At 47.7% G+C, this 123743-nt stretch overlaps 3 protein-coding genes across 4 annotated transcripts; 2 read left to right on the forward strand and 1 right to left on the reverse strand.

The window, feature by feature from the left end:
* The first annotated feature begins 5450 nt into the window (after positions 1–5450).
* Positions 5451–42804, forward strand: SLC6A2 (solute carrier family 6 member 2). Its single transcript, XM_060083896.1, has 14 exons — positions 5451–5739; positions 17854–17985; positions 18716–18953; positions 27194–27332; positions 32093–32227; positions 33917–34020; positions 35265–35389; positions 36130–36242; positions 37508–37636; positions 38593–38692; positions 39669–39769; positions 40370–40537; positions 42077–42148; positions 42781–42804. Exons 1-14 carry the CDS (start codon positions 5466–5468, stop codon positions 42802–42804), a joined length of 1854 nt encoding a protein of 617 aa, XP_059939879.1. The 5' UTR covers positions 5451–5465.
* A 45186-nt stretch (positions 42805–87990) lies between these two features.
* Positions 87991–116868, forward strand: LOC132479720 (liver carboxylesterase-like). Of its 2 annotated transcripts, none has more exons than XM_060083232.1 (14): positions 87991–88042; positions 91681–91888; positions 96124–96268; positions 98707–98840; positions 100821–100974; positions 102450–102554; positions 104458–104562; positions 107200–107238; positions 107564–107704; positions 109855–109935; positions 110638–110785; positions 115247–115378; positions 116337–116409; positions 116685–116868. In XM_060083232.1, the coding sequence occupies exons 1-14, from the start codon at positions 87991–87993 to the stop codon at positions 116866–116868; spliced, it is 1701 nt and encodes a 566-aa protein (XP_059939215.1). The 2 variants fall into 2 exon arrangements, with proteins under 2 accessions (XP_059939215.1, XP_059939216.1); XM_060083233.1 differs by having other exon boundaries at positions 91684–91888.
* A 4699-nt stretch (positions 116869–121567) lies between these two features.
* Positions 121568–123282, reverse strand: LOC132480014 (metallothionein-1E). Its single transcript, XM_060083840.1, has 3 exons — positions 123141–123282; positions 122365–122430; positions 121568–121659 (listed from the first exon to the last, which is right to left on the reverse strand). Exons 1-3 carry the CDS (start codon positions 123166–123168, stop codon positions 121568–121570), a joined length of 186 nt encoding a protein of 61 aa, XP_059939823.1. The 5' UTR covers positions 123169–123282.
* Between the last annotated feature and the right edge of the window lie 461 nt (positions 123283–123743).

The following is a 123743-nucleotide window of genomic DNA, read 5'->3' on the forward strand; positions in this document are numbered from 1 at the left end:
ATGTAAATGGTTGTATCCATCATCAATGATGGATAGACGCTCTTTAATGCCTGTGCCCAGATGTGGTCCCAGGTGGGGTAGAAGCTCCGTAGAGAAGAGTCTAAGGACTGAGTCCCATCTGGGTAGGTTGGAAGCCTCAAGGACACCTGGGGGACTTTAGTGGGAGGTGTCCTGAAGGAGACTGATTTCAGCTCCTAGGGGTCTTTTACTGAGGACACTTTTTTGCTATTTGTAAATGCAGTTTAACCTATACCAATGACCAATGACCCAGGGCAGGTCAGTGGCAAAGACATCAGTCTAATGCCCCTGATCAAAAGATGAAAAAAAAAGAAAAAAAGAATCAGAAAGAAAGAGAGAGAGAGAGAGAGAGAGAGAGAGAGAGAGAGAGAAGGAAGGTGGGAAGGAAGGAGCGAAGGAGGAAAGAAGGAAGGGAGGAAATGTACAGGCGTACCTCTCCTCCTCTCTGGCCTTATTTTCCTCATCAGTGCAATAGAGGTGCAGGTTCTGATAGTATCCTCAGGACACTTCCAGGACCAAGCCACTTGGATTCCAAATAACCTCCAGACCAGCCTTTGTGTGTCAGGGTCTTGGTGTCTGCAGGGAGATGGCCAGAGCTGGGCTGACAGCACCAGCCATCACCTTGTGCCCATGGCCTGTGTCACCAAGTGCCGTGGTAAGTAGAAGTGACGCCTCCCCAGGGATCCCGTTAGCTCTGATAATGCTCCAGCCGCCTGCCCACCCACTTGCCCTCAGGCCACCTGGAGGGGCAGGAGGCAGGGCACAGAGAGAAGCCACATGGCCCCATGGCTCTTGGAACTGAGGGCAGGGAGTCTGGGCCAGAGATGGAGAGAGATGCCTTCCCCTTCAGCACAGCCGCGGGCTGGTATCCTCACTGCTGTCCTCCAGAAGTCTCTGAAACCACAAAGTGGAACCCTCAGGACTTGCTGGCCACCCCTCCAGTGATGTGCATGTATGGGAGTGTGTCTCCCTCCATCTCTGTAGCGAACACTTCCACTGCCTCACCAACACCACTCGTCATCTACTATTCCTGCCAATGCAGACCTGACCCACCAGCTTCCTACTGCCCTTACCTGGGACTCTGATGGGAGCCTTTTTCTGGCAACAGGAGCTCGCTCAGCCCACACACCAGACAGGCTGGGAATGCTGGGAAGTTAGCATCCTTCCAGGGAAGGCTGAAGGGAGCAGCCTTCATGGATAAATACTCCAGCTTCCTTGCCCGGGGATGGGACAACTCCGAGGCACAGTCAATGCTGTCTCCCAGAAGTTCCCAGCAGGACGGACCAACAGCTGCCCACAGCCGTAACTGCTTTTTTTTTTTTAATTTTTTTAACATCTTTATTGGAGTATAATTGCTCTACAATGGTGTGTTAGTTTCTGCTTTATAACAAGGTGAATCAGCCGTACATATACGTGTATCCCCATATCTCCTCCCTCTTGCGTCTCCCTCCCACCCTCCCTATCCCACCCCTCTAGATGGTCACAAAGCACGGAGCTGATCTCCCTGTGGTATGTGGCTGCTTCCCACTAGCTATCGATTTTACATTTGGTAGTAACTGCTTTTTAACGTCCCCTCTGTTGGGTTCCTTCCCTTTCTTACCTCCCCCCTCCTCTGTCAGTGCTTCCAGTATCCCCTCCTAAATAAACTTCTTGAATTCGATTCTTTGTTTCAGGTTCTGTTTCTGGAAGAATCCAACAGAAAAAAAACCCAACCAAAGACACCAAACCCAACCAACAATTGAGATCTCTCCTAGTTCTGTTGTGTACACATTTCTGGAGTGCAAACTATGTAACAGGATATATCAGGTACTGTCCTTTTCCCTAGTAGGGAGGTCACACAGATAAAGTACTAGGCAAAAATACAAAGCAATATAAAGGAGGAGTTTACTCTCTTGTGGGAGGTGGTTATCGGGGAAGGCTTTACAGTGGAGGTGACATCTGAGGTTTTAAAGGATGAATAGGAGTTCTCCAGGTAGACAAGAGGAAGATGGACAGCCTACTTAAAAATCCAGAAGTGTAAAAAGGCACAAGGTGTCCAAGGAACCATTAATAGTTGAGTATCTCTCATGTTGCTGGAGAATAAAGCACATTTTGGAGATGGTAAAGGAATTTTAAGAAGAATGAGGAGAGAATTGGTATAGCAAGAGATGTGGTTAAATAGGCAGGCAGAATCTTGCCTGTACAGCTGAAGGTGTTTTGATATTATCTTGGAAAGGTTGGAAGATTTTAAGAAATTATCTTTTTTTCTGATTGCGTAAGTATCAAATGCTCATTGTAGAAAAGTTGTCAGATAAAGAGAAGTATAAAGAAGAAAATAAAATTACCTCAAATCCAGGGTTAATTAAATCACATTGATGTGTTGTTGTCTCTCAGAGGAGTTTTATGCAGAAGAGTGAGGTGGTCAGATGAGTTTTAGAAAAGGCTCTGGCAGCTGGTGAATATCATGTGGCTGGAAAGATACCGGACACAGGGTAACCAGCGAGGAGGCTGCTGCAGTGGAAGGCGATGGGTGGGGACCCTCTGTGGGGATGCTGCAGCAGTGGGAATGGGGCTTCGTAGCAGATTTAAAGGTGGGACTCTCAGGACCAGTTGGATGGGACATGGGGTAGAAGAGAGGAGGGGAACATGACTCCCAGAGAGATTCTGAGTGTCTCCATCCATAAGCTGGTGGAGGAGACACAGGCTGGGAGCCAGGAGACCTGGGTTCTCATTTCAACTCTGTCACTTCCAACCTGTGAGACTTCACAGCCACAGTTTCCTGACCCCCAGAATGGAAAGATGATTCCATTCCTGCTTTCCTCACAGGTTTATCAAAATGTTCCACGGGTCAGAGGAGATGAACGTCCTTGATGGGTGTGGTTCCAGGCTTTCCTCCTGAAACCTCCTCCTTTCTCTGACCATCAGCCTCCAGAAGGCCAAGGCTGACCCACCACCCCACTATTTTCCCTTTCTCTTCTCTCTGCATCCTTCACAGAGGACATCTGTCATGCTGGTCGCCCTGATGAAAATGCTCTAAACACCCTCATGCACCACCATTAATTCATTCACCTTATATAACTGATGCCCTAGTATGTTCCAGATATTAGGAATATGGTAGTGTATAGGACAGCCAAGGTCCCTGTCCTCATGGAGCTCATAAGTCACCAAGAGGAGACATATAATAGATAAACAAATTTTAAAATTTGGATAGTGATGTAATGAAAGGAATAAAACAGGATGATAGGGTGATGTGATAGAGAGTGGGCATACACTTTCAATTTGAGTGGTCAGGAAGGGACCACTGAACTGAGACCTGAACAACTCAGGCAGAGGAAACAGCAAGTGTAAAGGTCCTGAGGTGGGTTTGAGCTTGGAATGTTTAAACAAAAGAAAGGTCGGTGTGCCTGGGCTTATTCAAACTCCTACCTATCCTGCTTAAGAGTTGTCACCTCTGTGAGGCCTTCTTGGATCACCACCCCACCCCTTACTCGCTAATTCAGCTGCACCCAATTTCCACACCCTTGTGGTCACAACTAATTCTGACCATGCTGATTTGTGATCAACTCTTTACACACTGGACTGAGAGCTCCTTGAAGCTAAGGACTATCTCCATAGCTCCACCAGCCAGCACGCTTCAGGCGTATAGCAGGTGATCAGCATCTACTGATGAATGAATAAATTAACCAATAGGTAAACAAATGAATGAATATCAGGTCCAAATGGCTCACTCCTTTACTTGTTTAAACGTCGCCTTCTCAAATTCCCTGGTCACACTGCAACTGCACCCTCACCCCACACAGCACTCCCTATCCTCTCATAGTACAGATCACCTTCTGATATACTATATAATAATGTGTTTACTTGTTATGTTTCTTGTTTTCCCCTGACTCCCCCTGACAGATTGTAAACACCATCATGTCAGGGATTTTTTTTTTAAGGGATTTTTGACTGAGTTGTCCACTAATGTATCTCAAGAGCCTAGAACAGTGCCTGGCACATAAATGGCATATGTAGGAACACGTGAGCAAAGGGGTGCATGAATGGGTGAATAAATGAATGAATAGCGACTCTAAGCCTCATACAACAGGGGTCACAACCTCAAATCCCTTGCTAGCCTGCCCATAACAGACAGACGAAGGAGTAAGTGCCCAGTGGTGACCTTTCAATTCGAGCCAGCTAAACAAAACCCACCCAATGGCCTGCAGGCCCTCAGTGTGCCTTCCTAGGCACTGAACAGAACATTCCCATTTTGTTGGTGGAGAAACTCTGGCCAGGTAGTTTAAGTGGCCTGCGGCGGATGACAGAGCTGGTACTGAACCGTCGTTGATCTCCCCAGTCCTTTCCCCGTCCCCTCTCAAACGCGACTCAGATCCTAGTTCTGAGGGTCTCGCTCTCTTCCCGAGGTCAGAGGTCAGAGCCTGGTGCCCCCAGGAGCTGAGTCTGGTGTCCCAGTGCGTGCTGCAACGAGAATGGGCGCCCGGGTCCCGTGAGTCGCTGGGAGTGGGACTCCCGCCGTCCCCCGAGCCCGCGCCGCGCTCCCGCCCCTGCCCATCCCCGGCCGCGCTGTCAGTCTCCATTAGCGCTAACAGGCTCCAGACAGAGCGGGCCCGGCGCTGGGTTAATGCAATCGGCGCGTTACCTGGGGCGCAGGCTACATTACCAGCCCGGCCCCCGCCCGGCGCGGTCAGAACCAACCAGCCTGCGCCCCGCCGGCCGCCCCGCGCTTTCAGCGCTCCTCGGGCCGCGCCCGAGCGCCACGCGGCGGAGCCCAGCCCCAGCCCGCGCCCCACAGCCTGGGGAGGCGAGGCGAGGCAAGGCGAGGCGAGGCGAGGCGCGGCGAGGCGGGTCCGGAGCAGGCAAGGCAGGGCGCACGGCAGCCGGGATCCCGTCGCCGCCGAACACGTGAGTGCGCCCTGCGCGCGGAACCGAGCTAGGTGTGCCGGGGAGGCCCAGGTTGGGATGCGCAGAGCTAGGGTGCCAGCGAGTTTGAAGTGCAGAGGTAATAAGTGTCCGGGGAGACTCCTGGGGCTCTCGGACGTGGCTCAGACCCGAGCCGAGGGTAGGGGGCAGCAAGCTGCACCCGGCCGGGTCACCGCCCTGGGAAACCTCTGCCTGGATGTGTCCAAACTCCGCCGTTTGGGGACAAGAGAGAGCAGGTGAATGAGGGAAGAGCTGCGGGGTGCCTAGCAGGATCCCTAGAGCGGCAGGGGTGGTCTCCACCTCGAAGTGCCGTCCCAGTCGGGCGCCCCACTACCTCTGCTTCCAAATTTTTCCAACAGACGCGCGCCCTTTTCTAGGAACCTTGCGTCCGCTCAGCGCGCGCCGACCACAGTATCCTGGCGCTCCCGGGAGGCCTCGGGAGGCGCGGGCAGGGTGGAAGGGCCCAGCGACCGCATCTTTTCCTTTGATTCCAGCGGAGCCTCGGCGTGCTCCCAGTACCACCGACTCCCCTCTCGCCAGCCGCACCCATGCTTCTGGCGCGGATGAACCCGCAGGTGCAACCTGAGAACAGCGGGGCGGGCCCGGGGTCGGAGCAGCCCCAGCGGAAGCGCAAAGCTGCAGAACTCTTGGTGGTGAAAGAGCGCAACGGCGTCCAGTGCCTCCTGGCATCCCGCGACGGCGATGAGCAGCCCCGGGAGACCTGGGGCAAGAAAATCGACTTCCTGCTGTCGGTGGTCGGCTTCGCCGTAGACCTGGCCAACGTGTGGCGCTTCCCCTATCTCTGCTACAAGAACGGCGGAGGTGAGCCCCCTGACGGGCTGGGGGTTTGTACTTGGGAGGCTACTTGAAGTCCACAGCGGTGGCCGGGAGAGGAGCTGGGATACACGCGGGAGGAGAAGAGGAGGCAGAAGGGCAAGTCTGGGACGCAGGAAGGGACTGGATGGGGCTCACGGGAAAAGGAGTCCCCTGTGGAACAGGGAAATCGAGGCATGACTTTGGACAGTGTTCGGCGCATGCGTGGAAGGACCAGGTTGGGTGAGGAATTCTGACCTTTTGGTGGTCCGCAGGAAGGGAGGTGGAGATCTGGAGAGCTCTTGACTGGGCGCCAAAAGTGCCCACGGTGACCCCAACTCCAGCGCTTCAGGCTTGATAAAGGACTTGGGTACCCTGAAGGCACTTGGGAGGCCCTGCTCCCTTGGGGACAGAAACCCTGGAACAGAGACGCATAAAGAGAAGCTAGTGGCAGAGAGAACTCCACTCTCAGGTTGGTGGTCCTTTGGCTGGAGCGACCAGAGCACACAGCCTAGGCGGGATTGCATCAGTGGGTACCAAGAACTGGCCTGGTCCTTGAGACAGGGGGCCTGGGTGATTGGGATGAAGCCTCTACCTCCTGGGGTCTTGGCCACGTTGCAGGGTGGAGTGGGAGGAAGGCCTGGAGGAGACCCCAGTCCAGCAACCAGGCTCTCTCCCCCTCCTCCTTCTGGGTGACCGATTACTGTCTGCCCTGGGATGAGAGCCTAGAAATCAACTATAGACTACTCAGGGGGCAGAGTCCTGGGGGAAGCAGCCCAGGGGGCAGGATACTGGGGCCTAAAGCCCTAACTCCTTCCTGAGAGCTTTTGCCCAAACCACCCCAGACCTGCCCCCTTTGCTGGGATGAGCTCAGGAGTACCCTGTAGAGAGCCTGGGAAAATGACCCAGAGGAAGCAGTCGGCAAAGGGGGGGGCCACCAGCAACCGAAACACTTTTCTATCCACTGGGCCATCTGCCTGGCAGGGGCTCTGGCTCAGGACTCCAGGGGGTCAGAGGGAGGTAGGGTGAGGGTTTGGAGCTAGAGGGAAAGCTCATGACCTTGTTCCATAGGGTCTGGGACCCTGCTGATTGCTTCAGTGTGTACTCTGGACACTTGCTTTGGGTGAGGAATGGAAAACAGATGATCCAGAGGTGAAACTTTTCCTCGTTTGACCGCTGCAGCTTCTCAAGAGTTTCTGGTCAGGTTTAAGCATTCTGGCCCTTTGGACTCAAGGAGGGAGGAAATGCAGATTCTCTGTATTTTTAGCAGACAGGGAGATGAGGAATGAAAGACAGACTAAGAGAACCTAGGACACCCTGTCTAGCATGTCCTCCATGACTGTCCGAGGCTGCGTGTCCCTAGACAGCAGAAGGTTCTATCATTAATCAGCAATGCTTATTGGATTCCTCTTGGCATGAGGCACAGTGCTAGGCTCTGCAGGGGTCACCTAGATGTATTAACAACCACTTCTGCCTGCCAGGAGCTCTAGTCATCTAAGGGCTTCATTGTCATGCGCTACACATCATTTCCATTGTTGTAAGTATCTGTTGAAACTAAAAGCACCCCAGATGGCCAATTGAACACATCAGCTAGATGGATATTCTGGGGTTTTCACTGACACTGTCCGCTCACTTGGCCACCGCCACCAACTGAGAGTGCCTGCTGTATGCAAGGTAGTCTGTACCAGGCGCCCAGGGCACCAAACACAGCACATTTGTCACACATTCCAATTTTTAGCTGAAGTTGGCCAGAAGCTCCCTCTCCTAGGCTTGCTAGCCCTGCACATCACCCATCCTGAGTTGTTGAGTCATTTGTCTCTTTGTGGGTCTGTCTTCCAAACAGACTGGGGCACACTGAGAGCAGAGGCTGTGGCTTTTTCATGCCTGTATTTCTAACGCCCAAGATAAGGGCTAGATCCCAGCAATGAGGTAGAAGGTGCCCGACAAACTTCTGTTGAATGAAAAAAATGAATGAAATGGTTCAAGCCCTCAGAGACCTAATGCCTACCCAGGAACAGCAGAACCCCCGACTCCACCGGCAGGAACTAATAAAGTGAGGCAGCCTGTGCTGGTGGGAGGCAGGGTTGGCACCTAGAGATCAGAAGCCCTGGCTGTGGAGTCCTGGGTTCCAGCTTCTAGCTGTGTGACATTGGGCACCTCTCCAAGCCTCTGTTTCCTCATCTGTCAAATGGAAACAATGGTGTTCACCTCAGAGGGTTGTTGTGAGGACTCAATGGGATAATGCTGTGGAGGGCCTGGCATCAAGTACGGCCTTAGTAAAGATAGCTGCCACCTCTTACTCACATCCTTGCGATGATGCGTGAGATGGATGGGAGAGGTGTCATGTGCTCTAAAGGCCTGAGGAGAGGCTGCTTAGGAAAGACTCGGAGGAAGTGAGCTGTGTGGTTGGAACTCAGCTCCTTGGGACGGATGGAGCACGGACAAGCCTGGGGAAGGGAGCAGGTCTACTAGTTGTGCAAGAATGCAGGAGGGATCGTCTCTGAGATTAGGAGTACACACTGGCTGAAGGGCAAGCCGGGAGAGATAAGGGTGGAGAGGCAAGTTGGGGCCAGGCTATGGAGACCTTGGCTGGCAGGCTACGGGGTGGGGAAGTTATATGAGTGAAGTTCCATTTCTGGCTAAGGATGTCTACAGCTGGCACAATGGAGTGGTGCAGCCCCCCATCTCAGAGTCTGAGGCAGCTCCTGTTCTTACTCCGCACCCCTCCAGGAGATGCTTGGCTGGCTCCTCCTGGGCTTTGTCTCTGCTGAGACCTCCTGGCTGCTCCATGTGGATCAATTCTCATCCAGCAATTATAAAGTCAGCCCTAGAGATGGGCAAGCAGGTTGGCAGGTGGATATCCTGTAATTCTAGAAGCAGCCAAAAGACCCAAGTTCAAATCCCATCTCTGTCACTCTCTCTGAGCTCAAGTTCCCCGCTACAGCTGGAGGTGAGCTTGGATGACCCCCAAGATCCGTCCCTCTCCGATGCCTGGCTCAGCACTGTACCCAAGCCAGGACTCACGCACCCTGTTATTTAACAGGCTGTGTTCTCTTCTGGTGCCAGTATTAACACGGTAACCTCCGAGTCCAGCTGTTCATGCTGGCCCAGACTGGAGGATGTTTTGAAATGATAAAGGTGCCAGTAGTTTAGGCCTTTGGCTAATATATATATATTTTTTTTTGGCTAATATTTTTTGAATGAATTACTGAGAAAGATCAGCCTGTCCGAACATCTTCCCATAAGCTAGCTGCTGGGATGCACGGGGGCACATGGCTTCCTTCCAGCCGGGAAAGCCACTCTTGGAAATTCCAAGGCTTTGTTCAGAACCTTCTCAAACAGGGACGTGGTGCTAGTGGTGCTCCTTCCAAGGTCCTCCGCTCCCGTGGTCTTGGGCCGGGCCTGTGTTGGTCCCCAGGGAGGAATGGACAGATCCGTCGTGTGCCCTTGTCTGTCTCCTTGCCATGGAAGAGGCCACTCGGAATTAGCCTTTGTAAATGAACGCTTCTGAGATGTGTCCGGCTGACAGCTCTGAGCTGTCAGAGAGATGTCCTTTAGGTTCAGACAGACCTGAGTTTGAATCTGAGCCTGACATTTCCCAGAAGTGTGGCCTCGGACAAGGCACTCGTCCTGTTTGGACCTCAGTTTCCTTGTGCAGAAAAGGAAGGTGACTGCCTCTTCCCACAGGGTGATATGACATTAGAGATAATATAAGCAAAGTACTTACAACAGTGTCTGACACATAGTAGGGGCTCAGTAAATGAAGTTGTTGCTGTTATTTTTATTGTTCAATGATTTTTAACTGCTAGACCCAGGCTAGATACAGGAGTAGGGCAGGGTCCTGATTTTGGAGCAGATTTGATTCTAAGAGGAAGTTAGAAGGGATATAAGGCTGGAAAGTGGTCACACTTGGGCCTGGGATTTCTAACAGCCTAACCTTATCCCAGTGTTTCTTCCCTACCTGGAAAATGGGGATTAACATTCCTATATGGGGTCCCATGAGATATGTAGTTCTGGGTCCCAAATGGGGTTCCCTTCCTTCCTCAAGTGAGCTCAGGGTCTCAGGTACCCACAGACCTTTGGGAATCCTCTTGGCCAAAATATCTGGGGTTCTTGAGGTCACGCAAGAGGTGGTGACGGGTACAAAAGGCAGGAGTTTGCAAACTCATCGCCCTCACGTTGGGCCTGGCTGCAGGGAGCCATATACACCCTGAGCTTGCCAAGCCTGATGCTGATTGTTCAGCTCAGATGTACATGAGCCAGCCAGCTGGTATGGCCCTTCGGCTAACAAGTTTGCAGGAATGAGGCATTCATCAGGGGCTGGAGCGGAGACCGCGATCTGGCGTTACTAGCATGACTTGGCCCATTGCTCTGAGCTGGCCAAAAAGATCTAGAGGGACTGTTTTCAACAAGGTGGGATTTCATAGGGATAAATGTTACATCCTGCCCTGTGGTCCCAAACCCAACTGCCTAAGTAAGGATTAGGCCACAGCACAAGTGGAGAAAGGCCCCAGGGCTTTCATTAGCTGCATCCTCTGTGTGAGTCACTGCCGGGATCCATTTATTTAACAAAAAAACCCACTTACTAACTGCCCGTCATATGCCAGGAATATAGAGATGAGCAAAAGGCAATCCCTGCCTTTAGGGAACTCATAGTCTATTACAGATATTCTACAAGTTAATGTCATTTTCAATTCTGTTATTGGAGGTACTATATCCCAAATCAGGGAGGTGAGGTTCCACTCTGTTCTTTGTGAGTTATATTTCCTTCTCTAATATAGTTCTGACCATTCCAAACACCCTGTAATTTGTTCCTCTTAAAGAGACCAGGGTGGAAGAGATGGGAAACCAGAATCTTCGAGGAGCTTCATTAGTAAGAATCAAGTCAGATTCTGCAAAGTTGACACGGAGGGAGAATTGTCACAGGAGGAGGGGTAGCCTCAACTCCAACTCCCCTGAATTTCACCCCCACTGACCTCCTTAGAGGAGCGGGGTTTAATCTACCAGAGGAGCAAGCATGTTTCCTCATTGGAACTGTCCTTCTCTCAGAGCTAGGGTCCAGAGATCAGCTGGAAGAACCCAAAGTGAAGATGAGGGAGCAACCCCTTGTGGGACCAGAAAAGCCGGTCCTCATCACTTGATAGATCATTCTGTAGAATCCCCTCTTGGAATAGCAGGGGCTTATGTAGAAGCGTGTATAGATGCTGCTGGCTAGTCTCAGTAGAGTGCAGGGGATGGAGTGAAGAGGTGCAAGACTCCACTTGGGCTGAGGTCCCAGGAACTCTGAGGCCAGTGGGCAGAGCCCCACAGTGGTCGCTGAGTGTCCTAAGGAGAAGGTCGGTCTTGGGGTAGAGAAGACACAAGTTGACACCACATGGCTCAGCTACCCTACCCACGGCAGAGAATCTGTGTTGACAAACTTGAATGACCTGGGCGTGATTTGTTATCGGAACTGGCATGGTTCCTTACAGAAATGGCCACTGGCAAAGACTCAGAGGGGGACCCTATGCCTGGCACCCAAAGGGCACAAAGGATTGCTTTGGAAAAGTCTGATTTGTTTTGTTCTGGAGGACAGAAGGAAGGCAGTAGGTGGAGGCTGCAGGGAGAGGGATTGAGGAGAAGGGAGGAAGCAGAGCTGGCCAGATGGAGAGGTTGGGCTGCCAGGGTCAGCAAAGCCTCAGCTGACCATGGTGTCCTCTGAAGCTGGGATGGCCCTTCAGACGGGTCCTGAGTTGGGGTGAGGGGGCCAGGACTGTATGCCCCAGGGTCCATCCGTCATTGGATGCCAGCTGCCCTGGGAAGGGAATGTGGCCTTGGGTGAGGCAGCTGGCTTCAGCCGAGGCAATTCCCAAAGGGCTGCTGCCGAGGGCTGAGCAGTCCCAGCTGCGGGGGAACAGGTCCTTCATTCTTGAAGGAGAATCTGGGCAGTACCGCCGGAGCCCTTTTTGCTCATGGCGCTGGCTGTGGCCTCAGGGAATCCTTGGATCTACTCCTCATGGTCAGCAATCTTGTTCGGACACAAGGAGGAGTAGCCAGCCTCACTTGGGATGGGGACATGAGTTGCCCAAGCAACTTGCCTCAAAATCCTTCTGTGCTGGGAGCCTCCGTGCTGTGCTCTGCAGAGGACCCGGCCACCGTCCACCTCACGGGCGATCCCTAGCTTGTGATTTCCAGTCTGCAAAGGCGCATCCCAGCTGCTCTTACGTGTGATGGCAGGACATGCTTCCCATCTACAGAGCACCTCAGTGCCAGGGACGTCACCTCCGTTATCTCTAATGATCACAGCAAACCAGTGATGCAGGTATTAGCCCCCCCTTACAAAGGGGAAACCAAAGCTCAGAGAAGTCACGTTGGCTCAAGGTCACAAAGCCATAAATAGCATGGTTGGGGGCCAGGATTGCCTCAGATCGAGGCAAGGGGGTAAGAGGAAAACTCCGTTTTTGTACACATTCTACAGTCTTTTGACACCAAATATGTGGGGGTTTTCCTAACACCAACCCATCCTCCAACTTTGGGGTGGGTGTCCTACCGTTCAGTTCTGACACCACCTGGAGTTAGTGCAGACCCCACAGGTTAGAGCTCAGTCTCACAAGAAACCTCTCACTTCACATGCCAGTCACAAGGGTCAAGATGTCACCTGTGCTTCTGACCAACCGGCTATAATCAGGGGTTCCCATCACCCCCTCTGCAGGTTTGATAATTTGCTATAACAGCTCACAGAACTCAGAGAAACATTTGCCAGTTTGTTCTAAAGGACATTATGAAGGGTACAGGTAAACAGCCAGGTGAAAAAGTACACAGAGGGTGAGGTATGGAAGGGTCCTGAGTGCAGGAGCGTCTGAGCCCGTGGAGATGGGGTGCGCCACCCTCCCAGTATGTGCATGTGCTCACTAGTGCCTCAGTCCAGAAGCTTTCCAAACCCCCTACGTTCGGGATATTTATGAAGGCTCCTCACAAAGGCATGATCGATATTAACTCAATCTCTAGCCCCTCTTCCTTCCCTGGAGGGTGGGCGTGGGGCTGAAAGTCCTAAGCCTCTAATCACGGCTTGATCTTTCTGGGGACCAGCCCCCATCTAGAAGCCCACCAAGAGTGGCTTCATTAGAACAAAAGACACTCCTATCACCCAGAAAATTCCCAGGGATTTAGGAGCTCTGTGTAAGATGCTCCTGTCACCCCCATCACTCGGGAAGTTACAAGGGTTTTAGGAGTTCTGTGTCAGGAGTCCAGAGCAGAGACAGGGGGTCTGCCCTGGGCCCTGGGCCCTGCTCTGCCCTCCTCTCTGCCTCACCCAGGCCAGGACTGAGAGGGCCTGCCCACCCAGAGCGCTGATTCTAACCCCCATCAAACTCCAGGTACCTGGACTCCGGAATTCCCTGCCCAAACACTCCAACCCAGTCTACAAGGTCCTCTTACCTGGACCCTGCTTCCCCAGCCTGGACTGTGTTACAGGCCTGCACAGCCCCAGGCCCAAGGGGAAGCCAGAGGCCCCCGTCTGCAGAGGCTGTGGACAGAGCTTAGACGTGTGGGCACAAGAGTCCACACGTACGTGCAAAAGGCCTCACACACTGCTGGTTGGAGCTGAGGTGGGGATGAAGCAGGGTGCGGGCTCCCCCCAGGCCTCCACACTCCAGCGCAAAGCTCCAAGAACTGGAGATTCCAGATTTGAACTTTATAATAGAACCATGCTGAGTTGTCAAGGTAGGATGATAGAGCAGGTTTGGTTTAACAGCTGTGGCCTGAGTTGTCACCTTTAAATATGTAGATATCGCAGGGTAAGTCTCCACTGGTGCTCTTGTCCCCGTTTCTGCAAGTTGGGTGGGCCTGCTGCATGCAGCCCTGTCTCTACTGAAATCTCACCTTCTCTTGCACCCGGATGTCTATACCCTTGGGGTACCTGGGAAGCGGGGACAAATCTGGCTACCGTAGGCATTGACCAAGTTTTTCTTGGAATTCTGGTGAAAGCCACGGGCAGTGACAACCCATAGCTGAGCTACAGGCACCAGGCGAACAGTTCTGTGGGTTTTCACTTCTTAATATATCAGGATGTGGCCAGTTTGAGGAATCCTACCCTCCACCAACTGGGAAGCTGGTCCAGTGAGGTCTCAAGGGACCCTCCTGTCCCTCCTGCAGCCCCTCCTTGATCACAGTCTCTCCACCTCCACACCAGGCCTGGCCCGCACCTCCTCTTGCTGAGCCACCTCCCACAGGCATCCCGTCCCCTCCCCTGGGGTCCTCCTCACCCACCAGGGTTCTGCTCCAGCACTTCCCACTCTGAACTGAGTGACCACTGGCTTCCCTTTTCTGAGGACTTGACATTTGCACAGAGGAGTCCAGAACCCCTCTCTGACCAGTAGGGTTCCTCTCTAATGGTGGGGCATCAGGCAGTGTGTGCCAGACAGATGCTTTTCTTACTGCATTCATCCAAAGGCCACGGGTTGGAGTCCCTTTCGCAGTTGACAGTCTTTTCTTCCTGTGTTCGTGAGTGTGTCGATGTGCAGAATCCGTGTGTACCTTTGCATGAAGATGTACAGGTGTGCATCTGTGTACGTGTGTGGATGTTGGAGACCCCTAGGAGCTGAGACCCTCAGGAGGTCTGGCCCTGTCAGCCCAGCCAGAGCATTCCAGAGCCAGGATTCTGTGCCTGTAGCTCCTCAGGTTCTCAGCTCTCTGGCCCTGCATGAGGCTTGATGAAGCTGACACTGCCATGCATGGAGATAAGGCAGGGCCGTGGGAACGTGGCAGTTATGGGCCTTGCAGAGCAGTACCTTCTAGGAAGTTTGCAACCAGCCTTGGTGTCCCAGGAGCTGCTGCAGGGCTGTTTCTAGGAGAAGCATCCTTAGCTGACCTCAGGCACCCCTGAAATCTCTTTCTGACACTTCAGCTCTGTCCTGGCTTCCTCCAGATCTTTCTGCAAGGGGGCTTAGACCATCTCCCTGGTCAATGTCCACTTTTAGAATAAGACACTGGCCACTGGGCAGCTTTCTGGTTTTCATTCATACTCAGCCGTTCCAACATTCTTAAACGTTCCCCATCTGTTACCACCTGAAGCTTTGGCTGGTCCGCATCAAACGCACTTGGAAGAGTCTTGGGCTTGTGCAGACCCATAATCTTTCCTCCTCTCCTTCCACTGGAACTCCCAGCCAGCACAAGAGGAGATGAATCTCAAACTGGGCAATTTACCTACCCGTTGGCAGTGCCACCCAGAGGGTTAGAGTTGAGAAAACTGGCCAATGTGAGATCCCTGGTGAATTGGCTGACGTTGCTCTTTCCTCTGGTTGTAGAAAAGAATATATAGTTGACAGCGGCAAACCATGGTGCCAAGATCTGAGCCGTGACTCCTGGCTTTTTCCTTCCCTGTTGTCCCTTGGGCCACTGACTTCAGTCTTCAGGCGTGTTAAATACTCTAATACATCTATTTCCCTTACTCTCTGGCTCCAGGCCCCCAAGGGCAGTGGCAGGTGGCCACAAGGCAGAGTGGCGCTCCAACAGATCCAGCTGTGGAGCCAAGCAAGCATACTTACTAGTTTGGACAAGCATCTTGACTTTTCTAAGCCTCAGTTTCCTCATCTTTTACGTGGGATTGGTGGTAATTCTCAGGGATGGTTTTAAAGGAATAATTATGCAAAAACTTAGTGTGTGGCTTGGCATATAACGGAGCTCAATAAATGGTACTTGTTACTTTCACCAGCTCCACCGTCACCACCACCACCCTGACCTCCATCAGCATCACCAGCATTGCTATCAGCAGCGTGAACAGATGTGGGTTCCAGTGCCAGACTAGCTCTCTCTGTGTGGGGAAAGAGAAGGGTGGAGATTGAGAGTAGAAATGAGGAGGGGAAGAGAGAGGTTGGCATGTGGCCGTTTCAAAGTCCAGCCTGGAGCAGGGGCTGGAGGCTTGGACCAGCCCATGACCAGCAGACCAGCTGGCTCAGCTGGCCCCACAGTCCCAGTTTCAGATCACCCTCCACCAAGCCTCTGTGCAGACTCATGTCCTCCATCGAGGCTTGGATATTCTGGAATCAGCAGAATATTTGGGGAATGGCTCTGGAGCTCTGGAGTCAGGCAGACCTGGGCCCAAATCCCAGATCTCTCACTGACCAGTTGGCTGAACTTAGACAAGTCACTTAATTTCTCTAAGCCTCAGTTTCCTCCTCTGAAAAATGGGTATAGCAGTTGCCACCTGAGATGGTTTCTGGGTAGGGTAAACGGGATCACAGATGTCCTGTGCCCAGTGCCCTGCTTGATACATAGGAGGTACTCATGTTCCAGTGGTTTCTTCCCTACTGCCCACTCTGCTGGTCCATCTCCTGCTTCAGAAGGACTGGGTCTCAGAGCACTGCGGCCAAAACTTCATGCTTTGTCCCTAAGAGCCCTGGGCTTCCTGAGGAGAAGCCCTGGGAGGAAAGTGGAGACTGACAATCTGAGTAGCTGGGGGAGTTTGACCCTGGGTGCATGCGACTTTGCTACAATTCTCTGCTAGCCTGGTGCCCCGGTTTCCACATCTGTAAAATGGCGGTAGTAATACTTTTAGGGTTGTTGTGAAGATGGAATGAGATATTGCATGGAACACAGTGCCTGGAACACAGTAGGGAATATTATATTCCTAACATTATCATCGTTACGCATTTCCCGGTTTCTGCGCTTTCTTAGCATGGGCGGGTCAGAGAGTGTTTGGTTTCCAAGGTTACGACATCTCAGCCAAAGGCCAATGGCGGGAGGAGTGTGGATCTGGCCTGGCCACCTCCGGTTGCACCAGGCCAAGGAGCAGCCTAGGCTGACGTGGCAAGTACCCCGTGAGTCACCTCACGGCGTCAGAGCCCGTTAAGCTCACCCCAGGCTACCAGGCATACCGAGAACTGTCTCTGGAACTCAGACGTGTCTAATTCTACCAGGAATTTTCCCAGGGATTTGCTGCTGCCCATTGCCAAGGGCTCCCTGTAGCTTCGGCAGTGTTCTGGGTGGGCATCTTCCCTGGTCAGAGACTTGACCCTCTGGCCTCTTTGCTCCAGTGTTTGTTTACCTTCAGCCAGCAGTGACAGAGTGAGCTTGATGGTTGGAAGACATGAATGCGAATCCTGCTTCTGTCACTTAGCAACAGTGCAAACAAAACCAATTCGACTCCCTTCTCTGCCTTCAGTTTCCCCTGGGAGGAAATAATGACCCTCTCTGATTATTTCTGTGAGCTGATGTGAGACTAAGGACAATCCAGTGAGGTCATGTTTGGGAAAACCCGAGGTGACCTTAAACTGATACAGACATGAGCAAAATGAAAACTCAGTCATATGTAACTTTGGGCGCTGTCTCTCCCTCTCTGACCTCAATTGCCTTACCTATAAAAGGAAGGGTTTGGGGTGATTGGCATTCCCCAGAGTTGTGATTCATGAAAGAAAGGGTTCTATGTTGAAATTAATTTGGTAAAGACTGCACCTGATCTTCCCCATAGCCCGTCACAGCTTGTGCTTGTGTATCAAAGGCTAGGAGAATCCTGCAAGAAACAAGCCTATTTGGCTTTTTTATTATTATTTTTTTTTTAAATTTACTTTTGGCTGCTTTGGTTCCTTTGTTGCTGTGCATGGCTTTCTCTAGTTGCGGCAAGCGGGGGCTACTCTTCGTTGCGGTGCGTGGGCTTCTCATTGCGGTGGCTTCTCTTGGGGAGCACGGGCTCCAGGTGCACGGGCTTCAGTAGTTGTGGCTTGCAGGCTCTAGAGCACAGGCTCAGTAGCTGTGGCTCACGGGCTTAGTTGCTCCGTGGCATGTGGGATCTTCCCAGACCAGGGCTCGAACCCATGTCCCCTGCATTGGCAGGCAGATTCTTAACCACTGCGCCACCAGGGAAGCCCAAGCCTATTTAGCTTTGATGAACACAGATTTTACTAATTTGAGCACAGACCCTCATTATTATGATTATGATTATGACTACTGCTATAACTATTATTATGTTATGGCTATTTGTATTAATTGCTCTGATTTACCTACCACAAGACATCCCTTGAGAAGTGGCCGGGTGACAGGAATGAGGACCCTCACAGCTCTGGCTGACATGGGTCCACATACTCTGAGGGGCAGGCCCAAGGCTGGGCAGGGATCTAGGGGCTCACACTCTGCTTCTGTGTCTTCCAGGTGCCTTTCTGATCCCGTACACCCTGTTCCTCATCATCGCTGGCATGCCCCTGTTCTACATGGAGCTGGCTCTGGGCCAGTACAACCGGGAAGGGGCAGCCACCGTGTGGAAGATCTGCCCGTTTTTCAAAGGTAAAGAAGGAATCTGGCGGAGTCAAAAGTTGTTCTAAAAGACTTCTGTGTGCCCCTGGAGAATCTGCTCCAGAGGTGGGATCTGCGGTAGACCAACTCTCTCGAGATTTAGTTATTGGCAAGGTCAAGCACGTCCACCATTCAAAGTTACATGGAATGCATTGGGGGTGTCAGGAACAGCTTTAGCCTAGAAAGTCTGGAAATCTGGGTTCCAGTCCAGGCTGTACAGCTGAGTAACCAGAGGGAGTCTGTTTTCCTGAATGGGAAAAACTCATAGAAGTGTCAGAAGTACCCAGAACACATACCACTACTCTCCCCTCTTGCTCCCATGGCAGACATGATAAATGGATCACGTGCCTTTCCACCGTGGGCAACTGGCTTCATTCCGCTGGGAGAGAATGTTATCATGCCTCAGTGTTATCCTGCCCAAGGGGTGGGAGGAGCTGGGATACTTATACTCCAACACCTGACCCGGCTGCTCCCTGGGGCATTAAAGGTCCTGGCAATTTTACCTTGCCTGATGAGTGAACAGAAGGGGCTCCAGGGGCAAGAGAGAGCCCTCAGGCAAAGGAATGGGGGGTGGGGCCCTAGGGGATTTAGGACTCCAACAATCTGCTGCAGAAAAAAAAGAGAGGTGTGGGAGGTCGGGTAGAGCAATGGTTGGAGCCAACTCCCCAGGAGAGGTGGTTCTGGGGAAGCCCCTGCCTGACCCCCTCTGCCCCCCACCCAGGAGTTGGCTACGCTGTGATCCTCATTGCACTCTACGTTGGCTTCTACTACAATGTCATCATTGCCTGGTCACTCTACTACCTCTTCTCCTCCTTCACCCTTAACCTGCCCTGGACTGACTGCGGCCATGCCTGGAACAGCCCCAACTGCACCGATCCCAAGCTCCTCAACAGCTCCGTGCTGGGCAACCATACCACGTACTCCAAGTACAAGTTCACGCCGGCAGCAGAGTTTTATGAGTAAGTCATCAACCCCTTGTCCTGCTCACACGGGCACGTCGAGACCTGTGCTGGGCAGGACCTGAGCCAAACGCTAAGGAAAACCACAGGAGGGGAGGGGGCCACGCCAGTCACCGTAATGTGTACTCAGCAGCCACCACAGGCCTGATCCTGGCTAGAAGCCAAGGATACAGCCGTGGACAAAGCTTGAGGAGCTTGTGTTCTGACGCAGAACGGGGGTGGGGAGACAACACACTAGCAAAAAGGTAAGGAAGCAAGAATGCTGTACAGCGTGAACATACCCTTCAGGAAAGCAAACACATTTTAGGGAGTATAAGTTCTCTTAAGGAACTAAAACCAGTGCTACACAGTGACTGTGTAGGGAAAAGGAGCTTTAGTGCCGGTGGTCAGGGAGGGCTTCTAGGAGGAGGTGTCATAAGAACTGATGAAGTCAGCCAGGGGAACACCTAAGGGCTCAGCTGGTAGATGATGGAGCTGCGGCTTGAACCCAAGTCAATCTGATCCTGAAGCTCACCTGCTCCACCCTGCGCTGCTGTCTCTCTGGGGCTTCCGTGGGTGAAAGTAGCCAGAGTTTGTGAGTGAGATTTGGGAAGCGGGAGGCAGGCCAGCTGTGTACAGCTCAGAGAAATTATTTGGACTGTGTGTATGAGAGGCACTGACTGGTGGTAGAAGACAGAACATCTTTTAAAAAAAGAAACATTTTATGTTGAAATCATTTTAGAGGTAGAAAAAAGTTGCAAATGTAGTACACAGAGCCCCTGTAGACCCTTCACCCAGTTTCCGCTAATGTTGACACCTTATACAACCATAGTGCAAAGACTGAAATCAGAAAATTAACGTGGATTAACTAACCTGCTAAAGACTATTTTTAAATTTGTTAGTTTTCCCACTAATGTCATATCCTCGTCCAGGATCCAACCTAGAGTCCCATGTGGCATTTAATTGTCACATCTCCTTAGTCTCCTCCAATCTGTGAGAGTTCTTTAGTCTTTCCTTGAGTGTCATGCCCTTGATGCTTTTGAAGAGCACTGGTCAGCTTTTCTATAAAATAGCCCTCAGTGTGGGTTGGTCATTGTTTTCTCCTGATTAGAATGAGTTTGACATTTCTGGCAAGAATAACTTGGAAATGACATTGTGTCCTTCTGGGTGCATCGTATCAGGGGGTACAGGATGCCAGTCTCTTATTACTAGGCATGTTGACCTTGATCACTCAGCTAAAGTGCTATCTACCTGCTTCCTCCTGTGCAGAGGTAGCATTATTCTCTGTAATTAGTAAGTGTCTTCTGGGGAGTTACTTTGAGGTTATGCCAATATCTCATTTTTCATCAGACTTTTGCCCACAGTTCTTACCATCCTTCAGTGAGTCCTGCAAACAAGGATCATTATTTATAGTGTTGGTCTAAAGTGATTTCTAGTCCCATCATCCCCTCTAGATTAATTGAAAAGTCCCTTTCCCCCTATTTATTCATTCGTTTGTTTACTCATTTATTCATTCTATCAGTATGGGCTCATTGGTATTTATTTTATTCTGTGGTTTTAACCCATAGCCATCATTATTTATTTTGTTGCTCCCTAGAATCCTCTCAACCTCTGCTCCATCCTTTTAAGTCCTTGAGGTTGGTAATAGTCAACTTGCTTTCAATCACCTAATTTCAAATGTTTGCATGGTGGTCTCTTCAGAATGTAGCATCTGTTGTCTTTCTGCTTCAGGTGGGGGTGAGTCCCATTTTAGCAACCCCTACACAAGTGTTAGCAGCTAAGCAGAAAGTCCCTGGTACAAACTGTGGGGCAGGACAAGTAAATCCCACTCAAACCTCACTCTCAAGGTACACATGGTCTAGAGTAGTGGTTGGAAAACTTTCCAGTAAAAAATTAGATAGGAAATATTTTGGGCCTTGTGGGCCACGTAGGCCTCTTGCATATTCTTTATTTGATTTTACCCTTTAAAAAGATAGAAACCATCCTTAGCTCACAGGCCATAACTCAATGGGCCACAGCTGGATTTGGGGGCAGGGGTGTGGGGCATGGCTTGCTGACTGCTGGTCTGGAGCAGTGCTGCTCAGGAGAACTCCCCATGATAGAAATGTCCTACGTCTGCACAGCCCAGTGCAGTAGCTACATGCCACAGGTGGTTAGTGAGCAGTTGAAATGTGGCTAGCGTGACTAAGTTGAATTTTTAACTTCATTAATTTTCATTCATTTATGTGTAAATAGCTCGTGGTTACCATATTGGGCAGTACAGGTCTAGAGGATGGAAAACAACAAATTCACCAACACCAAAACCTTAGGGCCACTCTTCTTTGGTCCTATGTATTCCCTAAGCCAAGGACCTTGGAACGAGTCCTGATTATCCAGAGAGTGGGGTTCCTGAGGACCACTTCCACTCCTGCCATCTCGGTGCAGCATGACCAAGGAGTCCTGGTGTGGTTAAAGGTGGCCTCTGGAAAGTCTGCCGCCTCCTGGGGCTCAGCGGAGTCAGGGTTCTCAGGACCCAGGAACTACCCTCAATGAGCCATGGCGGAGAATTTGCTAAGGGTCCTGGACCTGTGTGTCCACCTGCCCCCATCTGTGTTTTCTGCAGACTTCCAGCAGGCATGTGCACAATTATGTAGGTTTGGGAATTTTGTGGGGAGAGGGTCCACAGTTGTCATGGAATTTGAAATCCTTCTACAGCCCCAGACGGATCTGAAGGACTGCTGTTACTTAAAGTAAGCGTCTAAGTAACACCATCATCCCTGTCTTCCTCCTCATCACATCAACAGCTAATCACTTACCGTGTGCCTCAAGCTTTCTGCTAACTTCTCTGTATGTGTTATTTCATCGTAAGCCTCACACCAACCTGATGAGGCTTCTGTAACTCTTACCTTCATTGCATACATGATGCGGCCTCATTTCGCAGATAAATAAATCACTGGCCCATGGCCACATGGCTAGTCCCGTGCAGAGCCAAGATTTGGACCCAGATGGTTTGCAGCTACGGGACTCCAAGAGTGAGAGCCTCCTTACACTTTGCCGCCACGAGCCTCACTCTCCTCACCCTGGCCCCTCCCTTGCCAGGCAGTGAAACTCCAGAGCCTGCAGGCTTCACTTCTGTGTTATATTGGATTCTAGCCATTATAAATGGCTATTATTATTCCAAAATACTGTCATAGTCACAACTAGCTTTATCCAGCTTAGATTATATCCCAGCCATGCATTTGGAAGTGACATTTGAAGTGGGTTTGAATCCAGAAAGTCTGGCTCCAAAGTCCAGGCTCTTAGCCCAGCAATTCTAAACACTGGCTGCTCATTGGAACCACTTGGAGAGCTTTAAAACACACTGATGCCTGGATCCCACACCCGGAGATTCATTTCATTGGTCTGGGTGCAGCCGGTGGGGCGTGGAGATTTGTATTAACAGCTCCTCCAGTGATTCTAATATCCAGCCAAGGTTGAAAGCCCCTGTCTTAGGCACTGCACTCTCCCATCTCAAACAAAGTAAGATTCTTAGTGGGCTCAGGCTAACATGCCTACAGTACCATGTCATGGAAAATCTAGGGCCTCCTTTATTCTTCTCCTTAGGGGTGTGGCCTCGGACAATCCCAGAACCGTTAGGGACCTTGCAGGCGGAGGTTTTAGGCCTTCCTAGTTTATAAGTGTGGTTTGGACTGGGAGATGGTAAAGGATAGTGGAGCTGAGGGTGCTACTGATACATGTAATTGGTTCCGTGCTTTCTCCTTTATCATCTCATGATAAAGGAAGGAAACATGATCTTTCTTTTTGCTCTTGGCCACCCTCATCCTTATAAATTAAAATGAGAAATGATGGCCTTGTCTCTAGTCTAGTTATTATTTGATTCCTTCTCTGACGTCTTCATAGCCAGCAGATCTGCCCCAGCTGGAGGGAGAAGTGAGTTGGGTTTTGAAACCCAGGTTGCTTTAATTACAGCCTTAAACTTCCTCCCGGCTTGGCTGTGAGCAGAATAAGGTGGAAGAAGAGGACATTCTCTTGCGTGGGGCTGAAGGGGCTTGGGGGATGTCATGGGGAGCAGAATCCAGGACTTACTTCTACAGCTTTCTGCTCCACAGAGCTCCTATCCCTTCCCCGCCTCCCCCTTCCTTCCCCTCCTCCACCCTTTTAAGTTCATCCCCACCCCAAGCTTCACAGATGCCGTGAGCCAGGCACCAAGCATCTTCTCATATCCAAGTCCCATTTAGTCCTCGCAGTTCATGGAGGTGGGAATTACTCCTATTTTACAGATAAGAATGTAGTGGTACAGGTTTTAGGGAAGTGGCAGAGCTGGGATCCGAACCCGGGCCATCTGAGTTAAGGCCCTCACCCCATCCACAGGCCTCTCCCCTGTCTTCTCTTCCATCCCATCAGAGTCTCCAGTGGGGTGTATTTGGGACAGGAGTGCAGGAGTGTCTGTGGGTAGATCGGAGCCCTTCTCATGCATCTCTTTCTCACCTTGAAGCTGCTTTTGTGTGCTTCTCAGTATCTAAGTCATGAGCTGCCTCTGGATTTGTTATTAATGGCCCTTTTATCTAAATGCTTCTGCTTTAAAAGTTCCCCCCTCTCAGTCTGGGGACCCAGCAGGTAGGACTCCCAGGGCCAACCCTGAAGAGATTAGTTGGTTTTTTTGCTTTCCTCAGAGCCTGCTGGCCGATTCTCTTGCCATCTTGTACTTATTTAAGCTGATAGATTGAACATATCATTCAAGGGAACAAAACTTGGATACTCCCCAGGCTCTAGGCCTGAAGCCAAATAGCCCAAGGCTGAAGGAAACCCGAGGCTCTGTAACTTAATCTGTAAAGGGCACCCTTGGTGAACACGCTCAGGGAATAGAAAACTTCTACCCACTGCATGTTCCTGGTGCGGAAGAGAACTCTCCCTCCACCCCAGCACTAACCCTTTGCACTTAAATGTCAAGTGAGATCTGAGCCCTTTTGGCCTGTAGACTTCGGAAAGTCTGGACCGTGTACTCCACGATGATTCATTTTCATTAAACTGCTGGAAAACTACAACAAACAACAAAGTTACTTGTACTAATCCCCAAGGCTTGGGCCTGTTATGGGGGAAGAGGCTGGATTCACTTTTCTTGGAAATCAGCTCTGGAGTCTGGCTTTTTCACTGATGAAATATCTAGACAACCACTGCAAGGCTGAAAGTGGACCTCACACACATGTGGGTCACCTGGGCCGGTTAGGAGGCGTTTCGGCCATCTGATTGTATTCTAGTCATTTTAGCACGTTTGAGGGCAAGCACAGTTGGTTCAGTGCCTTTTTTTTTTTATGATTTTAACAGTCAAATTGGCCAAATGGTGATTGATACCATTCAATACTTGGCCCGTATGGAAAGAAATGGGAAGAAGCAGGATTAAGAGTCAGATGGGCTCAGTACCTGATTGTGGTTCTCCATCTTTTTAGATATGCCCGGCCTCTCTTCTCTTCCAATCTCCTCCCTTACCTTCATTTCCCTCCCTCCCCTCTCCCCTCCCCAACCCCATGCTTCTCCTCCTCTTCCCCCTCCCCCTCCTCCCCTCCCTTTTCCTCTCTCTCCCACTACTCTTCCCCCTCCCCCTCCCCTCCCCCTCCTCCCCTCCTTTTTCCTCTCTCTCCCCCTACTCTTCCCCTCCCCCTCCTCCCCTCCCCCTCCTCCCCTCCCTTTTCCTCTCTCTCCCCCTACTCTTCCCCCTCCTCCTCCTTCCCCTCCTTCTCCTTCTTCTTCCTCTCTCTCTCCCTCCCTCTCCCACTCTCTCCCTCCTTCTCAGCATAGGAGAGGGACCTCAGCCAGGGCCTCATTTTTGAGCTGAGACTAGCAGGGATAGAAGTTCACCAGGCAGACACATTGGGCCAAGAAGTGTGTTCTAGGCATAAAGGAACAGACGGTTCCAAGGCCCAGAGTGACGGAGAGCTTCATATAATTCGGGAATGACACGTGGCTGGTGGTCGCCAGGAGCCAAAGTCATGGTGTGGCAAGGCACGTGGTGCACTTGGTACAGGATGATTGAGAAAGGCCTCCGATTCTGAAAGACTTATGTTTTTATCCTCTCTACCAGGATTCCACAACGCTGATGCTTTTGACAGTTGGGGCTGGATAATTGCGGTGGGAAGGCTGTCCTGTGCATTTTGGACATTTAGCCCCATCCCGGGCTTCTGCCCACTAGAAACCAGTAACACCCCTCTGCCCTCCAGCTGTGACAACCAAAACTGTCTCCAGCTGTTGCCAAGTGTCCAGGGAAGGCAGGGGCAAAATTGCCCCCAGTGAGAACCACTGTTTTCGGTGATAAGGAGCCTCTGAGGATTTGGGGTCAGTGGAGTGACAAAGTTAGAACACAACTTCAGACGAATCGGATGGTTCTACGGCAGCACAGACTGTGGATTTAAGGAGGCTGACTGCAGGTAGAGAGACTGGGATGGTGGGAGGATGGGGAGGTTTTTACAGTAGTCCTGGAGGAACAGAATATGGGTCTGGCCTGGCATAGGGCCATGAGGACAGGGGTGTTGGTTGAGCTGATTTCCAAGAGATAGGACTAGGAGGGGCCAGACACAGATTGCTCAGGGAAGTTGATGCAGGGTGAGTAGTTTAAAGCCACAGCATCCTGCCTGGGGGCAGTGGGGATGAAGGCCGTTCTGGAGATGGGGACACGGGTCTTTGTAGGCCTTGATCAGCCACACAGCTCTGCTCATTCATTCCTGAGCGCTCACTGCAGACTCCTCTGTTTGCCTGTCACCACCCACCTCCCTCTCCCCATCTCACCCCTACCACACCTGGGCACCCCTTCTCAACTCACCGGCTCTCCCACAGGCCCACAGAGAAGGCACCAGCCACCCCCTCAGTGGAGCCCGCCACACTGACTCCCTTGGCTGAGTTTTCTGGGCACTCCTTAGCTTCTTTGCCAATGCCCGCTGCTCCCTGAAGGCTGGGACTCAATCAGAATGATAGTTACAATGCCCATTAGCCCTGAGCATTTCCTGGGTTCTAGGCACTGTCTCACATTCTGCAACGTAAGCCTTGTGAGAGCCATTTTACTGAAGAGGAAAATAGCTCAAGATGGGGAATGTTTGCACCAGCTATTGTCACCCAGGAGCTCCATGTGGCTGGAGCCATCACCTACTTGTCCACAGCCTTGTCACCTGCCCCCCAGCAGTCCTCTTTTGGTTTTGACTTCTTTCTCACGAAATTAGGTGTGTGAGATTCATCCATACAGAACTAGTTGCTATATAATATTCCAATTTATGAATATATCATAATTTATGTAGTCTACTGTTGTTGTTTTGTTTTGTCTAATATTTATTTATTTATTGGCTGCATTGGGTCTTAGTTGCAGCACGTGGGATCTTTTGTTGCAGTGTGCAGTCTTCTCTCTAGTTGAGGCGCACGGGCTTAGTTGCCCCAAGGCATGTGGGATCTCAGTTCCCCGACCAGAGATCGAACCTGCCATGCATCCCCTGCATTGCAAGGCGGATTCTTAACCACTGGACCACCAGGGAAGTCCCTGTAGTCTACTGTTTATAGATATTTTGCAATTTGGGGTTGTTATGAATAATGCTGCTATGAACATTCTAGACCATGTCTTTTGGTGAACATACATACATGTTTCTACTGGGCAAACACCCAGGAGTGGAATTGCTAAGGCAGAGGATACACATACCTTTAGCTGGGGTAGATGTTCCCAAATAGGAGAAAAGTTTACTCTTATCTCAGTCTCTAGACTAGGGATTCTAAACCTCAGCAACATGGGAATTTTGGAGGCTGTCCTGTGCCTTATAGGATGTTTAGGTTGTCCTGTGCATCATAGGATGTCCCACTTCTCTATCTTCTAGATGTCTCCTACCCCAGTCGTGACAATCAAAGACATCTCCAGACACTGCCAAATGTTCCAGTGTCCACTGCTTTAGACCATGAGTGCTATGAGGGCAGAGACCTTTCCTCTGTTTATTTACCACCATCTCCCCAGGACCTGGCTTGCAGGTGGCACTCAAGAGATATTTGTTATGTTGAAAGCTTCTGTTACCGTTTAAAAAGCAGCCTTGGGTGGGGACGTCTCCCCAGATGAGTTGCTGGCCCAGGGCAGGGAGGTGCTGGGCACAGGCCATGACTGTGCAAGGCAGGTCCAAGTGATGCAGGGCTGTAGCCGGGGCAGCCGAGGGCCTGTCTCTATCAATGTGCACTTTGGAGGACTGGCCTGTTGTCGAGGCCTTGGTCATCCTCCCTGACGACACCATCTTCCCTGGTCTGCTCCCCTCTCCTCCCCGCAGACGTGGTGTCCTGCACCTTCACGAGAGCAGTGGGATTCATGACATCGGCCTGCCCCAGTGGCAGCTCTTGCTCTGTCTGATCGTCGTCGTCATCGTCCTGTTTTTTAGCCTCTGGAAAGGAGTGAAGACATCAGGAAAGGTAATATCTTTGTTTCTCTTTCAGTTGGGAGGTTGGCCTCAAAAAAGATGTTTTTTTTCTACCTATAAACAGGTAGTTGGTGAAAAGAAAAGGTGGTGCTAGAAGTACAAAACCTGGGTTTGCACCCCAGCTCTGCCACTGGCCTGCTGGAGACTTTAGATGAATCCCCTCCCTTCCCTAAGCCCAGGACTCCCCAGCAGTAGGATGAGGGAGTGCAAGTGGATCAGAGTTCTTCACACTTTCCCACCAAAGCCTCCCTAATAGCAGAGACCAGGGAACGGGACACCCCAAGGGTCTCTGGAAAAAGTCCAAAGCAACCTGTTGACATGTGTTTAATAAATCTTAAATTCTGGACTAAAACTGTATGCAAATATTACAGCCTTCTCTAGCATATAACCATTTCCTTCACTATAAAATTGATTGTTCCCACCTCTGAATTTTTGAGTAAATGAGAACGCTCCAGAAGATATCTAGATGAATCCTGGGGCATCTTCTGACACAGTGCAGAGTGCTCGCAAGGGTCTACGTTTCCTGGAGAGAGGAGCACAGGGTTCGATGACCTAGGAGAGCCTGCCAGAGTTGGCATTCTGACTTAGGTGACACTGCTCCCCATAGTCAGCACCCCAGGGTGGAGTATACTCAGGTCATGGCCCACATTGATTCTGAGCCTGAGGAATATCATGAGAACAACAGCTCCATTTGGACCCTATGGGTCCATGTGGAGCTTGGCTGTATTAAAGAGGCTGTAGCTGGGAAATATTCTGTCCAGTGTTTTGGTTAGCTATCGCTGTGTAACAAAATACCTCAAGATGTAGAGATGTAAAATAACAGCCATTTTATTACCTCTCATGATCCTGTGGGTTGACTGGGCTCAGCAAGGTGGTTCTTCTGCTCCATGTGATACTGCCTGAGCTACATGTCTGGGTGCTTGACTGGGCTGGAACTTCCAAGATGGCTAACACTCATGGATGGCAGTTGGTACTGGCTGGGAGCTTAACTGGAGCTGTCAACCAGAGCACCTTGGGTGGTTTCCATATAGCCTCGCCCTGTAGCTTGGGTATCTCACAGCATGATGGTTGAGTTCCAAGAGCATGTTTCAAGCAGACAAGCCCCAATATACAAGTAGCTCTTCCAGTCTCTGTTTTCATCATGCTTGCTGTTGTCCCAATGAACAAGATAAGTCTTGAGGTAAAGCCCAGAGTCAGTGTGGAACACACAGTGTGTATGTTCATTGGGGGTTACAAGGCAACAATAATCAGGTAGGCATGAATTTATGAGAAGCTTCATTAGGTAACTGATTTTGAATTTTTTTAAATTTATTTTATTTATTTATTTTTGTCTGCATTGTGTCTTCATTGCTGTGCGTGGACTTTCTCTAGTTGTGGCAAGCGGGGGCTACTCTTCCTTGTGGTGCACGGGCTTCTCATTGCAGTGGCTTCTCTTGTTGTGGAGCACGGGCTCTAGGCGCACAGGCTTCAGTAGTTGTGGTACACGGGCTCAGTAGTTGTGGCTCGCGGGCTCTAGAGCGCGGGCTCAGTAGTTGTGGCGCACGGGCTTAGTTGCTCGGTGGCATGTGGGATCTTCCTTGACCAGGGATCGAACCTGTGTCCCCTGCATTGGCAGGCAGATTCTTAACCATGGCGCCACCAGGGAAGCCCTACCTAGGCAACTGATTTTGAAAAGTGGGGTGCATCAGGGTTCTCTCTGGTTCTCCTAAAGTCTTGGTTATGCCATAGATAGCAAAGATAGTGACAGGGGACCAGCAGCCAACGGGAATGAAATTTGACAAGAGCCTGAAGTGGAACTTCCTATCAGCGTATTGGAGACATGGTATCTGCCCCAAGGAAGAACCCAAATGAAATGCAGACCAGGGCTTGGAGGAATCCTAAGATAGGGCAAAACCAGGCTAGGACCACAACCATCCCAACACCTGACACATAGTAGGTCTTCAGTAAATATTTATTGACGGACTAGTGAGGAAAGAAGGGAAGGTAGGAAGAAGGGTAGGTGGGTAAATAAGTTTGGGGAACTTCATTAAGTGTTCTTTTTAATTCAACTCGGTAAACATTTATGGATACCTACTATGTGCCAGGCTTGATGCTAGTACTAGTGATGCAAGAAGAAATAAGACAGATTCAATTGATTGTAGTATTATGTGTGTTATAGCCAGGTAGGTGTAGGTCAATGTTATTATTTTCTTGCATCTCCGTTCAAAGACATATGTGTGTCCCCCTTTCAATAAACACTAATGGTCACAGACTATACGCACTATTATAGATCTTGCTTTTTAAAAACTTAACTTTACCTTGAAGACAATTTTACATCAGGTAGGTTGCACTTTAATTGAGATACAAACTGTGGGTTTTTCAACTGTCATTAAATCAATTTTGTGGGTCACCACAATTTTTCAAAATGAAATCGTCTGGATAATAACAGCGTGCATTGCACATACTAAAGTTAGAGCTGTCTTGTGGAATTTTTGTGTTTCAGTTATAGCAACCCATGCGTCTCGATAATTAAGGTTTTTCTTACCATGAGTTCCCATGGTCCAAAAAGCATAAGATGTTACATTAGTGGAAGAAGGAAGCTCTTCAGACTGAGAAGGTCTGCAAAGACCATGGAGAAGGTGGCATTGGGCACTACAGAAGCCCCAGGCCAGCCTTGTCCAGCCTCTCTGTGCCTCTCCTGGGTATCAGGAGCAGGGCTTTCCTGGCCTCTGCAGGCAGCAGAGCTGCAGAAGGTGTATGAGCTTTACCACTGCTGCCGGCCTGGGTGAGCGGCCACCACGGGCTTCTAATATTACACCCCAAGATTAAGTTTCCTGTAGCCATCATCAAAGGGGTACAGCCTGCCCCACCTTGTTTAGCACTTGGCTGGAGCAGGCCAGAGTTGTCTATGGGGAGACTGATGCTAAAGAGAAAAGGAGTGGAGCCTCGCATGCTCTGTTTCTTTGTGCAAAGTCACCTTTGGAGGAGGAGGACTCACGCCCTCCCCTGAGGAGTGTAATGACGAGTGGGGCAGAAGTGTTGCCCTAGGAAGCCCCCCGCAGATGGAAACTTGTCGCCTGAAGTCCCTGCCCACATTTTGCCTCCAGAGCAGGCGAGGACCCCTGCAGTCCATAGGGAGGGGCTTTCTAGAATAAGGAACTTCATGCAGGACATTGCTGTGTCCTGTCTTTAATTGTTTTTATACTCTGGCTCATGAGCAAACCAAGAGCATTGCTTATTTCTTCCCAGACTACGTCTGGAACAGGACACAGATCTTTTCTTAGCAGGCTGCCAAAGCCACAGAGCGAGCCTGAAATGAATTGCAAGTGTTCAAACTTCCTGTCTTGGCCGGTGAAGGCTCTGTTCTTGGGAAGATGGCTCCACAGCCGGCAGCTGGGATATTGGGGGTCGAGGTACAGTCTGAATCAGGGAAAGGGGTTACTGCAGACCACACACTCTGTGACCCTGGCCCACCGACCACCTCGGGGTAGAGGGCGGAAGCCAGTCAGCCCCCAGGGCATCGGGCAAGTATGCACACAGTGCTGCTTGCTGCCCTGGAGTCCTGTCTGCCCACCCCCCGCTCATAGACGTTGGCTGAACCAGCACTTAGCAACTACAAGCCTGTACCGAATGCCTAAATGTTGAACTGGAAGGTTCTCCAAAGCCATCTACTCCAGCCTGCTTGTACAGATGGGGAAGCTGAGGCCAAGAGAGGGACAGGGTTTCACAGCCATCTTGGCAGAGCCAGGACTTGAACCTGGGTCTCAAATATGCAGTAGCGTGAGTGATTAAGAACACGGCTTTGTGGTCAGACCACCCGGGTTGGAGTCCCGGCACCATCATTCCCTAATGGGTGACCTCGGGATGAATGATGCTCCCTAAGCTTCAGTGTCCTCACCTGCAAAATGAGGGCAGTTCATGATCCTGCCCGCCTCCAGGGCAGTTGGGATGGGGTGAGAGGTCCTCACTGCTGGGCTAGCAGATGGAAATTGCTCAATAAATGATCCTCATCTGTCTTTGTCCCCTGCATCCACCTGAGGGAGCTTTTAAAGCATGGAGTGCAAGCCCCATCCCAGACCAATTAAATCAGAAACTCCAAAAATGGAGTCTGAAATTGGACATTTTTGTCTATAACTTCCCCCAGAGTAGTCTAATGTATAGCCAGGGGTGAGAAGGAACAGCGAGGAAGCCTACGCAGCCTTCTCCTCTCCCCGCGTCTCTTCTCTGTTTCTTCATCGTGGGCAGGGTGGGCTGGTGTCTCTTTTCAGTCTGGGGACAGTTTCTTCCCTTATGGGTTTCTGGACGAGGCAGTTTGTCTTTGCCCTAAATCCGTCCCCCAATAAAGAGCAGCCAGGGATTCTGCTTTCTGCCCAGCCACATCCCTCCCTGGGCGGTGAGCTTAGGAGGATACACTTGAATGAAGGTAAATGAGAGGGGGAGAGAAGGGAGGAAGGAGGGCGTAAAGGTGAGGGTGCTAGTTCTACCGGGGGCGAGTCAGCGCAGGAAGCTTGTAGAGCAGGAGGCGCTGGGCACCAAGAGAGTCTGCGTCCTCACTGCCCTTGGCTTCCTTGGCAGCGGTGCCCCCAGGGTGCTGACTTTCTCATTGGGTGCAGCCTTGGTCTGTCCACTCTGTCCTGGAGTGCCCCAGGCCTGGCCTAGAGGTGGAAGATTTAGCGTGAGCACTGTGTGAAGGAAGGTGTGGGGAGGGTGTGACTGGCTCGCCCCCCGCTGGTAGCAGAGTCAGGTTCTCACTGCGAGCTTGTCCACCGCCAGGTGGTGTGGATCACGGCCACGCTGCCTTACCTCGTGCTGTTTGTGCTCCTGGTCCACGGCATCACGCTGCCCGGCGCTTCCAATGGCATCAACGCCTACCTGCACATCGACTTCTACCGTCTGAAAGAGGCCACGGTCAGTGCCCAGTGACCACCCACCCTTGGGCCAGGGTTGGGGAGGGTTCTCGGTGCAGGCAGTGAAAGCAAATCTGGTCCCAGCTCTGCGTAGCCTGGGATGGATCCTTCCCACTCTGGGCTGCAGCTTCTCTACCTGACCAAGGCCAATTTGATTTGCACCTGAGAGTCTCCGTGAGCCTGTCCAGCTCGGATGGCTTGGGATCTGTGGTTCTGTTGAGTGGCCTTTGCAGACCCCTCCTTTCAAAGAAAGCAATACCCTGTCCTGGGTTCTTACCTCTGCCCTGTGCCGTGGCCCCAGCCTCACCCCAGCCACCCCAGCCCTATTTCTACTCTGGTCTCCAACCCTGGCCTCTGATACCATCTGTGCTGTTGGCATGAGGAGCAGCATCAGCCACAGGGAGACCCAGACCCTGCTGACTCTCCCCTCGCAGCCCCTCCAGCTCACTGTCCTGCCCAGAGGCAGAGATTACAATGAAGGTGGGGTGAATTTGGAGTGGAGTCCAAAGTAGCGCAGTGAGGCTGGGAGCAGGGACAATCTTAGAGGTTCCTAGTGCCTTGAGCATCTTCAAATCACAGCTGAGATTATTTCCAACCTCCTCCCTCGCCTCTGCCTCAGTGACCACACCTCAGTATTTCCCCTCATAATCCCCAAAGACTTCCCCACACTCTACTTGAACCCATAATAATCCTGGCAGGCAACACCAACACAGGATTAGGACGGACGCCTCCCAGTACACACCTCCCATTGTCCCAGCACAACTCAGTGTTACAGCCCAGTAACCAAGAGAAAACCCTACTTCCTTAGTAACTGTCAGAAAAACAACAGAGCATTAAGACATGAAACAGCCTTGTAAATTGTGAAGCAAGTCAGAGTTCTATCTGTTCTGCATTGTTTAAATATCCTAAGTCTTTCTGGACAGTAGAAGCTCAGCCTGAGTGCCGTCTCAGGGAGCAGATCTATCTTCCTCCGTCAGATTGCTTCTCTCATTACACCCTTTGCTTACAAAGCAGGGGAAGTCTAGAATAGCATGAGTGGGGAGATGACAGAAGTCTCACAAATCCCGAATTGTGGCTTAGTCCTGGTGAGCTAGGTAAAATTATCCCCACTGTTCAGATGAGGAAACTGAGATATAGACAGTGAAATTGACCAGGGCAAGACCATGAGGCTGAAAGGTTGGAGAGGAGCTCAGATCTCCGGGCTGCCAGCCATGCAGTTTCATCATCCAAAAGATGAAGGAAGTAGACCCCACTGGCCACCAAGGAGTCACCACTGTCTATGGGTTGGTAGAAGCTACTAGGAATCATTACCCCTTTCTGAAGATGTCTCCATAACCCCTGAGATAGTCATAACCCTTTGCCCTTGCCCTATCCACATTCTAGCCTAGAACATTTTGTTTATTAACTTTCTTTGAAAATCAGGATGTCAAATTGAGCCAGTGAGTTCCTCTGGGGTGAGCTCACTCATGACCACCCAAGGCTGGGAGATGCTAGAGAGACCCCAGCCTCTCTCCACAGTGATTTTGTACAGGCTGCTGGAGAGCAGGAGTTGCATGGCTGCCCATCTCTAGTTCAGACCTCATTTCCTCAGGTCTTAGGGCATCCCTGGGACTTCCCAGCCCTTCTGGAGCATTGAGGTAGTCCAATTCTCTGGAAACAGAGGGTGATGGCCTTTATCTGCCCATTTCAGGTATGGATTGATGCTGCAACTCAGATATTTTTTTCCTTGGGTGCTGGATTTGGTGTCTTGATTGCATTTGCTAGTTACAACAAATTTGACAACAACTGCTATAGGTAAGATCCTTCCTGGGGCTCTGGAAAGCTCTAAATCCTGGGAATCAACCCTTGCAGGGATGGGAGAGAGGGCTCCGGTCTGGGACAAGTCAAATTTTCTTCTTGGGTTTCTTTCCCTGTGAAATGAAGCAGAGTAGACCATCCTGGATGTTCTGTGAACTCCGACATGGCCTATGGGGGTCCCGATGAACATATGTCAGTTCAGGACACCTCCCAGATAGATGCAGGGTGAAGAGCTGGAAGAGTTGAGGCCACTAACACTGGGATATCATGAGGGTGGGTAGGTGGGACACAGGGGCACTGTGTGGCTTTCAGAGCAGCCAGCACTGCCTGTCTGTCCATCTTATGCCCAGGCAGACAAGGTTGGAATATCCAGGCTGGTTGCTTGAGGGGTGAGGGCCTAGCAGGGTCAGAGCTTAAGACCACACAGCAGAATGAGAAGTTTGCTCAGTGCCGTAGGGTCAGAGGACCATGCTCTAGATCATCTGGTCCTGTAAGCATTTAATGCTGCCTCCTGCAGCCCCAGTGCTGTGAGGGCTTCAGACACGGGCACAGATGGGGCTGCTTCCATCCCTCTCCATCAAAGGCTTAAGACAGAATCATAACCTCCCTGGTACAAGACAGAGTAGGATGAATGCATACCAGTGGGACAGGCTTTAGGGAGGCTAAGGAAATGGGATGATCAGCCATCTGATGGGGGATCAGCAAGAGCATAGAGGTGCATCTGAGGTGAGCCTTGGAAGATAGTTAGGGTTGGGATAGGCAGACACGGAGTGAGTGGACAGCTTATAGCATGAGCAAAGCCAGGGGGGGTGGTGTGTTTGTGAACCAGCAAGTTGACTGGTTTGCTCAGAGAGTACATGTTGGGGAGTCATGGGAAATAAGCCTGGAAAGAAGGTTGGGTCATCTCAGCAAAGCTCTTGAATGCCCGGTTGAAAAGTTGAGAGGCACTGGGGAGCCACAGACAGTTTGTTGAGGAAGGAGGCTGGTGACTCGATTTCCCAGCAAGAGTTTGATGTCAGGCTCTGGTATCAAAGTGCTTCATCCAGAAGCTGCTGACCTATTTCCTGCACCTACAGGTTCTGGCCCTGTGATGGTGGGGTGCTGGGGGTCCATGTGGCATCAGGGATGCTGAAGAGGGGGCTGGCATTTGAAGCCATGGATTCCGTAGATGGTCCAGCAGTCCATAAGCGGGTTGGGGAGAGTCAGACCACTTGAACTAACAGTGCTTTCTTTTCCCTCAGGGACGCCCTGCTCACCAGCACCATCAACTGTGTCACCAGCTTCATCTCTGGGTTCGCCATCTTCTCCATCCTGGGTTACATGGCCCATGAACACAAGGTCAACATTGAGGATGTTGCCACTGAAGGTGGGTGGGCAGGCTCGCCCACTGAGGAGGAGGGGGCTGCAAAACTCACCTCTTTCTTAGCAGTTCTCCTGTGGCTGTGGGACTGAGAGGACTGGACACGGAGCTTTCCCAGCTGCCCACTTTCTTTGAGGCCATCAGTAGGAAGTCCAGGCAGAATCATCTTCTGAGTCAGGCCAGACCAGATAGATTTTGGAGCACTGACTCTGTACCAGCCCCTGTGCTAAGCACTTGACGTATCTTGGTTAGTTCTTGCAGTGTTACTAGGCAAGTGTTAATAGACCCACTTTAAAGATCAGAAAGCTGAGACTCAGGCGATTGAAGTTGTTTAACCAGCTCGTGTCCTTCCCCACTGCTTCTCATATTCTTATGGCCACAAACAGGCCAAGACTTGGGGAGGGGCTGCCTCTGATGGACTCTGAAAATCACAAAGTTTTGAGAGTAAGAGGATCCCTCATGGGGTGCAGGAGGTGGGGTTTGAGGCCCATTGCTTGTAGCTGTCCAGGAGAGGCACTGCCCTCTGGCTTGGCTGTTTGAGGTCAACCTCCTTGGTGCATAGGTGAACTCAGGCTGAAGCTGGCTTCATCAGTCATTTTTAGACCTTGGTTTGCTCCATCCACACATGACTGCCCAAATATCATGGGGCTGGGCTGGGGCTTGTTGGGCCTCAAAATGCTCTCCTATCATCTGCAGCTCAGACCAACAGTCCCAGCTATTAATGAGGTCCTTGATGTTTCTTACAGGAGCTGGCCTGGTCTTCATCCTGTACCCAGAAGCCATTTCCACCCTATCAGGATCCACGTTCTGGGCTGTTGTGTTCTTCGTCATGCTCCTGGCTCTGGGAATTGACAGCTCAGTGAGTGACCTTGCTGGGGATACCATCCCCCCACAGACACCACTAAACCTGACCCTCCCTCCCCTAAATACACTCACACTACTCAGTCTAAAGTCCCCCCACCCCATTCAAGCCCCTAATCAGTAGTTGTTTGCAGAAGACCTTATTTAAATGCAAACAAGGAAATCAGTACTCGCTCAGAAAGGCAAGATTTAGGCCAAAGCCAAGAACCAAGAGAAACCTACTTGGCATCATGGAACTCTACATTAGAAGGGACCTCAGATAAGCCAGCCCAATACTCGTCTTTTACAGATGGGAAACTGAATTCAGAGAGAGCGTGGTTAGAACTCTTGTTCTCTAACCAATCACTCTTCCCACGGTATTTCATCAGCATCCACTCAGGCTGAGGGAGTGAACAGGAGTCAGGTCCCTGTTGATAAGGGGGAGACAGGAGTTAACTCTTCACCCTCTCCCACATGGTTTCTGAGTTCTGAGGTTGGTTGAGAACAGGGCAGAAGTGGGGTGAGAGGATGGGGAGAAGGGAGGACCTGCTGATTTCTCTAGAGAAGCAAGGCAGCCTCCAGGGTTCATGAGTCCAGGGCTGCGGGAGGTCCAAGGGAGCCGGGAGGCCTGAGACCGGGGTTCGGAGAGTCCCTCACTCCTGTGTTGACTGAAAAAAAAAAAGCACAACCTGGGACTTCCCTGGTGGTCCAGTGGTTAAGACTCCGAGCTTCCACTGCAGGGGGCACGGGTTCACTCCCTGGTTGGGGAGCCAACAATCCCGCATGCGCGTGGTGCGGCAAAAAAAAAAAAAAAAAAAAAAAAAGCACAACCTAAAAGTTGAGAATTATGTTTCAGTTGGCAGACTTTCTGGGGACTTCAAGCCTGGGAGGCAGCCTCTCAGACCGCTCTGAGGGACTGCTCTGAAGAGGTCAGGGAGGAGCCAGGATATGTAGGAGTTTTTGCACCAAAGACCAGGTGGTCAGAGCAGCAAAAGATTACTGTTAATTAAACAAAACCAGACATCTCAAGTTAATGAATTTAGCGCTTTTCTCTATATGGGAAGATGCAAGAGTCTGGGCTCATTGAAATCATTCCTTTGATATGCACCTGAGCTATCTAGACCCAGTATCCTTTCCTTCCCATCCTGAGTCCCCCTCAGGTGCACCTTTGCAGGGGCAGCGGTAGTGGCTGATGGTTTGATGGCTGCAGCATCCTTTGTTTGCTGATATGTTGGACAACATTTTTCATTCACCCCTGTATCCCACCTGCCTGGTTCCCTTCAGATGGGAGGCATGGAGGCGGTCATCACGGGCCTGGCCGACGACTTCCAGGTCCTGAAACGACACCGGAAACTCTTCACATTTGGCGTCTCCTTTGGAACCTTCCTTCTGGCCCTGTTTTGCATAACCAAGGTGAGGGGGGCTGGGCTCTGGGTCACCTGGGGCTTCTGAGGCTGCATTTCAATCCAGCCAGATATTCCCAGACTTGAAGCTGGGGGGTAGGGCTAGGGTGAGCTCAGGGGAACCATGGCAGTGCCTGGTATCCTGAACTCCGTGGTCCAGTCCCCTAGGGTTACATCCCGTTGTTATCTGTCCCTTCTGAGCCTGAGGATATCCAGACAAATCTTTCAACTGCTTGTTGGTTTGGGGGGACAGCAAAAGTCCATTTTAAACTGCCAACTGAAAAAGTGCACAACCTGAAAGCTGAGAATTATGTTTTATTCGGTGGACAAAACTGAGGACTTAAGCCTGGGACACAGCATCTCAGATAGCTCTGAGGGACTGCTCCAGAGAGGTAAGGGAGGATCCAGGATACATGAGTTTTTGCGACAAAGACCAGGTAGTTGTTACATCAAAAGATTACTGTTGACTAAAGAAAACCAGACATCTCAAGTTAAGGAATTTCGTGCTTTTCCGTGTATGGGAAGATGCAAGAGGTTGGGCTCACTGAAGTCATTCCTTTGATTAGGACCTCAGCTCTCTAGGGCCAGTATCTGAGCTTTTTGCTGACTGCTAGATGGCGGGCATCCTGTTTCTATCCTGAATTCCCTCAGAGCTCACCTTCAGAGCGGCGGCTATAATGTGATGGCTGCAACATCTTTTGTTTACTGATATGGCAGGCAACATTTTTTTTTCACTGATAAAATCCATCTTGCTTTTTACTGGCTGAAGTCCCCACCCTCAGACCCAGTGAATACATAGAATACATAGCAGCAGCACAGTCGCACCAGAAAGCCCATTACCTGTGTTGGGGGTGGGTGTGAGTTCTGAGTTGAGTGGGACAGGGGACAGCTAAATTTTGATGGATGTAACAGTTGATAGCCATTTCTATCCATCATGGCCTCAGGCTTTCTCTATCCATGCTCCAGGGTGGAATATACGTGCTGACCCTGCTGGACACGTTTGCGGCGGGGACCTCCATTCTGTTTGCTGTGCTCATGGAGGCCATAGGCGTCTCCTGGTTTTATGGTACGTGCTGGGTCCTGAGCGTGTGGAAAAGCCTCGGGCCCCGTGTGCTTCTGGAGCCTTTTCACCTGGAGGTGCACAGGGGCTTTCCATTTCCAGGGCAGTCACTGGCTGATCCCAGAGTTGAGCAAGTTGCTTATTGGACACAGCTCTTCCAGCCCTCAGCTCATCTTTGCATGAGCTCCCTTTAAAAGGAGGAGGTAAAGGCCCCAAAGGCATCAGTGTCAGCTGTTAGAGAGGAACTCAGAGGAAGCTGCTGCTCCTCAAGCCCTGTAATTCATTCTAGAGTAGGGTTGCCAGGTTTAGCAAATCTGGGCTACAACACATCCAGTTAAACTTGAATTTCAGATAATGAATCATTTTTTTTTAGTATATGTCCCAAATATTGCATGAAATTACTTAAACTAAAATGACTTTTGTTGTCTCTCCGAAATTCAAATGTAACTGAGTGTCCTCTATCTTCTCTGGCAACCTTATTCCAGAGCTGAATGGGGAGAACATGGTAGAAAGTGCAATGTGTTGTCATTGTTCATTTTTTCCCCATGTGTCACTCACTCTTTTCTACTCATTGGAAAGAATCTGGTCTCTTCTACCAGATTAAAGTCGGGGAAAGCTCTATATACACAGCCATCATTGTTTTAAGAGAGAGGGAGCGGGCGGGAAGAGCTGGGCTTTGGAGTCAGGCCACCCTGGCTGTGTAACCAGGGCCAAGTCCCCTCCCTTCTCCGAGCCCTGGTTTTCCCTCTGAAAAAGGAATTGGGGCGGCACCTACGAGGGGATGCTACCCCTGAGCGTGTTCTCTCCTCTGTTCTGAACCAGCCAAGTGCCTGTCCCCAGGTCTCCTAAGTGCCAGGGTATCCCTGTCTTAGGACATACTGTTCTGCTCTCCACCTGGGGACAGACCCTCTTGGGAAGGCAGCAGGGGTGGCCCCAGGCTCTGCAGGGGCCGCTGTGATGGGCCTGCCCTGTGTGTGCGCAGGTGTGGACAGGTTCAGCAACGACATCCAGCAGATGATGGGATTCAAGCCGGGCCTGTACTGGAGACTCTGCTGGAAGTTTGTCAGCCCTGCGTTCCTCCTGGTGTGTAGTGTGGGGTTGGGCATCCTCGGGTGAGGGCTGCTGTGTGTCTGGGGTGAGGGTGGGGGTGGGGATCTTTGCTTCTAAGGGGAGGAGGTTGGGATGCAGGGCCCTGGTCACACAGACAGATGCTCAGGATGCTCCGCCCTGTTGATTCCCAGGAGGCTGCACATGAGAGGGGTCGCCAGCCTGGGGCCAGGTCTGGGCCGGGGGCTGTCTGTGCCACCACTCAGTTCCAAGGTCACCTTTCTAGTCTTCTTCTCTTTGTATTGCTCCTGTTTCTTTGTCTCCTTTTTGTTATCCTTCCTTACTTGGATTCTTCCTCCTTTCTCTCTCGATCTCCCTCCTTCCTTATCTTCTCCGTTCCTGCATCCATCTCACACGCTGGTCCTCACTTCCCTCTGGTGCCTCTCTGCATCTCTCTCTCTCTCCCACCTCATTCCCTCTCTCCCACCTCCTTCCCTCTCTCTCCCCTCTCCCACCTCCTTCCCTCTCTCTCCCTCTCTCCCACCTCCTTCCCTCTCTCTCACCTCTCCCACCTCCTTCCCTCTCTCTCCCCTCTCCCTGTCTCTCTCCCTCTTCCTTCTGTCCCTTCCCCCCCAGTTTGTGGTGGTCGTGAGCATCATCAATTTCAAGCCGCTCACCTACGATGACTACATCTTCCCACTCTGGGCCAACTGGGTCGGGTGGGGCATCGCGGGCTCCTCCATGGTCCTGGTGCCCGCCTACGTCGTCTACAAGTTCCTCAGCACGCGGGGCTCCCTTCGCGAGGTGAGCTCTGGGCCGAGCCTGGGGGAGGGTGGGGGACAGCACGGGAGGGGGCATCCCGAGTCATTCCCGCTGGGGTGAGAGAGGGAGACAGAAGGACACGGAATCTAGAGTTAGACGGACCTGCCACATTGGCCACGTTATTTACCCCCAAGCCTCAGGTTCCACATTTGTAACCTGGGGTAATCATACAGACCTTGAAAGGTGAAAGGAAGTGCTTAGCACAGTGCCTGGCACACGGTAGATGGTCACCACGCGGCACCTGCTACCGTGTTGAACGTCACATGCACTGTGTGCTCCCACTCTGTTCCTACCGTTGTTTATGTGAGATGCTCAGCCCTCCAGTCCCCTAAGGAGCAGTTAATCTGCATTAACTGTGCCCACTCCTGTGTCCCACCTCCTAAGGTTTGTCATGTCCCCAGATGTCCCCCACTCTCCCCATCCAAACTCACCGTGACCTTGTATCTTGGCTTTCACCTGCTTCTACTGTGAACCTGATACCTGATCAGCCTAAACCAGAGATTTCCAAAATGCATTTTCTTCTTTGACCTGGGTACATTGCAGATACATATACGCATGATCTACCTTTTAACTAAAATTATGTCTTTCCTATAGTTTGGTTGGTAAATGCCCTTTCTTTTATATATAAGGGTGATAGTCTTTTCCTCATGTCCTTACTTATAAAGATCTCACCCCTTCATTCCTTTATCCACTCCCTTCACAGATATTTACTGAGAATCTGTAAGGGGCAGGCAGTATCCTCAGCACTAGACACACTCCCTGGAGCTCATGTTCTCATGAGGGGACAGAAAGACACAGGAGGAAGTAAAGGAGTGAGCTGTACAGGAACTTAGGGCTGAGGGTCCTAGGCAGGGCTGGGACCCCCTCCCCCTTGTGACATGTTTCCTGTCCATGAAATCCCAAAGTCCAGGAACCTCTAGGTCACTGGGAGGATCCGTGTTCTGTGAGCTCATCCCGGACGTGGAACCAGGACCTGCTTTGAGCTTTTTATTCTCCGCACTTTGGGATCCCCCTCTAGTGATCAGACATTGATTCCAGACGCATTCCCTGAGTCCACCCTGTGTCTACAGCCCAAGGAGGTGGCCCCAATCCCCAGGCAGGGCTGAGGTCCCATCACTGAGTTCTCATTGTGCTCTGAACTTGTCCTCTGCAGCACTGACTCCAATCGTGGTTGTAAAATTGCCTCTGTGTGTTTCTGTTCAGTGTCAGCCCCTTCCATGAGCTGTAAGCTCTCCCAAAGCAGAATGTGTGGGTGACCTTCAGCTCTGGATCCCCAGGGCCTAGGCCAGTGTGTGACTACAGTCATTGACTCAAGAAACATTCACTGGATGAATGTCTCAAAGTGAACCAACCAGCTCCACGAACCAGGGTGGGGAGTGTCTTATACGAACCTCTCCTGCTGTCCATGTGAGACTTCAGGGCCAACTAGCAGGTGGCCCTGATGTGTGGTGTCCTCTGGGCAGCTGGAAGGGTGTCCCTGGGCCAAGCTGAGGCCTCCTCCCCTTCTCCATCCTTTCACAGAGACTGGCCTATGGCATCACCCCAGAGAACGAGCATCACCTGGTGGCCCAGAGGGACGTCAGGCAGTTCCAAGTAGGTGCATTGGACTGTTTTGATGGGGACCATGGGGCGGGGGCCCTACTGCTCCCTGCTGTGCTATTGGAGGCAAGACCACACACCACACTCCAGAAAACCCAGAGCAGCTGTGGGCTATAGCCCCTGGGGGTGTGAGGTTACAGCGGAGGAGAGGGGCCTGTCTTCTGCCTTCTACCAGCTTTCGCCTGCCCCTCCACTCCTTGGTCCTGAGTTACCAAATGCCCAGACTTTCCTAAACTCGGTTCTCCCTCTTTGAGTTGTGACCACGGAGTATCCCCAAATTAGGCTGAGGATTTCTTATCTTGAAGGAAGCGCTGTAGGTACATCAGTAACATGTTGACCTGAGTCCTACCCTTTTCCCCTGTAAAATATGGGGGTGGGGGAGCCAGGAGGGTCCTGGTGAGCCCCACTGCTTCAGACTTACTGTGTGACTTGGTGAAGCCTCCTTTGCCCTTTCTGGGTGCCAGTGACAATTAGGGGATTGGCCTGCGTGTTCTGCGGGTCTTTGAAGGAAACAGCTGTGTTTTCTGCCCCTCCATGTGTCTTACTGCCCTTCTCAGCTGGCCCTTGTCCCTCAGTCCCTGCCCGCCCTGGCCCTGGCCTAACAGCCTTGCCGTCTTCCTCTGCAGTTGGAACACTGGCTGGCCATCTGAATCTGACCCCGAGGAGGAACCCTGCTGCACCAACGTTCAGGTCAAAGGTTTCCTACCACCCCAGACACTGTCTGGGGATTCCTCTCTGACCCCCCTCTTCCTCTTTTCCAAGTTACAACTGATTTAGTGACCTGGTTTTCGTTCACTTTCTGTTCACCTGGCCTGAGGGCTGTGAGCTTGGATTGGTAAGCCTTGTGGGAGAGGAGGAGAGGAGGGAACAGGAAAAATGACTTCTGTTGAACCTCTTTAGTTCTGAGGAAGTCTCACCCAGTGTGGGATCCGGCCCGAGCTGACGTCCACGGGCTCGGGCAGGACTCCCCACCTCGTTTGCTGGTACTTTGGGCTGCAGAAGAAATCCTCATTCCACCAAATCAGACAGAGGATGTTGCTTTTTGGTCAGACACTGTAAAACCAAAACACAAATAAAAAGCCCAGCTGAGTTTGGGAGGTACAGAGATCTTGCCTCTCTCGTCTGCCCCGGTCAGTGCTCTGTTGTTTGGACCTTGGTTGGGGAGCTTGGGGATATTTGTCGCTGTTATGAAGTCCGTGGATAGAAGCTCTGGGGGATCGTGAGCAGAAATCTTCATAGTTAGTTTTCACTCTGGTTGACCTGGGTTTAATTTGTGTGTGTTCTGGAATATTCTTCTGGTTTCTGGCGCTCAGAGGGCCCAGAGCTATGGGTGTCACGGTGAGTTGCTTCTGCAGAAGAAGCAGACAAGTCTGTAGAGACCACATGCGGGTCTCGCTCTGTCAGATGCACGGAGCTCAGGAACGTACCTGTGGCTCCTGAGACCTTCCTGGGGGACTCAGGACAGGAACCCAGCAAGGCCAGCTGCGTGTCTCCGCTACGGGATCCTCTGCTGTCCTCACGGGGCCAGGTGGGTGTCCAAGGGCAGCCCGACAGGCTGTCTGTTTCTGTATTGTTCACAGACACCTGCAAAGCCTGTCCCTGGGAATCCCACCCAGCCTGGACCAGGAGACTCAAGTGATGGGGAGTGGGCCCTGAAAACTCCCTTTGTCTCTCTTCATGGGCCATACTTTGCACCGTGGAGGGCAGCATGGAACCAAGCGTATAGCACCCCGGTCACTCAGGTTGAGGGGAGAATAGTCTCAATTGAGGGAGCAGCGGTTGTAGAGAATTTCAGGTTGATTTCTGATACAAACTTATAAGTGGTGCCCTCTGGTGGTGCTGGTGGCTAGTCTCAGCTCGTTCAGAGAAGCGATTTGTAGTTTGGTAAGTCGGCGGCATCCATTTGGAATTTTTTTTTTTTTTTTTTTTAACATATGGTCTGAGTTTCTTATGCTCTCGTTGGCAATCTAAAGTTGTGGATTATTGTCCTGACTGTAGGAGCCCCTGTTGCAGAATCTTGGGCAAAAAAAAAAGGCCACATCATTTCCACTGGGAGTAGAGGGTGACACACATCCAAAAGGTGCTTTGGGGAAAGTGGGGTGTCACCGAACCTAATCTATTGATCATGCAGTCTGTGGAAGATGGGCTGGCTGGGGGCAGGGCGGTGGTTTTCTCCCAGGGACAGGGTCCTTATGTCATTTCTTTTCTTTAAAGAAAAGTAGGAAAATCAGGAGACTTTGGATCTTTCCATATAAAAAGTTCAGTTCAAAATCTGAGACAGCCCAAGTGGCAGGTGTCTTGGACCCTGAAAAAGATGAGGCCTGGGAGCATCCAACAGAGTAGAACAAGCAGGTAGGGGTCTGGGAATGAGAGCAAGGTGACCCGTCACTGATGGAATTTGGCCTCACAAGTGACTGAGTCCGCCCATGAAGGGTAATTCCTCCCTAGGTGTGACAGTTTGTTTGTTTGTTTGTTTGTTTTTAACAAAGCATTTTCATCCATGTTTACTCCCATCCGCCCAGCAAGTACTGCAGGGCTGGCTTCTGTGTCCCCATTCTCCAGGTGAGAAAACCAAGGTCCAGCATTTCAGTCATTCTTGCTCAAGGTTCCCCAGCTACTAAGGCATCCAGTTGGACCCTCAGGTCAGAGCCCCTGACTCTCAGCTGAGAGCACTTTGAAATTCCCAGCACAATATGGTTCACCCCACCCAGGGCTGTCATTAAACATAAACAAAAATCCATCCGGTCAAGTGGCCAAGGCATATTTCCTAGCAAAAGAACAATGCGTTGGAAGAAGGGGGGTGGGGGGATGTCATTTATTCTCCTCTAGCTGGTTGCTAGAGAGGAAATGATTTAGCTGCTCTCTTTGATGAAAATAATCACTCTAGGGAACAGTGGGTTGTGAAAAGCTGAATCTACTTGGCAGAAATGAGTCAGAAAAGCCTGTGTATCAGGGGCACCCTTCAGAGAGAGCCTGACGTTTGCTCTTTGCCATCTGCACGTGGCCCTTCTGCCTCCAGACATTTGTCCGAAGGCAAATCAGAGATGCGGTGCTACCTGAACCAACACCAACCAACCCAGTGGTGCTGCCTTGCGGGGAAAGTTGGCTCCCAAGCCTGGGGAGGGGCTCTGGAGATGGGGGGACCCGGGACACCCGTGGACATTTTCGAGGAGGTGCTGGCAGACCTTCTGGGTTCACCTTTCACCCACACTCGATGGAGAGGGAGCATGGGCTTTATCATAAGTAATGTTTGACTTCTTATTTGAGGCCTTTTTTTGATAGTAGAGGTTATCCGGGATAAGGGTGCTCCTGTGTACTGTATAGAGCACTTTTGATACTTTACCAGATTTTTTAAAAGAATTATTATTTTCCATGAAGTGTAAAAATATGTTTAATACCATCCCATTAACAACTATTCAATGTCTAATTATAACATTTAATGTCGACCTGTGAGTCGGTCTTCATTCTAGATGCGAATGAGACAGAGGAGAAGGGGACCTGCCAACTCTTGCCAAATATCGTGCCAAATAAAGGTCCTAAAAGCTGCCTTAATTCTCAGAGGGGTTCCGGCCCAGGTGGGAGCCAGTCTCTTGCCAAATGATCCCGTTAATGTGAGACCAAACATTCTTACCAAAGATGTCATTTCTTAGTAAGAAGCCCACTGAGCTCATTTCATTTCTTTATTTCCTTTGAAAGCCATGGAAGGGAGAAGAACAGAGAGGGAGTGTGGCATGGGGGAAACAGCACAGCATTTAGAGTTGCACAGACCTGGGTCTACAGCTGTCTTACTGGGTCACCTGGGGAGAGGGGCTCCACCTCTGCGGGCTTCAGAGTTCTCTGTCTGTAAAAGCAAGGGTTGGATCAGAGATCAAAGGTCCCATCCAGTAAAAAAAATTTCCTGTCTCCGTAACAATGTTATTGTTGTAAATTTACAATGAAGGAAGCACACGGTTTATTGTAGGACTTTCCAGAATGATCTAGTGACCAATAACCTACTGCTGAGCAGAGACATATCAGAACTATGATTTTTCTGGACATTCAGTAGTTCCTCTTTCGACAATATTTCTTCAACGGATGCTAGAAACACTTGGTATTTTAAAAAATAAATCCAACCCTTTTGTTTTGCGGAAGTTGAGGGTAAGTTGTCATGCTCTTATGAGTCCCCAAATCCACAGCTCTGCGATGTGCAGCATGGCTATAGCTGCGATCATAGAAGTCACCAAAATTCTGGTGAATGTGAAGTAGCTTTTGGGGTTCCCACCCTCATCCCTCTGTTTCTCCATTTTTATGTAAATAAGGACTCTATCAGTGGTGCCCTGTGTCATGGACTGTTCCAATGTCATGCATATTTCTATATCTGGTGTGTGCGTTTATTTTAAAAGCTGTTCTCTTCATGGAAAATTAAGTGTACAGAATAATAAAGGATATTTCCTGTGCCATGTATCTGGTAGTGGAATTCTTTCTGGCGTGAAGGTAAAATGCTACAAATTAAGTCCAATGGGTCTTCTGTGATCAGCCTCCAGCTAGTAAAGTAGAGCTCCTGGTCATAGTGGCCCACCTTTCACCCAAACAACTCTTTTGATAACCTATGGAACAGAAGACTGGGGGGGGGAGTTAAATCTGTAATCCTAGCTCTGAGATTGACACTTTTTTTTTTTTTTTTGCTGTATGCGGGCCTCTCACTGTTGTGGCCTCTCCCGTTGCAGAGCACAGGCTCCGGACGCGCAGGCTCAGCAGCCATGGCTCACGGGCCCAGCCGCTCCGCGGCATGTGGGATCTTCCCAGACCGGGGCACGAACCCGTGTCCCCTGCTTCAGTAATCGGACTCTCAACCACTGCACCACCAGGGAAGCCCGACACATTTTTATTTAAGTAGAAAGTGGATACCAAGTTAGTAGTTTCGCTTTTTCGTTTCTAGGGCTGAATTTCAAGGGGATCAGAACTTCCAGTTGGATGGAAATGAACGTGCAATTTAACACTTGAGTGCATTTTTCTGGGAAGAGGGATACACTAATGCTTAGGGCCTTAGTGCTATATTGTATTGTTTGGGGAAGGTGTGACCTTACATTGTTATTTTTAACGCAAGTAAGCAGATAGACAGTGACACCAATATAAGGGAGGTATTGACAACCAACAATTCAGTCTATGTCTTCAAGTATGTAAAGGCTATCAGGGAGTGGGTGGTGGGCCCGAGGGCTGAATTGAGGCCAAACAGAAAATGGGATGGTGCCAGAAGTAGTGAGCACCCCAGTGATGTCTCTTAGGGAGGTTGCAGAGGGAACTCAGTGTCAGGTAGGGGTGTGAGAGGGGGTTGCATACCTCTAAGGTCCCTTCCATTTGGAGCTTATGGAATTTTTTAAAATTTTCTTTTGGATAGCCATGAACCCAACCTTGCACAGCAGCATTGGGAGAGTCAAATACATTTATGCCAAAGATGTCGGGGTGGGTTTGGCTTGTCGAATTGGAGTTGGGCAGACATCCCAGAGGGGGTATTATCATCTGATCATTTAAATTTTACCTCCAGAATTGGAGTTAGGGTTTATTATAATGAATCAAACAAAAGGCAGCCACGTTGCTTCCAGCCCTCCCCTCACGCCTGCCAACATTTAATAAGGGGCCCTGCGGGAGTGGAGGAGGGAGCCTGGAGCAGAGGGTGAAAGGGCAGCTCTTCTGGGGGGCTGGCTGCCACTCTGTCCCCTAGGCTGACAAATGTAGTTGGAGAAGCCTCACAGGTGGGCTTCACTTTAAGAAACTTGTGGGCTTTTGAAATGTCCCAATTTTAATAGCACTCCTGTCCTATGTTTGGAGAGATAGAGCTTCATTTTTATCTCCTTCCAAAAGGCCCTGATATGTGGAGTCTCTCCCTAGGCCTCAATTTGTTCATCTGTGCAATGGGTCAGGGGTTATTAACACTAAGTGTTCATAGATAGGCTTCAGAAATATCAGAAGAACCTTCTGAAATGAAACGCAAATTTTTGTGTGCATGAGTTTGTGTCTACCTTTCCAGGAGAGAGAATTGATACACTCATCAGATACTCAAATATTGAAGACTCACAGGTATATATTAACTTTGGGGGCCTCTTTCTTCCAATAGTACATGGCATCTCTCGCTGTCCTCACTCCAAATGAAATCAGTATGACAACAGAGTTCATTTCTAAATCTCCATCACCCTGCATTATGTTGACTTTTCATTTTAATCCACCCCAGATCCAATATCTCATCTGTTTTCCTGGCAACAGTTATTAAACCTTAGTTTTCCAATCAGTAAAATGAAAAGGTTGGATTAGGTGATTCTGTAAAGTCCCTTCTGTTTTTTGTTTTTTTGTTTGTTTGGGGGGGGCGTTCTGGCCGCACTGTGTGGCATACAGGATCTTAGTTCCCTGACTTGGGATGGAACCCCATGCCCCCTGCAGTGGAAGGGCAGAGTCTTAACCACTGGACCACCAGGGAAGTCCCGCCTTCTGTTTTTGACTCTATGATATACTCTCAGGGAGCAACCACAGATGTGATTGGTGAATTCACACTAAAATGTGAATGACTACCTTTCTAGGCAGCTGCTGATAGACAGAAGTGGGAGTTGCTGCTTTTCACCCATTCTACGTTTTTAGTGTAGGTTTCAGCAAACATTTTCTGTAAAGGTCTCTGTCAGAAGTACTCAACTCTCCTGTTGTAGCATAAAAGTAGCTTTATTTACAAGACAGGTAGTGGGCTGGATTTGGCCTGAGGTCTGTGGTTTGCCCTGGATTAGTGAAAAGAACAAAGGTTTTGAGCCAGATTAGACCTGGGTTTGAATACCAGCTCTACTACTTACTCCTGAGGAGACCTGGACAAGTTATGTAAAATCTGAGTCTCTCTAGCTTCTGAAGAGTGGGAATAAGACTGCCAAGAGGGTCAGCAGGATCAAATAAAGATGATGAACACTTAAGAGCAACCTCTCTGGGGCCACATTGCCTGGATCCAAATCCTGGTTCCATCACTCAATTGTGTGAAGACTTGGGCAAGTTACTTAACCTCCCTTTGCCTCAGTTTATCATCGATCCATGGGAATGAAAATGACCCCACCAACTCATGGGATCATAGGTAGGATTAAATATTAATATTGGATTCAGAATAGTGCTAGTTTACACAGCTTGTTGTTGTATGTTTAGTACATGTCAGTTACATAATGCTGATCTATTTCTTCTCCTTCTCACCCATCTTTGCCCATTTCAAAGGCAACCCAGCTACTGCTGTGTTTTCATGTAGCCGAAACAATGTCTCTGTTCCCTTGTCCCCCCACTCTTTAGAAAACTGCCCCAGAGGTTTGAATTGGGGTCTGAGTAGCCAAATCTGAGTCTCCTTGGGCCTGAGTGCATGTGACCACTGGGCAGGAAGTTCCAGCTTCGGAAATACCATCCTCCACAAGCCTTGCCAGGCAGCAGCCAACCTCCTGCAGGACCTGGCTGCCTCACAAGCCCTCTGCTGTCAGTCCCCATTAGGCTGCTGGCAAGGGAGATGTTCCCTCAGCTGGGCCATGTTTCAGGGAGGCCCTGACCTCAGCTATGACCCAGAAGAGCTGGAGACAGAAGTGTGGTAACCAGAGGCTCCTGAAAGAGCTGGCAAGTGATTGGCTTCTGATGTCTTTCTTATTAGCTACTGGCTTGTCATCAGGCCTGGGAGGGGCTGAGCTGGGCCCGTAGCAGGGCATGAAGGTAAGGGGTTGGGCCGCAGGAAATCAAGGGAAACCATCTCTGTCCCCAGAGAATGCCCAGCAGGGGTCATGGCCGGAACATGCCCTTGAGCCACGGTTGATTGTTTCTACAGCAAAGAATATAGAGGGAGCAGCCACCCCACCTACTGCAGCTTCAGGCTCCAGTCCAGAGTCTCAGCCTAGGGCAGGAAGATGTGGAGTCAGAAGAGGAGAGGCCTGAAGCAAAAACCCAGCTTCTGGCAATGGTGAGCCTGGGGCAGACTTGAAGGCCATGGTCAGGCCAACAACAGGGTACCTGCCTACTGCCCACCATGAGTCTATTCCCAGGTTCTTGCTACATTTCTGTTCTTGCACCACGGCGCCCCAGACTTCCCTGGTAGTTGCCATTGACCCCTGACTCCCATCTCCAGTCACTTGACAGTAACAATAACCTATCAATGGAGAGGAGTGAGAGGGCAGGGCCGACAAATGAGGCAAACTCACTTCACAGATAAGGAAGGACGTTGCCACTCTGACATTTCAAGTGAGCCGCAGAATCAGATCAGGGAGTGTCAGGGCCAAGACTAGAATTTTTAGGTAAGCAATTAAATGTATAGAGTTCCCCACTGGAGTTTGGGGATTGGAAGGGAGCATGGCACAAGCAGTACCTGGCTGGCTTTGTTAAAATAGAAAATGGGGCCATCCAGGTCTCACAGGCCATGGTTCCCAGGAGGACTGAGACCTTAGGAGCATCAGCACCTTGGACAAGGCCACTGCACTGGGCTGATATTCGTTAACAAGCACATTAGCTTATCCTGCCGCAGTTACTATTCCCAGTGCTTTACAAATTGCAACTCTTTGAATCCTCTTAATGAGTCGATGAGGTAGTATTATTATCCCCATTTTTAAGTGGGGAAAATGGAGACACAAAGAGAAGAGACAACTCACTAGCTGGTGGGACTGTGATTTGAAGCCAGGAAGTCTGGCTGCAGTCTGTGCTTCTAACCACGCTGATGTGCCATATTCCTTGGTCCCCAGCCATCCAGGCATACCATGGTCCAGCTGGTAGGGGCATGGGTCCTCAACTAGTTCCAACACCCTCTTCAATTACAAATAAGTACTAGATATGAAAATAAATTTATTTATATGTATACACATTTGTAATTTGTACACATATACATACTTTATTATTATTTTTTTTCTTTTGCTGTATGCGGGCCTCTCACTGCTGTGGCCTCTCCCGTTGCGGAGCACAGGCTCCGGACGCGCAGGCCCAGCGGCCATGGCTCACGGGCCCAGCTGCTCCACGGCATCTGGGATCCTCCCAGACTGGGGCACGAACCCGCGTCCGCTGCATCGGCAGGCGGACCCTCAACCACTGTGCTACCAGGGGAGCCCTACATACTTTATATACATGTTATATATGCATGCACTTAAATCTATATACATTTATATATAAATATAATTTGCCTACATGATGCTAGGAAGCAAATGACTTGCCCTAGATCACAAAGTAAGAGATTTCATCTTGAACAGACCTCTCCTGTATCTCAGGGAAAATATCTTTGCTGGCTTTCTCCATACACACCCCAATCCCATGCTTTCTGGTTCTTATGTCCATCTGGACTCACTATCAAAAAGCAAAAATATTATACTCATATGCGTTAGGATGATAAGTGGCTGCATGTAACTGAAATCTAACCATGGTCTCTTAACAATGAGTTTTTCTCGTTTTCTTGTAACAAATAGGCAATGAATCAGAGAGAATAGTGTTCTTCAGCAGGAAGAAAAGGGAGAAGTGTCCCCGGTTCTGGAGAAGGACTTTAGTGAGGATCTCCTCCTGGACATGCCCAGAAGCCCAGGATGCCTCTGGTGAGGCTTAAGAAAGTCATCAAGGATTTGGACTCCTTCTAGCTTCCTGTTCTACCATGTACAGCATGCGGTTCTCACAGTCATGGAGAAAAATGGCTTATCCACCTGCTGACATCTTGCCCACCTTTCAGACAGGAAGAAGGGAAATAAAGAGAAAGAGCAAAGGGCAGAGGCCTGCTGAATCTGTGCCTCTTGACTCTGAAGAAGAGTAGATTTCCTACCTACCTGGATATCCATCTACATCTCATTGGCCAGATTCATGTAACCTGGCAACTTTAGCTGTAAGAGAGTCTGGGGTGGGAGAAAGACTGTGTAACTGGATACATTGCTTCTCTGGACAGAATCAGGAAGAGGATCTTAGGAAGAGGATGAGAAGGATATTGGGAAGACACTAGTCATTACCTCACTTTCGTGGCTTCCTCACCTGAATTCCATCATCTGCTGACAATGGCAGGGGCCCTTGTGAAAAGCACCATGGTCTGAGTGGCCATAGATAAAGGGCTTCTCTGTCCTATGGGGTGAGATCAATGACTCCCTTGGGCTCAAGTTATGGGGATTCGGGACGCAGGTCTTGCAGGTGAGGACAGACTGACCTGGGTTGGCATTTACAGAGGCACCTCTAACTGGCTGAGCAGGCAGCTATGTCTGCTTGTAGCCAAATATAGAGTTAAAATTTTAACAACTGACCTTCACTTTTAACTCATGTATTAATTCAAATAATGTACACATGCTGCTTCTCTCTGCTAACTATGCTGATAGGCTCTAGCCTGTTTGGCTATTTCTTTTTATCCTGAATCACAGGTGTGTAGGATCAAGCAGTCAGCAGAAAAACAGTCAGTCTGGTCTGCCTTGACCGGAAGCAGACCACCACAATGTCCATGAATCACGGAAGTATCAAAAGAAGCGGCTCCAGCCCAGCGAGGTCTCAGTCACATAGTCTTGTGGTCCCCACCCTCAAACTTCTCCTTAAATAGACCTGCCCTCTTTCAGAGAGTAGGACAGTAGTTCTCAAGATCTTCGTCTGTTACCCTCCTCACTTGCTGGCACATTAAGAAATTTTTCTTTCCTTTATCCTCAAAATCTTGTCCTCGTTATTCTCTTTTGGCATCGGGGACAGGGACCAAATTTTCGGTGACAAATTGGCTGAGCCAGCCAGAGGCACCTCCGTTCCCCAGTGGGGTGGTGTTCATCCCCTACCCACGTCCAATGGAACACTGTCGGAGCGGGGAGGGCCCGCCCCCGCCCCAGGTTGCACTTGGAGCCCATGCCGGCTAGAGGGCCGCCTTCCGGGAAGAGAGTGAAAGACTGTCGAAGCAGCTGCCGGATCCCCATTTAGCTCTGGGGAACTCCGGTCTCTCTCCCCAGGTAGGACGTGGTCTCCTGCAACTTGAACCTTCTTGGAGGAAAAGGAAACGGATTTTGGAAGAGTCGAGACACCTTGGCCATTTGGGTAAGTCCCCTGGTGTGCACACCGAGATCCTTGATTCTGTACTTTTAAGGAAGGTTGTGAAACTTCCAGCCCTTTACGGGGTGTTTGTGGCACCACTGATATGGAGGTCACGGTTGAGTGGGACCAGAGAACCCGGGGAAGTTGTTCCCTTTTGTTCTCTTTTGAGTTTTGAAAGGTTCCTGTTTGTTTAGCTGGCCTTGTTGGGTTTGGTTCCTTTGTTGTTCCTTTGTCGTTTGTCTGCTTTTAAACATGGGAGGTGCCGTTTCAATTCCGTCTGAAAGTCCCTTGGGAAGGATTATGGCCGAATGACCAACTTACAGCTATAAGCCTATGTCTAAAAGGAAAATGGATAATAAGAGCTCTATTCCATCTTGTACTTGTTCCCTAGGGTGTATTTTACAAAACTGGGTGATTTTTAGTATGCTCCTAGAAAGAGAAAGAAGTTGGGTTTTTTTAGAAGATGTTGGGGGTAGGAGTTTATTAATTAATTTATTTATTTTTGCTGTGTTGAGTCTTCGTTTCTGTGCGAGGGCTTTCTCTAGTTGTGGCAAGCGGGGGCCACTCTTCATCGCGGTGCGCGGGCCTCTCACTATCGCGGCCTTTCCTATTGCGGAGCACAGGCTCCAGACGCGCAGGCTCAGTAGTTGTGGCTCACGGGCCTAGTTGCTCCGCGGCATGTGGGATCCTCCCAGACCAGGGCTCGAACCCGTGTCCCCCGCACTAGCAGGCAGATTCTCAACCACTGCGCCACCAGGGAAGCCCAAAGTTTTTTTTGGTTTTTTTTGTTTGTTTGTTTGTTTCTTTTAACCCTGCATGGCCACAGTGTTCTTTAGACTCTGGAGAAAAATGTCCAAGATGAAGTTTTTTTATTCCAAAACTGTTTCTTTTTGCATATGCAGTTAGAGAAAGCTGGTTTGATAAAATACTTTTTTTCAGAATTCTGACCCTGTGAGAACAAAAATATGCGTAGGAGAAAGCTTGAGGTTAACTCTTACATGTCCTTGAAATATAAACGCAGCCCTCTTTGCCTGAGACTTCAGCCTTGGGTTAATGAGTAGAACTGTTGCCGAAATCTCGGGCTTCTCTGTGCCCCGATGCCGAACAGAAATTCGGAGCCAGAGATTTTGGAGGAAGAGAGAGATGGCTTGATTTTTTCTGCCAGGCACAAGGGAAGACACAGCAGTTAGCGCCTCAAGGACTGTGCCCCCCACCCTCCTTCAGGAATCAGAGAAGATTTTATATGTGGGGCTACAGTCCGGGGGTGGGTATGTGATAAGGATCAAAGTAGTGAAGGTCTTGCATTCTTCTTCTTCCCGCATTATTTCAAAACAGTCACAGCTGGCGTCAGGCGGTCGGGTAATTGGGTCCGTTTGTCTCTGGGTTATCCGCCTGCGACCTTGTTTCTGAAATGCAAATCCTACAAGGGGTGATTTACTACAAGGGAGTGCAGGATGTAATTCACATAGTGTTAAAGAGTAATAGGTTAGCTTTGTGAAGTACAAATCTAGTTACAGAAACTACAGATTAGTAACAGTTAAAAAAAAAAAAAACTGGGAGTGATTAACTCTTTCAGGCCAGGTTATGTTTCTTCTCTAGCCTGTTCAGTGTTCCCTTGTTCTCAGGAGAGGGAAAACTTCACTTCTATTTTTGCTGCAACAAATTCCCCACTGCTAGTTCATTCCCTCCATATCAATGGAGGGAGGGAAACAGGCGTCATTCTTGTCTGGCTGAGGACAAAACTTCAGTTTTGCTCCACTTGACAAACACCAGCTATCCGGCCCAGGGGCCCATCTATCTCCTATTTTATATCCCCCCCTGAGAAGTGTGAACCCCAAGAAATCTTCATTGGGAGGATAAGGAACGACCATATGTCTTCTGTAGCTTCTTTAGGCTGGCAAGGGGCTCGTAGACCCTACCTAGTTGGGGTCACGGAGCTCTCACCCTGTCTTATTAAGGGCCTGGGGGTGACTTCTGTTGTTGTTTTGGCAGGATCTGTTCTGAGAAATGGCTGGAATCTTTGCATCATCATTATCTTGATGTGAACCTATTGTAATGTGGAAGAGACAGAACTTAACAAGTAGTTTAAAAAGAAACAGAGGCCAAAGATTAGTAAAAGAATTATTGTAGCTGGGGGGCCCAAGCAGGACTAAGATCCATGTTACCTTCGGTAGTAATTTTGATCCTGGTCTAGACAGAGTCAGCATTTGGGTTACCCTGTCTAAAGGAATGGAGTCATTTGGTGTAGTCATATATATAATTTTATGCCCTCTTCTATTAGCCCAGTGTGATTGATGTAGGTGTAACAGACCCTGTTAGAAGTATTTGGAGGAGTGACAACCTAAACCTTAATAGACAAAATAGATCTCATTTCTTTTTAGGAGAATAAGCCTGAAATCCAGTCTAGGCCTGGCACTTTGGGGAGACTTGTAGCTAGGTAGCCGGTTATCTAGTTTCATCAAAGTAGGTTTTAACCTTTGATGTGGTATTAACATATAAATAACAGGAGCTACTGGTCACTACATATGTGTTTTCTCTTTTTGTTAACATATGATCTAAAGCAACTTTTTCATCTAAAAGTGTAATAGTTACCAGAGGAGACCTTTAAGAAGTAAGGTTGCAGTTACCAGCTGCCAGCAGATGTTCTTTTGAGAATGGCTGGTAACATCCCAAATCTAACACAGCTCAGAAAACTCAAGTTCTTGGCAATAAAAGGACTTGCCTAAAATAACACCTTAGTGTCACTGTTAATGATGTCAGTGTTTCTCTAGGTATGAGACGATGCAAGAATTGGAGCTCATAAAATCTTCTCCTGAAAGTATTTAACTATCTGAAGGCCTGTCCTGTCTGTTTTTCCCAGAGCACAGAGGGCCTCATTTAAGATCTCCACCCTGAACTCCTTGTAGAGGGTGTTGAAGGTCACCAGCTACAGAAGCTCATGATTTAATCCTTGTAGAAGTAGATGGCAAGTGTCAGTTTTCAGCCGGCAGGACCCCTTTATGGTCATAGTTTCAACCATGGTTTGGGGCATTTCATGACCATTTTGTCCCACAGTACTAGGAATGCTCTTTCCCAGGTCTAGCAAAGATTTTGCTGATAGGCCACTCCATGTGCTATTACTGGACTAGGCCTTTACTCGTATCCAGAAGTCTCTGTACCACCTGTCTTCCTAGTCTCTTATGGTCCAGGATATTCCCTCTTGTTGCTTCTTCTCATATCTAGAGTTAGGTTATGGTAATCATTTGATCTCCCATGGAACTATATATCATCATATTATCAGAGGCTCAGTCACACATTTGGTAACGTAAGAAACAATGATTTTTTTGAAATAGGCAAAATACAAATAGCATAGCTGGCAGTATTAATGAAGTCATAAGTAAGAATTAAGCCAAGAACTTCCATTAGGTGCAGCCCAGTATATCCCAGGTTGTCTTGACTTAGTCTGTTCTATACTAATCCTTATTCTTCAGGGAAATTATATATTGTCATTGTCCATAAGGTACCCAGCCCAGCTTCCTAGTGTTACTAGAATGATTATCCTTAGTATGATTTAATTGTTCCCAACATAGAGAAGCCTTTAACCTTAAATTACCATAGCCTGGTGTTAATTACATAAATCCATCCCATAATTATGGGAGGTTTTATTCCTTGGCTGAAATTTTGCTTGTTGCTCTGATTGAACTTTGAGTAATAGAGGAAAATTCATATTTATGGTCAGGGTCAGAGCAGGTATTATTAATTTGTCAGGTGAGGGGATCTTATCTAGTAATATCAATAGTGGCCTGAAATGACTATAATTTTCCTTTTTTTTTTTTTTTTTTTTTTTTTGTGGTACGCGGTCCTCTCACTGCTGTGGCCTCTCCCGCTGCGGAGCACAGGCTCCGGACGCACAGGCTCAGCGGCCACGGCTCACGGGCCCAGCCGCTCCGCAGCATGTGGGATCCTCCCGGACCGGGGCACGAACCCATGTCCCCTGCATCGGCAGGCGGACTCTCAACCACTGCGCCACCAGGGAAGCCCTATAATTTTCCTTTTAAGATTAATTTCTTAAGAGCCAACCAATTAGAGCCTTGGAGTGGAGAAATCCACTCGGGTAATCCAGAAGTACTAGACATAGGTAATTGGCCACAAACCCAACAACTGGATTGATTTTTAAAACTAGCATAGGATCATGCCTATGATAGAAAAACATTTGATTCATATGCAAAGGTCCAAGAAGTCGAGAGAACATTATAAATGGGCATATGAGTCAGGTCCAGGATCTTGGGTAAGCTGTCTACTTCTGATGTTGTCTTTTTCTCATCCTGGTGTGAGTGTAGTTCCTCCTCTGTTTGAGCATTGTTTTAAGGTGATTTTGAGGTCAGCTGCCCTCTCTATAGGCCAGTCCAGGGCAGGGGCCCTTTGTGAGTGGAAATTAATCCAAGAATTAATTCCCTTTAGTTTTACTGTGTATGAGCTAGTTAAGAGTACCTGATAAGGGTCCTTCCATTCAGTTTGGAGATAGTCCTTTAAATTATGTCTTTTCCAGTATGTATAATCCTCTGGTTGTAGGTCGTGGGGCATCTGATCTTCATTCAAAGATAGATTACTAACATAAGCTTTAGAAACAAACTTAGAGTGGCCTTTAATAATTCAATTAAACTTTTTAGCAATATAACATAACAGCAAGGAACTATCTGGGAAGTGAGTCTTGGTAAACACAGGCCTCAATGAACAAAACTAGAATTTAATATTCAGTAAAACATATTTTTTTTTCTTCACTGTGAGGGCATTAACCTTGCAGCCAGGGAAGGCTTTATCCCATCAAATGAAAAATGAGGTTTGTTAGGGAGCCAGAAAAAGCCAAGCAGTCTTGGATTTTCCATAGCCCTGACTGTTTGATTGACAGCTATGGTTTACACATTTTTAATTCCCTGATTTAGGAGTAGGCTGTTGTCATGTTTTCAGGACATCAGGATGGCAAAAGTCTGACAATGAGGGGTTAATTTTTGTAGAAGCAGAGTGAACTTTATCTACATGTGCCATCATAATCTTTATAGATCATTGTGAAATAATACTTATTTACTTTGAAATAATACTTATTTACTTTACCAAAGTAACAAAAGATTTTAAAAGCAAATGTAAATCACTTAAAGGCAAAGAAATTTACATAGTCTGTTATTAACGCAGCATTCCAAGAAAACTTTGTTCTCTTAACAGAGAGAGAGAACCAAATTTTAGTCTGGTATCAATAAACTTGGCCTGATGATTTATATAACTGTAATTGATCATATAGGCTTTTTGCTTGCTGAAACTTTTATAAGGAGTCTCAGATTGAACTTTTAAAGGACCTCTCAGGGAAGTCACACCAAGGGCTTGTCACAGATTTCGCTTACCAGATGTAGGTGAATTCCTCCCTTTTCAAGGTCCCGAAAATACCATGAGATTCCTATACCTGTTAGTGAGGTAGCCTTCCTAATTTATCTGATAAAGCTGCTGGGGACCTAAGAGTTTCCAGTCTCTGGAGGGAGCAGATAGAGAAGATAAATGTTTTAATTTTACCCATAAGTGTAAATCACCAAATTGTTGTAAACCATAAGTAGCTTGAGGAGAAGAGCTTCTTTATATCCAATTTAGCATTATGGTCTGAAAGTCAGAAACTTGTATTTATCCAAAAGTCCTTTTTATAAATCTTGAAGAGGAAGCATTTTTGCAAAGGCATCAGAGTGAAACTGTGTCTATAGAGACAAAAGACTTAAGGCAAATTTAAAATCTGATTACAATGTAATTAACAAGGTAACTTGGTTACTGTTGTGACATATGACACTTAAGATAATAACTAGAATTATGACTGATAACATTTTACCAGGACATATCAGAATTTTTTTGAAACTCCGTATGATTTCTAGACTATCTATATTAGTAACAATTACCGTACAATATAACCTAAGAAGATTTATTACACATTTGACAATACTTCCCACATACTTTTAACATACCAAATGAACATAATTAGTGTAATCTCTCTCTTTGGGACGTTTCAGGGGCCATTTGAAGCACCCCAAAGTTACCTAGAGGTCAAAGAAACTTCATTACATTTGGTTTGGGAAGTTTTATCAAAAAAATCAAAAGCGTTTAGAACACTCAGTCAGATAAGATCATACATCACTGGGAAACAGTAGTTATTCACTTAGCCAAAGTGATTTGCGGTAAGCAGGCCTCTCACTGCTGTGGCCTCTCCCGTTGCGGAGCACAGGCACCGGACGCGCAGGCTCAGCGGCCATGGCTCATGGGCCCAGCCGCTCCGCGGCACGTGAGATCTTCCCGGACCGGGGCACGGACCCGTGTCCCCTGCATGGGCAGGCGGACTCTCAACCACTGCGCCACCAGGGAAGCCCTCCTCCGGCTTTTGATTATGGAGCCACCTAGAGCAGAATTATAATAAAAGGGGCACAAAGTCCTGAACATAAGGGAACCTCAGTCCATTTTCCCGATCCTGTGGCAATAAAGATCTAATTGTAGGAGACCCATTTTCAGGCCATTTTTCTTTGTCATTGGATCATAGCTACAGGTCGACCAGTCATTTAAGATTTTCCCTAAAAGTTCCCAGATGCGGGTGGAACCTTAGAGGAAGCGCTTCCCATTTTGTCTAGAGCAGTTGGTAACAGACATTAGATGTTAGCGTGCTCAAATCAAAACATAAACCTTCACCTCGTCAGCTGGAAGTCACACATAAACATAAACCATAAAAGGAAACAGCAAAGGGATGCTCAAAAAGAAAAAAGAGAAACATATGGCAGAGACCTGCCCAAACGTGACTTCCGAGTCCCACTCGACCTGGACGGTTGCCCCAAAGCGGCACCTTACATCAGAATCTCCCTTTGCAGGGAGAATTCCACATCAGGATTTCCCTTTGCAGGAAAATCCCCCAAATTGGAACCGAAATTCCCCTATGGGGACGGTCGGAGGTCACGGAGTGCACTCCTGGAGACTCACCGTAGGTGCAGACGGGGTGTGTCGCGACCTCCGTATGCCCTCTTTCTGATCCTCCAATATTTAGTGTTTTCTCAGAGTGGAAGTCCAGGCCGGCACGGGCAAGAGAAGAGAAGGTGTCCTTAAGGCAAAAGAAGCCTGGCAGCTGCTGGGTCAGCCTCTCCCGCGTTCTCTGCCGCAGCCAAGTCCTTGGGCCGGGTGTGATCGGGGCACAGCCCTGGGGCAGGGAGTCCCTGGCGATCTGGACTCAGGGATATCCTCGAACCCTCCGCTCTCCTGAAGGGCGTGGAGAGAGATCCCCAAGCTTCCGATCAAGCCGAGGGGCACTGCGGAGCCGCCTGCCTGCAAGCAGATCACGGAGGAGCCCCCATTTTGTGGACGAAATCTCGGCTTCTCTGTGCACCGATGCCGAACAGAAATTTGGAGCCAGAGATTTTGGAGGAAGAGAGAGATGACTTGATTTTTTTGCCAGGCACAAGGGAAGACACAGCAGGCTAGCGCCTCAAGGACTGTGCCCCCCACCCTCCTTCGGGAATCAGAGAAGATTTTATATGTGGGGCTACAGTCGGGGGGGGGGTATGTGATAAGGATCAAAGTAGTGAAGGTCTTGCATTCTTCTTCTTCCCGCATTATTTCAAAACAGTCACAGCTGGCGTCAGGCGGTCGGGTAATTGGGTCCGTTTGTCTCTGGGTTATCCGCCTGCGACCTTGTTTCTGAAATGCAAATCCTACAAGGGGTGATTTACTACAAGGGAGTGCAGGATGTAATCCATATAGTGTTAAAGAATGATAGGTTAGCTTTGTGAAGTACAAATCGAGTTACAGAAACTACAGGTGCTAGTAACAGAACAAAAAACAAAAAACTAGGAGTGATTAACTCTTTCAGGCAAGATTATGTTTCTTCTCTAGCCTGTTCACTGTTCCTTTTATTTTCCTTGTTCTCAGGAGAAGGGAAACTTCACTTCTATTTTTGCTGCAACAGAACATCAAGCCAAGGAGGAAAAAAAGGCAAAGAGGCATTTTTAACCTCAAGCAGAAACTATGAGATCTCTGTGTCTGTCTGGATACATGTATGTCTCATTACATGTCTTTGGATAATATTGCTGAGGTTAATTACTAAATGAGCTCAATTTAATTGGCTTAAAGTAAGCACTTACAAATCAAACATTTCTAAATACAAGAGAAATTAAGCTAAATAAATTTCAAGTTCACATGATCTGAGGAATATTAAGTATTAAATTAATATCTAGTAATAAAGTCAGTTTAAGTTCATTGTTTAAGTATGTTAATTAGCAAGGCACATCTTTAGAATCATCAACGTTAAGTATATATATAGTACTTTTATTGTACTTGGGCTTACTGAGAGTCAATAAGTTCATACTATTGGGATTGCCAAAAAGTGCCTTCGGTTTTTAAGTAAAAATAAGACACAGTTTTCATTTTCATCAAGAACGTTATTGAACAACGTATTCACCCTTTTGTTCCACTACCTTCTGCCATTTTTCAGGCAACTTCATAATTCCATCTTCCCAAAACTTATCTTTTTGAGCAAAGAACTGTTCCAGGTGCCTTTTAGAGTCTTCCAGGGAACTGAAATTTTTTCCATTAAGAGAATTTTGTAAAGACCGAAATAAATGGAAATCCGAAGGTGCAATGTCTGGTGAATATGGCAGATGAATCAGAACTTCCCAGCCAAGCTGTAACAGTTTTTGTCTGGTCATCAAAAAAACATGCAGTCTTGCATTATCATGATGGAAGATTTTGCGTTTTCTATTGACTGATTCCAGATGCTTTTCGTTGAGTGCTGCTTTCAGTGGGTGTAAATGGAAGCAGTACCTGTTGGAATTAATCGTTTGGTTTTCTGGAAGGAGCTCATAATAGAGGACTCCCTTCCAATCCCACCATATACACATCATCTTCTTTGGATGAAGACCGGTCTTTGGTGTGGTTGGTGGTGATTCATTTCACTTGCCCCACAATCTCTTCCGTTCCACATTATTGTACAGTATCTACTTTTTATCACCCGTCACAATTTGTTTTAAAAAGGGAACGTTTTCCTTACGTTTAATTAGAGAATCACGTGCAGAAATACGGTCAAGAAGGTTTTCTTAGCTTAACTTATGTGGAACCCAAACCTCAAAGCAATTAACACAACCAAGATGGTGCAAATGATTTTCAGTGCTTGATTTGGATATTTTGAATATGTTGGCTATCTCCCGCGTGGTATAATGTTGATTGTTCTCAATTAATATCTCGATTTGATCGCTATCAACTTCAGCTGGTCTACCCAACCATGGAGCATCGTCCAGCGAGAAATCTCCGGCACGAAACTTTGCAAACCTCTTCTGACACGTTCGATCAGTCACAGTACCTTCTCCTTACACTGCACAAATCTGTTTTGCATTTCAGTTGCATTTTTACCTTTCTTGAAATGATAAACCATAATATGCCAAAAATGTTGCTTTTTTTCTTCCATCTTCAATATTAAAATGGCTATACAAAAATTCGCCAGTTTTGATGTCTTTTTTTAAATGCATGCTGATATGACAGCTGTCACATACAGTCTAACAAAATTGTTTCGAATGAAGTTAAAGAAAACTAAGTGCTACTAGAGACATCTTATGAAAAAACCGAACGAACCTTTTGGCCAGTCCAGTATATCTATTGCAAAATTTGTCAACAAGAAAATTAACTTGGTATGGGATAAAAGCTTTTGGGTGAACACTTTGGGAATAATTATGTTTTAGAAATGTCTACTTAAAAATAGTTTTTCCAGATTTCTGGTAACTTGAAATTTAAGAGTTTTGCTAAATTAAATTAAATGATAACATTAAATGTCAAAATCATTTTTAAGGTAAAATATTGGAACATTGATTGCTGAACAAATCTAAGTTTACCTACTTTTGTCTTCTTACGAGAGGGAAACTAAAGATGTTTGGGTTTATTAGACATGCATCTTGCACCACATGCAAGAGAAATCATGCTATGAGGAAACTATGTTTTTCGAGGTTATGAAATAAATTCTTAAGTTTGCTAATCAAGGAATGCTGATATCACAACCAGTTAAATTACTTGTTTCTTGGTTTTGTTAAGGTTTCTAAGAGTTTAAAAATTATTATATATAACTAAAGCTACTAAAATAATAAGGGAAACATTTCAATATGTAAAGATAGTAGGATATATGTTGTCAGTGACAGAAGACATGAAGACTGGAAATATATTCATGGGGGAAAAAAAGGAGAATAATTTTGTCCTAGAGCTGGTTGTTTATAGTTTTAAAAAAGGGGACAAATTAACATGGACACATAAAGTTATGGAAGGTTTACAGAAAAAGAACCTTGTAAAAAGGAGGGTTTTTTAATGGTCAGGATTGATTAAGATTAGATTGAATTTAATTAAATAAATGGATTTTGTTATTAACAGTAAGGTGGTACCAAAAAAAAAAAAAGAAAGTGGTTTTCTCTCTGTTAAAAGAACAAAGTTTTCTTGAAATGCTGCTTTTGATAACAGATTATGTGAATCTCTTTGCCTTTAAGTGACTTGTATTTGCTTTTGAAATCTTTTATTACTTTGGTTGAGTGAATAAGTATTGTTTCAAAATGACCTATAATTCCGTTCACCAAGTGTTTTGAAACTTTTTGATATTTTTGACAAACTTCCCAAAAGTCAAATTCTAGTTAAGGTTCTTCTGACTTCCAGCTAACTTTGAGGTGCTTCAGAGGGCCCCTGATGCATCTCAGAAAAAATATTAAACTAACTAGGATTATTTGGTAGATTAAATTAGAGGGGAAGCATTGTCAAATAAAAGGTAACATTAAGCCTTCTTTTTGTTATGTCTATATAAATATATTGTGGGTGTTACAGAAATTATATGAAATTCCTTAAAATCTTATATACCTGACATAAAATGTTATCCATCATCAAAATTGAGGCTCACACCAAAGGGACTGAACCTGAGTATTAGGGAAATGCCCTAACTGACTTTCATGCAAAGGCAACAACAGAATCTATAAAGATTATAGCACATGTAGATAAACTCCATTCTGGCTCTACAAAGAAACTTAACCCCTCATTGCCATCCTGATGTCTTTATAACATGGCAACAGTCTGCTCCTAAATCAGAGAAATTAAGATAGGTAAACAATAGCTGTGAGTTAAACAGTCAGGGCTATGGGAAACCCAAGACAGCCACTTGGATTGTCCCAGCTCCCTGGCAAACCCCATTTTTTATTTGATGGGTTAAAGCCTTCCCTGACTGCAAGGCTGATGCCCTCACAATGAAAAAAGAAATGGTTAGAAAATGTGTTTTCCACTTGGGATATTCTTTCTACAATCATAATTTGGCTATATTTGGTAAAAATGAGGGTACTTTTAGAGAGAAAAGATTGTTTCAATAGATGTTAAATTCTAGTTTTGTTAATTGAGGTCAGTATTTACCATCTAAAACTCTCTTCCCAAATAGCTCTTTGTTACTATATTACGTTATTGTAAAGTTTAACTGCATTATTAAGAAGATATCCTAAGCTTATTTCTGAAGCTGATCACTGTAATCTATCTTTGGATGAAGATCAGGTGCCCCATGATCTATAACAAAGGGGTTATGCATACTGGAAAAAGCATCATTTAAAGGACTGTGTCCAACCTAGATGAAAGGCTTCTTATCAGGTATTCTCAAGTACCTCATGCACAAGGAAACTGAAGGGAATCAACTCTTAAATTCGTATTTCCCAATTAAGAAGGACCTCTGCATTGAACTGTCTATAGAAAAGACTGCTGACCCCACCAGGATAAGAAGACAACAGCAGTGGTAGGCAGCTGACCCAAGAATCTGCATCAGCCTTGAAGAACCATCCAACTAATTTAATTAAACTGTTTACCAAATGTTTGTCTTCCTATCAAAATGGAAAGTTATTGTTTTACTTCTGACCATACTTTTAACCCCAATGTTCAGGATGGAAAGAAAATTCTCTAGTGAAGTTGTCTAACTATTCATGACATATATCATTGCTTGCTTTGAGTGTACTGCTAAAAGCACATATACAATGTTTGAATGACAATTTGGTACAATTGATTAAATGCATAGCCTATAAAGTGTTTCCCTGTCAGCATACCTCACTATATTTGTTTGTCCTATCTGATTAGTTTTCCCCCAACGTGGAGAACTAGGCAAAGGTATAAATGAAGAGTAAGCCTAGCACTGAGGGACATGAATGGACCTGGAGCAGGCAGCTAAACCACTCCAACAACAATGGAAAAATGTATTGATTATCAATGCTTTCTATGGAGAGATTTGCAACTAAAGGGAAAATGATGGAGGAAATTTTCACATATTGAGGTATGGGAAAGTCATTCTGGCTTATACATTATTTTGAACTTCAGGCTAACCAGAACAGCCTGTTTATGTCCTGTTATATATACTTTGTACATCTGCTTTAACCATTAAGAAAAAGTATACATTTAAAAATCAAAGTAGGGTAACTGTGGTTCAGGCATTGAATACAGAGCTGGATGGCTGTTATGGATGTGGTTTCAGACATGTTTCTGTACTACTGAGAACCTGGTGGCTGACTGCAACCTTATGCCCTCCAAGGTGTTAATATAACAAAAGGTGACATCAGGCCAGAAAGAAAGAAAAAACCTCTCTGCTTATCTTGCAGGATTCTAGAGCATCTTTTGGGACAAGCGAATCCTTTAAAATGAAAGTCCAGAACTTTCTCTCTTCTAATCCTCCCCAATTTTAACACTGCCCCTGTTCAGCAGGAAGTAGCCAGATGACTTTTTAGTCCTCACTCCCATAGATATGGAGGGTTATAATTGACAGTGGGGAATATGTAGCTGAATATAGATTTAAAAATTTAACAACTGACCTCCTCTTTTAACTCATGCGTTAAATCAAATAATGTACACATGCTGTTTCTGTCTGCTAACTATGCTGATAAGTTCTAGCCTGTTTGGCTAGTTCTTCTTAATTTGAGTCACAGGTGTGTAGGATCAAGCAGAAGAAAAACAGAACATCTTGACCAGAGGCAGACCACTGCAATGGCCATGAATCACAGATATATCGAAAGAAACAGCACCAGCCCAGTGAGGTCTTGGTCATGTAATCCTGTGACCCCTACCCTCAAAATTCTCCTTAAATAGACCTGCCCTCTTTCAGAGAGTAAGACAGTAGTTTTCAAGATGTTAGTCTCCTACCCTCCTCATTTGCTGGCAAAATAATATTTCTCAAGGGAATTCCCTGGCAGTCCAATGGTTAAGACCCTGCGCTTTTACTGCAGAGAGTGCATATATATATATATATATATATATATATATATACACACACATATATATATATATATATATATATATATACACACACACATATATATATATATATATATATATACACACATATATATATATATATATATATAAATGTCTCAAGGACTCCAAAATGACACTGGCCAGCACCAGTGTGCTTGTGGTAGAATGAGCTACCAAAAATGGCTACTGCCAGCAACTGTGTCCCCAGGGTGAGCTCCAATTGCTTCCCGCCTCTCCAGGAGACTCTTCTAGAACAGCAGAGGTGACTCAGGAGGCCCTGGAAGATCTCAGCATCACAAGATGGAGAAGCCAGATACCAGATCATGAGGGAAGGCCAGTTGCAGTTGGCAAAACTCATTTGGACTGTGATGTGAGTGAAAAACATATGCTTGTTGAATGAAGGAATAATCAAAGAGCTAAACGACTGGAATGTTTCTAAGTACCAAGAGCAGAAGAGTACAGGGTTTTCTGTGAAACTTTGGAAAGGATGATGAACTACTTGATAAGACATTTTTTCTCACTCCAAACAATGGGTTGGGTCAACTGGCACTTTGGTGAAGCTATCCTGAGAAGCCACTATTCTTTTCCATTTTCTCCTGCTGCCCCCACATCTAAAGAGCACAAAGTGTTTCTAAGGCTATAGATAGTCATGTGGGATGGTATTGTAATTAATACTGAGTTCTGAAGACCCTGGTTTTGCTAGTGCAATGATAGGAGAATGATGTGTGTACGTTAAAAGAAGTGCTGTTATATTTAAATCTTTTCTCTCTTTCTTTTATTCTCAAAACCTTGTCCTCATTATCATTTGGCATTGCGAACGGGGACCAAAATTTTGGTTACATGCTGAGCAGAGCATTTCTGCCCACTCCAGGCTCCTGCTCCCCTCCTCTGTCCTGACAGGGCCCCTTGGCAATGGAGGAAGACAATCAAAATAGAACATGAGGCTTCCCCCGCCTCCACAGTGTGGGATGTTTTAATCCCAGAGGTGTCGCCCTCCTGGCGCTCGCCAAGGTCCCCACGGACCCGGAACAGCCCCCATCTAATCAGTCGGGAAGAAAAAGTTCAGCAAGGCACTCCAGGAAAGTCGAAGAGAGGAATCTTCCATTCTTCCTCCCAGAGGATGTAAGCTGATCTACCATCATTCTGGCTGCTGGGCAGGGAAAGTGGGTGAGGCGTTCGCCACCCGCCTCCAGCCGGGTAGATGAAAGGCTCTTGGTGCTACAGCCAGGAGTCAGTGCTGTGCCTCTGAAGTGGGAGAGCCAACTTCAGGACACGGGTCCACAAGAGACCTCCCAGCTCCACATAATATCAAGCAGCGAAAATCTCCCAGAGATCTCCATCTCAACACCAGCACCCAGCTTCAGTCAATGACCAGCAAACTACAGTGCTGGACACCCTATGCCAAGCAACTAGCAAGGCAGGAACACAACCCCACCCATTAGCAGAGAGGCTGCCTAAAAACATAATAAGGCCACAGGCACCCCAAAACACACCACCAGATGTGGACCTGTCCACCAGAAAGACAAGATCGAGCCTCGACCACCAGAACACAGGCACTAGTCCCCCCAACAGGAAGCCTACACAACCTACTGAAACAACCTTAGCCACTGGGGACAGACACCAAAAACAACGGGAACTACGAATCTGCAGCCTGCAAAAAGGAGACCCCAAACACAGTAACATAAGCAAAATGAGAAGACAGAAAAACACACAGCAGGTGAAGGAGCAAGATAAAAACCCACCAGACCTAACAAATGAAGAGGTAATAGGCAGTCTACCTGAAAAAGAATTCAGAATGATAGTAAAGATGATCCAAGATTCTATTTCCAAGATCCAAAATCTTGGAAATAGAATAGACAAAATGCAAGAAACAGTTAACAAGGACCTAGAAGAACTAAAGATGAATCAAGCATCGATTAAAAACACAATAAATGAAATGAAAAATACTCTAGATGGGATCAATAGCAGAATAACTGAGGCAGAAGAACGGATAAGTGAGGTGGAAGATAAAATAGTTGAAATAACTGATGCAGAGCAAAATAAAGAAAAAAGAATGAAAAGAACAGAGGACAGTCTCAGAGACCTCTGGGACAACATTAAATGCACCAACATTCGAATTATAGGGGTTCCAGAAGAAGAAGAGAAAAAGAAAGGGACTGAGAAAATATTTGAAGAGATTATAGTTGAAAACTTCCCTAATATGGGAAAGGAAATATTTCATCAAGTCCAGGAGGCACAGAGAGTCCCATACAGAACAAATCCAAGGAGAAATACGCCAAGACACATATTAATCAAACTGTCAAAAATTAAACACAAAGAAATCATATTAAAAGCAGCAAGGGAAAAACAACAAATAACACACAAGGGAATCGCCATCAGGTTAACAGCTGATCTCTCAGCAGAAACTCTACAAGCCAGAAGGGAGTGGCAGGACATAATTAAAGTGATGAAGGAGAAAAACCTGCAACCAAGATTACTCTACCCAGCAAGGATCTCATTCAGATTTGATGGAGAAATTAAAACGTTTACAGACAAGCAAAAGCTGAGAGAGTTCAGCACCACCAAACTAGCTTTACAACAAATGCTAAAGGAACTTCTCTAGGCAAGAAACACAACAGAAGGAATATACCTACAATAACCAACCCAAAGCAATTAAGGAAATGGGAATAGGAACTTACATATCAATAATTACCTTAAATGTAAATGGACTAAATGCTCCCACTAAAAGACACAGATTGGCTGAATGGATACAAAAACAAGACCCATATATATGCTGTCTACAAGAGACCCACTTCAGACCTAGAGACACATACAGATTGAAAGTAAGGGGATGGAAAAAGATATTCCATGCCAATGGAAATCAAAAGAAAGCTGGAGCAGCAATTCTTATATCAGACAAAATAGACTTTAAAATAAAGACTATTAGAAGAGGCAAAGAAGGACTATATAATGATAAAGGGATCGATCCAAGAAGAAGATATAACAATTGTAAATATTTATGCACCCAACATAGGAGCACCTCAATACATAAGGCAAATACTAACAGCCATAAAAGGGGAAATCGACAGTAACACACTCATAGTAGGGGACTTTTAACACCCCACTTTCACCAATGGACAGATCATCCAAAATGAAAATAAATAAGGAAACACAAGCTTTAAATGATACATTAAACAAGATGGACTTAATTGATATTTATAGGACATTCCTTCCAAAAACAACAGAATACACATTTTTCTCAAGTGCTCATGGAACATTCTCCAGGATAGATCATATCTTGGGTCACAAATCAAGCCTTGGTAAATTTAAGAAAATTGAAATTGTATCAAGTATCTTTTCCGACCACAATGCTATGAGACTAGACATCAATTACAGGAAAAGATCTGTAAAAAATACAAACACATGGAGGCTAAACAATACACTACTCAATAACGAAGTGATCACTGAAGAAATCAAAGAGGAAATTAAAAAATACCTAGAAACAAATGACAATGGAGACACGTCGACCCAAAACCTATGGGACGCAGCAAAAGCAGTTCTAAGGGGGACGTTTATAGCAATACAATCCCACCTTAAGAAACAGGAAACATCTCGAGTAAACAACCTGACCCTGCACCTAAAGCAATTAGAGAAAGAAGAACAAAAAACCCCCAAAGCTAGCAGAAGGAAAGAAATCATAAAGATTAGATCAGAAATAAATGAAAAAGAAATGAAGGAAACGATAGCAAAGATCAATAAAACTAAAAGCTGGTTCTTTGAGAAGATAAACAAAATTGACAAACCATTAGCCAGACTTATCAAGAAAAAAAGGGAGAAGACTCAAATCAATAGAATTAGAAATGAAAAAGGAGAAGTAACAACTGACACTGCAGAAATACAAAAGATCATGAGAGATTACTACAAGCAACTCTATGCCAATGAAATGGACAACCTGGAAGAAATGGACAAATTCTTAGAAATGCACAACCTGCCAAGACTGAATCAGGAAGAAATAGAAAATATGAATAGACCAATCACAAGCACTGAAATTGAAACTGTGATTAAAAAATCTTCCAACAGGGCCTCCCTGGTGGCGTAAGTGGTTGAGAGTCCGCCTGCCGATGCAGGGGATACGGGTTCGTGCCCCGGTCTGGGAGGATCCCGTATGCCGCGGAGCAGCTGGGCCCGTGAGCCATGGCCGCTGAGCCTGCGTGTCCGGAGCCTGCGCGTCCGGAGCCTGTGCTCCGCAACGGGGGCGGCCACAACAGTGAGAGGACCGCATACCGCAAAAAAAAAAAAAAAAAAAAAAAAAATCTTCCAACAAACAAAAGCCCAGGACCAGATGGCTTCACAGGCGAATTCTATCAAACATTTAGAGAAGAGCTAACACCCATCCTTCTCAAACTCTTCCAAACAATTTCAGAGGAAGGAACACTCCCAAACTCATTCTGCGAGGCCACCATCACTTTGATACCAAAACCAGGCAAGGATGTCACAAAGAAAGAAAACTACAGGCCAATATCACTGATGAACATAGATGCAAAAATCCTCAACAAAATACTAGCAAATAGAATCCAACAGCACATTAAGAGGATCATACACCATGATCAAGTGGGGCTTATTCCAGGAATGCAAGGATTCTTCAATATACGCAAATCAATCAATGTGATACACCATATTAACAAGTTGAAGGAGAAAAACCATATGATCATCTCAATAGATGCAGAGAAAGCTTTCGACAAAATTCAACACCCATTTATGATAAAAAACCTGCAGAAAGTAGGCATAGAGGGAACTTTCCTCAACATAACAAAGGCCATATATGACAAACCCACAGCCAACATTGTCCTCAATGGTGAAAAACTGAAACCATTTCCACTAAGATCAGGAACAAGACAAGGCTGCCCACTCTCACCACTCTTATTCAACCTAGTTTTGGAAGTTTTAGCCACAGCAATCAGAGAAGAAAAGGAAATAAAAGGAATCCAAATTGGAAAAGAAGAAGTAAAGCTGTCACTGTTTGCAGATGACATGATACTATACATAGAGAATCCTAAAGATGCTACCAGAAAACTACTAGAGCTAATCAATGAATTTGGTAAAGTAGCAGGATACAAAATTAACGCACAGAAATCTCTGGCATTCCTGTACACTAATGATGAAAAATCTGAAAATGAAATCAAGAAAACACTCCCATGTACCACTGCAACAAAAAGAATAAAATATCTAGGAATAAACCTACCCAAGGAGACAAAAGACCTGTATGCAGAAAATTGTAAGACACTGATGAAAGAAATTAAAGATGATACAAATAGATGGAGAGATATACCATGCTCCTGGATTGGAAGAATCAATATTGTGAAAATGACTCTACTACCCAAAGCAATCTACAGATTCAATGCAATCCCTATCAAACTACCAATGCCATTTTTCACAGAACTAGAACAAAAAATTTCAAAATTTGTTTGGAAAAACAAAGGACCCCGAATAGCCAAAGCAATCTTGAGAACGAAAAACGGAGCTGGAGGAATCAGGCTCCCTGACTTCAGACTATACTACAAAGCTACAGTAATCAAGACAGTGTGGTACTGGCACAAAAACAGAAAGATAGATCAATGGAACAGGATAGAAAGCCCAGAGATAAACCCACGCACATATGGTCAACTTATCTTTGATAAAGGAGGCAGGAATGTACAGTGGAGAAAGGACAGCCCCTTCAATAAGTGGTGCTGGGAAAACTGGACAGGGACATGTAAAAGTATGAGATTAGATCATTCCCTAACACCATACACAAAAATAAGCTCAAAATGGATTAAGGACCTAAATGTAAGGCCAGAAACTATCAAACTCTTAGAGGAAAACATAGGCAGAACACTCTATGACATAAATCACAGCAAGATCCTTTTGGACCCACCTCCTAGAGAAATGGAAATAAAAACAAAAATAAACAAATGGGACCTAATGAAACTTCAAAGCTTTTGCACAGCAAAGGAAACCATAAACAAGACCAAAAGACAACCCTCAGAATGGGAGAAAATATTTGCAAATGAAGCAACTGACAAAGGATTAATCTCCAAAATTTATAAGCAGCTCATGCAGCTCAATATCAAAAAAACAAACAACCCAATCCAAAAATGGGCAGAAGACTTAAATAGGCATTTCTCCAAAGAAGATATACAGACTGCCAACAAACACATGAAAGGATGCTCAACATCATTACTCATTAGAGAAATGCAAATCAAAGCTACAATGAGATATCATCTCACACCAGTCAGAATGGCCATCATCAAGAAATCTAGAAACAATAAATGCTGGAGAGGGTGTGGAGAAAAGGGAACCCTCTTGCACTGCTGGTGGGAATGTGAATTGGTACAGCCACTATGGAGAACAGTATGGAGGTTCCTTAAAAAACTACAAATAGAACTACCATATGACCCAGCAATCCCACTACTAGGCATATACCCTGAGAAAACCATAATTCAAAAAGAGACATGTACCAAAATGTTCATTGCAGCTCTATTCACAATAGCCCGGAACTGGAAACAACCTAAGTGTCCATCATCGGATGAATGGATAAAGAAGATGTGGCACATATATACAGTGGAATATTACCCAGCCATAAAAAGAAACGAAACTGAGCTATTTGTAATGAGGTGGATAGACCTAGAGTCTGTCATACAGAGTGAAGTAAGTCAGAAAGAGAAAGACAAATACCGTATGCTAACACATATATATGGAATTAAAAAAAAATGTCATGAAGAACCTAAGGATAAAACGGGAATAAAGACACATCTACTTGAGAATGGACTTGAGGATATGGGGAGGGGGAAGGGTAAGCTGTGACAAAGCGAAAGAGAGGCATGGACATATATACACTACCAAACGTAAGGTAGATAGCTAGTGGGAAGCAGCCACAGAGTACAGGGAGATCAGCTCGGTGCTTTGTGACCGCCTGGAGGGGTGGGATGGGGAGGGTGGGCGGGAGGGAGATGCATGAGGGAAGGGATGTGGGAACAGATGTATATGTATGACTGATTCACTTTGTTATAAAGCAGAAACTAAAAAAAAAAAAAAAAAAAAAAAAAATAGAACATGAGCCCTGTGGCCACCAGGTAGCACCAGCACACACTCCTGCTGCCAAGCAAAGGCTGAGGGAAGCCCAGAGGACTAGGGGTCTTTGTTCTCTGGACCCATCTCAGAGCCTATCTGAACCCTCAACACCTCCCTGACCAGGGGAGTGAAAAGCAGTTCTTGTTTGGATGAAAAGACCCATTGTGTTTTGTATTGTTATATCTTGGGTGGCATTATTCACTCTTTCATTCACTGATCAAAATCATACCCAGCCATTCCAGGAAGGAAATAGAGAATACAAAGAAGGAATAACCCTGTCCTCGGGAACTCTCAGTCTAATGGAGAAAACAGACGGTGTGCTAATAAGGAAACAGTTATTGAGCACCTATTGCATGCTTTCTTAAAGTCCTCTAGTGGCTCCCATTGCCTTCAAGGTAAATCCAAACTCCCCCTCCTCAGCCCACCCTACCTCTCTGCTCCAGTCATCCTGTACTACCTGCAGGTGTGTCCCCAAGCACACCCAGCCCCTTGGGCCTCATACCTGTGCATTTCTCTGAAACTAATTCCTATTTGTCCCTCAAGGTGTCACCTCTAAAAAAAGCCTTTCTGAACCTATGCTTGTCACTGCATTTACCACAATTTGTCAAACTGATCTTTCAGGGGACCAACAACTTTGGGGCCAGGAGGTCACAACCACTTACTTTTATTTGTATATCCAGTGCCTAGACAAGTATCTGGAACATGGTTGGCCCTCAGTGGGTGGTTGGGTTTACAGATGAATGAGACAAGGCCATTTCATGACCTGGCAGTGAAATCACGCACAGAATCCCACCTAGGGAGACAGGGCTCCCCATTACCGATGGCACTTGAGCTGAGTCATGAGGGAAATTCCAGGTCGTGAGAGTCACAAAAGTGACAGCACAGAAGTATGAAGCAGTACAAGGAATACAAGGATTTGCAGATTTGAAGGGTCTAAGTGAAAGGGCTGCAGAGGGACATAAAATCCAGAAGACGGGGGCCCTCCTATTCTGGATAAGGAGATGGAACTTCTTCCAGAGGGCGGTGGGGAGTCACTGAAAAGCTCTAGATTGGTGGAATAATGTGATCAGACTTGGGTGTTATATAGTGTATCAGTGAGCAATTGCTGTGTAACAAACCACACCCAAACTGAAAACAACAACCATATATTTGGCTCCCGAGTCTGTGGGCTACCTAGGAAGTACTGCTGATTTGGACCAGCCTCTGCTGATCTTGACTGGGCTCACCCATGTGTCTGCATCTGTGGGTCAGCCAGAGGCTGGCTGGTCTTTGTTGCCTCCAGGTGCTGTCTCATCCTCCAGCAGGCTCAGCTGGGCTTGTTCACATGGCGGTCACAGGGGCGCAAGAGAGTAAGTGTTTGCATGCAAGGCCTCATATCCAGAGCTGAGAGCTGGCACACCATCATGTCTGCTGTGTTTTATTATCAAAGCGAGTCAAGCAGCTGGCCCAGACTCTTCATGAGTGCAGCTGCAAAATCACATGGCAAAGGACACGTACAGAGAGATGTGAAAACGACTGTGGCCATTGAGATGAATCTCTCTGGGTCTGCAGGGTGGAGAACAGCAGCAGGGAGAACTAGTTAGATTAACCCAGGTAAGAGGCAAAAGATAGATATTCTTCTGAGAAATGCTCTGTGAGTGAAGTCTCCTTAGCACTTCCAAGGTGCCAGGTACTGGATTAGTTCCATCTTGGAGGCTGGGGAGTCCACCTGACCAGAAGGCATTAAACCTCAGTTTGAAGAGGAGGAATAAGATTTGGGAAGCTCCCACCCAAGCAGCCGCTGCATGGTTGGGGCTCTAGAGGCTGCAAGAGCCAAGGGATCAGTCCGAATGGTGTCCCTGCAAGTGTCAGCTCAGGCATAGTCACCATTATTAGGGAAAACTGCTGGGAGTCTGGCCCTGGGGTTGTCGTCCAGCTCCATCCCTGAAGGAGGTGTGGCTATTTGGACAAGAGGACAGCAGAGAATCACCAGTCAAATGGGTGCCTTTCTCCAGAATCAGGCAATGATGTTAAAGATGAGAAGCCCAGGTAAAGATTTTTAAACCATGTTCTGTGTAGGAAGGAAGGATTACTTTGCACTTAAGGACTCAGGTTCTAGAGCCAAACTGGCAAGGGTCATATCCCGGCTCTGTCACCAGCTCTGTCATGGGTGTGAGACCTGTGCTGTCACACAGTACCCACTCAGAAGCCTCCAGGCTCCGTGGTACTCGGCTGTTGCCATCTTGAAATTCTTAATAATTTTTAAATTATTGCATGTGCAGTCCAGTTCCTTTAATCTTCACAAAAGCCTTACTAAGTAGACATTAATATGCCCATTTTACAGATGAGGTAACTGAGGAAATGGAGGCACCCAGTATGGACTTTCTAAAGGTGGAACTGGCGTGGCCCTGCCAGGGGGTAAACAGCAGTAAGGGAATAATCTGCCCCTAATTTGGTTCTTACTCTGCTCTTACCCTCAGTTCCAGGCCTCTCACAGTGTCATAGGCCCAGGAAGAAGATAAAACCCAGTGGAGCCTGGGCTGTCAGTGCACTGACAGCCAGAGCACTGGCTCTGGATTCAGGAGATAGAGAATTCAGAGCATGATTTTCCGGTTGACCTTGGGCATGTACATTTCCCTCTCTGAGTCTCAGTTTCTCCATCTATAAAATGGCACAGATGCATTCTGAGGTCTCTTGCTGCACCCTTGTATTAACCAGGTCTTTTATGTTCTGTATTCTGATGCCTTGACATCTGGGGCCTTGCTGATTCTGGAGGGATTGCCCCTCCCAGAGTTCGCCCATCCCTAATGATAGGAATGAACTTCCCTTCAAGTGTGCCAGAGCCTGTACCCCAGCTACCTTCTTTACCAGGCCCTCCACATCTGGCCACTGTCATCCTGCCCTAATCACTCCAGGCCAAGTACCTGACAACTGTGGGAACTCCCTAAGCCCCAGAGCCCATTGCAATCGGCTGCCAATCCCAAACCTGCTTATTCTGCTTCACCTCTACCTTCCCCCCAGTAACCAAGATAAAGGTTCTTGCGCCCAATTCCTCCTTCCTTCCTCTGCCTCCTGATGCACCGGGTGCCTCACCTTGTGGCCCACCATCGTGGTGTCACGCCCCCTCCTCTGGGGAGCTGTGGGTAACAAACTATCTTTTCAGTGGCAGTTGGCTCCTGATCCATGGCCTTACCACACCTCAGATTGTCTATTAATACACTATATCTTAAAACAACCCTTTTATTTATGAATTCCTTTTTTGCACTGTCTCCATTCCAGACACATTTTAGAAACAGCAACCCATTTCAACCTCACAGTAGCCCAATGAGGAAGATAACAGCTGTCACCCCCATTTTAGAAATACAAAACCGAGGCACAGAAAAGGGAAGGTTCTTGCCTCAGGACACACAGCTAGTAAGTGCTGAGCTGGGATGCAAACACATGCACTATGGCTCCAGAGTCGGTATTACTATTCTGGTGTGCCACTCTCCATGTTTTGGCCTCATCCATACTAATAATCAAGAGGAAAATAGTAAGCACTCTCCAAAGTTCTCAACAGCAAGGCGGGAGGTCAGCTGATTTCCCTCCTGCACGTGGCCCGTGCAGCTGTGTCTCTTGGTGTTTACCCTCCCCTGTGTCTCCTGCCACCAGATTGGCTGGGCTCAAAGCTCCAAGTCCAGAGGGTGAGCCATTGCTAGGGAACTTTTGCCCTGTATGCATCTCTGGCACCTCGTCCCAGACAGATTTCAAAATGTCACCCCGCTATTTGCATTTCAGGAGGATTCATGCCAAGCTGTGGAAGTGGAGAGGGAGGTCAGGACCAGAGCAAAGAGCCACAGTACAGAAGAGCAGCTCCCATGCCTACAGGTCTCTAGGAGTTTGGAGAGGCAGTACGGTCCCACCCCTCAGCTCTGGCCCCCTCCAGTCCTGCCCTCTCCAGCTCTGGCTGCAAGCTCTTACCCCCCGAACCCCCCCGGCCACCTCTAAGACACACCCTCCCCTCCCCAGCGTCTGCCCTCTTTTATACTGACAGCCAGGACTAAACCCTCCAATTACAGGTAGCCAGAGATTCTTCAAACAATTTGTTTCATAAGTGTTTTTGCCTTCCTGGACTCTAACCTTAGTGTGCTGTGGGCTACCAGGGCAGACACCAGCACACAGAGGCCTTTGGACAAAAGGAGGCTGTGGTCTGGGGTCCTCAGAACAACTCGAAAACTTTCAGAGCAACTCCCAGCCCCACAGCTGCCCAGCTGGGGAATTAAGGGCAAATCTTTTCATTTCCCTGGGCTTCTATTTCATAGAGTTCCATGCCCTTATTTTGGAAACATCTTAAATCTCATTCAGTCTCCCTTCTGATGCCTAAATTAACTTCACAGTATTCCTGCTAAGTGACTCAGCCTCCTGTTGCACACCTGCAGGGTCAGGGAACTCATTACCTCTCCAGGCAGGGATCTTTGGACAGAATGTTCTTACAATAAAGGGACTCCCTCTCTCCATAGTCTTTGGCTCTATTCATTCATCCATCCCTCCATCTTTCCTTCCATTTATTCATTATTTCATTTATTCATTCATTCTCCAAACATTTACCAAATGCCTGGCACTATGCTAAGTGTAATGGATACAAAGATAAATCCAAGACATGTTGCTGTAAACTGTACTGGATCCTGAATTTTTCTAGTTTCCTCAAGTATCTGGCTATGACTCTCCAAACTAAAGTTTCAAGTTTTTTCCCACCCTTCTGATTTGGAATCACTAAGCACAAAGACTGTCCTTGAATCTCCTTGGAAGGGAACCCATTATAACAGGTCCTCCTGACTACCCAGATGACAGCCAAGCATCGGGGACTTAAACCTTGGGTCCTCATTTCCTTTTTTTAAAAAAAATTAGTTAATTAATTAATTTAGTTTTGGCTGCGTTGGGTCTTTGTTGTTGCACGCGGGCTTTCTCTAGTTGCGGCGAGCGGGGGCTACCCTCCGTTGCAGTGCACAGGCTTCTCATTGCAGTGGCTTCTCCTGTTGTGGAGCACAGGGTCTATGCACACGGGATTCAGTAGTTGTGGCACGTGGGCTCAGTAGTTGTGGTACATGGGCTTAGTTGCTCCACGGCCTGTGGGATCTTCCCAGACCAGGGCTCAAACCCATGTCCCCTGTATTGGCAGGCAGGTTCTTTTTTTTAATATATAAATTTATTTGCTTTATTTATTTATTTTTGTCTGTGTTGGGTCTTCATTGCTACACGCGGACTTTTCTCTAGTTGCAGAGAGCAGGGGCACCTCTTCGTTGCAGTGTGCAGCCTTCTCATTGCAGGAGCTTCTCTTGTTGTGGAGCACGGGCTCTAGGCACGCGAGCTTCAGTAGTTGTGGCACACAGGCTCTAGAGCACAGGCTCAGTAGTTGTGGCGCATGGGCTTATTTGCTCCACGGCATGTGGGATCTTCCTGGACCAGGGCTCAAACCCATGTGCCCTGCATTAGCAGGCGGATTCTTAAGCACTGCACCACCAGGGAAGTCTGGCAGGCGGATTCTTAACCACTGTGCCACCAGGATAGTCCTTTGGGTCCTCATTTCTCAACTTAAAAGGATTCCTCTAGACGCTAGGAACTGCACACCTGCTGGAGACCTCAAAATCAAATTGACTAGGAAAAGAAGTAGCCAACATTGAGGTAGACTACTTCCTACCAAGACATTGGATCCAGAAAGTTTCATTCCATTTCTCCTTTGCTATTTGACCATCCTTTTCCTAATTCTTACACCATGAAAATATTTTATGATTCTTTTGTCCACCTTTTGCCTTGCTCTGGCCTGGAAAGTTAATGCCATTGCTCAAATACCATTGCAAATAATGGTAATCCAACCACCAAATGGCCATTAGATTTGCCACAATGGTGGTGATTCTGTAGTTTTTCCTGTCACAAACTTACCCTGATTTCCAGTGCCTCAGTTTCCCTGGAACAAACTCAGTCCCCTCTGTACTGTGTCAGACAGCGTGACCCTGGGGGTCCATTTCCCTGTCTCTGATTCCCTGCCTGTGATCCCAAACTGTGTACAAAAAGATGGACACAAGGCAAGGATAACTGGAATAAATACGCCTGTGTGGTCTATCAACCCTCAAATTTTATTGACCTCCATGGCTGATGCCTTTCCAGCCCTGAGACACAGACTCAAGTGGGAATTATCACAAGGCATTCATTATTCAGAATTAGCTTCCTGGGCTTCTCTGGTGGTGCAGTGGTTGAGAGTCCGCGTGCCGATTCAGGGGACACGGGTTCATGCCCCGGTCCAGGAAGATCCCACATGCAGCAGAGCGGCTGGGCCCGTGAGCCATGGCCGCTGAGCCTGCGCGTCCGGAGCCTGTGCTCCACAATGGGAGAGGCCGCAACAGTGAGAGGCCCCGCGTACCGCAAAAAAAAAAAAAAAAAAAAAAAAAAAATTAGCTTCCTTTGGCAGATTACTACTCTCCTGGGTAGGAGTAAGTGCAAATGAGGCTGTGATCTGAAACCTCTCCTCAACTGTTAAAAGTATTGCAGGATCTTCTGCTAACATAATGGTTGCCCAACAAAAATCCTTAGACTCTCTAGACAGGTTGTTTTTTGTTTGTTTTTTTAACATCTTTATTGGAGTATAATTGCTTTACAATATTGTGTTAGTTTAACAAAGTGAATATATAACTGTATAACAAAGTGAATCAGCTATACGTATACATATATCCCCATATCTCTTCCCTCTTGCGTCTCCCTCCCTCCCACCCTCCCTATCCCACCCCTCTAGGTGATCACAAAGCACCAAGCTGATCTCCCTGTGCTATGCGGCTGCTTCCCACTAGCTAACTGTTTTACATTTGGTAGTGTGTATATTGGACAGGTTGTTTTTGATAATAAAACTGCCATTGATTATCTTTTAGATGAACAAGTAGGTGTCTTTGCTGTGGACCACCACACTTGAGGCACCTGGATTAACACTTCTGGGGAAGTTGAACATCAGTTGAGCATGAGATCACTGAGCAAGCCACATGCCTTAAGAAAGCGACTCTTTCAATGGGGTCTTACCTTAACTTATTTGATTTTGATTGATTTTAGGTCTTGGGGACCACGGCTTTAAAGTACACTCTAGACATTGGGAATTATCCTGCTTCTAATAATCATAGTAATCTCCCTGGTGTGTTGTAGCCTCTCAAAATCTTAAATACATATTCGTAGCTAATCTCCCTAAGACTGGAACGTCAGAAAAGGAACAAAGAGAATAACCAACAAAAAAAATGTGAATCGAAAATCATGACCTCTGAATACAACAGAGATTCAGCAAAGAACATCGTGACCTGTGAAGACGACACAGAAGATCAGCAAAAACTTCAGAGTGGTAGCTGGGAATGGCACTGATGCCTTAAATTTTTATCACGTCTCTCAGTTAAGCTGAGACTCTGACCAAAAGCAGAAAATTGTCAAAAGAGACAACAGCCCCAAAATGGAATCACTTGCACTAAGCACACATCACCAAACAGGTTTAATATCTAACTTAATTATAGTTCAACTTCTCCCAGGAATAAAATGTTAAACCAGTCAATCTGGAACTGCCTGGTCAGCACCAGTGAGGGCATTGGCCTGATAGACCCCCTCCTTTAAAAATTTTTTTTATTGTGGTAAAAGTCACATAATATAAAACATACTGTTTTAACCATATTTAACTGTACAGTTCAGTGGCACATTGCTGTGCAACTCTCACCGTCATCCATCTACTGCATTTTTCACCTTCCTAAACTGAAACTGTCCCCATCAAACACTAACTCCCCATTCCCCCTCCCCATCCCCCCAACCCCCTAGCACCTGGCATCTACAAATGTACTTTCGTACTCCATGAATTTGACTATTCAAGGTACCTTGTATAAGTGGAACCAAACAGTATTTGCCTGCACCTACTGTATATTGGAATGCATTTTTAAGGTTAACTTAATATATGTCCTACAAACAGTACCTTCTTTTTTTTTCCCCTGTGCTAAACAATAGGTTCTCATTAGTTATCTATTTTATACATAGTAGGATATATATGCCAATCCCAATTTCCCAATTTATCCCACCCCCTTATCACCCTTGGTGTCCTTTGTTCTCTATGTCTTTGTCTCTATTTCTGCTTTGCAAATAGGTTCATCTGTATTATTTTTCTAGATTGCACATATATGTGTTAATGTATGATATTTGTTTTTCTCTTTCTGACTTACTTCACTCTGTATGACAGTCTCTAGGTCCATCCACATCTCTGCAAATAGCACAATTTCATTCCTTTTTATGGCTGAGTAATGTTCCATTGTATATATGTACCTCATCTTCTTTATCCATTCATCTATTGACAGGCATTCCATGAACTGGCTATTGTAAATAGTGCTGCAGTGAACCTTGGGGTGCATGTATCTTTTCAAATTATGGTTTTCTCTGAGTATATGCCCAGGAGTGGGATTGCTGGGTCATATGGTAATTCTGTTTTAGTTTTTTAAGGAACCTCCATAGTGTTCTCCATAGTGGCTGTATTAATTTACATTCCCACCAACAGTGTAAGAGGGTTCCTTTTTCTCCACACCCTCTCCAGCATTTATTGTTTGTAGATGTTTTGATGATGCCCATTCTGACGGGTGTAAGGTGGTACCTCACTGTAGTTTTGATTTGCATTTCTCTAATAATTAGTGATGTTGAGCATCTTTTCATGTGCCTCTTGGCCATCTGTATGTCTTCTTTGGAGAAATGTCTATTTAGGTCTTCCGCCCTTTTTTTGATTGGGTCGTTTGTTTTTTTGGTATTGAGCTTCATGAGCTGTTGTTATATTTTGGAGATTAATCCCTTGTCAGTTGCTTCATTTGCAAATATTTTCTCCTATTCTGAGGGTTGTCTTTTCGTCTTGTTTATGGTTTCCTTTCCTTCCTTCCTTATGTGCAAAAGCTTTTAAGTTTAATTAGGTCCCATTTGTTTATTTTTGTTTTTATTTCATTACTCTAGGAGATGGGTCAAAAAAGATCTTGCTGCAATTTATGTCAATCCGGAATTGCCTGGTCAGAACCAGTGAGGTCATTGGCCTGATAGACCCCTGCCACCCCTTAATGTAAGGTGACCATGCCACAAAAAATCCACTCTTATTTAGTAACTTCCTTGTCCCACCTCCTTCTGCCTATAAGAGTCTTTCATTTTGTATAGCTCTCTGAGCATCTTTCTTTCTGCTATATGGGATACTGCCCGATTCATGAATTATTGAATAGAGCCAATAAGAGCTTTAAATTTTACTCAGTTGAATTTTTACCTTTTTAACACCTTTAATTCATGACAATTTATAAACTTCCATTTATGGAAATGGGTAAAATTTTCTTTTTGAACAATTGCATTAAAACAAAAAGAATTAATTCATTTAAGAAAACTGCTCATAGGAACTTCCCTGGTGGCACAGTGGTTAAGAATCCGCCTGCCAATGCAGGGGACATGGGTTCGAGCCCTGGTCCGGGAAGATCCCATATGCTGCGGAGCAACTGAGCCCATGCGCCACAACTACTGAACCTGCACTCTAGAGCTCATGAGCCACAACTACTGAGCCCATGGGCCACAACTACTGAGCCCATGAGCCACAAATACTGAACCCGTGTGCCACAACTACTGAAGCCCGCACGCCTAGAGCCCGTGCTCCGCAACAAGAGAAGCCACCGCAATGAGGAGCCCGCACACTGCAACGAAGGGTAGCCCCCGCTCGCCACAACTAGAGAAAGCCTGCGTGCAGCAACAAAGACCCAACACAGCCAAAAATAAATAAATTTAAAAAAAAAGAAAACTGCTCATAATAGTACAGACGGTATGCTGATATGGCTAAAAATGTGATGTTAGCATGAGAGTAACAGATTCCAGAAACACTGTATATGTCTAGGCTGCATTGAAAAATTTCATAGAATTCCGGGTTCATAGAATGTTGATCCAAGGTGGATGGCGCATGAGGGATCCCCTCAGCCATCACCACCCCTGCCTCTCACCACTCCCTTTCCAAAAAGGACGTCCGAAGTCACCCTGTGGGTTTCCAGACCTCTGGTCCCCCAGTGCAGCGTTCTCCACCACGAAGACTCTGCCTGATTAATCCCATGATTAATGGACAGAGTCCAGCTGAATGGTCCTGGGCTCAGACTTGTCCAGTGCTTGTTCTAGTATGTGCTCGCCATGTATCTGCTGAGTGAATTGATGGAGACGGCAGGGGTCTGATTTGGAGCTTAGAGGTGTCTTCTTTCCCAAGACCTGCCCAGCTACTTAGGCATTAAGGCCAGTGTAGGATTTTCCTCTTCAGACTAGTTCCATATGGCAGTTTCCCAAGTTAAAAGCTGTAATCTCTATCAAATGCCACTGAAACAAGAACTGTATCACTTACAGCTGGTGCGACCCAGGGATGGGGCACAGGTTAAGCAAACTGAGGTCTGGCTTGATGCCTCACCCATTTCTGCAGAGTCATCATGAGCCAGGAGTGGGCATGCAGGCTGCAGACACTTCAAGGTCTGGGCGTAGCTGCGCGTGTTTGCGGAACTGTGGGTGTCACAAGAGGGCATGTGATGGAACAGTGGGGCTGTTACCTTTTATATTTTGCTAAGACAGCATCCTGCAGTCTTCATAGTCTAAGAGCCGGGCCTGTCTCAAGTTGCAAAGGCCAGCTGGCCAGGGCAAAAGGCAGGATGTTTTTGCCTTAACAGCTGTGTGTGTGTGTGTGTGTGTGTGTGCACGCACATGTGTGTGAGTGTGTGAGTGCAAAGTGATTAGAAACAGCTTTGTTTTCTGCTTGGGAAGACAGCCTGGGTTGTTCATTGTGGATAGAGATAGGGGTGTTCTTTATTAGGGTGTTCTTTAGGACCCATGTTTCTTTCCTGGTAAAAGGGAGGAGCCCAGCCCAGGTCAGTCTTTGTAGAAGCAGTCACCTCTGGGGCCTGACTCTACTGCTGTCCCAAACTCAGCCCTCACCAGCCTGCCACAGTGGCTAGAATGGGTGCAAATGAGCATCACTCTTAGAATGTGGGTCTCCAGAAGCTTCATTTCAGCTACAACCTATGACGTTGGCCAAGAACCCGTGAGCTTTTCTAAGATTGTCATGTGCTTTATGGTTGCCCAGTTCTTCCTAATGTTAATATTGGTCTGGCCTGGACAAGGTCAGTTTTGACAGATGACAGTTGGAAAACAGTGCAAGCATGGAGAAGGCACAGCTGCCTCTTCAGTCTGCTGCCCTAGAGACAACCCCTTCACATCTGCTCCCTCTCCATGGACAAGAACAAATTTCACATCTCACGACTCCGGTTAACACAATGTTTAGAGTAAGGTCTATAACACTGTGCAGCTTTTGTTCAAGTCTCAGCTCTTCCTCTTACTTGCTGTGTGACTGTGGGCCATTTCCTTGTCCTCACTGGGCACTGGGAGATCACAGTATCAATTCACAGGTTTATTTTGAGAACTAAGTGAGATCCTACATACAAAGCCCTCAGCACGGTCATTCCCACACTGTGAGTGCTCCGTAAATATTTGTCAAATGAACGTCTGAGTGAATACAAGTGGAAAATACTAATAAAAACACTCGCAGTATTATAGCCAGGAAATGGCTGTTGCAACACAAATTAGAGGTATAACCTTCCAAAATTTTTCCTCCCCAAAGAAAGATTTTTTTTTTTTTTTTTTTCGGTATGCGGGCCTCTCACTGTTGTGGCCTCCCCCGTTGCGGAGCACAGGCTCCGGACGCGCAGGCTCAGCGGCCATGGCTCACGGGCCCAGCCGCTCCGCGGCATATGGGATCCTCCCAGACCGGGGCACGAACCCGTATCCCCTGCATCGGCAGGCGGACTCTCAACCACTTGCGCCACCAGGGAGGCCCAAGAAAGATATTTTTTATATTATAATGGGATATTGTACATGACTAGATTTTTTATTTTAATTTATTAAAAAAAATTTTTTAAATAAATTTATTTATTGATTTATTTATTTTTGGCTGCGTTGGGTCTTTGTTGCTGCACGTGGGCTTTCTCTAGTTGAGGTGAGTGGGGGCTACTCTTCGTTGAGGTGCGTGGGCTTCTCATTGCGGTGGCTTCTCTTGTTGCGGAGCATGGGCTCTAGGCTCGCAGGCTTCAGTAGTTGTGGTGTGCAGGCTCAGTAGTTGTGGCACACAGGCCCAGTTGCTCTGCGGCATGTGGGATCTTCCCAGACCAGGGCTCGAACCCATGTCCCCTGCATTGGCAGGTGGACTCCCAACCACTGCGCCACCAGGGAAGCCCTAGATTTTAAAAAATATTTATTTATTGAAAGATTATCCACACACCATAAAATTTCACCTTTCTAAGGCGTACACTTCAGTGGTTTTCGGTATATTCACAGAGTTGTGCAACTCACCACTATGTAATCCCAGAACATTTTCATCACCTCAAAGAGAAGCCTCTACGCATTAGCAGCCACACATCATTCCCCTACCCCAGGCCTGCAGCAGCCACTAAACTACTTTCTGCCTCTATGGATTTGCTTAATCTGGACATTTCATACAAATAGAATCATACAATATATGTCCTTTCATGTCTGACTTCTTTCATTAGCATAATATTTTCAAGGTTCATCCATGTTTAGCATGTACCAGTACTTCATTTCTTTTTATGGCTGGATAATATTCCGTTGTATAGATAGATATTATTTTATTTGTCCATTCATCAGTTCCTGGATATTTGGGTTCTTTCCACTTCGGGCCATTGTGACTAATGCAGCTATTTGTGTACAAGTTTTTGTATAGATATCTTTTCAGCTGTTGTGGGTATATACCTAGGAGTGGAACTGCTGGGAAATCTGGTAACTTTGTGTTTGATTTTTTTTTATTTTTAAATTTTTTTAGCCTCATCACATGGCATGCAGGATCCTCAGGTATCGAACCCGCGCCCCCTGCAGCATGGAAGCATGGAGTCCTAATCACTGGACTGCCAGGGAAGCCCCTGTGTTTGATTTTTGAGGAATTGCCAAACTGTTTCCTAAAGCAGTCATAACTATATTATAATCTGGTTTTTCCCCTTCACAATAGATCATGACTGCCTTTCCTTGTCAATAAATAGAGGTGTGTATGACTTCCCTGGTGGCTCAGTGGTTAAGAATCCACCTGCCAATGCAGGGGACATGGATTCGAGCCCTGGTCAGAGAAGATCCCACGTGCCACAGAGCAACTAAGCACGTGTGCTACAACTACTGAGCCCGCGGGCGACAACTACTGAAGCCCCCACACCTAGAGCCTGTGCTCTGCAACAAGAGAAGCCACCCCTGTGAGAAGCTCGCGCACCGCAACAAAGAGCAGCCCCTGCTTGCCTCAACTAGAGAAAGCCCGCACGCAACAACAAAGACCCAATGCAGCCATAAATAAATAAATAAATAGAGGTGTGCATCACTAGTTTGAGTGAAAGCATAGTATTTCCTTAGTCAGCTGTACCAGAATGTATTTAGAGAATGTCCTATTGTTCAACATTTAATAATTCTGTAAAACAGGCTTTGAGCATTTTCCTTGTGTCCCTAGTGAGTAAGTGGCACTTTCACAGGTGTACTCAGAGCACTTTGTATCCCTCTACTTTGGTGCTTTCAGACTGCACTGCAATCTACCTATCACCTCTCCCTGCATCTGTCTTATTACATGGTGAGTTCCTCCAGGAGATGGAACATGTCTTGAATTTATCTTTGTATCCATTGCACTTAGCATAGTGCCAAGTATTTGGTAAATGTTTGGAGAATGAATGAATGCGTGAAATAATGAATAAATGGAAGGAAATATGGAGGGATGGATGAATGAATAGAGCCAAAGACTATGGAGAGAGGGAGTCCCTTTATTGTAAGAACATTCTGTCTAAAGATCCCTGCCTGGAGAGGTAATGAGTTCCCTGACCCTGCAGGTGTGCAACAGGAGGCTGAGTCACTTAGCAGGAATACTGTGAAGTTAATTTAGGCATCAGAAGGGAGACTGAATGAGACTTAAGATGTTTCCAAAATAAGAGCATGGAACTCTATGAAATAGAAGCCCAGGGAAATGAAAAGATTTGCCCTTAATTCCCCAGCTGGGCAGCTGTGGGGCTGGGAGTTGCTCTGAAAGTTTTCGAGTTGTTCTGAGGACCCCAGGCCAAAGCCTCCCCTTGTCCAAAGGCCTCTGTGTGCTGGTGTCTACCTTCGGTAGCCCACAGCACACTAAGGTTAGAGTCCAGGAGGGGAAAAACACTTATGAAACAAATCGTTGAACCTGTAGGTGACTACCTGTAACTGGAGAGTAAAGTCTGGGCTCTTGATTTAAAAGAAGGTAAATTCTGGGTGGGCATGGCTTACAGCCCTAAACAGCAGCCCACAGGGAAGGGTGGGAGAGCTTTTCTGTTATTTCCAGATTAGGCTACTGAGCAACTGGGGCGGGAGCCTGTGCAGAGAGCTGGGGGCGGGGACTGGGGGCGGGGACTGGAACAGCCCCTCTGAGCAGGGCCGAGACCTGCGGGCACAGGAGCTGCTGTCCTTCCACGATGTGGCTCTTCGCTCTGGTCTTGTCCTCCCTCACCACTTTCACGGCTTGGGGTGAGTCCTCCTAAATTCAAATAGTGGGGACCTTTGGAAATCCTTGTGTGGGACAAGGGGAAGGAGTGACAGGCGTGGTTCTGCAGCAGTGTGCGCTCTGTGGACTTGGACCCTCTAGCCCAGCCGGTTCCACGCAGCAGGAGACACAGTGGACTATAAACACCCTAGACTCGGCTGCACGCCGCCACACCAGAGGAGGACAACCAGCTAACCTCCTGGTTGGACAACCAGCTAACCTCACCCTCCAGTTGAGGACTTCGGAGAGTTCCGTATCTTTTCCTCTTGATTACTAATATGGACGTGGCCAAATCCTGGAGGTTAGCTTTACCAGAATATTAATACCGCCTCTGGAGGCAGAGTGTGTGGGCTTGCATCCCAGCTCAGCACTTACTAGCACTGTGAGCTTAGGCAAAGGACTTCCTTTTTCTGTGCCTCAGTTTCCCCCTCTGTAAAATGGGGGTGAAAGCTGTATCTACATCATTAGGCTGTTGTCAGGTTGAAATGGGCTGTTGTTTCTGAGAGAGTGCCTGGAATGGAGAGAGTGCAAAAAAGGGATAAAGAAGTTGTTTTAAAAGACAGTGTTGGGCTTCCCTGGTGGCACAGTGGTTGAGAGTCCGCCTGCCGATGCAGGGGACACGGGTTCATGCCCCGGTCCGGGAAGATCCCACATGCCGCGGAGCGGCTGGGCCCGTGAGCCGTGGCCACTGAGCCTGCGCGTCCGGAGCCTGTGCTCCGCAACGGGAGAGGCCACAACAGTGAGAGGCCCGCATACAGCAAAAAAAATAAATTAATTAATTAATTAAATAAAGACAGTGTACTGGAACTTCCCTGGCGGTCCAGTGGTTAAAGACTCTGCACTTCTACTGCAGGGGGCGCAGGTTTGATTCCTGGTCGGGGAACTAAGATCCCGCATGCCTCGCAGGGCAGCCAGAAAAAAATGACAGTGTATTAGTAGACAATTTGGGGTATTCTAAGGCCCACAGATCAGGAACCAACTGTCATTGAAAAGATGGTTTATGAGTCAACTTCCCCACAGGAAGGAGTACAGAACTACCATGGTGGGCCTGGAGGTGAAGCCCTGGGTGGGTCATAAGACACAGGGAAGAAGGAGGAACTGGGGGTGAGGGGCTTTATCTTGGTTGCTGGGGGGATGGTAGAGGTGAGGCAGGATAAGCAGGTTTGGGATTGGCAAAGTAGCCAATTTCAACAGGTTCTGGGGCTTAGGGACTGCACAGTTGTCAGGTACTTGGCGTGGAGTGATTAGGGCAGGATGATAGTGGCCAGATGTGGAGGGCCTGGTAAAGAAGGTAGTTGGGGTACAGGCTCTGGCACGCTTGAAAGGGAAGTTCATTCCTATCATTAGGGATGGGCGAACTCTGGGAGGGGCAGTCCCTCCAGAATCAGCAAGGCCCCAGATGTCAAGGCATCAGAATGCAGAACATAAAAGACCTGGTTAATACAAAGGTGCGGCAAGGGACCTCAGAATGCATCTGTGCCATTTTATAGATGGAGAAACTGAGACTCAGAGAGGGAAATGTACATGCCCAAGGTCAACCGGAAAATCATGCTCTGAATTCTCTATCTCCTGAATCCAGAGCCAGTGCTCTGGCTGTCAGTGCACTGACAGCCCAGGCTCCACTGGGTTTTATCTTCTTCCTGGGCCTATGACACTGTGAGAGGCCTGGAACTGAGGGTAAGAGCAGAGTAAGAACCAAATTGGGGGCAGATTATTCCCTTACTGCTGTTTACCCCCTGGCAGGGCCATGCCAATTCCACCTTTAGAAAGTCCATACTGGGAACTTCCGTGGTGGCCCACTGGTTAATAATACACCTGCCAATGCAGGGGACACGGGTTCGAGCCCTGGTCCGGGAAGATCCCACATGCTGTGGAAACTAAGCCCGTGCGCCCCAACTGCTGAGCCTGCGCTCTAGAGCCCGCATGCCACAACTACTGAGCCCACACACTGCAACTACTGAAGCCACATGCCTTGAGCCCATGCTCTGCAACAAGAGAAGTCACCCAATGAGAAGCCCACGCACCGCAATGAAGAGTAGCCCCCGCTTGCCACAACTAGAGAAAGCCCGCGCACAGAAACCAAGACCCAACACAGCCAAAAATAAATAAAATTAGAAAAAAAAAGAAAGTCCATACTGGCTGCCTCCATCTTCTCAGTTACTTATTCTGAAAAATGGGCATATTGATGTCTACCTAGCAAGGCTTTTGTGAAGATTAGTTTAAAGGAAATGGAATGCCCACGTAGCACATAGTAAGTGCTCAATATACAAACATTACATATAACACAAGTGGTAACTGCTGCTGTTACCTCTCAGCCAATCGCCCTCTTTTTCACCCTTGCCAGTTGGACATCTGTGCACTTCATCTCTCTTGAAGGTTATCATCGGATTTGTCTGTAAGACCAAATCTGGGTTATTCTTTTCTGTTCTGGCCACATACTTTGAGAGAGAGGTTGACCTTGTGTCTATATCTAAAAGGGAACAATTGGGAGGATGAGAGGCTGGAAATCATTTCCTGTTAGGATGGTTAAACAAACTGAAGCTGTTGAGGACGGACAAGAGAAGACTTGAGGGATGGGTATGAACATGGGTCACTAAGGCTGCCTGTCACATGAAGGTGCAGGATGTCCCAGAGCAGGTAGGACCAGGACTGACGTGGCAGCTGCAGGGAGATGCATTTCAGCTCAGTGAGAAAGAACTGTCTGCTCCATGAGAAGGGGACAGATGGAATCTGAGCCCCAGTGTCGCTCCCTCTGGATGACCGTGCTCAGAGCCAGCAGAAGGAGCCTCTTCAAGCTGATTGTGTCACTCTCTTTTATTCCAGGACGGTTCACCGCTGCTCATTTACCCACTAGATAAAGCCCAAATCACTGGTCTGGCGTTTGAGACCCTCCCAGACATGAACCTGTCTCATCCAGGATTATGTTCCTCCCCCATTACTCTTCCTGACCCAAATGGGCCAATCACTCTTCCTCAAGCAGGTCTTGCACTTTGCTGTCACAGAGCCTCACCTCTGCACAATCTCATCTCTGTTTATACCTTTAAGCACCCTCTTCCACCTCCCCTTGTCACTCCTTCCACTACTGCAAGTCCCAGCTCCAAGGTCACTGCCTCCATGAAGCCACCAGGCAGAAGGCCTCGCTCCCTCTTCTGTCTCCATTGCACCTTACTTGGTACCTCTCTCAGGACACGGACCACTTTCTTCCCAGCAGTAGGGTCGGGTATGTTTGTGGCTCATCCTCCACATAAGGCCAGATTTCTGAGAAGAGCAGCCTGCTCTTGTTCATCCTCTCATCCAGCGTGCAGCTCGGCACCAGCGTCCAGTGATTGTTTCTAGATGCTGCTAAGTGTGGAAACTGAATGCCTTCTTCATTCCCAGTGGCTCTTCGTTTTGCATTTATGTCTTATTGGATGCTGTTATACCTCCAATTCCAATTCGCTCCTTCAGAGAGCGCTGTGAGTTAAGAAGGACAGTTAGCTTCACTCTCTCTTACATAAGAAGAAACTGAGGCTTAGAGAGTTGAGGGGACATTCAAGATCACGTGGCAAAAGTAAGAAAATTCACCCAGAATCCAGTTCACACCTTCACCACTGACATGTCCTCATTTCCTCTCAATGTCCAGCAGGGCAACCACCCTCACCGCCTGTTGTGGACACCGCGCAGGGCAGAGTCCTGGGGAAATATGTCAGCTTAGAAGGTTTTGCACAGCCTGTGGCCGTTTTCCTGGGAGTCCCTTTTGCCAAGCCCCCTCTTGGATCCTTGAGGTTTGCTCCGCCACAGCCTGCAGAACCATGGATCTTCGTGAAGAATACCACCTCTTACCCTCCCATGTAAGTCAAGGTGTGACTCTGGCATCTTCCAGTGGGGATGTTAGCCTCAAAGGGACGCAGGAAGGAGCCAAGGCAGTCCTCTGAGTGGCTCATACTTCATCCTGGAATCCTCAAGATACTGTAGATCGTTAAAAACATCCCAGGGGCTTCCCTGGTGGCACAGTGGTTGGGAGTCTGCCTGCCGATGCAGGGGACGCGGGTTCGTGCCCTGGTCCGGGAGGATCCCACATGCCGCAAAGCGGCTGGGCCCATGAGCCATGGCCGCTGGGCCTGCGCATCCGGAGCCTGTGCCCCGTGGCGGGAGGGGCCACAGCGGTGAGGGGCCCGCGTACCGAAAAAAAAAAAAAAAATTCCAGAACTCTCATAGCATTCTAGAGCCCTTTATTCAACTACTATTTATTGAGCAACTTTGCCAGGTATTTTCTAGTTTCCTGTAATCTATTAGTGAACAGAACAAAGATCCCACCTTCATGGAGCTTGCATTCTAGCAGGGGCAGATAGATAGTAAACAATATGCAAATTAATAAATAGACTATACAGTATGTTAGAATATGATAAGTGCTGTGGAAAAAAATAGAAAGTTGAGCAGGTGAGGGGTTTCGAAAGTAATGATTCTGTTAACCTAAAACAGTAAAACAACCAGATATTTTACCAGCAAAACCAGAGATTTATTTGGGAGCAGCAAAGAATTGCAGTTGGGGACATACAACTATGGCAAACCACATGCAATTCTGGTAAAAGGAAAGGAAACTCTTTTATAGAGGAAAAGAGGAAATTAGGAGGCACTGTTATAAACAAAAAGTCCATTGGAGGAAACTGGGAGTTTGTTATGTAGTGGCTTTTAATTGGCTGAGTAATGGTAGTCTCTGATTGGCTGAGCTGTTGCCAGGCAAGAAGGAAATCTTTCCTGTAGTAAAGTCGTGTCACTTCTGGTCAGAGGTACACAGTATGTCTCTTCCTAGTGGGATCTGTATTGAGGTGGAGTGATATCTTCCTGAGATCTCCCCCTCCTGACCTCCAGATTCCATTTTAGTGAGGGTTCTTTTTATTAATTTTCACAGTTCTATTCATTTTCCTTCTTGAACTTTACCATAGTGGGAAGTGAGGTGGGCCAGGAGATGTGTGGATGGGTAGTGCTTTGGGGTGTTGACTGGGCAAGTTCTCAACTCCCAAATGTGTCTAGGTACCTAGTCACAAGCAGAACAATGGTTGAGGTGTTCTAGTTAGCTGGTCAAGTTGGGCAAGAAGACTCAAAACTCTCCCCCAAGGCACCTTAGCTGTCTACAAGCATTGATTCAGACCTTATTTATCTCAGCAAGAGATTTCTAATAATTTCCAGGGTCCTGCCTCTTGCTGAATTTTCTTTTCTTCTCTTCTCTCCTTACTCCCTTCCTTCCTTACTTCTTCCGTTCTTTTAAAATAATATTCATTCTTTTTATTTCCTGATTGCAATTAATGTTTTATTTATTTTTATTGCAAGTATACATTTTATTTCCTGATTGCAAGTAATAAGTAATACATACTTATTACATAAAAGTGAGAAAATATAGGTAAGTAAAGGTAAGAAAATGAAAATCATACACCACCTAGCAAGAACTGTTGTTCATATTTTAGATTCTATTTTTCCAGTCTTTTATCTGTTGCATAATTTCTCCCTTAAAATGTAATCACATAATTTTCTGTACCCAATTCTAATGTGTGTGTTTTTTCCCCCGCACCAAAAAGCAATTCTCACACACCATATGTGTGTACAACAATTTAGCTAATTCTGACGCTCTCTTCCTAGAGATAGCATCAGATTCCACAGATTAAGGGCTCAGCTCCACAATAACTCCCTCTGCTTCAGATGCCAGTTCCATGTCCAAGTTGTCACCTATGCTTCTGACCAACTGGCTATAAATTAGAGGTTCCTGTGACCCCCTCCTTAGGTTCTATTAATTTGCCGTAGCAGCTCACAGAACTCAGGAAATTAGTTTTTTCACTAGATTACCAGTTTATTATGAAGGATATTAAAGGATACAAGCCACTAGCCAGATGAAGATATCCATAAGGTGAGGTCCCTAACAAAGGAGCATCCATCCATCCTTCTGGGGTTTGGGACCCAGCACGGTGGCAATTAGAAGAGTTCTGGTTCACCTACCAGAACGCCCTCTGAACCCTGTCCTTTGGATTTCATGGAGCCTTCATTACATGGGCAGGATGATTGAAAGCATTAGTCACTGGTGATTGATTCCTCTCCAGCCCATCTCCCCTTTCCAGAGGTCGGGCCTGTGGCGCAAAGTTCCAACCCTCTAATCACATGATTGTTCCTCTGGCAACCAGTTCCTGCTCTTAGATGAGGTCCAAAAGTGACCTCATTAACCCAACAGTATACACCACTCAGGAGATTTCAAGGGTTTTAAGAGCTCTTCAGCAGAAACTGGACAAAGATCATATACATATTTCTTCTTATATCACAATATCATATTACACGATACAGATACTTTATTTTTTAAATTTATTTATTTTAATTTATTTATTTTTGGTTGCACTGGGTCTTCGTTGCTGCATGCAGGCTTTCTCTAGTTGCGGCCAGCGGGGGCTACTCTTCGTTGTGGTGTGTGGGCTTCTCATTGCGGTGGCTTCTCCTGTTGTGGAGCACAGGCTCTAGGCACGCGGTCTTCAGTAGTTGTGGTTCACAGGCTCTAGAGCGCTGGCTCAGTAGTTGTGGCACACAGGATTAGGTGCTCCATGGCATGTGGGATCTTCCCGGACCAGGGCTGGAGCCCATGTCCCCTGCATTGGCAGGCAGATTCTTAACCACTGCACCACCAGGGAAACCCCAAGACAGATACTTTAGATGCCTATTTTGCTCATGAAAGTATATCATGAACATCATTCTATGTCATTAAATATCACACCCCGACATTTAATAGCTGCATTACATTGCATATTGAATCATAATTATCACACCTCTTATTTGGGATTATTAACTGTTCTTGATGATTTTGATAATATAAGTAGCACTATGATGAATATCCTGTAGCTAAATCTTCATGCATGTTCATAAATATTTTTGGATAAGTTCTAAGAAATAACATTTCCGAGTAAGAGTATTTTTAAAATTTCCCTTCAGAAATATTCCAACTGCAACCCTTTAATTAATATATGAAAACCTCCATTAACTGAATTTTTAACAATGTTTTGGGTTATTAAAAATGATTTTGGGCTATTGAATAGGCAAAATAACAGTAATTTTTATTATCATTGTCATTATATATATATTATTCTCTTTATTCTACATTTATCTGAATACTAGTGACATTGACTTATTTTTCTCTTTTTAAACTTTTGATTGTCTTCTTTTATGAATATTATGCCCCTTGCCTTGGTGATCTGGGGAAAGCACAGTGGGGAGTGGTGGTGGTGGTGGGATGAATTGGGAGATTGGGATTGACATATATATACTAATATGTATAAAATAGATAACTAATTAGAACCTGCTGTATAAAAAAAATAAATAAAATTAAATTAAAATGATAAAAAGAAAATCTCCAATAGGGCAACCAGTAGTTCTTGCCTGTGATGGGTTGATGATAGAATTTTAGCATGTCAGTGCTGCAGGACCGTTATGGAAATTACTCCCCTCATTTACACAGAGGAGCAGACTGGCGCCCAGAGCAGGCAAAGAATTCACCCAAGGAAACCCAGCAAATTAGGCTGAGGCAGGACTAGAACGTAGTTCTCCTAAAGCTGCCCCACAAATATTTCGCCCCTGACCTGTTGTAGGCCGTAAATAACTGCCATTTGAGTGATTTCTCCTGGTTTATGGAAGTGTCCCATGGACTAGAACATGTTTCCCTGTTGGCAGAATATGGTCACCCTATAGCGGGCATCATACAGCGCCCCGCGGAGAGCTGGTCTGGACCCAGGGCATGCAGGAAATGGTCCTTTCCCCGGCCCATCAGCATATAGGCAGCCTCCTTCCTTGACTCAGGGCATCCCAAAGGCCCCAGGAAGGGACGAGGGTCAGGCCTCACCATACCTGGTCCGGGGAGACCTTGGTGAGCCTGAGAAGCCCCCATCAGATGCCCCTGGTAGCCTCCTACCTAACCCAATGTCTTGAGACTGGTGAGAACAACTCTATTTACTGCCCTAAACCTGCCAGTCCAAGACCTGGCCTGACCGCAGGAGACATCTCCTTGGTCAGCTCTGATTGAACTTCAAGAATTCTTCTCTCTCCTTGCCCCTCCCAGGTGCTCCCAAGACCCAGCGGCGGGGCAGAGGATCTCAGAGCTCTTTACCAACAGAAAGGAGAACATTAACCTCACGTTTTCCGAAGACTGTCTTTACCTAAATATTTACACTCCTGCTGACTTGAGGAAGAGAAGCAGGCTGCCGGTAAGCAGTGGGAACAAATGGTCAAGGCTGGTGTAGACCGGAAGGGGATGAAGGCAGTGTTGGGTTGGGGCGTCTTAGACCAAGGCTGTTCCAGCGTCCCCAGGCTGTTCCCCAGGGGCCCCAGGGCTTTCTTTACCACCACAGCCAAACCTGACATCAGGGAACACAGGTTTTCCGCACCTCGGTTTCCCATAGTGACAGACATAGGGCCTCTGGGGGAGTTTGCTGTACCTCTGTAATGAACATTTTAATTTGTCTAAGGTCTCTCATGCTAATAGATGGACAAAAGGATTACTCTTAATTGTTAGATTAGGAATCTGATACCCTGGGTGGCTAAGACATAATTTCCCATAAAGTCAGAGCTGGAAGGAATCTTGGAGATAAGCCAACAACCCAACCCTTCTGTTACAGATAGAGAAACTGAAGCCCAGTGAGGGGAAGGCGAGGTCACAGAGTAGGGTTGGCAGGACTAGAGCACCAGTCTCCTGATCTTCAAGTCACGCTCTTTGACACACACACACTAGCAAGTGGAGCCTGTGTGTGGCCTTTCCTCAGCACACAAAGACCTTCTCTGACAAACTCTCAGTGTCTCAGTGTCACAGGTGGAGGGTGCTGAGCCTAGAGCAACAGAGAAGCACTTTCCTTTGCCTTTGCCAACTATCAAGATTTTATTGTAGATAATTTCACTTCCTAATTTACTTTGACAGAAGCTGATGACCCAGTGAGTCAGCATTTCCAGAATAAATGGAAGCCCAGAGATGGGGCAGCCTTCCAGACTCAGGCTAGAGGGTGGGGCTGGTCTGCTGGGAAAGGAGGGGTCAGTGGGGTAGAGACAGGAGGGGTGTGAGCACCCAGCCATCTCCCAGGAACACTCCTAGCATGGTGCCCAGATGTGGAGGAGGGCATCTGTGAACTTGTGACTAGAAGGTAGCCCTGCACATGCTGGGCTCAAAGAGGTGGGGACAATTGTTAATTCATTCATTCATGCATTCATTCATTCCCCTAGTACATACTCAGTGCCCCCATATGCATAGCTAGAATTGGGGGTTAAGAGAAAGGAAGAACATAAAACCATGACCACACAGCCCCTGCCTTCGAGGATCTTAGCATCTGGGTTGCACAGAGCTGGACTAGCTTCTTCAGCAAATCACTGCTGGCCAGCCATTGGCTCAGCCTGGACTCAGAGGTGACTGCACACTCAGTCCCTCTGCCTGGAGGTAGGCAGGGATCAGAGATGTAGGAGGAGCAGGGGCTCCAGGAACCTGAAGCTGGAGAACCTCTACTATGGACACAGGCTCTGGAACTGCAGGGTCTGGGTGTAAATCCTGGTTCCGCCTTTTACTAGCTGAGAGACCTGGCTCTGTTTCCTCAAATCAGGGATAATCACACACAACTGTTCAATGATGAATATCAAGATTTATGTCAGTATCTGACACAGCACATGAGGCAAGACTTGCTGATGCATTAGTGAGAGTTGAAGGGAAGAAATTCCTCCTGCCCCAACAGCCAGCCTACTGCACCATGGCCATTGGCTGCTGTGTGCTGGGCAGCTCAACATGTGGACTCTGGAGCCAGACTGCCTGGGTTCAAGTCCTGCCTCCACCGCCTATTAGCTGCGTGACCTCAGGGTGGTTAAGTGCCTCAACTTTCCTGTCTGTGAAATGGGACAATAGTAGTCCCTATCTCGTGGATGGTTTATTTTTAAATGCTTAGAGCAGTACTTGACACATAGTTCATGTATGAGTTCTTTGATTTTTTTATTAACAAAATCATTATACTATTATTTTAGCCATTCTCACTTTCTTGCTATGTGAACTCTTTAAATTCAGGACCATGCATTATGAATTGTCATGTCCACTCTCATCCTCAATTCTTACCACAGTCCCTGGCACCTAGTAGGTTTTCAGATCATATTCATCAGATGATTGAAGACTTCTTAGAGGAGGTGGCTTTTAGGCTGGGCTTTGGAGGATGGGTGAGATTTGGGGAACAGAGGAGACAGCGGAAAGGCCTATTAAGAAGAGGTACCACCCGGGGCGTGTGCTTCTTGACATGGTCACCATTCACGTGAGAAGTTTATTTCACCCCACAAAAGGTAACTAAGGTGACGCTGAAATAAGCTTCTAACCAAGGGCTGTTGCATGCGGAGTGTGCTGAGCTGCGTGAGGGGTCCAGGAGTGAGGACGGTGGGAGTGTTGGGGAGAAGATGACGCTCTTAGCCTTGGCTGTTCCCGTGATGATGTTCTCAGCATGAAGAGCACGGGCAGGAGGTGGCACTGAGGCAGGGGAGACCGGCAGGGGCAGCCAGGGTGCACTGAGTGGGGTGGTGGCCTGGGCCACAGCTGGGAGAACGGGTAGATGACCAAACCAGACAGCCTCTTGAGGTCTTTCCCAGCTCTGCTTCCTATGCCCTGTACGGTTGCTTCCTCCCCATCCAGGTGATGGTGTGGATCCACGGAGGAGGTCTGATGTTGGGCGGGGCATCAACCTATGATGGGCTGGCCCTCTCTGCCCATGAAAACGTGGTGGTGGTGACCATTCAGTACCGCCTGGGCATCTGGGGATTCTTCAGGTAAGACACTGGACTCTCCTCATGGCCCATTGACCCTGAGTGTGGGAGTGCTAGGACCCCACTCTGGTCCTGCAAGCCCCCAAAGGGATCTTTGCTAGGTTCCCTACTAAGACATGCAAGTCCCCTCGTAATTGGGCTCTACCTACCTTCTCCTTCCCCAGCCACCCTGGTCCACTTACTTGCATGTAAAATGCCTAATCTGCCTGACAAACTCCTATTATTCCTGCAAAGCCCAACCCAAATGTTACCTCGTCTGAAATACTCATCTCTTTTTCACCTGTGCTGCCCAGCATGTTGCATACCTGTAAGATGACAGTTAACATGCAGCGCAGCAGTTAGAGGCTTATACGTCTTACCTCATGGGGAAGTAAAGAAGGAGCGGACTCACGTGGGAGCTCTGTAAAGTCTTGTAGGTGGAGGAACGGGCGGCTGGAACTTGGAGGCTGTAACGAGCACCTGAATCCAGTGGACACATCTATGGGGAGGAGCGTAGGGCCCACTCACCCCATTTCCTTCGTGGAGTTTGGCACATGCGTGAGCGAAGGCTCGAGTGTCCTCCATGGAGTCTCCATGGGGACAGGAACCGGACTTCCTGCAGGCACAGTTACTGAGCCTTTTCTGAATGCACCAGCCCCAGGACCTCTTACCCTCAGATGGCTGGTGGGTGGGCTGGGGGAGGGGTGGTCATCTCACTGGAAAGACCTATGGGCTGGAGGAGGGTTGTCCCAGGCGAGTCATGTCCCGGGATGTGTCACCTTCACTGAGACTCCTCATCTCCTTCCCCCACGGCCCACGGCTGCTCCCAGTTACAGTATAACTGCATACACTCCCCCTTCCCCTCCCCCAGGCTCTCCTGTACCATGTCAGGGTTTCACCCCGACCAGACACCACACTGCTCTGGTCCAGGTCACCAGCGGCCCAGCCTTGGCAGCAACCGCACGTCACCCCTCAAATCTTTTTGAAAAATGTCCTTCTCTTGGCTCCTGGCCACCTCCTCCCTCATGGCTGCTCCTTCTCGGCCCTTCCCAGACCCTCCCCCTCCCCGTCTCAGCCTCTGTGTGCATCTTCTTCTCTGTCCCACTGGTTCCCTAAGTGACCTCAGGGGGCACTTCCAAGCTCCCTATTTTTAGCCCATTTCTCCTTTGAAACCCGCAGGTACATCATTAACTACCTCCTGCCATCCCCATGGGACACCTGAGGGCGCCTCTCCCTTCCACTGACAAACTTAACCCTTGACTCCCGATGCCCTTCCCCCCAGACCCTCCTCCTTTCTCCACAGGGTCTCCTGCTCAGCTGCAGGCAGCTCCACCCTTCCAGTTACTCAGGATAAAAGCCTGTGGGCACTTGGATTCTTTTCTTTTCCTCACACCCCACATCCAGTCACCAGCAAGTCCTCTTGGCTCCACTTTTACAATATATTCAGAATCCAGCCACTTCTCACCTCCTCCCTTGTAGTCACCCTGTTCAAAGCACTCTGTGTGTCTCCCCTGGATTGTTGTAATAACACCTACTTTTATAACCCTGCTATTTTACACCATGTCTGATCCACACAGTAGCCAAAGTGATCATTTAAGACATAAATGGAATCATGTCATCCCTGCAATGGCTTCCTAACTTACTCAAGATGACATTGACATCTTTACTAAGGCCCTCAGGGCCCTCTGTAGCTGTATGTCCTAGACTCACACTTTTGTTCACTGGACTCCGGGGCCTTTGCATGTGCTCTTTCTTCTGCCTGGAATTCCCTTTGGAACTGTAGAATAGTAGATACTCAATAAATAGACGTGGGATGGATGTATAGAGCGCTACAGTGGAACAATGCTGCAGGATGGGAGGCAGGTGAAGACCCCAGTGTCAGGGCTGTGGAAGCCCAGCCTTTTCCAGAAGCCTCACCCAGACCCCCCAGCCCCATCTGTGGTCCTGAGGGCCCTGCTGTGACATCTCTGCTCTCAACAGTAAGTGCTGTCCTCTTACTCACAGCACGGGGGATGAACACAGCCGGGGGAACTGGGGTCACTTGGACCAGTTGGCCGCACTGCACTGGGTCCAGGAGAACATTGCCAACTTCGGAGGGGATCCAGGCTCTGTGACCATCTTTGGAGAGTCAGCAGGAGGGGAAAGTGTCTCTATTCTTGTAAGTGTTCCTGGCCCTGATGTGGCTACCAATGGGACCCCTTGCAGACCAGCCAGTCTAGTCATGGGACCTGGATTCAAGGCTGACCCTACTATGTGCAGCGTCAGATGGTGAAAAGTTATGGCCAAACTTTCCTTGGTCCCCAGGGAGCTCAGAGCTCAGCTTAGCATCCTGGGACCATATCTCCAGCCACGGCTGCAACGGAGACATTCCTCCTGTCCTGTGTTGGTTGAGCTCTTACTCTCCTTCCTAATCATTTTACCATTAGTACCCACCTTGCTCCTCTTGGGAAGTAGGGGTGGGTGTAAATTCTGAATAAAAAGAGGCAACCATGCAGTTGGGTGCAATGTCATTATTTGGCTTGAAGCCAGATCTACAATTCAAGGGGACACAAACACTAAGAACAGGTCAGAGGCCTCCTCTGAGGAGGTCTGATGGCTTGTTCATGCTCAGGAAGGAGGGCAGCAGCCGCTGGGACTGAGGATGGAGCTGGGCTGGGGGAGGAGGGGTAGAGAGAGGAAGGAGGATGGAAGGGGGAATGGGACCCGGGAAATGGAACACAGACACGACCTGGGAGGCTGATGTGGGAATGGGAGTTGGGAGACACCGAGGGAAGCAAAGGTGGAAAACCAGATTAGAGGTGCTGGGAGCTGTTAGAAACCCTCCAGCTGCCTCACAGTTGAGCAGAAGGTTAACACTATTACTGTATTTTTAAAACATATGTTGGGTTCATAGTTGAATATTCAGAGGAAAATGTTTTTAGTTTATAAAATGGAGAAAAAGAAAAGCATAGATAACTCCCCCAAAATAAAAAGTCATCCACAATCCCATTAGCCAGGGATTGTCACCATGGACAGTTTTATTTTTCTAGTCTTTTTTCCATGAATCTATCTATCTATCTATCTATCATCTATCATCTATCTACCTATCTATCTGTATCTATGAATTTTTAAACAAAAAAACTTTCTTAATATTATAATACAAATATTTCCCTAACCATTAGTTATTCTTTCATATTTTTTGTGTGTATAGTCGAGTATAGTATAGTATTTCATTGTAAGAATGAAAAATACCTTATTTACCCAATGTCATATATTAGAACCTTGCGTTATTTCCAATTTTTACTGTTATAAATAACACGAACATTTTAGAGATTTTTATGTGCCTCCATGATCATTTTCCTTAAAATAAATCCTAAGTAATGGAAATGGGGAATCAGAACTGTGCCTTTAAAGTGTTGCTAGGAATTGCTGAGCTGCCTTTCAGATACTTTGATTGTTATAATCAGTGTGTGCCACACACTTCCTGTTTTGTCCTTCACTCTGCTCCTGGCTCCTTCCAGCTGAGGTTTTCTTGCAGAAACCAGGCCCCATGGTCTCCAGGGGAACAGCCCAGGATAGGGATGTGGATGGGGGTAGCTCTTGAAGACCCCTCCCCGTGAGCATAAACTCCCTTTCTCGCCACCCTCCTCCCAGGTGTTATCTCCCCTGGCCAAGAATCTCTTCCACCGGGCCATCTCTGAGAGTGGTGTGGCCCTCACTTCTATCCTGGTCAAGAAGGACATGAAGGCCGCAGCTAAGGTAGGTCTCACACTGGACTGTCCCCACACCCTTTGCTGTGCTCTCCTGGAGTTGTCAGGGTCTTTCTTGCTGTGGGAGCCAGCTGACATCCTCAAAGAATCACAGAAGTGAGGGTGACTGAGCAGGGAGGGCAAGGACACACCTCATCCCACCTCCACCTTCTACCGCTGAGCAAACTGGGGCAGAGAGCAGAAGCACTTGCCAAGGTCTGCGAGTGATCAGAGCAGAGCCGGACTCAGTCTCATGACTCTGGACTGCCAGCCCCATGCATTTTCCACTGAACACACTTCCCAAAGTGTTCCAGGTGGGGTGCTGGCCTGGACAGTGGTCAGTGAACTGTCATCCTATCTTGCCTCGCTCAGGGTCTGAAATCTGATGAACTCATTGGCACCATGTGGGCCTGGAGTGGATTCTCCTTGGGGGTTTGTGACTGGGGTGGGTTCCTGAAGAATTCATTTATTGATTCATTCATTCACTCAACAAATAGTTTTGATATAATCTGAAATCTCGCAACCTCATGAAGCTTCTGTTATAATTGAGGAGACAGATTAATAATTATATAATTGCACAACTTACAAAATGTCAACTGTGACTAGAGCAATAGAGGAGAGATACCTGATGTTATAACAGAATCCAAAAGGAACACTTAGTCCAGTGAATAGGGGGAGGTTTCCAGGAAAGGCTTCAGGAAAAAAAGTGATCAATGAGTTGAGATGAGAAGGATGAGCAGTAAATTACTTGATAAGAAAAGAATATCCAGGAAGAGGAACAGCCTGTGCAAATGTCCTGTGGCAGGAGCAGGTATCTCAAGTGAGAGAGAGTGAGAAAGGCTGCTGTGGCCAGAGCAGAAAGAGCAGACGGAACCTGGAGTGAAGTGAGGATGGAGCCATCGGCAGGGCCATGCTGCATAGGACCTGGTGAGGACTTTGTCTTTATTTGGAGAGTGTTAGGAAGCCAGGGAAGGGTGAGCAACAGGGAGGCTCTGCTGAGGAGTGTGCGCTGTAGTCATTGATGTGGAGCATTTTCGTCGGGCTGTGAGAGCTGGTTAGGTGGACGGGTGGGGGCAGCAGCCACTGGTAAGCAGGATGGGAGGAGATAAGACACCAAGAATTTTAAAAATTGTTGAGACTGTTTTTCAGAATTCTTTGGCTATTAACAGCAGAAGCCCATTGATCAGACTTAAGTCAAGAAGGGGGAGTTTATTTAAAGGAAACAAAGGTGGCAGAAATGGTGCTGGATTTTGCTATCAAACAGGACCAGAAATTGGCAGAATGAAGAATCCAAGACTCATATTCTTGTTCCCTCCCTCCCTCTCTCTCTCTCTCTCTCTCTCTCTCTCTCTCTCTCTCTCTCTCTCTCTCTCTCTCCTCTCTCTCCTCTCTCTCTCTCTCCCTGCTCTACTTTTTCATGTGCCTTTTTATTTAATTTTTCACCAAAAACATACTGAGCATTGATTGTATGTCAGGCACTGGACCAGGCTCTGGGCAGCCCATGTGCACTCTCCATGGTCCCGCCATCATGGAGCCTGACTTCTCTCCTTCTGCATCTTCCCCTCTGGCTGCACTTTGCAAGTGTCTAGCCTGAAGCCAGACTCACCCATTAATTGGGTGAGCCGAAATTTGAAATTAGACAGTGGATTCTGGATTCCATGCTCTTAAGCCCCACTCCATGCTGCCTCTCTTTAGATGTTCAGCTTTGAGATCATTATGTCCACTTGAACAGAGATAAGGCAGCAGAGGCTGAGGTATAATTGGCACGTCTGGGATCCAGGACGTACTGGTCTAGAGGATCTTCTGCTGCCATGTGTTGACTTAAGAAATTGAGGTTGGAACAGAACACCTCTTTATTGATGGAGGGAAGAGACAGGGCTCTTGAATTCTGCTGTCACCTGTGATCTCTGCAGAAAATTGCTGTCTTTGCTGGGTGTAAAACCACCACCTCGGCTGTCCTCGTTCACTGCCTGCGCCAGAAGACAGAGGACGAGCTCTTGGAGATAACGCTGAAGATGGTGAGTACATCCACTCTCATGGCCACACAAGCTCCCCGCCCTGTAAATATGGCCCCAGGCTTCATCATTTCAGCTGTCCCCTTGCCCTGGAAAAACTACCTAGGACAGTTTCTCATCTCTCAAGAGCAGTGTCAGACTGGATCTGAATGGGGAATTTCCTTCTTTCTTTTTTATTATGGGATATCTCAGATGTTAGCAAAGATAAAAAATAACATAATGAACAACTGTGTAATAACTCCTCATATCTGTCAAAACTTACTTTTTCCAATCTTGTTTTTCTGATAGATTTTTTTATATGTGACTATTTTCTTTATTGTAAATATATATATGTCACATATAATTTACCATTTTAATCATTTTAAGTGTACAATTCAATGGCATTAATTACACTCATAGTACTGTGCAACCATCACCACTATTTCCGAAACTTTTCATCATCCCAGACAAAAAATCCCTACCTCTTTAAACAGTTACTCTGCCTTCTCCCCTTCCCCCCAGTCTCTGGAAACCTCTAATCTACTTTCTGTCTATGAATTTGCCCATCCTAGATTCATTCATATAAGTGGAATCTGATTGGTTTTTAAGAAGTTAAACATTACACATTCTCAGAGGTGATTACCATCCTGAATTTTAGGAATGGGGTTATTTAGAACAAAGCTTTTCAGAAAGGTTGCCACAATTGTCTTGGTTAATTTAGAAACCACCTCAATTATAATCCAGTGGTGGCCCAGTTTTCTAGATTTTCTGCATGTCTGCCTCAATAGTGATTCTCACATAATCGTATATCTACCCATTCATCCATCCAACCATCCATCCATCTATTCATCCATCCATTCATTCATCATCTTATTATACATCTGTCCATCCACCAATGAATCCAGTTCATCAGTATCTTTTCATCAATCTAATATCAACTCATCTATAACATTCATTCATCTGTTATCAATCATTCATATATCTGTATTTCATCATCCATCTCTCTAAAATCAATGATCCATCCATCACCTAATGTACTAGCTATCATCCATCTATCCACTTATCCCCCCAATTCAATACTCCAAATATTGACTAATTCCATCCACCCATCCATCTGTCTTTGCTAAGTGTATGGGGGGAGGTAACAGTGTGGGTGATGCAGACATAACTGGATATAGTCCCTGCTCATAAGGAACTATTCCAGGAGAAACACGCCCATATACATAGTGGGTTAAGTGTGGTGGGAATACAGAGAGGGGACGCATTCATTATAGTAAGCAGGGATGCTTCACAGAGAAGATGACATTTCAGGATTGGTGGATGGCTATGGTAGTGGGTCATCACAGGAAGCTACAGCACAACAGATACCCAGAGATCAACACTTACAAGATCCGCTTATAAGGGGAGAGTCTGGATCCTGGACCCCTGAGGATGCTCCTGGACCCCCAGTGGCCAGCCTCCAGCACTGGACTCTGCTCTATTTCCATGGGTTAAGTCCAGTGTAGCCTTGGATCCTGGTTTCTCAGGCTCAAATAAGGTGACCAATGTGTTCAAAGATAAAAACACATCTGTTTTCTGATGCCTGGAAAGAGGTAAATTTATTTCAGCAATTCTCCATGTGGCACAAGAGATCCGCTTATAAGGGGAGAGTCGGTGACTGTGGGAGAATCCAGAGAACCCAAGAGCCCATGTTATCCTTCTGAGATCTTCTGAGATCACGTGGAAGTGTTTCCATGATTATCCTCTCTCCCCAATAACACACGCGGGTGCGCACGCACACACACACACACACTTGGATTGTGGGGTACAACCCATAACGGAGGAACCCTTACTGGGACTTCCTGCATACTGGTCAGGCCTGTTAGCTGCAGTGTCACAATAAAATCAGCACAATCTTGGTGAACTCACAACAAAGGGAAGCGTGGGGTGGGGTGAATTTCAGTGAGCTTGTATGGGTCAGGATTTTCTAATGCAAGACGAGAAAACTAGAAAGGGGTATGTTGTAACAGAATCTTCAGGTAACTAACTGAAAAGTCCAGGAGTTGATGGCTTCAGGCATGTCCGGATCCAGATGCACATATGATATCATTAAGGCTCTGTCTCTGTCCCTCAGCTTTTTACCTCTCTGTGTTGGCTTCACTCTCAGGCAGATTTGTCCCCTGGGGAGGTTAGACAACAACAGTATTCTAGACTTACATCCTATCTGCTTAGAAACCCTCTTTCCCAATAATTCCAGCAAAAGTTTGGGGTAAACTCTATTGAACTGCCATGGGCACATGTCCATCCCTGAAGTAATCCCTGTCTTCAGGGAGATGGTGCACCTCAGGTCACATATAGATGCCTGGAATCATGGAGTGAGGCTGGGGAAGAGGGAGTCCCCCAAAGGAAAATTGGGGTGTTTTTGCCTGGAGGAACAAGAAGAGGAAATGGGTTGAGGGCAGGGCAGGCACAAGCAACAGTCCTCTCCAGAGCTCCCCTCCCCCGTCCCATACCTCCACCCTGTGCCCATGCCCAGGGGAGCTGGTGCCCTGCCCGCTTCCTTTCAGCCCATCCAGGGTGTCACCAGGAGGGAGAACTTGTACCTTTGACGCACAGCTCACCAGGATCAGCTTTTCTCTCAGGAAGCCTTCTCACCCACAACCTCTGCCTTTGTCTTCACAGAAATTTTTCGCTCTTGATTTACATGGAGACCCCAGAGAGGTAAGATGCTTACAAGAACTGACTATAGATCGAGAGTTGCATATAGATATACATACCCTTCAAATTAAATACACATTATGTTATATAGTTTATACCAACTTGAGTGAAGATTTGCCCGCATCACCTAACCACTGCTGGCCCCCGTCAGAGTTCTGCCCTCTGGGGTCCACAGACTTAGCCCCCTTTGTTAGGACCTTGAGTGTGTGGCCACCGCCCATGGGCACACAGGTCTGCGATGCCGGCCGTGAGCTCAGGCAGGTGGAGAGGGGGACGCGGGTGTGACCTCGAAGGGGAGGCACAGACACGACGCTGTACTCTTCCCCAGAGCTTTCCTTTCCTGCCCACCGTGCTTGACGGAGCGCTGCTGCCAAAGACGCCCGAAGAGATTCTGGCTGAAAAGAATTTCCATCCCGTTCCCTACATCGTGGGAATCAACAAGCAGGAGTGTGGCTGGCTTCTGCCGATGGTGAGAAAGTGCAGGCCTCTTAGACCCGCCTCCCCTGCCCGTCACATCACCCCTCCCATCTCTGGTCACAGGACCCCTCCTTCTATGCACCCTCCTCTGGGACCTTCATACACCTTGACGTTTCTGTGGAAACCTTCTCCACGATGGCCCAGCTGTCACCTGGGTGGTGCGGCCCTGGGGACCCACATCCCCACACACTCTCTGCTTGTCTTCCCATCCAAGAATCCTGAAATGTCAGTGCCAGGAGGGCTGGTAGAGATAGGGATTGGGCAGATGAGAAACCCAAGGCCTGGAAAGGGGACGGGGCTTGGGAGTTAAGGAGAGTGAGGCCTCAGACCTGCGGCCTCTCCCCTGGGCTTGGCGCTTTCATAGTTTCTCCATAAATTCCACCCGCCCACACCTCATGCTCTCATTCATCTAACTGGAAAGATTCAAAGGAGCCTGCTTCCTTCTGAGTTAAAATTGACTTCTAAAAGTTAGGAAGAGCTTTCCCTTCAGTCAAAAATAAACAAAGCCGACACTAGTTGAATTGGTAATAAGTTTGATTCAGTGACACTCTTGCTATAGGGAAAAGATCAATTGTAAACTGAACCCAAATCCCTGAAACAAAAGGCTGGAGCCTATCTAAGGCTGCGGGCGTGGGGAGGGGGGATTTGTCCATGAAACTGGGCCACCTGGATTTGTTAGCTGGCATTTATCTGGAGAAGAAACAAACTTCTGTCTTTATGACAGGAGACTGTGGTGTAAGTAGAAGCAAGGCTCCCACTGAAGTTAGGCATTATCTTTCCACAGGGACTGGGGGAGAGAGCAAGAATTATCCCCTGAATGTTTGCTTTTCATAAAAGTTGGCTCTCAGGTCCTTGAGAAAACAGGTTGGAGCAGTGGTTTTACATCCCAAAGGGCAGAAAAAGGATTTATAACGACAAGCTTTCCAAAGTAACTGCACTAAGAAAGGGTCAGGGACATACCTGCCTATCACCAGGTTTTGGCTAGAACAAACAGTAAAATCTCCTGGCAGCACAGAGCTTCATAAGGGGGCCTGGGGTCATCCTGGGGACATGGCCTTAAGCTGCTTGTAGCCGTGCTAGAGTTTGCTCAAGTCACTTAATGCAGAATTTTGATGGAGTCATTATGTGCAGAGTTCTGCAGTTCTTCATAATGATTTCAGAGGTTATACCAAAGGACCAAAACCATAATGGCAGAATTTGGGGCTTTCTCTGCTATCTAACACAGGTGGGGTATTTGTGAGGTCTGTGTCATCTGCCCCAGAGCCCTCTACTTGAACACTTGGCTGGTTGAAACCTTCCCTCTCTGTCTTGATGACCACTCTGGAGACTCTAGCCTAAATATATATATATATATATATGCACGCATATATACACACACACACACACACACACATATATGTACATATATATACATACACACACACAAAGACTGGGACAGCTTCCCTTAACAATTACTTTATCTTCTTTGCATTCCTTGATTTCTAGATATAAAAGTCCATTTGATTCATTGATTTTGCCCAACTCATCAAAGACCCATGCCCTACAGAGTGAAGTAAGTCAGAAAGAGAAAAACAAATACTGTATGCTAACACATATGTATGGAATCTAAAAAACAAACAAAAAAATGGTCATGAAGAACCTAGGGGCAAGATGGGAATAAAGACACAGACGTAGAGAATGGACTTGAGGATATGGGGAGGGGGAAGGGTAAGCTGGGACAAAGTGAGAGAGTGGCATGGACATATATACACTACCAAATGTAAAATAGCTAGTGGGAAGCAGCCGCATAGCACAGGGAGATCAGCTCCGTCCTTTGTGACCACCTAGAGGGGTGGGATGGGGAGGGGGGAAGGGAGGGAGACACAAGTGGGAAGAGATATGGGGATATACGTATATGTATAACTGATTCACTTTGTTATAAAGCAGAAACTAACACACCATTGTAAAGCAATTATACTCCAATAAAGATGTTAAATAAATAAATAAATAAACAATAAAAGACTCAAAAAGAAAAAAAAATAGACCCATGCCCATCAAGATATGACAGTGACCTTCAGCCTGCATTGGTTTGGTTTGCTGGTAACTTTGGTTTTTCCTGTCATTACCTGATGATTCACAATTGCTTAACCTTTGTTTTAACAGTTCATGGGCTACTCATTCTCTGAAGGCAAGCTGGACCAGAAGACGGCCACATCACTCATGTGGAAGTCCTACCCCATCCTTGTAAGAGTCTAGGAATCACAGGAACTGGCTGAGCCCTCAAGAGGGGAAGAGGCTTGTCCCCAATTGCAAAGCAACTAATGGCAGAATGAAGACTGGGGCTGGGGGTTCTGCCCCACTTTTTCTGCTTTTCTTATCACTACCCATGGTTGGGGGAGGGGGAAAGTTTGCACTGGGCTCAAAAAGTTCACCATTAACACAAGAAGAGAAACTGTGTCACTCACCAGGGGTGGTGAAGTCAAAAAATCCAGAAATAGCTAAATTAAAACCACCGAATGAATGAAGAGTATTTAGTAAGAGTTTATGGTACATAAAAAATAGTTCACGCCCTGGGGGCTTCCAACTTCAAAGACTGGTAGGAAGCTCAGGGGCCTGAAGTTACAGGATGGCTTATAAAGTAAAAATGAGGAAGTTGTTAACATTTGCAGTGATTGCTTATTACAATAGAGGTTTTCAGGTGGCAAGGGATTGGTTAAAAGTGATTATCTCATACTATTTTAGGGAGATGACTTAGTTTATTTTGTGAATGTTAGAGGGATTTACAAAAAATAACCTAAGTTAGATTTTGCTTATGTGCATGAAATAAGCTAGAGTTAGTTTTGCTTACATGGCTTAAATGGTTTTGTCTGCACAGATAATTCATAAGTCTGGTCTCCATTTTATATTTACCTTTAACAGTGGTCACTTTCACTCGATCTATTTCAGAGCATCCCTGAGGAACTGACCACAGTGGCCACTGACAAGTATTTAGGAGGGACGGACGACCCTGCCAGAAAGAAAGACCTGTTCCTGGACTTGATTGCAGATGGGATGTTTGGTGTCCCATCTGTGAATGTGGCCCGTCACCACAGAGGTGAGTCCCAGACATTGGACGGGAGAGGGACACTGACCGCTCCAGCTTCACTGACTGTCCTGCCCAGCCCTCAGCACAAACACATGTGCAAATTGCTGAGGGTTGTACATCCAAGGCTGATTGCATTTGGCCTGGGGTGGGGCACTGTCCTATTTTGGTTTCCACCAGAAGCAGACTCCGAGAAAAGGATCCAAATGCAAAGAGTTTCTTTGGGGGGTGATCCCAGAAAACACCAGTAGAAGAGTGGAGAAGTGACATGAATGGAGAGGAAGCCAGTCCACACTGCACTGTCAAGAAAGCATCCACTGTGGACACCAGGACCTGGGGAGCTCTGGGAAACCAGCAGAACACATGTCTCAGGGTTATCCGTAGTGAGTGGCAAGAGAGCTGGGGTATTTATCCTCCAACTTTGACGAGTCATTGGTTGAAGGCTGTTCCCAAGAGCAGTTAATTCCCTGGTGCTTCGACCTGTTGCACACATGGGCAGAGTGGTCTCTGGCTGCCGAAGACCTTAGGCAAAGAGCTATGGATGCAGGAGGTGGAACTCAGGCTGGCGTGCCCGGAAGCAGGGGATATGGGGAGGCACCGACAGCATCTGCCACAGGGCTCCTCACCTGAATTGCGGTGGTCTGTGGGGCTAGAGGGGAAATCTTGGAAGATAGGTCTTGGGAGGTTTCCAAGGTCAGAGCTATCTGCAAACTAGTTTGTTAAGCAGTGGAGCTGGGGGTGGAGTGAGGCCAAGCATAGGATCAGGATGTTGTCTGGGACCAAGAAAGCTGAAAGGAGTGAGTAGTGGAAGAGTGGGGCCACGTGGGCTAGAGAATGTCAATGTCTGTGGCCGGCTGTTGTTTCTCCCAGTGTGTGCTGTGTCTACCACAGGACCTTCCAACATTGACCCAAGACTGTGTGTAGGGTGTGAGGTCAGGGATGGATGAGCTCACCTGGAGAGGAGGTGTCCTTTTTGGGTACCTTTTGAGTTACTCACAGGACCCTTCATTTCTTGGAGACCTCATTCACCTAGTCTGCAAGCCAGGAGATGGTTCTGGGGTCCAGACCTCTCTGCCTAACGGTGCTAGAAGGGTTGTAAACCTTGAGACTTTATAAGCATGATAAAACGTAGCTGTGGCTGACTTACTGTGTCCCCGAGCACTCAGTACAGTAATTTGGAGGTACTAGTTACCATTTCTTCCTCCCTAGGGTCCTGATGACCAGCCAGGGACTGCCTGGGATCAGATCTGTTCTTTCATAAATTTGGTCTTGCCTCTTGCTACGTGTCTTGATTTGTAGTATCCCCTTCAGCATCCATGCTGCTTCCAGCCATACTGGACTTGAGTTTTTTATCTGACATCCCATGACTTTGAATTCAGGGTCTTATTGCCAGCACTTCCCAGAGTTTATCAATGTTATTTTTTCATCATCGTATTTCTCTCAATCTCTTTTTGATAAAGTATTTTTCTGAGTATAAAATTAATCTTACCATTGTAGAAAGTTTTGAAAATATGGGAACATGTTAAAGAAGCAACTATATATCACTCATAATTCCTTCACCTAGAAGTATCAGCTATAAAGTTTTGTTTTTTTGGTTTTTTTTTGCGGTATGCAGGCCTCTCACTGTTGTGGCCTCTCCCGTTGCGGAGCACAGGCTCCGGACGCGCAGGCTCAGCGGCCACAGGCCCAGCCGCTCCGCGGCATGTGGGATCTTCCCAGACCGGGGCACGAACCCATGTCCCCTGCATTGGCAGGCGGACTCTCAACCACTGCACCACCAGGGAAGCCCCAGCTATAAAGTTTTGACATTTTTTTTTCTATTAGCCTTTCCATGTCTTACACGTAATTTTAAAATTAATTTTATGTTCATAGACAACTATATTGTAGGCATTTCCTCAATGTCAATAAAAATTCATGGAAAATATCAATTATTTCATGGTATGATGGATTAAAATTTACTTTAGTATTCCTGTCCTATTGGGTATTTAGCCTGGCTGCTAATTTTGATGCTACAGAAAACATCATACTCAGCCTTATGTGCTTAAATCTTTAACCAAGTCTCAAATAATTTTCTTAGAGTTGGTTTCTAGAAGTGAAATTATTAAGCTTGGCTGTAGTAGAATTTTAAAGTTCTTGATACATTTTGTGAAATTGCTTTCTAGTGTATGAGAGTGTGGATTTCTTAGCTCTCTCACTTGGGATAGTCAGATTAAAAGAATAAAAATAATGCTGCCAATTTTATATAAGTCCTACCTCACCAAAAAAAGAACATCCACCTGTTTTAATTCGCATATTATTATTACTAGCTCTCTCCTTCCCCCTGCTTCTCTTGTTGCTCCTAATTGTTATTATTGAAATATTTGCCCTACTTTCCTTTGAAGACGTATGTTGTGATTGTAGGAATTTTTTTTTTTTTTTTTTTTTTTTTTTTTGCCGTATGCGGGCCTCTCACTGTTGTGGCCCCTCCCGTTGCGGAGCACAGGCTCCGGACGCGCAGGCCCAGCGGCCATGGCTCACGGGCCCAGCCGCTCCGCGGCATATGGGATCCTCCCAGACCGGGGCACGAACCCGTATCCCCTGCATCGGCAGGCGGACTCTCAACCACTTGCGCCACCAGGGAGGCCCTGTAGGAATTTTTTTAAAAAATTTATTTATTTGGCTAAGCCGGGTCTTAGTTGTGGCCCACAGGATCTTCAGTTATGGCATGCGGGATCTTTAGTTACAGCATGTGGGATCTTTAGTTGCGGCATGTGGGATCTAGTTCCCCGATCAGGGATTGAACCCGGGCCGCCTGCACTGGGAGCATGGAGTCTTAACTACCGGACCACCAGAAAAGTCCCCCCGTAGGAATTTTTTTTTTTTATAAATCTCAGTGGTTTAAGGCAAAACGCTGAAAAAAAAAAAAAAAAAGAAGAGGAATGAAAAGAAGAATATCTTTTGGGCAGCATGCTGCCATAATTAAGTTCTCTCATTCACACTAGGTCTTTCTTTGTATGGTTGTGTTCTGAGTTCCTTTCTAACACTTCTGAGTAGCAGAGGCAAAGGTAAACACCCTCCTTTCAGTGAGTTCTGCTTGACCCTGAAGCAGCTGTTTAGCAAGTGGATTATGGAACCACAGACGGATTGCTTCTTCCAAACAATGCATCTTGCTAAACCAAGAGTGCAGTGGCGGGGGGAGGCAATTAAATAAATTATTCTACATCCTCCTGTCAGGATGGCATATATTGTTACACTAGGTAGTGGACAAACATTTAACGATATGAAGAAATTATTATAGTCATTACAAAACTACACATCCAATAGTATCCTTATTTTATATACATAAGTAAGATAAGTGCTAAAATATTAACAGAGGTTTCTCTGAGCAGTGGGATTAGATGTGATCTTTTTGTTCTTATTCCTTTTTTCTGCATTTTCCAAATGTGATTCTGTCCCCAAGAAGGGAAAAAGTGTGATATTTCCCCACCAGTCTGACTTGGGGCCTGACCCTTCCCGGGTAGAGTCACTCGCTCTGGGCATAATGATCAGTGCAAAGCACAGAGCTCCGCAGGCGGGTGGCCTGTGAGTTAGCCCTGAAGGAGCAAGATGGGCAATGCTGCTGAAGCATCAGCAGGAAAACTGACATCTTCCTGGGGCTTAGAGAGGGGGTGGTGAGCGTAGGGGCAGGGGAGAGGAGGAGGGAGGAGCTGTACCCTCCCTCGGCCTCTTCTTCCTTCTGCCACTACCTTAACACTCCCTGGGCCAAGCAGGAAGCAAGACCTGTGAGATGACAGAGGAAAAGGAAATGCTGAATTGTGGCTTCCTGAGACACAAGGAATAGACTGTTCCCTTTCTCATAGGCTTGTATTTAAATATCTGCACTTTCAGACTAGCAACTTGGATTTACTTCACTCTTCTTGGAATACGTGTGAAAAACACCAGAAACGCTCAAAAATGGGCATAATAGAAGACACCTGTCAGGCTGCAGGTATTCTCCAAGGGAATGAAGACTAACCTGTTAGCAATGAAATGTCGTGGTATTTCTGTGTACATAAACTATGTATCTAGATGTTCTGGTGTGTGAATGCATCAATAGGCAAAGAGGTTTATATGTATCGACCCAATGCCTCTATAACGATAGTTATTTTGAATCAATTTCCCCGAAGTTTCAACATTCATTCATTCAATAACTGGCTCAAATCCAGTTCCACCTCCACCACCAGTACATCCTTAAGCAAGTCATAGAACTTTTCCCAAACTGTTTTTCTCTGTTATGCTGATAACCAGAGGCCTCCTGCGGGGACACACAGGGTCTGGCACACAGTTGCTTCTCACAACAGGCAACTTCTGTTAATATTGTTGTTCACTCAGGACCAGGCATGCCCCCAATTTCCTGATTGCTCACAGCGCCCCTCCCACCCACCTCTGGAGCCCTTGATACCATCCAGGTGTGCGTCTGCTGAAGTGAACTGTGCATGAATCCATGTCTTCCAGATGCCGGAGCCCCCACTTACATGTATGAGTTCCAGTATCGCCCAAGCTTCTCATCAGCCATGAAACCCAAGACGGTGATAGGGGACCATGGGGATGAGCTCTTCTCGGTCTTCGGGGCTCCATTTTTGAAAGGTGATGGCCCTTTGGTGACTACAGACTTGGAGTTAGGGGATCTGGGTTCAAGTCTTGGTTTGGTGGCCTTGGGAAAGTTCCTCCTTCTCTCCAGGTCTTAGTTTCCTGAATTCACCATAACACAGTTGAAGGACAAAGAGTCCCAACCTTTCTCTTGCTCTAATGTGCATGATGGAGAATGTGTATCCTTGCGCCCTCATCCATGGTCACTCTAAGAATCCAGACCTGGGCATCAGTAAGACAGGAGGTGGGTCACCTGCAGGGCCCTGCTCAGGGCTAGAATACCACCACTCACTTCGCACTCACAAGAGCATATCAGAAGGTACGTGAGAGTAAGGTTAGAATTGCTCTTAACCTTGAATCAGGACTAATATGTGTCTGTCTATCCAACCATCTATCTATCTATCTTATCTATCTAAAACTCATATCTTTTAAAATTAAATATGTTTAGGATTATAATATTTTAAAGAATACCTCTCACAGATGTCTTTAATGTCTTAACCCTCAGCAGTTACAGACAACTTATGTTTGACACCCCCCAGGGCTGTTCATGACACCCAGTGCCTCTGGGCATTTTCTGGTTGGGTGACTCTTTGGGGGCCTTGCAGCTTGGTTATTTTTCAGATTCTATGAAAATGTGTGTAGGTGTAGGAGACTGAAAAAAGACCCAAAGGAGAGTATCCTGGGAGGTGGGGTTACTGTAGCAGAAACCCTGGGGTGTGGCCCTGTGACCCAGCCAGTTTATGGATTGACTACAGCCCTTCACTGAGCCCGACCTAGGTCGGTAACTGTCAAGCTTAAAGTGCACTTGAATTGCCCAAGATCTTCTTAAAATATGGTTTTGACTCAGTAGGTCTGGAGTAAGGGCTCCGTTTCTGAATTTCTAACAAGTTCTCAAGGGCTGCTGCTGCCCCTGAACCACACTTTGAGTAGCAATGGCTTTGTCTCCTCCCCACAGATGGCGCCTCAGAAGAGGAGACCAATCTCAGCAAGATGGTGATGAAATTTTGGGCCAACTTTGCTCGGAACGGGTGAGCTGGTGGCACAGACGGAGCAGGGTCGGGAAGGGGCAGGGCGTGTCTGCTGGGTGGGAGGAGCTTCAGCGTGTGCTGGGCAAACTCCCCGCCCTGTGACCCCTGACGTGAGAGCTCCCTCAGTGGACAGGCTGCCCAGGAGATGGTCAGCCTCCTGTCTCTGGAGGCGTATGAGCCTTTGGCAGAGATGAAGCCAGAGGGTCCCGGACAATCTCTGAGGGCTGTTGGGGCCACACAGTAGCTTTGGGGAATTTATGTGATTCTGTTCCCAGGAATCCCAACGGGGAGGGGCTTCCCCCTTGGCCACTGTATGACCAGAAAGAAGGGTACCTTCAGATTGGCGTCACCACCCAGGCAGCCGAGAAGCTGAAAGACAAGGAGGTGGCTTTCTGGAACGAGCTCCTGTCCAAGGAGGCGGCAAAGAAGCCACCCCAGTTAAAACATGCTGAGCTGTGAACGGGAGGCTCAGCTGGCCTTGGGGGCTTGTGGGACCCCAGACAGGGGTATTCTATAGAAGGTGTTTGTGGGCCAAAGAGGCATCTTATTGTGGAGGCTGGGGAATTATCTGATGGGAGTTGCAGAGGTCAGGGAGGGGGACTTTCTGTTTCTGTGGCCTCAATTTTGGAAATAAATGTTCTTTTGGAGACCAAGTCAGTGTCTTTGTCTTGGGCTGGAATTAAGTCATCCTCATTAGCGAGAGAAGGATGAGAGGGGGCACCCCTGGCAGGAAGGTGACTCGGGCAGCTGTGGCTTGGCCTCTGGACAGGAAGAGTCCAGTAGGCTGGGCCCTGGGAGGGGCCGAGGGGGACACTGCATCTGCTCCATGTCTCTGGGCCGTCAACAACTCCAGTAAGTGGATGTGAGGGAACCAGAGTGCAGTGTCCCTCTCCTCCATGTGGAGCCGCCTGTAGACATGGAGGGGGCACAGACCGAGGATGTCCCTGGAGTGGGAAAGAGGGGGACTTGCCTTGGTGACACTGTGGCACTGTTGTGTGGCCCTTACTGACCCTCCCACAGGTCTTCAATTCTTTAACTTACACAGTATCCTCCCAGGCCCCTCCCTGGGGCCGTCTCTTCCAGCAATTCCTCTGAACCCTTTCTGCAGCCTGGACCACATCAGGTCCAAGCAGGGACCACCTTGAAGTGAGTCCCTGAAGTGTCACCTGAAAACTGACTCTTTCAGAATCCCTGGGGTGACTTCTGCCTCCGGGGATATAGAAAGCTCTAAGGAATGCCACTCCCACCTTAACAGAAAGAAAACAATGGATTATCCTCAAATTCCTGACTTTCTCTGACTCATTCAAAGAGGTTGCAGGGCAGACAATGGCCCTGAAATCTCAGGGAAGACGGAGGAGGAGAGATGGGAAGTGAACACTGGCTTCCCGTCTGGCGACAGATGGAAGATGGAGCCACCACATGTGTGAGTACAATGACTCTAAAAACTCGAATCAAGGGCTAGAGGCCAAATGTGGGTGGGTATGAGAGTGTGAAATCCTAAAACCACACACCCACAGGGAATTCACACTTGTTACAGGCACTTCTCATGGACCTCTATCAGGGACCCGTGAGAAATACTGAGAACAGGTAGTAAGATGAGAGAAAACCTGACTCAAGGGTGCAGGCTTCAAGCTCTGCTCAGACACTTCTCCATTAAAAAATAAAATCCCGGGCTTCCCTGGTGGCGCAGTGGTTGAGAGTACGCCTGCCGATGCAGGAGACATGGGTTCATGCCCCGGTCTGGGAGAATCCCACATGCCACAGGGCGGCTGGGCCCGTGAGCCATGGCCGCTGAGCCTGCGCGTCCGGAGCCTGTGCTCCGCAACGAGAGAGGCCACAACAGTGAGAGGCCCACGTACCACACAAAAAATAATAATAAAAAATTAAAAAAAACCCAAACCACTGACAAAAGGTCAGCAAACCCACTTCCCTTGGAGCCCTGGGAAAGACCTATTGTGGCTGAGGAAAAGGAAAATTTTAGAACTTTATATACATATAAAAAATCTTGGGCTTCCCTGGTGGTGCAGTGGTTAAGAATCCGCCTGCCAATGCAGGCAAAATGGGTTCGAGCCCCGGTCCAGGAAGATCCTACATGCTGCAGAGCAACTAAGCCTGTGCGCCACAACTGAGCCCACATGCCACAACTACTGAAGGCCAAGTGCCTAGAGGCCGTGCTCCTCAACTAGAGAAGTCACCGCAATGAGAAGCCCGTGCACCACAACGAAGAGTAGCCTCCACTCGCCGCAACCAAAGAAAGCCCGCGTGCAGCAACGAAGAACCATTGCAATCAAAAATAAATAAAAATAGGGCTTCCCTGGTGGCGCAGTGGTTGGGAGTCTGCCTGCCGATGCAGGGGACGCGGGTTCATGCCCCAGTCTGGGAGGATCCCACATGCCGCGGAGCGGCTGGGCCCGTGAGCCATGGCCGCTGAGCCTGCGCGTCCGGAGCCTGTGCTCCGCAACGGGAGAGGCCACAACAGTGAGAGGCCTGTGTAGCGCAAAAAAATAAATAAATAAATAAATAAATAAATAAAAATAAATAAATTTATTTTAAAAACAAAAACAAAATGTTAAGTATAATCCTAGTGCAGGTGACAGCAGAAATGCTAGGCATCCTCCTGCAACGTTTTGAAGGACAGGGACAGTCTAGATCATGGCTTTATATCTAAAGTGCCAACTCCTCTTTTCTGGGAAAGATGATAACCCTTTCTGGGAGTTCGCACATGCTCACATGATTGATGAGGACGACACAGGACACACAGCTATGCACAGCAGCCCTGTCTTACTGGTTTGTAAGTAGGAAAATATCGCCTAAAATATGACGGATAATAATAAAGTAATAGCTAATGTTTTGGTAACTTACTGTGTGCCAGGCTTAAACTTAATATTGTTGCATCAATTAAATTCTTAAATCTTATTAAATTCAGATATCATAATTTGTTGCATAGATAAATTCTTAAATAACCAGGCATTATTATTTTACACTTTTGCAGCAGAGGAGAATGACCACACAGGTTATGAAACCTGGAAGTAACAGACACGTGTGGTACTGGCCCTCCTGCAGGCTGACTGCAGCCCCCCGCCCAACCGGACACCATGTCATCCCATGAAAGGTGAGAACACGGAACACCTGGCACAGCGGTGGCAGTGGGAAGGCCCTGAGCTGGCAGGCAGAGCCCTCTGCACAGCTCTGTGACCTCTCTGGGCTTCAGCCTCCCACCTCTGCAGCCAGGAGCACAGCTGGACTGTCTCCGAAGACCCTTGCAGCCCTGAAAAAGGAGAGGCCGGATTCCGCCTCCAGTGATGTCATGACCGGCACCCTGTGGCCGGGAGGTGGGACAGCTGTGGTGTAGGCGCCGTCCTCTGAGTACAGGCTGTGTGCCCTTGGGTAAGTTGCTTAACCTCTCTGCAATTGGCACCCTCACTCCAGACCTTGCAGGTTCACTGAGCCTGTGCAAATGCTGTGGCGGTGCCTCGTTCCATGGGGCTTGTTGGAGAACCTCCCCACGCCCTCTGGCACCGGATAAGCAAGGTTCCTATCCATCTGTGCCCTCACCATGAGCTTGCTTGCAAACCAGGGAGCCTTTCTCCAGGAGCTTGTTGGGAGCTCAAGGATTCTCTGTGCACAAATGTCAGTGTGGAGAGAGCGATCATAAAGGACACCGTTCGGGAAGCCCGAGCTAGGAGCCGGGCCACTATCTGGCTTATTCCCCCTCATTGAAATTAATCTTTTTTATCGAAAGGAGGAAATGAAATCTCCGAGAGTATCAGTGACTTGCCAGGTCAGGAAGTGGCATGCTGGCTGTGAACCCGAGTGCCTGACACCAACACCCACGCACGCAGAACGGGCCGGCTCCTGAAATGCCCCCCTTCACACAGGGCACCTGTGGGCAATCTTGCTCCTGACTTCTGAGCCACGTGTCTCCTCTTTCTCTCCGAGTGCCCATCAACTAGGCGTTCCCTCCCCAGACCGCCAGGGGGCGCAACACCTGAAATATATTACCTGTTCCCTCAGCACACACTTCTTGCTAATAAACAGCACCAGGCCCTCCGCACTGCAGCACCACCATCACTCTGCAGAGGAACACGTGAAGTCCTTCTTCTGAAAGCAAGTCTCAGGGAAACAGCTGGGAAATTCCCACCAAATTCAAGTCACTATCGGGGTGTCAAGTAGCCACGGGCTGCATTTGAGGGAAGGGAAGATGTCAGCCTGATCTAGGGAGGAACTTGCGAAGACTCAGAGCCAAGGCCCTGCAGGGAGCTGTCACGGGTGGCGAGTGTCCTGTCAGTAGCCCTGGGCAAGCCAAGACTGATGTTCCCTGTGGGGAGGCAGGGGGCAGAGCTGCTCCAGGCGTGTGTGGTCCGCACAGTGGGGCGTCTGTGAAGCGTTCCCAGGACTCGGGCACACCTTCAATGTAAGTGCAGCATATGAAAGCGTCCAGCTTTCAGAATTGCTCCTCCACGTATGAAGGTGATTTGACGTGTTGAAGGGAAAAATGGGTGTCACATATCGTGTCCTTTTCTATTTTATCTCAGCGATTCTTTTTACTGACCAGGGTTAAAACGGTGGCAGAAAATACAAATAGGTCTTTCCAGGGTGTTTTAGACGCCAGTCGCGTGTAGAAGTCAAACAAGAGGGGTGTGGGATTCCATCCCCTCTGGGTACTTTTCCAGGCTCTCATCACCGAGGACTGAGTTTGGCAGGGGCCCCCAGAGAAGGAAAATGAGAAATGGACAACGTTCTCTGCAATCCATACTCGTAAGGGGAATAGAGGGAGTGTGTCCTCTGTGTGTCCAGTGCCCTATGTCATCTGGCGAGGCTTTCATTTGGAGCTGAGAAACTGAAGCTCAACTTAACCTAAGGGGCTAAGACGCTCCGTGTGCGTGTGTTTTGGGGGGTGGGGGGGTACTCTTTGGTCCAGAGCCGAGGTCTCTGCACGTCCAGTCCAGTTCCCCACGCCAGCCCTGATGGGCACGGCGTCTCTTTGTTCAAGACAGAAGAAGGAAGACAGAGCCAGAATAAAGTCAACAACTTTTATTACAACTCACGTATTTCATAGAAAAAGGAATGTAGCGTCAGGTCCGCTTGTATGAAAAACGGTAAAATGCAGGTTTGTCCTGGTTGCCCTGTTGACACCTGGGGCAGGCTCTCCGCGACATCAGGCACAGCAGCTGCACTTGTCCGAGGCCCCTTTGCAGACGCAGCCCTGGGCACACTTGGCGCAGCCCACGGGGCAGCAGGAGCAGCAGCCTGGGGAGGCAAGGGCAGCGTGCAGTCGGACCACGCGTTGTCCGCACCCACCCTTCCCAACAGCAGGCCTGGCCCAGCCGCCCTCAGGCCCAGACCCTGAGTTTACGACGGTGTCCTCTGTCCTGAGAGAATTGCTCTCGGGCACTAGGTTCAGGTTGCCTGCCCCATCTGTGCCCAGGACAGGGCACAGCGCCTTGGAGAGACACTGAGCAGGGCCTCTGGAGACAAGACAAAGCCAGCCCCCAGCACCACCAGTGATGTGAGCCAAGTCCTCAGGATCAAAGTGGAGGCAAACCCCTCACAGAGCAGCTCCCGCTCGGGGTAGGGAGGCTCTGGGCTGCTTCGACAGGAAGGGGCTGCACCAGGTCCGAGAAGCCACACAGGGTCACTCGTTCATGTCCCTACTGTGCTTCAGTCCCTGGGAGGATTCAGAAGCGTGCCTCAGGAGGCAGGAGGACTAGTTCTAGTGACAGGTCTGAGGTCGTTGGTCGGTGACCCGTCTGGGCCTCAGTCTCCCTGTTCTCTAGTGCGCGCCTGGGTCTCGGTCATGTCGAAGGTGATTCCAGCTCTGATTGGGAATCCCTTCCTGGTGAGGGGGGTGCCGGGAAGTTTGGTCCCTGTCCTGCTCCTTCCTGCTGAGCTCTGGGCTCCCTCCTCGCACTCAGCCCACACCCCGCATTGCCAGAGAAGGCCCCGCACACTCACTCTTCTTGCAGGAGGTGCATCTGCAGGCCTTGCAGGTGCAGGAGCCAGCGCAGCTGCAGGAGCCGCCTGCCAGGAAGGGAAAGGCCAGCAGTGAGCAGGGAGAGGGATGCAGGAGCTACAGCAGACGGTCAGCAATGCCTCCCTGAGCCCTCCTCCTCCGTCAGGACGCAGCCCTGGGAGCTCGTGTCCACTCAGGCAGATAGAGAAGCCCCAGCTCGTCTCTTCTGGTCCAAGGAGAGTAGGTCCCCTCCTGATGGGACTCCACAGGGAAGGTCCCAGGCTCCAGACCCAGCCCAGGCTGACTGGGGCTGGGGGCCAGGGCCCATGGCCTGAACCCCAAAGAGGCAGTGTCCCCTCCTCCCATCCAGTCCTGGCAGGTCCGAGGCCTCCTCCAAACCCTGGGTCTAGCAATTCCGTGACCTGCTGGGTGACCTCAACAAAGGCAGTCTTGAGCCTCTGTACTCCCCATTCAAAAATAGAGGCTGGAAATCTCTGGCGATCTAGTGGTTAGGGGACAGCGCTCTCACTTCCTAGTGTCTGGGTTCCGTCCCTGGTCAGGGAACTAAGCTCCCACAAGCTGAGTGGTACAGCCAAAAAACAAAACAAAAAGTAGATTAAGAAAATGCTGTCGCTGCCCCGGCTGGGAAGAAAGCACTGGGTGAACCGCGGCCGTCCACTTGGGCTCGAATGGAAACTTCTTCCTCATCTAACCCCAGGGACACTGTGTCCTGGGCTGAGAAGCGGGCATGCAAGGCCCAGAGCCAGGGGTTCCTTACCAGTGGGGCAGGAGCAGTTGGGGTCCATTTGGAGCCAAGGCGAGGCCGGGGGTCGAAAGCAAGCGGCCAAGAGGCCCGTGAGCTGGTGGGAGGCGTGTGGAGCCTAGGAGCCTGCTTGCAGTGTTTGTACCCAGAGGAGGCGGCCCGGGCGCAGAGGTCCCACCCCCTCCTTGCACCCGCCCCGCGGATCTGCGCCCGCCCCGCCCGCAGCGCCCGGGGCCCGGCTGTGAGCAACCCTTGGGGCCGAGACAGGATTCTCCCAGGGTACGTGGGTCCGCTCTGCGCACGGAGAGCCGTCTTTGGTGCCTGCTCGCCGGTAGGGACTGTTTGCCGGGAGGTGCGCGGTGTCCTAGCCTCCCTGTCCGCCCCTCCCGATTTTCCCGAGGGCGGCAGCCACCTTGTTCCGGGATTTTCCAGCAACCCAGCCTCTGTATCCTCGCTGTCTTCCCCACCACCGGCCCCCGCGCTGTTGTCTTCAGGTTCCCCCTTTCCGGAGCCCGTGTGCAACCCTAGTCTCGCGCTCCCGTCCCAGGCATGGCTGGATCCTGGGAGTTGTGTGCAGAGGGCGGCGGTGGATGTGACCTTCACCACCAATCCTCCGAC

The sequence above is a fragment of the Mesoplodon densirostris genome, chromosome 19 (genome assembly GCF_025265405.1).
Source record: "Mesoplodon densirostris isolate mMesDen1 chromosome 19, mMesDen1 primary haplotype, whole genome shotgun sequence".
NCBI lineage: Eukaryota > Metazoa > Chordata > Mammalia > Artiodactyla > Ziphiidae > Mesoplodon > Mesoplodon densirostris.

Bases quoted from the DNA above. Each gene is read 5' to 3' on its own strand.
- SLC6A2 (XM_060083896.1), top strand. From the start codon at position 5,466: ATGCTTCTGGCGCGGATGAACCCGCAGGTGCAACCTGAGAACAGCGGG. The intron at 17,986-18,715 runs GTAAAGAAGGAA...CCCCCCACCCAG, and splicing joins GATCTGCCCGTTTTTCAAAG to GAGTTGGCTACGCTGTGATC. The intron at 35,390-36,129 runs GTGGGTGGGCAG...TGTTTCTTACAG, and splicing joins TGAGGATGTTGCCACTGAAG to GAGCTGGCCTGGTCTTCATC.
- LOC132479720 (XM_060083232.1), top strand. From the start codon at position 87,991: ATGTGGCTCTTCGCTCTGGTCTTGTCCTCCCTCACCACTTTCACGGCT. The intron at 104,563-107,199 runs GTGAGTACATCC...TTGTCTTCACAG, and splicing joins TGGAGATAACGCTGAAGATG to AAATTTTTCGCTCTTGATTT. The intron at 107,239-107,563 runs GTAAGATGCTTA...ACTCTTCCCCAG, and splicing joins TACATGGAGACCCCAGAGAG to AGCTTTCCTTTCCTGCCCAC.
- LOC132480014 (XM_060083840.1), bottom strand. From the start codon at position 123,168: ATGGACCCCAACTGCTCCTGCCCCACTG. The intron at 122,431-123,140 runs GTAAGGAACCCC...CCTTCCTGGCAG, and splicing joins CAACTGCTCCTGCCCCACTG to GCGGCTCCTGCAGCTGCGCT. The intron at 121,660-122,364 runs GTGAGTGTGCGG...TTGCCTCCCCAG, and splicing joins ATGCACCTCCTGCAAGAAGA to GCTGCTGCTCCTGCTGCCCC.